At 55.4% G+C, this 111,842-nt stretch overlaps 4 protein-coding genes and 1 long non-coding RNA gene across 9 annotated transcripts; 2 read left to right on the top strand and 3 right to left on the bottom strand.

The window, feature by feature from the left end:
- The first annotated feature begins 11,036 nt into the window (after nt 1-11,036).
- Nucleotides 11,037-31,216, top strand: L3MBTL2 (L3MBTL histone methyl-lysine binding protein 2). The gene is made up of 18 exons (XM_090272372.1): nt 11,037-11,133; nt 13,319-13,559; nt 14,715-14,848; nt 17,451-17,574; nt 18,144-18,212; nt 18,365-18,465; nt 20,200-20,317; nt 20,672-20,806; nt 21,090-21,178; nt 26,603-26,834; nt 27,245-27,321; nt 27,487-27,591; nt 28,285-28,432; nt 28,559-28,641; nt 28,832-29,066; nt 29,516-29,581; nt 30,402-30,515; nt 30,979-31,216. The coding sequence occupies exons 1-18, from the start codon at nt 11,110-11,112 to the stop codon at nt 31,089-31,091; spliced, it is 2,208 nt and encodes a 735-aa protein (XP_090128498.1). The 5' UTR covers nt 11,037-11,109; the 3' UTR covers nt 31,092-31,216.
- On the bottom strand, nt 30,374-41,205 carry CHADL (chondroadherin like). Its single transcript, XM_090272371.1, is given in 7 exon segments — nt 30,374-30,587; nt 35,522-35,577; nt 35,580-35,707; nt 36,310-36,476; nt 36,957-38,651; nt 39,632-39,800; nt 41,157-41,205. Coding segments are annotated over 7 exon segments (2,250 nt in total). The 5' UTR covers nt 41,165-41,205; the 3' UTR covers nt 30,374-30,560.
- A 7,150-nt stretch (nt 41,206-48,355) lies between these two features.
- On the bottom strand, nt 48,356-67,338 carry RANGAP1 (Ran GTPase activating protein 1). The gene is made up of 16 exons (XM_090272369.1): nt 67,073-67,338; nt 64,484-64,633; nt 60,544-60,671; nt 59,702-59,761; nt 58,644-58,823; nt 57,551-57,685; nt 56,566-56,724; nt 55,380-55,493; nt 54,893-54,992; nt 54,723-54,807; nt 53,679-53,874; nt 52,693-52,812; nt 51,317-51,419; nt 50,145-50,233; nt 49,755-49,876; nt 48,356-48,690 (listed from the first exon to the last, which is right to left on the bottom strand). The coding sequence occupies exons 2-16, from the start codon at nt 64,593-64,595 to the stop codon at nt 48,621-48,623; spliced, it is 1,773 nt and encodes a 590-aa protein (XP_090128495.1). The 5' UTR covers nt 64,596-64,633; nt 67,073-67,338; the 3' UTR covers nt 48,356-48,620.
- Nucleotides 67,339-69,140: 1,802 nt separating this feature from the next.
- LOC150010961 (uncharacterized) lies at nt 69,141-76,425 on the bottom strand. Of its 3 annotated transcripts, XR_016510410.1 has the most exons (5): nt 74,652-74,759; nt 74,228-74,299; nt 74,032-74,137; nt 71,084-71,224; nt 69,141-69,447 (listed from the first exon to the last, which is right to left on the bottom strand). It is a non-coding gene; the product is annotated as an uncharacterized LOC150010961 (long non-coding RNA). The 3 variants fall into 3 exon arrangements; XR_016510411.1 differs by lacking the exons at nt 74,228-74,299; nt 74,652-74,759 and adding an exon at nt 75,818-76,425; XR_016510409.1 differs by lacking the exon at nt 74,228-74,299.
- On the top strand, nt 74,221-111,437 carry ZC3H7B (zinc finger CCCH-type containing 7B). Of its 3 annotated transcripts, none has more exons than XM_090272367.1 (23): nt 74,221-74,393; nt 85,491-85,549; nt 86,849-86,882; nt 87,019-87,216; nt 88,060-88,218; nt 90,505-90,585; nt 91,385-91,441; nt 96,954-96,996; nt 97,615-97,808; nt 98,145-98,466; nt 99,408-99,466; nt 100,225-100,324; nt 101,487-101,648; nt 102,721-102,926; nt 103,919-104,019; nt 104,929-105,110; nt 106,483-106,568; nt 109,527-109,660; nt 109,763-109,868; nt 110,005-110,113; nt 110,356-110,489; nt 110,608-110,771; nt 111,133-111,437. In XM_090272367.1, exons 2-23 carry the CDS (start codon nt 85,497-85,499, stop codon nt 111,377-111,379), a joined length of 2,931 nt encoding a protein of 976 aa, XP_090128493.1. In that variant the 5' UTR covers nt 74,221-74,393; nt 85,491-85,496; the 3' UTR covers nt 111,380-111,437. The 3 variants fall into 3 exon arrangements, with proteins under 3 accessions (XP_090128493.1, XP_090128492.1, XP_090128494.1); XM_090272366.1 differs by lacking the exon at nt 74,221-74,393 and adding an exon at nt 74,443-74,716; XM_090272368.1 differs by lacking the exons at nt 74,221-74,393; nt 91,385-91,441 and adding an exon at nt 74,443-74,716.
- The last annotated feature ends 405 nt before the right edge of the window (nt 111,438-111,842 follow it).

Genomic DNA, 111,842 nt, shown 5'->3' with positions numbered 1-111,842 from the left:
AGAGGAAAGACCACATAAGGACACAGAGAAGGTGGCCATCTGCAAGTCAAAGAGAGAGGCCTCAGGAGAAACATAACCTGCCAACACTTTAATCTTGGACCTCTAGCCTCCAGAACTGTGAGAAAATTAAATTCTGTTGTACAAGCCCTTCGGTCTGTGGTATCTCGTTATGGCAGCCTAGCAAACAAACACCCAGGGTTTCCCCTGTGACTTTATAATTCCCTTCAGCCTCTTTGTGAGTTCTCTGCCATGCCTCAGAACACATCAGCGTACAGCTGGAGAACTGGAGGCTGAACTATTCCATGAGTCTGAGGCCACTCAAACCACTAATAGAGAAAAATGAACATATTGCCAGGGTATTAAGTCAGCTAGCAAATTTCATTCAGCATAAATAAACATTTCTGCCCTAACAACACACCTGATACTTGGCTTCAGCAGATATTAATCATCAGTTAGAAGAGTTACCCTCGGCCAGTGATATAGGTAACTAGTTGGGAGGTTGTTGTGTTAGTCCAAGAAAAAGCCGATCATGACCTGGATAGTATGGTAGTAGTGGGAATACAGAAAAGTAGACTATTGGGCCCTGACTCGTGTGGCTCAGGGGGTGGGGCATTGCCCCGTGGACTGAAATGTCACCGGTTCGATTCCTGGTCAGGGCACATGCCTGGGTTGTGGGTCACATACAAGAGGCAGCCAATTGATGTTTCTCTCTCACATTGATTTTTCTCTCCCTCTCTTTCTCCCTCCCTTCCCCTCTCTCTAAAAACTAATAAGTAAAATCTTTTAAAAAATAAAGAAAAATACACGTATTGGGATATGTTTTGTGGTGAGAAGTGGTTCTTACTCAGAACCTGCAGCTGGATCTGTGAGTGGCAGAGAGCAGAATCAAGAATAATTCCTAGGTTTTTGCTTCTAATGGAGTTATATTTCTACCGTGACTACACTTTCATTTCCACAACTTTTACTGAGCGCCTGCTAAATGCCATGCTGTGTCGAGCTGCTGGGCCACGGATGTGGGAAAAATAACATTTCTCTTTTTGCTTGATTAAGTGTGTTCCAACCCCGGCTCCGCACTTATTAGCTGTGTGACTTCGGGTAAATTACTTAACCTACTGAAGACTCAGCTTTCTCGTCTGTAAAATGGGGATAATGAAGGTCTCCACCTACTATGAGACCTGTTATAAGCATTAAATAAATTAATATATTAAAGGACTTAGAATAGTGCCTGACAAGCATAGTCATTCTATAAGTTTTAGCTATTACAATCCAGGGAGCTTTCATTCTAGGGATGGAGACAAAATAAACAAACAATACTATATCATAGTAAGTTCAATGAAGAAAATCAGGAAGGGTGATAAAGAACTTCATGAACTAACTACTTTGCATTGGATGCTCAGGAAAGGCCTCTCTCAGGAGACGACATTTTAACTAAGACTGGAATGGCAAGGAGGAACCAGATACGAGCATATCTAGGAAAAGAACATCCTAGAAGGAAACAAATAGAAATTCCCTCAGGCAAAAACCAGCCTGGCAGATGCCAGCAACAGAAAGAAGGGCAGCAGGGCTGGAAAATCAGGGAGAGCGGGAGAGAATGGCACCAAATGACGTTGGCAAGGCCGACAGTTAACGGATCAGGGTGGGGAATTCGATTTTAAGAGCTAGGAAGTCCAGGCGTGTTTCAGGAGGAGGATGACATGGTCTGCCTTACATTCGAGGAGATCAGTCAGGCTCCTGCATGAAGAGGTTTTAGGGCGGGAAGCAAGGGTGCACGGAAACTAGGGAGGACACCACTGCAGGGCTGCAGGCCAGGGTGACGGCGACGTCGTCTGGGTGGCAGGGGACAGGTAAAAGGACGGATCGGGGGTGTGTCTTAGATACAGCATCACCCAGACTTGTACTTTACACGCACGCCCCCTGGACGAAGACCTGGATATGCTGCCTATACCAGTCACGGGTATTCAAGTTTGCGGCCCGAGGGCTTTGGATTCAGAGAGATGACTTGAATCCTGGCTCCATCACTGCGCGACCTTGCACAATCATCTCACGGCTCCTCCCCTGTGAAACGGGGACAACAACACTTGGTCCAAAGGGGAGCTGTGAAAGTTAATTAAGGTAATACGCACAAAGCACTTCACACAGAACCTGGCTGCGCAGAAAGAACTCAATGAATGTTAGCCGTTACCATTTTTATCAGTTACTGGACATTTCCACACTCATTCCACTGAACTAACTGCAAGAGTTCTTTTCCTGCCCTCCCTGCCCCCAGTTCCACCTGCTCCAATCTGTCCTCCGCTTGGCCTAAAACAGAAACCAATCATTTCACCTCCTTCTCATTAACACTGCAGTGGCTCCCACTGCCTACAGCTTAAAATCCAAATGTCTTAGAGTAACAACCAAGGCCCTTCATAATCAGGGCCCTGCCTGCCTGCAAATGCAGCCCCTTCCACATCCTAGCCTACAGCCAAGCGACATCATTTCTGTTCCCTAAAAAAACTACTGTTCCAACTTACGACGCTTTTACCTATGCTGTGTCCCCTGCTGAAGTATCCTTTCCCTTTGGGGACCTCTTAAACCACTCCCACCTGTCAAGACTCAGTTTAAACACCACTTACCTTGACACCTCCCATGACCCCCCCAGCAGAAGTGCTCCCCCCTTTCCGTTATTGTACACTGCACCCAATTCCAGTGCTTCGTTGATGGCTCTGCAAGTATGTCACCTCCACCAGTGACCTCCCAGATGGCAGACACTGTGATCACAGCTGTGTGATCACTGTTCTATGCTCCCGAACCCCCGCCCCCAGCAGCCACTCAGCACACACAATGTGGGAGACCTTTATGAACACACCTCTTCTGGGGAGTCTGTTTAGTTCCTAACTGATGGTCTTCTCAGGGAGGCTTTACCCTGACATGGTTAGAAGAAAGGGTTTTGGAATCAGAAAGAAATGGATAGAAACACTGGCTCCACTACATATTTACTGTGTTACCCTGAATCTGTTACTTAACCTAAGATTTGATTTCTTTCTTTCTTTCTTTTTTTTTTAATAATTTTTTTTAGATATATTTATTTTTAGAAAGAGAGGGAGAAAAACATCAACGTGTGAGAGAAACATCAATCAGTTGCCTCTCACATGCCCCAGCTGGGAACCCAGCCTACAACCTAGGCATGTGCCCTGACTGGGAATTGAACCAGCGACCTTTAGATTCACAGGCCAGCAATCAATCCACTGAGCTACAACAGCCAGGGCTAGACTCAGTTCCTTGAATTATCTCACATGGGCCACCGTGGCAGAGAGCTGCCCCTAAAGAAGCTCGCTCCTTTCCCAGGTGCTCATGCTGAGTCTTGGAGGAGGAGACTAAGTGTTTCCCAGGCAGACAAGGCAGGGGAGAGAGCCCAGGACAGCACATGCAGAAGCACTGAGAAGACTCAGCCTTTACCCAAAGACCAGCAACCAGCTGTGTATGGCTCATGCTGGCCATGTTGGGAGAGGCTGGAGGGTGGACAGATTCTAAGCATGCAGGGCCTTGAGTTGGTAAGAGATGAAAAATCAAAATGAGTTTTCTTTATTTTTATTTTAACTGTTATATTGAGGTACAACTTATATCCCATAAAATTCATCTCTTTTATAAGTACAATTCAGTGATTTTTAGTAAATATACAGAGTTGTGCAACCATCACCACAATCCAGTTTTAGATTTTCATCATCCTGTCTGCTTGCATTCAGTGCCTGTTCCCGCCCACCTCCAGCCCAGGCAACCCTGCTCTGCTCCTGGCTGTGCAAATAAATACCTTTCCACCAGTGGCGGGATTGGGGGGGGAACCTGGGGTGGGGGGCACCCAATCAGATTTATATATTTCTAAATATCACAGTTACGGAGATCAGTTGAAGGGGGGGATCAGACTGAAGGCTGCCTCTGTGAATATTTCCTGCAGTGCTCAGATTTAAGCAACACTCTACAAATCCCCTTTCTTACTAGCCCTGTTGGAATAGCCACTTTTTTTTTTTTTTGAAGGAATATCTAATTTGTCCAAGCATTAGATCAATGGCTGGTTCCATTAGTCAATACTGTGAGCATTTATCACAGGAAACCAGTGGCATTTTCAGATTTAATTGTCATTGGTGGAAGAAAATGCTCTTGCAATTCAGTTTGTTACCTAAGGCCCACCTCTTTAGACCACTCCTTCTGAGGTGTCAGTGGTGTATCAAAGGAACTGATGCTGTTGGGACCCCCGTAGCACAACATCATATTTAGAAAGATCGCTCCAATGTAACAATGGACTTACAAACGCTTATTCTCCGGTGCTGTATGGGCTCTATTTTTTTTAAGGCTCAATAACTGATTTCAGGGTGATCCGCTGGAATGAGCGAAAAGCATGGTGGGTTGTCATAAGGATTAAATATAATACTCAAAAGCACCCGGCATAAAAAAGACGTTCATTAAATATTTGTGGACTCTGAGCCTGGATTGACAACGTGAAAAGAGTTATTTAGTGAAAAGTTTTTTCGGCAGCAACAGGGCTTGTTTTCTTAACTTTCCTAAGCTTACGTCTCCTCCTTTCTAAAAAGGGTAAGAATGGCTCCTGCCTTTTAGGTTTGTTCTGAGGATGAATGAGGTTACAGGAAAGGTGAACACACTTAGCCCAGAAAGCACCTGGCACGCATCACACACATTAGGAAACACCTGGCCCCTCTTCCCTTTCAAGACAGGCCTTATATACAGACTAAAAAACACAGCATCTCTCCATGTATTTGTCAGCATTTGTGGTGACGAGCTGCCACCTGTGTAACCTCACTGCCTCTACTATTAGTAAATACAATCCTCAGAAATGGGCATCTGAGCCCTGGCTGGTGTGGCTCAGTGCCAACCAAAGGGTCGCTGGTTCAATTCCCAGTCAGGGCACAGGCCTGGGCTGCAGGCCAGGTCCCCAGTTGGGGATGTGCGAAAGGCAACCACACATTGATGTTTCTCTCCCTCTCTTCCCCTCTCTCTAAAAATAAATAAATGAAATCTTTTTAAAAAATGGACATTTGACAGGTGCCTGCCAATTAACTTTATACATCCAGAAATGGTATAAGCGCATTAAATATTATTCTATAAATAATTTCAGTTCCAGCCCTAGCCAGATAGCTCAGTTGATTAGAGCATCCTCTTGTCCTCTTGATATAACAAAGTTGCAGGTTTGATCCCTGGTCAGGGCACATACAAGAAGCAACCAATGAATGTATAAATAAGTGGAACAACAAATCGATGTCTCTCTCTCTCTCTCTCTCTCTCTCTCTCTCTCTCACATCAATAAAATTAAAAAAAAATTTAAAAACAATTTTGATTCCTTTAACTGATATTTCAAATCCCTACTTACATTTCTCATGCTCCTTCCAATAATTTTCTAGAAGGTGGACCTGTCAATGGAAAGGACAAAAATTATTATTTACCACCAATGCCCTCAAAATAATTCTTACTTAGAAAACCCCAAAACACACAATTGGAATTTTCAGAATTCAGTCAACCCCCTCCACTCAACTACCTCCTAGTTTTGACGTTGCCTAAAGGACTCTTCATGGTTCCTCCAGCCCAAATCACACACATTAAAAAACTAATAATAACTAAAACTGCTGTGTCGTGGTAATCTTGGTTGCTGGGATACTGTGCTTGGTAGTTGGGGAGGGGCAAGCAGATCCAGCAAAAGTATTGTTTTAAACTGGTAGCTAGGAGCTCAGATAATGAGGTCACAAGGTGGTTGTGTTTCAGAACTTTATGCTCATCCAAGGCAGTTATCCTGAGAAACTCGAATTTTTCCAGTAGTACTGCTCTGTCACTGCTCCCTGATCTAATAAACCTCTCTGCAGGACGATTTCTTCATCGGTGAAAGGAGGCGGACAAGAACGCTTGCTTACTCAGCGAGTTAAGTGAGGCATTATCTATGACAACGTCCTTGAAAGCGCTTTACGCACCGCAAAGCACTACTCACACATCAGTTCTCAGTTTTCCTAAGTCCAACCAGCTCTGTGGGGGAGGAAAGCATGGCTGAAGAAGATCAAGTGTCTTCCCAGGGCCCTAGAAAATCAGGGCAGGACTCGCTCAGTTATCTCCATCAAACCCTTTCCAGTTCTCAAAGTAGTACTACATGTTTTCCTCACCCTAGCGCTGTGGGCCAGGAGCCAGACGTCCCAGGTTCGCATCCCCGGTCTGCCTCCCTCATCATCCTAGGACTCAAGCTCCTGCCCTGTGTGCCTCGGCTGCCGCCGCGGGAAGGAAGGGGCGGGGACCCGACCAGGCGAGCCTGGGTGCTTAGCAATGGCAGTTACCCTCGATCAGCCCAGCTATCGAACACTCCCTTTCCTGGTTTCTGCCCGCGCTGCGGTTGCAGGCAAGGCCAGAATACTACGAGGGCTCGCTCCGCGCCGGGCACTGTACGGATTGCTCCGGCCCGACGCTGCAACAGCTCTCGGGTCTCGCTGCCCGCTCCGCCCCGCAGCGCCTCCCGCCTACACTGCCATCACCGACCCCCGCAGCCTGGCCCCAGCTGCTCGGCAGTCCGAGCGAGCCCGCGCCGCGCTCCAACCCGCTCCGGCCGGGCAGGCACGGGCGAGGGCTCTGCCTTCCAGGCTCGGGGGAAAGGTGGGGGGTAGGGGGTGGTGCGGCTGCGGGAACGGAGGGAGCCGGGCGGGCCATGTGCTGGGGGCGTGGCGGAGCGGCTGGCGGTTGGAGTTCGGAACCTGAGCGCGCCGTCGTCCCCGTGACGGCCGGCTCCGCCCCTCGGGGCAGGTGGTTGGCGGGGATAGGGAGCGGGGGGTGCAGGCCCCCCTGACCTCGCCTGCACCCCAACCCCTACCGAGGGAGCTGTCTGTCATCAGCCCATTTTGCCGCTTGGGCGAACTGCCCAGTGTAGCAGGAGGCAAGCCGGCTGTCAAAGCAGTTAGAACCGTGCCGTCCCGTTTATTTGCGTCCGAAAGCGTTGGTTTCCTTTCCTTTGGGTCATATGGGAGTGCAGCTCCGTGAGAGCAGAAACTGTGCCGTTTTCTCGTTCACCGCTCCCTCCCGGAAAGTCTTATAAAACAATTGGGGGAAGCCCAGATAGAAGTGAATGGTATGATAAAGAGCCTGTAAATCACCGATGCAGGAGAGTTAACTGATCCAATTCATGGGACAGAGTAGGAGAGGAGACCAGCTAGGAGGCTTCAGTGGAATCCATTCTCCACACAGCAGCCAGACAGTGATCAATTAAACGTAATCTAATCAATTCACCTCCCGGTTTAATACCTTTCAAGGGTGTCTCATTATATTCTCCTGCCCCTATAGAGCGGTTCACCTTCTGTATCTCTGCCCGGAACGTCCTTCCCCTCTGCTCATAACTGGCTTCTTCACATCCTGCAAGTCAAGGATGTTTGTTTCTTAGGTAGCAGTCCCTGGACATCCAGGACTGGGTACTCCCTTCCCCATTTCTCCAGTACAGCCCCCTGCTAGGTTCCTTCCCAGCTGGAACTAGCGGTTTTCACTGACTCTCCGCAGGAGGCAGTAAACTTCATGTGTTTTCTCAGAGTCCAGCATGGTGCCTGGTACCCAGTAGGCACTAAATAAATGCTCAGTAAGATGATTTGCCATGAGCAAATTCTCTACCTGTGAGATTTATAGTTGCTCTTTTATAAAAATTAAAAGATTAAGCAACTCCTAAAGGGTATTCTTCTTGACTGGTTTACTCCTCTGGTTGCTGCCATTCTAGTCTCTAATAGGATGATGATAATTACCGTTTACTGTGCCCAGTATGTGGCAAGCACTGCACATTTGTTATTTCTAATTCTCGCAACAATCCAAAGAGGCGGTCCTATGATTCTCATTTTACAGATTAAAACCTATCCTCCAGTTGTTTATCATGTCTGATGTTCAGTCTCAAATTGTTCACTGCATTTGGAAATCAAGTGATTGGCTTGTGGCTCTAGAATGTTTCAAATTGAATGAGAATAACTTAATCCAGTTTACTTGATGAGGAAGGTGAGGCCCAGAGGAGGAAAGTCGAGGTCTCTTGGTGGAGGAACTGGGCTTGAACCTCTGTTAGTGGTAAAACAAAAAACAAAACAGTTCACAGGGGTCAGAATAGCAAGCAACCCGATCCAGTGCTCTCCCTTCCAAAAGCAGCCTGCTGTCAGACAGAGAAAGACAAATGCCATATGATTTCACTTATGAGTGGACTCTAAAAACCCAATCAAACAGAAACAGATTCATAGATTCAGAAAATAAGCTGGTCCTTGTCAGATGGTAGGGTGGTGGTGGGAAGAGCAGAAAAGGTGAAGGGGATTGAGAGGTACAAAGTTTTAGTTAAAAAATAAGTCACAGGGATATGATGTATAGTACAGGGAATACAGTCAATTATAATCTAATAACTTTGTACGGTGACAGATTATTACTAGGTTTATCTAGAGGTGATCACTTTGTAAGGTGTGTTGAATCACTTTGTCGTACACCTGAAATTAATATAATATTGTATGTCAACTATAATTTTTTTAAAAAACAGCAGCCTATTGTAATCCTTGAAGTCTTATTATCTAGCTCTTCAGTCATTAAGCCTCTTGCATATGCAAGGCTCTGTTCTTGGCTCTGGAAATACAGCAGAGAACAAGACAGACTAGGTTCCTGCCCTGATGGGGCTTACATTTCAGCGGTGAGAGAATGGCAATGAACAAGTAAAATGAACAAGATAATTTCAGAACAGAAATGAGTGCTACCAAGGACTGTGAAATGGGTGAAGGGATACACAGTAATGGGAGGGAACAACTGTTTTAAATAAGGTCCCTAAGGAGGTGATTTTGAGTTGAAATCTGAAAAATGAAGAGCCATCCATGAGAAGAACCATGAAAAGAATGTCCCACACAAATGGAATGGCAGGTGCTAAGGCCCTGTGACCAACTCAAGCTGGGCAGTCAAGAAAAGGAGGAAGCCTTGGCCGGGTGACTCAGTTGGTTGGAGCGTCATCCCATGCACCAAAAGGTTCCAGGTTCGATCCCAGGCAGGGGCAGGTACTAGAGGCAAGCAATCGATATTTCTCTCTCACATCGATGTTTCTCTCGTGTGCACTCTCTCTTGCCCTCCCTCTCCCTCTAAAATCAATAAACACATTCTTGGGTGAGGATTTTTTTTAAAAAAGGAAGAAGAATTGAGTGGATGGACACAGTGGAAAGGCGGAGAAGGTGGTACAAGAGGAGGATGGAGAGAAAGCTGGGGCTAGGTCATGCATGGTTTTGTGGAATGTTAGGATTTTATTGATAGTGCAAGAGACACTATTAGGGGTTTTAATTAAGAGAATAAACATGATCCAATTTATGATTTTATAAGATCACCTGTGTGGCCCTGATTGGTGTGACTCAGTTGATTGGATGTCATCCTGCAAAGTGAAAGGTTGCTGGTTGATTCCTGATCAGGGTACATGCCTGGGCTGTGGGCCTGGTCCTCGGTTGGGGCACATGCAAGAGACAACCACACACCAATGTTTCTCTCCCTCTCTTTCTAACTCCCTTCCCCTCTTTCTAAAAATAAAGTAATTAAAATAAGTGAAAAAAAAAGTGAGCTCTGGCTGGTGTGGCTCAGTGGACTGAGTGCCAGCCTGAGAACTGAGAGGCTGCTGGTTCAATCCCCAGTCAGGGCACATGCCTGGGTTGCGGGCCAGGTTCCCAGTTGGGGGCATGAGAGAGCCAACTGATCAATGTTTCCCTCACACATGGATGTTTCTCTCTTTCCCTTCTCCTCTCTAAAAAAAAAGAAAAAGAAAAAAAAGGCCATATGTGTGGATTAAAGAAGGTGAAGATTCAAACAAGGAGACCGGTTGGAAGGCTGTTGCAGTGGGTGGCGGTTTGTGTTAGGATGGTAGTTGTGGTGGGAGAAGAATCAACAGTGCTTGTTAATGTATGGGTATGGGGTTGGAGGTAGAAAAGGCTGAAGAAAAGAATTCAAGGAAGACTTTCACATCTATGTGGTGAACCTCAAATTTACAAATACATTTAACAAATATTCAGCCCTCACTACCATAGTACATTTAGATTTTCAATTAATCAGAACACAGCATAAGATAAAGGAAGAATTTGGAATAATTCTCTTTTTAAAGATTTATTTATTTATTTTTAGAGGGAGGGGAAGAGAAAAAGAGAGGGAGAGAAACAACAATGTGTGGTTGCATCTAGTGTTCCCCCAATTGGGGGCTTGGCCCCTAACCCAGGCATGTGCCCTGACTGGGAATTGAACCGGTGACCCTTTGGTTCTGGACTAATTCTTAAATTCCAGCCTGGTGTGATCTTGAAAAGTCTAAACCCAAAGAGCCACTGTTTCCTCATCTTTCAAAGGGTGATGGACATCTCCAGACTTGAAATATTTGTAAAGCTCCATGACAGCACCTAGAACTTGGAGTGGGTAAGGACGTTGCAGGAAATCCAAACAGAATAAGACAGAGAGCCCCATAGCTGAGATTTTTATTCGGGAGATGGTGATGTAAGGCCAGTGCTGTATGATTTCAAACATCTGGGACATTTATAGCATTGGGCATAAGAATATTCTAGTTTCTACCTAGATTGGAAATGAGTCTCTCTGATGGGCATCCAGCCCCACGAGCATCTTAAATTTCTAATCAGAAAGAATGCGAGGTTATTCCTGAGGCCTGGAGCAGTACCTGACTATTGCAGATACTCAATAATTAATTGATTTAATGCAAAATGGGATCTGGGTGACGGGAAAGAGGTTGTCTTAGAAGAAAACCGCCTGCAGGTGGGGGAAAAATGGTAATGGGAAAAAACAATAAAGGTGAACTATTTAAAAATATTTAAAATACAAAAAAATGAAACCCGCTTGCAGAAGCCCCGGCAAGCCCAGCGCCCTGGGATTTTCCCGTCGCCATAGTAACGCCCCCCCCCACACCCACAGGGGAACTACAAGTTCCACAAGGCTGGCGGCTTCCCCGCCCCGAGGATAGGAGGGACGCAGCCGAGGGCGGTGCCGGCTCTTTCTCTGTCATGAAGCGCGATTGGCTCGCTGCTCTGGAAGGTGGCCAATGAGCGCCCTCGGGAAAAGCGGCGAGGCTAATATGGCTTCCTGCACTTGGTGACGGTTGAAGTAATTGTGTTAGGTCTCATGGAGAAGCCCCGGGGAGCGGAGGTGAGGTGGAGGGGACTTACGTTGTCTGGGAAGGGGAACGCCGAGAGCCTAGCTCGCGGGGCCCTTCTTTAGGCCCTTCGGCGACGCCTGTCGGGTGGCGGGCAGGATGGATACACTGGGGCTGAGCTGGCCCAGGCGCGAGTGGTGTGGCTTTTGGGGCTGATAGTGCTGGGGCCGACGCCTGGCGAGCCGTTGAGGGAGGAACCAGCCTGCCTGGTCAGAGGGCAGGGGAACTCGGTTGGGGGTCTGAGCGCTCCCGAATGTCCTTCGTCCTTCCTGTCGCGTGGTCGTGCTCTTTAGGGATTGTGAGGCCTGTCACGTCCTGGTGTGACGTGATGGGAGGAAACCCTCCGTGTCCAGAGCGTTCACGTGCATTACCTCCCCACAACTATCCTGTGTTATCGTTTCGTTTTTTATGGGTCAAGCAGCCGCGGCTTAGCGAGGTGGTGAGACTCCAGGAGGTGCACCCCGCTGCGAGGTGCCGGAGGCGGGCACTACGGCCGGCGGGTCCCGGACTGGCCCTGGGAGGCTCCTCCCACTCTGCCTCACCGGGAACCCACTTACGCTTTAACCATCCGGCGTCTGCTCACCTTGTATTTGAACTCAGTTTCCTCTCTAGCACATTTGCATTTGGAGCTGTAAATATACAATGGAATAGCTCAAAAAGTCTGCAGGGGTAAAGGAGAGTAATCATAAAGTAGAAGCGAAGACAAGGAGCCCACACGTCTGGAGCTGTCGCTACCTGCTGGGAACAGACTGGGCTTTCCACATCGCAGTCTTCCTAACGGTCTTCTAAAGAAGGCCTGCCGTACTGATGGACGGTTAAGTGTCTTGCACGAAAGCACACACGAAATAAGTGGCAGAGCTGGGTTTCAAACATCTGTTTGAAATGCCATGCTTTTAGAACAATTACAACAAATACATAAATAACTTTTTTAAAGAAAGAAACGCCCTACTTTTAACCAGTAATAATTGCCAACATTGACTGAACACTTACTATGTATGTGCAAGTCTCTGTTCCCAGTGCTTCACCTGTATTAACCCTTCCTTTTCCCCCAAAGCCTATGAAATAGGTGGTATTATTCTTATTTACAGATGGGAAACTGAGGCGCTGAAAGATTGACTTGCTGCAGCCTGTCCAGCTAGTATAAGCTAGAGATGGTGTTTGAGCCCTGGCCCAGAGCCCAGACTTCACACCTTTCCTACGACGTGCTAGGCAGATTCACATACAATCTCTCATTCACAGCTCACATTCTGTGAGCCAGATATTTTTATTATTTTATAGATGAGAACATTGAGGCCCAGAGAGGTTAAATGACTTGCCCTGGAACCCCTATCTAGTTAGGGTCAGAGCTAAGTCCCTAACTGTGGTACATATCACTTTGCTGTGACTAGTGGGTCTAAGGCCTTCGGAATCCTTACAATTGTCTGGGTCCCAAATTAACTTACCTCTAACTTAAATTGTTTTGGAGGTTGAAATTATTTTGGTGTACATATGCTGAAAAGGGACGAATGAATTTGTCATGAGTTCAGTTCCAGACCACTGCAACAAAGCCAGTCGTAATCTTCGCTGGTGGAGCGTCTTGCCTTCAATTAGTAAAAATTGCAACACCTGTGCAGTGCAGTAAAGCAAAGAGCAATAAAACGAGGTGTGCTTGTACAGTTGTCCCTCTGGATCCACGGACACCAAAATCTGCAGCTGCTCAAGTCCCTTATATAAAATAGCACAATATTTGCATATAACCTCCACCCACCCTCCCATATACTGATATTTTCTCTCCGCAAATGTGGAACCCATTGATACTGAGGGCTGACTGTGTGCATCTTTTGCAGAAAGCTTTCATGAGGCACCTCACTTAAGGTATTTTCATATCGTTGTATTCTGTTTGAATCATGTTAAAATATTGTCCCTATCAAAGCCACAGAAGGAGCTTGGGTAATTTCTAAAACATGTTCTTTCTGTCTTATTAAGCTATCATGTTGAATTTTGGTTGAGCAGTGTATGAACAAGAGTAATGATTCTGGTGTTTGCAAGGCGGTATTTGATTCTGCCTGCCATTTTGCCCAAAAGTATTGACCTAACCAAGAACTGGAAAGGGAGCTGATAGCAGATCCACAGCCGCCTTCCCCACACACTGAGCCAACCGTGATCCTGACTGGTCTGTGTCATTCTTTCTTGCACTAGGAGGTTCCTTCCTCAGAGCCAATGGAGGAGGAGGAAGAAGATGATGACTTAGAGCTCTTTGGTGGCTATGACAGTTTCCGGAGCTATAACAGCAGTGCGGGCAGTGAAAGCAGCTCCTATTTCGAGGAGTCAAGTGAAGCAGAAAATGAAGAGAGGGAAGCAGGGGAGCTGCCCACCTCCCCCCTGCATTTGCTCAGCCCTGGGACTCCTCGCTCCTTGGATGGCAGTGGTTCTGAGCCAGGTGCCTTCAGAGTGTCCCTGAAGATGGGGAGGTTTCAGGAGGCTAAGGCAGAAGAGGGGCATATAGGCCGTGTGGGCAGGGGCGTCCAGGTGTCACGGGCTGTTCGATCTTAAGTATAAGGGATCAGGTGTCTAAGGACTTCTTAGACAGAGGCATCCCGAGTATGCCCAAGGGTTATTTCCTCTGCTGCAGTCTGATTTCATTCATTCTTTCATACAACTCAGTTTATTCAGCATATATTAGATGCTACTCATTCATACGGTGCTACCGTTACATTTGTGTGAATAACTGGTGGATTTTTAAGCCTGGATGTTGAGAAGACAGGACACCTAAAGTGTTCTGATTACTCTCCAGGAAGCCACAGGGTTGGAGGGAAATACAAAATAAAGTGACCCCTGGGTAAGAGGATTGGGGGTGTGGGTGGGCAGGTAAGGATCCCATGGCATAATAGGAAGCCAGTTGGCTTCAGAGATGTGATGCCTGGACAGTGCTGGACCCGTGTCAGGTCTCCAGCACGTGGATTGCCTGTGAAAGGCAGGCCAGGTGGGCTGTGAGGGCATTGCTGTTCCTTGGTGCCTAAACCATTTAGAAAAATTCTCTCAGCCTCTTTTCCAGTTGAGTTTTATTTCCTTTCTACTCATCCTCTCTTTTCCGGTCGCACCTTTCTTTTCTCTTTCTCCTTTCTGTCTTCTAATTGTTCTCTTGGAATCTTAGAACTTTGCTAATAGACCCAATAGAGACCATCTAGTCCAGGGGTTCTCTATCCTGGCTGCACGTTAGACTCTGTCTTGGGCATTTTTAAAAGCTCCCCAAGTGATTCTAATGTGAAGTCAGGATTGAAACACTGATCTAGTTCAGTGTCTTTATAGATGAGAAGAAAATAGACTCACAGAAATTAAGTGACTTGGGCACTTTTTTCCTTCCCATTTTCCCCTTTGCAAACTTTCCAACACTCGTGTGTTTCCTTGTGGATTTTCCTTAGCCCTGCTGTTGACACATAGCCAAGGGATGCCAAGCCTCTCCTCTTGGGTGAAATAGATTCAGGAACTCAGGACCTACCTGGTTAATACAGTGCCCAGGTTTTAAAGGGCCCGTCCTTTGGTTTGACGAGGGGGGACCGTGTCAGGTGAGTCACGTGCTAAGTTCTCTTCCCAGCTGTCTGTGAGATGTGTGGTATCGTGGGGACAAGGGAAGCCTTCTTCTCCAAGACCAAGAGGTTCTGCAGTGTCTCCTGTTCCAGGAGCTACTCCTCCAACTCCAAGAAAGCCAGTATCTTGGCTAGATTACAGGTGAGAGGCAGTCACTTGGGAAGACCCTTCCTGGGGCTGGGGGTGCTGAGACAGGAACAACCAGCTAACTGGTGGCAAGGGGCCAAGAGAGCTTGGGAAGGACGTCGCTTGTGTCCACCTGAGGTTGTAAATTTCCCAGTATGTATTATGATCTCAAACTTCAGAGGGCAGAGGAATCTATTTACGGAGCTCATTAAATTGCAGATTCCTGGAGCTTCATTCCCTCCATTTCCTGCCCTCATCCCACTGAGTGTGATGTCTTCAATAAGTTTTATTTATTTATTTTTTTCCCTTTTTTTTTTCCTTTTCTTTTCACTGTGTGATTACCTCTTACTCGTGCCCCTAACTGGGACCTGACATGCAACCTAGTAATGTGCCCTGACTGGGAATCGAACCAGCGACCCTTGGCTCGCAGGCCGATGCTCAATCCACTGACCCACAGCAGCCAGGGCTAATAAGTTTTAGATAAGAACCTCCTGGGAGTCTGACACCCTTGGTCCTTCCACCACACTTTATAAATGCTCTGAAAGGAAGCTGGGAACCAGCCACAAGTTCATCAGCTACGGGGGTGTTGAGAGAGCTGATGCCTCGTCTCTGACCCCGTGTCCTAGGGAGCCAGCCACCCAGAAAGTCACCAATCTCTAGTTAATTATTGACATTCATACAATTTTTATTTATGTATTTTAATCCTCACCCAAGGATATGTTTACTGGTTTAAGAGAGGAAGAGAGAAAGGGAAACATTGATCAGCTGCATCCCATACGCGCCCCGACCGGGGATCGAAGCTGCAACCTTTTTGGTGTACAGGACGATACTCCAGCTAATGAGCCACCCATCCAGGGCGACACTCATAGAACTTTCAGAAATGGAAGAATTCTGATGTGTTGCCTAACCCATACATTAATTGATAAGTGTGCTGAGGTCCAGAGAGGAGGAAGACTTACCTCGGGTGACTCTCTGGGGTGAGGGCAGCAGGGTGAGGCTGACGCTAATCCCAGGTGCCTGGCCTCGTGGTGTTTCGTGGTACCTCTGGGCCACTGTTCACAACACCGGCTCTCCAACGTGACTGCATATTGGGATCACCTGGAAGGTTTTAAAAATGTTGGTGCTTGGGTCTTACTCCCAAAGATTCTCACTTAATTGGGACGAAGTGTGGCCTGGACACGGGCTCTAAAGAGCTCCCAGGTGATCCTAATGTGCCACAAGCTTGCGGTCCTCTGCTGCGATGTTTACTCAGAGTCAGCGAGCCTGGTCTTCTCCTCAGTGCATCGTATGCTTTCTGATCTTCATGAGACAGTTAGTCTTGTTTCCCTCAATTTGTGAATTGTAGTCAAGGCATGGAGAAACCCTTCCTCGGTGAGCCGATAACGCTATGAGGTACAGTTTGGGGGTGCTTACTAAGGGCTGGGCACTCTCAGGCTAACCAGTGATTGCTAAGAAATTAATCTTTAAAAATTCCTGTTTTTAAGGGTTAAATATTTTATTTTATTTTTATTTATTTTTAGAGAGAGGCGAAGGGAGGGAGAAAGAGAGGGAGAGAAACATCAATGTGTGGTTGCCTCTCACAGCCCCCCAACTGGGGACCTGGCTGGCAGCCCAGGCCTATGCCCTGACTGGGAATCGAACCAGTGACCATTTGGTTCATAGGCCAGCACTCAGTCCACTGAGCCACACCAACCAGGGCTAAAGGGTCAAAGGTTTTAGTAACTTGCTCAAAGGTACACATAAAATTGAAGAGCCAGAATTTGACCCTTGGTCTGTGTGGGTTCTACTTTTTTTCTTTTTTTTTAAAGATTTTATTTACTTTTTAGAGAGAGGGGAAGGGAGATAGAAAGAGAGGGAGAGATACATCAATTGGTTGCCTCTCACATGCCCCCAACCAGGGACCTGGCCTGCAACCCAGACCTGTGCCCTGACTGGGAATCGAACCAGGGACCTTTTGGTTCTCAGGCCGGCACTCAGTCTGGTGAGCCACACCAACCAGGGCTGTGTGGGTTCTAAACCCACATTTTTACCTCACTGGTCTCTCTAATAAATTCTCCCAACCTTTCTGATTAGTGCATAAGTTATAAATTACAGACCAGATCAGTGTCCTTTGACTTCGGGAGAGGACCTTTGAGCACCTGAGGAAAGCCAAGGACCCTCTCCAGAACACTCCCATATATACAGAATGTTGCCTCCTGGTTCAGTCCACAGATCCCACTGAAATTCATTCTCTGCCATAGATCTGTAGACATGCAGGGGTACGTAATGGCTGAGAGTTCAAGCCACTAGGAAAGGGTGCTTGGGGGAAGCAAAGGTTTAAAAGATGGAACAGGAGTCCCTTCCTGCCCTGTCACCTGCCCCCACCCCACCCCCCGCCAGTCCTTCAGTGAACGACAGCTAAGGCCTGACTCCGTGCCAGGCTCTTACAGTAACTGCCATCCTTGTAGCTTCCCTCTGAGCTAGCATTGTTACTAGCCTCACCTGGATTTACACGTGAAGAAATGAAGCCCCAGAGAGCTTAAGTAACTGCACCCATGCCAAGATTTAAACCAAGACAGTCCTAACCCAGAGCTAGGTTCTTAGCCAGGAGGCTACACATGTCCTCTCCTCCCTTCAGGGAAAACCGCCTACCAAGAAAGCCAAAGTCCTGCACAAAGCGGCCTGGTCTGCCAAAATCGGAGCCTTTCTGCACTCACAGGGGACAGGGCAGCTGGCAGACGGGACACCAACGGGGCAAGACGGTAAGTGGACAGAGGACCGTTCGGGTCGCTGCCGGGCGTGGGCGTGAGGGTGGGATGCGAGGACTGGGTGGCCCTCCCTAGCAGCAAGGAGGGTACAGAGTGCCCGACCCAGGCTGACTCCGGGTTGCAGCTTCCTCGCTTGGTAGGTCTTGTGGAAGTTACTCCAGCAAAATCCCTCAGTCACCCTGAAATGGCGGGACCCCTACTGATCATTCAGAAGCCCGGAATTAGCCTTGGTGGTTTTGCAGTGATTTTTGCCCTGTGGTTTTTGTTTCACGGGGGCAGTGGGAAACCAGATCTAGCTGGGAGGGGCGGGGGGATAAGAAAAGGAAACTTTCTTAGTGTGGAGCAGTTTCTGAGCAAATGAAATATAGGCACGAAGCAGCTCTGCACTCGGTGGTCTGAGTGTCTGACTGAAATTGAGCTCCACAGGCAGGAGGGTTGGGGGGGGCCTGGGTGTGTGACCTCCCACCCATTCAGATTGGCTATAGCCAATGAAGGGTCTGGGCGGTCTGTGGAATTTAGAGTCAAGGGTCTTTCAGTTTCCCTTTTTCTTTGGGGGAAGAAAGGTCAGACATTGCCTTCTGAATGTTTGCTCCTGAGAGCCTGGCAGCCTTTGGGTAAGGTCCTGATGGCCAGTAGTGAAGTAGGTATGGGGACAGGTGGCCTCCCCAAGCGCTAGGGATCGAGATGCTGCTGTGGTGGGGAAGGGACCAGCTTCTCCAGGCTCCTCGGGGGCCAGGTTCCCAGAGTGGCTGCTCCTTGAACTCCCACCCTCCACTCCCTTCAGCGTCTCCCTTCTGCTCTGCAGCGCTGGTCTTGGGTTTCGACTGGGGCAAGTTCCTGAAGGATCACAGTTACAAGGCTGCTCCTGTCAGCTGTTTTAAACACGTGAGTGCCCTGGAAGGGACGCGAGGAAGAGCAGGGAACCCAGAGGCTCAGCACCCACCTCACCCCGCTGCCTCTCATTGTTCCAGGCCGGACGCTGCATTGGCACTGGGGCGAGCAGTGGTGGGGGGTCTGGGCGGGAGAGGCGCGGCTTTGCCACTCCCTCTCTTTTGCCTTTCTGTTCTCTTCTTTTCAAAAGTCTTCCCTCCACCCCTCATTGAGGGCTTCGGGCAAGGTGCTTCCTCTCTGACGAGGCCACTTTGTTATTTACATAATGGAACGTTGTGCCGGCTTGTGTCCCAGAACCAAATCTGAAACCCTTTCCTCCTTTCTTCCCCATTTTGTATGTTTTCCGTTTGAAAGCTTGGTGCTTCTGAACTAGCCTGCGCCCCTGGTTCCCGAGGAGGCGGATGTGGATCCCTCCTGGAGCCCGCTTCTGCCAAAGGCTCCCTCCCCCTGTCACTGAGAACCACCGAAGGGCCAGGCCCCGAGGGCTGGGCAGCACCCGTAGCCTGCGGTGGTCTGCCGGCAGGGAGCGAGGCCTAGAGCAGCTGTCTTGTTTGGTCTTTGAAGCCAATTTCCAAACACCAGGAAATCCAGGTGGAGGCCTCTTTTATTCTTGGAGTCCTCACACCAGAGTAAACATACCTGGCCTCTCCCTTCTGAGCTGCTGCTGACCTCTGCAGAGGGCGCCCCGAACAGTGGGACGGTGGCCCTCAGCGCAGCCTTGCCCCTCTCTGAGCTCCTGGGGAAGGGGCATATCTTTCCTGGCTGGGGACCCCTTTGTTGCCCTGAACCCCCTGGCGCCCCCTCCCGCTGGCACATAACACCCCTGATTCATAGGCTCTGCGAGGAGCCCACCTGTGTGCCTGGGTTGCATAACCGTCTCTAGGTTTTGTTACGGACCCAGTGTCTGTGGCCAGGGAGATGGGACAGGCTTAACCTAGGGCTGAAAATGAAGAGAAGCTGAATTTTTCCACAAAGAACCAAGGTGCCGTTGGCAGCAAAGTGAGAATCATTTATTGGGAAAGCACCCCCAAAATGGCCCATTACTGTAGGGGTATACAGCAGACCCTCCATATCACCCTGCCCAGGCTCTGTAGCTTCATCGCAAGATGTCGATTCAACACGGGAGGAGACAGATACCATGTCACTCCCGAGTCGGACTGCACAGCCATTCTCGGCGGTGCAGATAGACTCTTAAGAAGCTACACCATCGTCTCTCGAGACGGACGGCTGCCGACGACGACGATGTTTAACAGGAGGAGCGGACCACGGAGAGGGGGGCAGGGAGAACATGCCAGGAGTAACGTGTGAGAGCTGGCGTGGTAATGGCCGTGGCCCTCACTGCCCAGGCCGGAGTCACGGCTGAAGGAGGTCATGTTTGGCACGTGGTAGGCACGGGCAACTGTCACGTGTCCCGTGGGCTGGCACAGGGCAAGGTGCTCTAGACGGTGCCGCTAGGAGCTGGTCCTGGAAAGGTTAGCACTCGGGGCTCTCATAGTCCGGACCTCTGGCCTTTGCCCCTGCCTGCCTGTCTGCATTCCCTGACCCTGCTTTTCAGCAACAGCAGACGTCTTGCTCACCTCTTCCTGCTCGCCCCGCTCCTGGCTCTGCACCCAGTGGGAGATGTGGAAAAGTGAAGGCCGCAGTGACTCAGGCAGCCATGGGCCCACACTCCTCCCTGCCCGCCCAGGCAGCTCACTGGCTCCCTGGGGTTCTCTCACCCGCACCCAGGTCCCGCTCTATGACCAGTGGGAGGACGTGATGAAGGGGATGAAGGTTGAGGTGCTCAACAGCGACGCCGTGCTCCCCAGCCGGGTGTACTGGATCGCCTCGGTCATCCAGGCCGCAGGTGGGTAGGCAGCGCTGTAGGCAGAAATCGGCTTCGTGAGACAAAGCTAAACTAAACCAAAAAAAAAACACCCCTGCCTATTGGTGAGCATGGAAATTCCTATTTTTTAAGTTTATTCCAGGGATAATCAGGCTATAGAAAAGTAATTCTCCCCACTATGCCATACTGCTTTCCAAGCGAGTGGCATGGGTGTGTTTTGGCCATGATTCTTGTGAGCAGCAGAGACCACACTGCCTGGGACGAGTTCTTGGAGGAGGCAGTGGAAAGTCTGGGTTGGGCTGGAGGAGGAGGAAGGCCTAAGAATGCATCTTCCCCCATCCCACCCTCCCTCCCTGGCGCTTTTCCTCCTGCCAGGGTACCGAGTACTGCTCCGGTATGAGGGCTTTGAAAATGACGCCAGCCACGACTTCTGGTGCAACCTGGGGACTGTGGATGTCCACCCCATCGGCTGGTGTGCCATCAACAGCAAGATCCTGGTGCCCCCTCGCAGTGAGTTGCTGAGAAGGCTCCCTGTGCTGGTTTCTGCAGGGCCCTTGGGAGAAGGCTGTCCTCTGTCCGAGGTTAGGCCAGAACAGAGCCCGCTCGCCGCCTCTGTCCTAGAGGCCCTGCGGCAGCTCCACGTCATAGGGCCAGGTTCTGTAGGATGAGGTGATTGCTGGCCTGAGGGCAGAAATAAGTGGCTCAGTCTCCTCTGCTGGCCTCTGGGGCAGCTCTGGCGCCCTCTGTCCATGGAGTGTTGTCAGTGTGTAACCAGGAATCTTCTGTCTCGCAGCCATTCACGCCAAATTCACCGACTGGAAGGGCTACCTCATGAAACGGTTGGTGGGCTCCAGGACGCTTCCCGTGGATTTCCATATCAAGGTCTGGCGGTGAGCCCTTTGGGTCTCCTAAGTGATCTTCTTCCTCCCACTTAAAAAAATGTTTTAGAGAAAGAAACATCAATTTTTCTTGTTCCACTTATTTGTACACTTACTGGTTGACTCTTATACGTACCCTGACCTGGGATCAAACCCGCAACCTTGGTGTCTCAGGACGATGCTCTCACCAACAAAGCTACCCGACCAGGGCTCCTTACTTCCATTGTGTGTGCTTCATGCTACTCATTGGATTATTCCCTAGGACTCCTTCTTTAACAATTTGTAGCGGCTCCGTGTTTCTCAAGGAAGGATGGCGGTTCCTGCTGCCTTCCCAGCCTGACGCTGGCCTCCTCCCCAGCTAGTCTGATCCAGCCCCATCAACCACTCTGTGGGGTCTGCCATTTGTTCTTTCGGACCCCTCCCTTTGCTCCCAGGACCGTCCATTCAGTAGATTTCATTAAGCACTTGTTGTATACAAAGCACTATGGGAATGCAGATCCTGCCATACAGGACTCCAGTCTGACAGAGGAAACGAAGTCATGCACACGATTAATTATAAAGTAGCCTTGGTTCAGAAGCAGGGATAGGCTTCAGAATCACATGTGTGACATCAATTTTTTAAAAGTATATTTTATTGATTATGTTGTTACAGCTGTCCCAATTTCTTTTCCCTTTGCTCCCCTCTTCTCTGTACCCCCCTTCCCTTCAGCAATCCCACTGTCCCTAGTTCATGTTCGTGGGTCATGCATATAAGCTCTTCACCCTTTCCTATATTATTCTTAACTTCCCCCTGTCTACTTTGTACCAACCAATTATGCTTCTTAGTCCCTGCACCATTTCCCCATTTCTCCCCTTCCCCCTCCCAGCTGGTAACCCTCCAAATGATCCCCATACATATGATTCTGTTCCTGTTCTGGTTGTTTGCTTAGTTTTTGTTTTTATTTTTAGATTCTGTTGATAGTTGTGAGTTTGTTGTCATTTTAATGTTCATAGTGTTGATCTTCTTGTTTTTCTTAAATAAGTCCTTTAACATTTCATATAATAATGGCTTGGTGATGGTGAACTCCTTTAGCTTTACCTTGTCTGGGAAGCACTTTATCTGCCCTTTCATTCTAAATGATAGCTCTGCTGGATAGAGTAGCCTTGGTTGTAGGTCCTTGCTTTTCATCACACACATTGAATACTTCTTGCTAGTCCCTTCCTGCATGCAAAATTTCTTTTGAGAAATCAGCTGATAGTCTTATAGGCACCCCTTTATAGGTAACTTTCTGCTTTTCTCCTGCTGCTTTTAAGATTCTCTATCTTGAACCTTTGGCATTTTAATTATGATGTGTCTTGGTGTGGTCCTTTTTGGGTCTAGCTTATTTGGGACTCTCTTGCTTCCTGGACTTGGATGTCTATTTCCTTTACCAAATTTGAGAAGTTTTCCTTCATTATTTTTTCACATTAAGCTTTCAGTTTCTTGCTCTTCCTCTTCTTCTGGCACCCCTATGATTTGGACGCTGGCACGTTTAAAGTTGTCCCAGAGGTTCCTAAGCCACTCCTTATTTTTTCCAATTATTGTTTCTTCATTCTGTACTGGTTGACTTTTTTTCTTCCTTATGTTCCAAACCATTGAGTTGAACCCCGGTTTCTTTCCCTTCACCATTTGTTTTGTGTGGATTTTCCTTTGTTTCATTTAGCATAGCCTTCACTTCTTCCCTTATGCATCTGCCATACTTAAGCATATCTGTCAAGTCTGTGAGCATCTTTATCACCAGTGTTTTGAACTCTGCGTCTGTTGGGTTGTCCATCTCCTCATCTGTTAAGTTGGCTAACTCCTCATTGCTTAGTTCTCCCACTGGAACCTTGATCTGTTCCCTCTTTTGGGCCATACTTCTCTGTCTCCTCAACTTGACAGGCTCCTGTGTTTGCCTCTGTGTCTTAGGTAGAGCTGTCGCTCCTGTTACATTGTAAGGGGCGGAGCCTTAGGGATTCGTCAGTACAGGGCGACCCATTTCACCACATTGTGGAGCTGTATGTGGTGGGGGGCAGTCAGAGAGGGAACAATGCTGCTTGCCCAGCACTCGCCCCTTTTCCAGGCACTTCTCCCACTTTCGTATGGGAAGGGTGCCCCTCTAGCTATTGCCCTGGCTGTCATTCCCAGAGTGGGTGGGTCTGTGGATGTTCTAGGACCATGGGGGCCCTTTAAACAAGCAGATTCTGCTGAGAGACCGGCAGTTTCTGCCTCCGCCCCAACCCCCACTGGTTTGCACAGTCAGGAGCAATGAGGCTTTATTTTTCCCCGGTGCTGGGACCGTGAGCTGTGTGGTACAGTGAGGAGCTCCCCAGGTGTCCCTTCCAACTTTTTAAAATGTGTGACTGCGCTTTCTGCCGGCCTACTGCTGCTGCCACCACACCACGTCCTCTCCGCCCCTCCTACCTGTCTGGATGAGTATTTCTTCTTTATATCTTTGTTTGTGGGACTTCCATGCAGCTCGATTTTCTGGAACTTCTGGTTGTCTCTAGTTTTGAGGTAGTTGTATTCTTTCTTAGTTGTGAAGGGAGACGTAGCATGTATGTCTAGGCCTCCATCTTGGCCAGAAATCCCCTAATTTTAATTTTTTAAACTTATTTAGTTCTTTAAACTAAAACATCATACACATGGTAAAAATTCAAAGGAATCATAAAGGTACACAGTGAAGACTTAGTCTCTCCCTCTCTGTATCACAGACCTGCTGGGGGGCCCATTCGCCTAGGGCCCTGGGCCGAACCTCAGGCCTCCTGACCCAGGTGTCACAGGTGTGGTTCCCTTGTGGCCCGGGTGTCACAGCAGTGTGGCTCCTTCGTGGCCCGGGTGTCACAGGTGTGGCTCCCTTGTGGCCCGGGTGTCACAGCAGTGTGGCTCCCTTGTGGCCTGGGTGTCACAGGTGTGGCTCCCTTGTGGCCCGGGTGTCACAGGTGTGGCTCCCTTGTGGCCCGGGTGTCACAGCAGTGTGGCTCCTTCGTGGCCCGGGTATCACAGGTGTGGCTCCCTTGTGGCCCGGGTGTCACAGCAGTGTGGCTCCCTTGTGGCCTGGGTGTCACAGGTGTGGCTCCCTTGTGGCCCGGGTGTCACAGGTGTGGCTCCCTTGTGGCCCAGGTGTCACAGGTGTGGCTCCCTTGTGGCCCTGGTGTCACAGGTATGGCTCCCTTGTGGCCCAGGTGTCACAGGTGTGGCTCCTTTGTGGCCCGGGTGTCACAGCAGTGTGGCTCCCTTGTGGCCCAGGGGTCGCAGGTGTGGCTCCTTTGTGGCCCAGGTGTCACAGCAGTGTGGCTCCCTTGTGGCCCAGGGGTCGCAGGTGTGGTTTCCTTGTGGCCCGGATGTCACAGGTGTGGCTCCCTTGTGGCCCGGGTGTCACAGGTGTGGCTCCCTTGTGGCCTGGGTGTCACAGCAGTGTGGTTTCCTTGTGGCCCGGGTGTCGCAGCAGTGTGCAGGGCATGCAGGGCAGCTGCTGCCACGATACGAAATTGAACGGGCTTTGTGACCTCAGGAAGAGCAGGCATCAAGGAAGGCTTTGTAGAGTAAGTGGCATTTGAATTGACCTTGATGGTTAGGGCGTGGGTGGTATGGAAGCCAGCACCGGAAAGTAAGGCTGGAGTGGAAGTCAGGGCCGTCTCGCCAAGGCACCAGACCCCGGGTGTGAAGGCGGCTGCCGTGGGCCCTAGCCCGGGGAGAGCTGGCCTTCCGCCAGCGGGCGTTTCAGCACCGCAGAAAAGCATCCTCGGGCTTCTTTCCCTGAGTAGAAATGCTCTTTCCCGCACTTGACTCAGTGGGTACTACTCCTTTGTTATTTATTCCTCTGTGTGCTGTTAATTACCTTTTCGTATTCTCTTTCCCACAACACTGGAGGCTTTTTTCTCCTGCATTTCCCGTAGTGCCCTGTACGGCTGACAGCTCTGCCGTTGGGAGTGAGCGGTTTACGCCTCAGTTGGCCCTTGTCTTGGGAGGAGGCAGAGGCCTGGGGTGGCACAGGCCACCGTGGGAACCAGGCGGCCTCTTTTCTGCGGAATTTAAAGAGCTTGATCCTGGGTAGCAGAATGGGGTTCCATGTCAGCCAGTCAGCAGGCACGCGTCTACAATCTGTCACCTGCCAGTCATGCAGTGCACGCTGGGGGACACACAGGTGGCTGCCTGGGAGGATGGGGGCTGGGGAGGGCAAGGGGGGCGGGGTTAGTGGAGGAAACCTCAGACGTGCCCTTTGGCACTGGCAGTGTGGTAAGTGTGCATGAAATATCCAGGATTCGTGGCCCAGCAGCCAGGGTCGCCTGTGTGTGTTCGTCGTTGGGAAAAGTCGCCAGCTGACCACTGTGTGCCTGGTTCTGTGCGCAGGGCTGAGAAGGTAGACAAGTCAGGCCTAACCTAGCTCCTTCCCGAGAGAGCTCGCGTTCCCATGTGGCCGTGACCACAGGCAGTGCGGTGTCGTTGGGCCGGGGGCTGCCCTGGGCGGCTGCAGAGGAAGGGAGTGTGTCAGGAGGGGCTCGGCAGCGGGGCAGCCAGGGCAGCCCCAGCCCGGGCCTCCCGCTTCCTCTCGCCCTCGCCCTCTCCTAGGTGGGCAGGTCAGGCAGCCGGTGTAGGGGTGGTGGCCCCAGCCGTGAGCTGTGGTGGAGGATTGTGTCGCTGTTCCTGGTGGCTTTGCTGTGACCCCTGAGACACTCCCCTTTCTGGTGGGATGTAAAACAGCACAGCGCAGTGCCCACCGCGCCAAGGCTGGGCTGGTCCTCCCTGAGCCAGCAGTGCCCGGGGCTGGCGACGCCCCGCAGAGCGCGCTGGACCCGGCCTCCCCGAAGTCACCGCAGACAGGAAGTTCATGCCCCTCACTCACGCCCGCCATCAGGGCGCTCGAGAGCAGCTCGGGGCCCCTGGGGGTCACTGTCCCTCGCTGCATCTGAGGGCAGGCCTTGCTCCTGAGGGGCCATGGAAGCCACGCAGAGCCGCAGCCCCGTGCTCTGGGGGCGCAGGGGACTCCATTCTCTGGAGTGAGGCTCGTGTGTGGCCGGAGGGAGAAGGCCGCGGGGGTGCCTGCGGCTGAGAGTGCACAGCCCCGAAGGGCACAGGGCTGGGCACAGGGACCAGGTCCCAGGCTCGCTCTGGCACTGGCGAGAGTGTGACCAGGCAGGTCCAGTGGCCTCCCTGGGGCCCTGTTTCCTTAGTCAGAGAAAGGCTTTGTGACCCCGTCGGGCTGGCTCCCTGCGTGTTGGTGTGCGTGCTGTAAGCTCTGTGCCCTCGGCCAGTATCGTCCTAGGACTTGGGGGCCAGGGTGGAACCTGCCAGGACGGGAGGGCTCACGCTCTGACTGTTGGGGTGGCTCCACCCCACTTGCCCTCTTCCACTGGTTCCCTTGAGAGACAGGAGAGGAGGGTGGTGAGGGCCGCGAGCTCACTGCAGGCCTGTGCTCTGACGTTGCAGATGGTGGAGAGCATGAAGTACCCCTTTCGGCAGGGCATGCGGCTGGAGGTGGTGGACAAGTCCCAGGTGTCACGGACCCGCATGGCCGTGGTGGACACGGTAATCGGGGGTCGCCTGCGGCTCCTCTATGAGGATGGCGACAGTGACGACGACTTCTGGTGCCACATGTGGAGTCCCCTGATCCATCCAGTGGGTTGGTCACGGCGTGTCGGCCACGGCATCAAGCTGTCAGGTGAGCAGAGCCCCAGGCCAGTGTGACCCCAGGCTCTGCTGTCCAGGGCCTGGTGAGGGCACCTCTGTACCCCACAGCAGCGCTCTGTGCCAGAGCTGATCCTCTCCACCCTGCAAATGGCTGTCCTGGGGTCCAGAGAGACTGAGTGACTTGACCAAGGTCACTCAGCTTGTAAGGCCCCCTCTTCTCCCCTGTCACATGGGAAGAGCCTGGGTCCTAAGGTCTGCGTGGTTCCTACAGAGGGAGCCTGATGTTTTCAGTCTGCTCACGGAGGCGGGGTGGGGGCTGGGACAGAGGGTAAGGCGTATACTGGGCAGCAGCCATATTTCTGGGGGGTGGGGGGTGTAGTGACGGCCCCGTGGGCAGCCTTCAACTCCTCTCCTTCACTCCCTCTGCCGTCTTCCCGAAAGAGAGGCGCAGCGACATGGCCCACCACCCCACCTTCCGGAAAATCTACTGTGATGCCGTTCCTTACCTGTTCAAGAAGGTGAGGCGCAGCCCTGGGGCCCTTCGCCCTGTGGCCGTGGGTCCGTTCGAGGCCTCGGGCCCCCGGCCCGCGCGTCTCCTTCCCGGGCCTGTGGCAGGTGAGACCTGCTCCCCCGACCCTTCACTTGGGCAGGCCCAGACTCCCCAACTGTCCCGTTCCTTTAAGGTTCGAGCTGTCTACACAGAAGGTGGTTGGTTTGAGGAGGGGATGAAGCTGGAGGCCATTGATCCCCTGAATCTAGGCAACATCTGCGTAGCAACCGTCTGCAAGGTGAGCCAGCGGCCAGCGCTCCGACCTCCAGCATGGCTTTCTCGGCGGTGGGGAGGGTGCAGAGCCCTGCGCTCCACGGCCGCCCACATTCCCGGGGCTGCCTGATCTGTGTGAGCAGGGGTTCCCCTGCTCCGGGCTCACATCTGCTTTCATGCCGGGGTCCAAGGTGCGTTAGACAGATGTTTATTGATCACCTAGCTGATGTGAGCCTGCTCTTGTGTCAGGGACAGGCCCTACCTTGTCACCTCCCTGGGGGCCTCCCCACCACCACGTGCCATCTCCTTTGGGTGCTGGCCTAGCTGAGAGCCACAACAGCACTGACTTTGCTGCAAACCTCCTCCGTTAGTGCTGCAACCTGAGGAGCATGGCCTCAGCCCTCCTGGGGGACATGCCGATTCGTCCATTCGGCTCTTCTCCAGGCAAGGTCTGTGTGCTCATCACCGGGAGCACAAGGGTGACAGACAGACAGGGGCCCTGTGGGCATGGATTGCTGTCCAGTGAGGACCCCCGCAGCCTCACAGGCACGAGTTACAGACGTACTGAGGGCTCTGGGGCGGCGGCTCGGGGAAGCTGACATCTCGCTCGCCTGGATCCATGGCCTCGCGTCCCCACCACAGCCACCTGGCCCTGCGATGGGGGTGCAGCTCGTGACACCGTGTTCTGTCTGCCCGCCCCTGCTCGACCACCCTCTAGATTCTCCTGGATGGCTACCTGATGATCTCGGTGGATGGAGGGGCCTCCACAGATGGCTCAGACTGGTTCTGTTACCACGCCTCCTCCCACGCCATCTTCCCAGCCACCTTCTGCCACAAGAATGACATCGAGCTCACCCTCCCCAAAGGTAAGAGGCGCCTGGCCCAGCTGCAGGCACCCCTCGCAGCGCGCCCCTTCCTGACTCCACCCACTGCCCGCCCCCCCCACCTCTGTGCCTCTGCTCCTCCCACCTCTGTGCCTTCTGCTCCTCCAGGCTACGAGCCACACACTTTCAGCTGGGACACCTACCTGGAGAAGACCAAGTCCAAAGCCGCTCCATCGAGACTCTTTAACATGGTGAGGAGCCCGAGCACTGGGCAGGGTGGGGGGGAGGGGAAGCCAGGGCGGCCTCAGAACCAGCCCCGCCTACTGCCAGGAGGGCCAAGGGACCTCCCCCGCAGGCGCTGCCAGCCCTCTCCTGCCCAGTGCTGCCCCGCTGGGGCAGGGAGCTGGCCGGCTTGGTTACTGCCTCCTTCCTGCTCCCCAGGACTGCCCCAACCATGGCTTCAAGGTGGGCATGAAGCTGGAGGCCGTGGATCTGATGGAGCCCCGGCTCATCTGTGTGGCCACGGTGAAGCGGGTGGTGCACCGGCTCCTCAGCATCCACTTCGATGGCTGGGACAACGAGTATGACCAGTGGGTGGACTGTGAGTCCCCGGACATCTACCCCGTCGGCTGGTGTGAGCTCACTGGCTACCAGCTCCAGCCGCCCGTGGCCACAGGTCTGGGCTCCTGCAGCCGTAAGGGGCTCTCGACTTTCCTTTTTTCTTCTTGCCAACCACGCCCCGTGCCCCGTGCCCCCCTCATTCTTTGGCATGAGATCGAGAAGTCTCCGGACCACCCTTGCTCCTGACTTCTCTGTCTCCCTCTCCCTCTGGCCTGCAGAGCTCCTTCCTTGATCTTGCCCACTCTGTCATATGCTCCTGCCCTTATGCACCCAGGTAAACTCCCCAGGCCCCTCGGAGCAGCCCTGGTGACGAGGGTGGGAAGGGAGCTGTTCTCCAGTCCCTCCCCCCGCCCTCCCTTCTCATTGCCCAGCTTTAACTTTCCTTCTTGGGGTGTCCCGTGTGTAAGGGAGGCAGTGCGGGTGGGCAGGGGTCTCGGGGTGTGCCTCTGCCCCACGTCCTCCCAGCACCTCTCCTCACCTCTTGTCCTCGTCTTTCAACCACAGAGCCCTCCGCACCTCTGAAGGCCAAAGAGGCCACGAGGAAGAAAAAGAAACAGTTTGGAAAGAAGAGTAAGTGGGACTCTAAAGCAGCCTGGGCTGGTGTGGGACCTGGGTCAGCCCGGCCTGCATCCCTGGGAGCAGAGCTTGGGAGCTGTCACTTAGGAAGTGATGGCGGTCACTCCATCTCCTCCCCTTGCCTCCTGGCCCCATGGGCCATCATCCTGTCTTCCGAGACCCAGAATATACATAATAGGGAGTCTTCGCTCAGGCAGTGGTCAGGATGCCGAGGAAAAGCAAGAGATGGTAGTTGAGAAAGAGAAAGGGATCCATCCCTGATGCCCCACAGCAGAACCCGGCCGCCTCTGCAGTGCGCAGCCGCTGGGTGTGAGAGTCAAAGGTGCTGGAAGGAACTGAAGCTGCTCCCCAAGGCCACCCGAAGGGGTGGGAGCAAGGGCAGCCACAGAGCTTCCGGGCCCTTTCCCTATGTGGGCCCCACCCTCACCAGGGCCAGAGTCCAGCACAGGCTCCGCTCAGGGGGCATCGGGCTGAAGGGGGCAGGGAGGGGAGGAGGCAGAGCCGTCCGGGCCAGAGGCGGTGAGGTAGGCTCCATGACCTGGCACCACACCGAGAAGAGGATGACCCAAACTGGGACAGAGTGAGCAGATGGGGTCCTTGAGCAGGACTAAGGTCGTGGGAGGCTATGGAGGCCTCCGAGCCTTGGGGCTCAGGGCCCTGAGGGGTGGTGTCAGGAATTCAGGCCAGTTCCCCTGGATTGGTACCATCCCCTTTGCTCTGGTGCCCAACTGTTGGGTGAGGCCCAGCCGCCCAGCCTCCCAGCCTCATGTGAATACGACCCCAATGCTGGGTTTAATTCCATTTTTATTCAAAGGGAAAAGAATACCACCAACCAAGACCCGGCCCCTGAGACAGGGCTCCAAGAAGCCTCTGCTGGAGGAGGGCCCGCAGGCCACAGAGATCTCGTCGGGGCCTGTTCCTGATGAGAGTAAGAGCCCTGGGCAGGGCGAGGCAGGGCCGGCTGCTCCCGGGCTCAGACGCGGCCCCTCTCCTTCCCCACCTGGGCACAGAAAAGGACAGTCGATTTGGAAGGGGATTTTCTGGGCACCAGGCAGCCCTCCTCAGACCACTGGGCCTGAAGAGCTTCCCAACACCCACCCCCAGATCCGAACGGAGCGAGCAGCCCGCCTGGCCTCCCAGCCGCCTCCCGCGCTTGGCAGGCGGGTGGTGGAGGGGCAGGTGCCAGCGGCTCTGGCCCAGCCTGCCTGGCGGGCGTGAGGCGGGACCCAGGCCTTCTCCCCGCCTCATCCGGAGGCCCCATCTGTAGGGAGCTAAATCCCTTCCCCGGATCCGGAGCCCCCACCTTCCCAGAGTCACATGCAGTCTCTCTCCCTCCCTCCCCCCTCCTCCTCTCCCCCGCTCCCCCTGCCCCCCACTCCCTCCCTCTTCAGTCATCGCTGTGCGTGTGAAGGAGGAGCATGTGGATGTGGCTACGCCCGACAAGGCCCTGAGTCCGGTGCTGCCTGTTCCCCTTGAGAACATCAAACAGGAGACAGACGACTGAGTTGTCCCTGCTGCAGCCCGGCCACCTGGGAAGCCAGCCCAGGGCTCCTCTGTCACCACCACCCCACTGTAGTTGGGACATTGAGCCTTTTTGCATAAATTTGGCCTGATTCTGAGGCTCCCTGACACTGAAGGGCCAGCTGGGGTCTCCTTGGACCCACCTAGTGACCTCTGCCCTCTTTGGGGGTCCCCGCACTGGTCTGTGAGTGGCTCCCTCTCCAGCTCCAGTTCCTGAAGCCCCCCCCCTTCCAGTAGCCTTCCTCCTCGCCCACCATAGCCCTCAGTTTCGGGGGGTGGGAGGCTGTCGTCCAGTCAGTGAAGTGTGTGTGTCCGAGCACGCGTGTATATGTGGACAAGTGCATGGGTGCCCAAGCAAGTCACGTAACTAAAGGCCTGCAGCAGCTCCTGAGGGGAGACAGTCACCTGATTGGCGGTGAGTGGCATGCTGGGTGCAGCCTCTGCCTCAAAATCTAACCAGGTGGCCTGTCTTCTCTGCTGGGCTGGCACTCTGCCCCTCCTGGCATCCTAGGGAAGTTGGGGGACCCCATGAGACGCCCATCTCTGGTGGGCAGCTGAGAAGCAGTGACCAGAATGGGAGTTCTAGTGACTTGTGAGGTGACCTTGACCTGTTTCCTTAGGTGGCAGGAGCACTGACTCCCAACCTAAAGGAACACTGGAGCCGAGGTGGGGTCTGTGCCCTGGGTTGGGGACTTGCAGGGGCCTAGGGAGGTTACGACCTCACCAGCCTGTGCCCCTTGGGAGGGTTGGTGGTGAAGGGGGCTGGTGTGGGCAGTAGGTGTGGAAGGGGAGCCCCCGCCTGAGAAGAGGTAACGGAATCCACTTCCTGGCTCCTCTCCTCTCCTGTCCAGGCCCTTCGCTCCTTCCTGCCGGTTTTCCCGGCTCTTCTCTGCTCACCTAGCGTTTGCCCAAGCTGCAGCTCTGGTTTCTCCCGGTCAGCCGCCTCTGAAACGGTCTCCTTTCTGTTCAGTCCCATCTCTTCGCTCCCCTCTCTGGAACCTAAGGCAGACTGCGATCCTGGCCTTTCTCTTTCCTCACGTGTTCTGGGTGGCGGGCCGCACTGCCCCGTGGGTCTGCCTCCAAGGGCTGCGGCTGTGCTGACAGGGGTGCCCCGCCCGCCGTGGCCTGTGCTTGCCACGTGCGGTGCCGTCTGTTTGCCCAGAGGTGGCGTGACCAGCCCAAGGGGAGCCAGTTGTTAGTTCAGAGAGAACTTGGTCTGGTCTCTGCTGCTGCAGGCACTAGGCAGCCCCACATGGTGCAGGAAGCGGCCTGTCTGTGCAGCCTGAATTCTCCAAAAAACGACTAGTTTGGAAAACAGTGAAGACCGAAAACAAGGACAGATCTCTCTCTCTCTCTCTCTCACACACACACACCCCACCCCAAACTCGGGTGGTGGCAGGTCACTGGCAGCAGCCCCCAGGGAGGGAACGGCTCGGTGCACACGAGCCCCCCCGGCCTGCTTATAGAGCCTGCTTTTGCTGAGGGTGGCGTGCCCAGTAAAAACGATCCCCTTGCAATTAAGGGATCCAGTTCTGACGAACTTCTGGGAAAACTGGGCTTGTGTGGCATTTTGGCCTTTAGTTCCTTGAATGAAGAAGTGTCGGCTACAGGCACTGTGGGCACAAAGGCCCCCCCGATTCCAATGGCAGAGCCAGGGGACAGGTTTAGCTGCTACTCACTCAAGCCCTGGACTGGCCTCCCAGGCAATGGGACAATTAAATCCAACCTGTTGGACGTTTGGTCCTTACAGCAGTGTGTGTGCTGATATGGCACCTCACCGTAGCAATTATGAAGTTCGCACACGGAGAGAATAAAGAACAAACATGCCTGTCATCTCCTGAGCGCTGGTCTCCATAGCAACCGATGTATTATCTTTATTTCTGCCATTCCCCTCCCTCGACCCTGAGTTCCCCAGAGGCCCAGCCTGTGCCTTGTCTGTGCCTCACGCCCTCTGCACGGGCCGGCACAATGGGTGTGTGACGGAAAGCTTGTAACTCAGGGTACTGGGGCCTAAAGGGCAATTTTATTTGCCGCTAATGCAAGCCTTGACCTCTGGGGCGTTTTCACTCCTGGGGCAGGATGTTCTGTGCCCCAACTTCCCTGGGTGGTCTCGCAGCAGTGGGGCTGCTGGCTGGGAACCATCCTGAAGAGCAGCCCCTACTCCTGCTTCTTGACCCACGGGGGGCTCCCGGGTGCAGGTCAGACCAGAGCCAAGGGCTTGAGGGAGCTCGCCTGTGCCTCACACCTCTCCTGTCACCCAGTCCGCGCCCTGGCTCAGCTTGAGGGACCGGGAAGCAAGGAAACGGCTGCTCATGATGGTCATGACCATGTGCCTGACCCTGGTTCACGTACACGGCTCATGTGATCTGCACCGTAGGCCTGCGAAGTACGTGACTTCGTTTTACAGAGGAGGAGGAGAACGGCTCATTAAGGTCTGGTCACTTGGTTGCTTAAACTTGCTCCTTAGATGACGGCCGTGGGACGAAGCCCTGGTGGGCTGGCCGTACTGCTGGTGTGCTCACTCCCTCGCGTACTCAGCGTCGTTAAGCATCTGCTACGTGCCTAAGCATCTGCCACGTGCCGGACACCAAGCAGGAGGTCAGTTTTCAAAGGAGAGCGCACTGTGCGTGGTCCAGCCCTGTGCCTTCAGCGAGGCCAGCGCCCACCCTGCCAGGGCTCAGGACCATCACCCGCCTCCAACAAAATAAACAAAACCCAGAACCGCAGGGCTGGCCTTCGATGGGATAACCTCATGTCAGAAAGGGTGACTGGGCGCAGTGGTCTGAGGCGCCCCAATTCCTGTCACAGCCACCATACTGGGGAAGCGGGGGCGCTTCCCATTGAACTAAAGCTCTGCCCGGGAGGTGGACCTGTCAGGTCTGCTCCATGAGCGCCCCGGGCTGACACAGGGACAGAGCCCTGGGGCTGATGGTCAGCACGAGGCCTGGCAGCAAGTTAGTGCCACACGTGTGTCAGCTGACACCCGTACCGCCGTTGTCATTAACGCCAGTTCCAGGCCTTGCTTCTAAGGCAGAACTGCTTGCCTTCAGCTCGGGGTCTTTTCAGGCGCTCCTTCCTCCCAGCCCACCCTCACAAGGAACGCTGTCCCTCCAAAGACAATACACCTAAGCGAGACCTTATTTAGAAATACGGTCTTCATAGAGCTAACAAGTTAAAATGAGGTTATTAGGGTGGACCCCAATCCAAAGTGACTGTGTTCTTATAAAACGGGGGAATTTGGCTTTGCAGGGATGTAGTGAGAAGATGATGTGAAAACACAAGGAGAGCCCTGGCTGCTGTGGCTCAGTGGATTGTGCTCCGGCCTATGGACCGAAGGGTCACCGGTTTGATTCCCAGTCAGAGCACATGCCTGGGTTGCAGGCCAGGTCCCCAGTGGGGGAGGGGGGGGTGTGAGAGGCAATCAATCCAATTCTCAACCTCCCTTCCTCCTTTCCCCTCTCTAAAAGTAAATAAAATCTAAAAAAAAAAAAAAAAGACACACGGAGATACCATCTAAAGACGGGCTGAGACTGGAGTCGTGCTGCCACAAGCAAAGAGCATCTGGGGCCCCCAGAAGCTGGAAGGGGCAGGAAGGACCCTCTAGAGCCATCAGAGGGAGCGTGGCCCTGTCTTGATTTCAGACTCCTAACCTCTAGGATAATGAGATAACAAATGTACCAGCTTGTGGTACTTTGTTCCGGCACCTTAAGGAGCTACTACACCGCCTGCTGGTCCCCAGGCACCCATATCCCCAGTGGCAGCGCCGCCTGGTTCTGTTCTCATTTCCCCTCTAAGGATGGCCGCTCCTTGATGGCCCTCCCACCACGTGCCCTCACCACACAGCACGGCTCCCACGTGGGGAGGCACCCACATCCCGCTCCTCTGAAGTGCTGCAAGGCTTGGCCACCCCTGAGCTTCCCAGTGTGAATGTATTTGTCAGGACGGTGAACATAACGTCCGGGGCTGATGGGCTTACGCAGAGGGGAGCCCAACGTGGGGCTGAGAAGCAGCGGAGGCACCGGCGCTGCTGCTCTGCCCGCCCGGGGTGAGCCAGGCCCTTGAGGTCAGGGTGGGAAACAGGCCAGCCAACAGCGACCCGGCGGTTACGGTAACGGCGGCACTGACTTCACGGGCACGTCAGGTCCAGGGTGCTGTGGCTTAGCGGAAGGGCCGCCGAGCCACAGGTTGGAACAACATGAAACAGCGAGTCGCTACAGACCACCCTGGGCCCAGCGCAGAGGCAGATGAGGGGACGAGGAGCCGACGGGCACTGCTGAACGGAAGCAGCAGGGTCATTGCCCAGACGGAGAAACACACGAGAGGGACCCAGAGAAGTGAGAGCCCTGCTACCCTCCAGGAGCTCTGGGGCCCGACTCACGCACCGAGGCCTCCCGCACCTGCCCTGTGACCGACCTTGTCGGGTCCCCACCGTTGGCCCTTCATGCGGGTTCTCCTGGCACTGGGCGCCCCCTGGCCTTCCTGGCAGCCCAGCCCGGGCAGGCTTCAAAGACGGCAACGGCAGCCTTCACCCTCTGGCCACGGGCCCGGGGCGGGGCGGCGCAGGTGGCCCCCACGTGCAGGTTCAGCCCAGTGAGCCACCTGCGGGGAGAGAGAGAGTTCGGGGAGCCCACGGTGCCGAGCTTTCCTGAGGAGAGGCCGGGGGTCCTGGAGAACTTGGGGCAGCGGGGCCTCAGGCGTGAGAAATCCTGGTTCGGGCGCTCACCAGCTGCCGCTCTGAGCAAGTGGCCTCCAGCCTCACAGCCCTTCTCTGTGACAGGGGGTAGTAACAGTGATAAACAGCCACGGAGGGCGCTCAGCCCCACCTATAGATGTAACTGGTTCGATGTAATTCTTAACAAGCCGCTGCCATGAGGAGGACAAATTACTATCATTCCCTTCCCGGACGAGGACCCGGCACAGAGAGGTCATGTGGCCCAAGTCCGATGGTCAGACAGGCAGACGGAGCCGGGTTTCAGTGGGTTCTGCAGGACCCCAGGGTGCTTGTTGGTTTCTTATGTAATTATGAGAAGTGCCCACGAATATTGATTAGGTCAGCCCCCAGGAAGGGGGGCCGGCGCTGGCAGGACCCTGCCACCAAAAGCTGCTCAGCCGGGCCCACGTGGCGCCCTGGGGAGACGGTGGGGGCTTGACTGAGAGGAGCTGGTAGGTCCCCGGCTGGGGCCCCAAGTGGAGGCGCTCACCTGTGAAGCGGGAGCAGCTGACAGTCGCAGTGGAAGGGATTGCCGCTGAGGTCGACCAGCTCCAGCTGGCTGAGACCAGGAAGGGCGGGCAGGGCCTGCAGCTGGTTCTTCTGCAGGTGTAGGCTCTGCAGCCGGGGCCCCAGGCCCGAGAAGGCCCCGGGGGAAATCTGCAAGGAGGTGCCAGGCCCTGGTGTGAGCTCTTTTCAGGCCACGGAGGGAGGCCCATGTTGCCCTAACAGAAGGGAAGGGGAGACCCTGAGGTGGCCAGGCAGGAAGGGCAGTGCTGGGGTGCAAACGTAGGTTCATCTGATCCCGAAGCTCTTGCCCTTTGCGAGTCCCCTGGACCGCTTGTTCATGGTTCTTCCTGCTTTGCCTACACCGCCCCTAATAATGGCAAAGCATCTTGGGGGCTCCAGCCCTGCCCTCCAAGTGTACAAGGTAGGTGAGCCTGTGGACCCATGTCCCTCCCTCCCCTGAGCCTCCCTAGCGGGCCTCTGTGTGGCGCTGGATTCCACCTGCTGTCACTCACCCCTGAGTCCCCTGAGGGCAGGTGTAGTGTGGCTTATCTCAGGCCCCCGGGGTCGGTAGTGTTTGCTGAGTGAATGCTCACCGCACAGGGCCACACTGCCTGCCCCTCCCATGCCCACCTGCTCCAGGCCACTGCTGTTCAGGAAGAGGTGCTGCAGTGACGGGCCCACGGGCCAGAAGGCCCCATCCCGCAGGGCCCTGAGCGGGTTCCCCGAGAGCTGCAGCTCCAGGAGGGCAGGCAGCCCCTCCAAGGCCCCAGTGGGCACCTCTCGCAGCTGGTTCCTGTCAAGGTGCAGCTTCTCCAGCTCCGGAGCTGGGCCCAGGGCCCCGGGGGACACCTGGGCGACACGGTTCCCACTCAGGTAGAGCCAGCGCAAGGCCTGCATGCCTGCCAGGTCCCCAGCTGCCAGGTGCTCCACCGCGTTACCCTGCAGGTGCAGGGAGAAGAGGCGAGGCAGGGTGCGCAGGGCGACGCCAGGCGCCTGCAGGAAGCGGTTGCGCTCCAGGTACAGGTAGCCAAGGTGGGGCGCCCCTTCCAGGGCAGCAGCGCTGAGACCTGAGAGCTGGTTGTCGGAGAGGTAGAGGTAGAGCAGGCTGCCCAGCCCGGCCAGCGCGCCCGCCTCCAGCTCCGTGATGCTGCAGTGCTGCAGGTGCAGCGACACCAGGTGGCTCAAGCCCGGGAAGGCGGCTCGGGGCACCAAGGGGAAGTGGTTCTGTCTCAGGTCCAGGAGCTGGGTGTCGTTGGGGAAGCCGCGGGGCACAGCCCGCAGGCCTCGGCTCTCACAGCTGCTGTGCCGGGACTCGGAGGCGCACACGCAGGCGTGCGGGCAGGGCCGGGCCGCCCCGTCCTCCTCCTTGGGAGCGCCGGGAGGGGCGCGGAGCCTTGCGGCCTCCAGCTCCCCTTCCTCGTCCTCTGCCGCGTCTCCAGGGCAGCGCAGATCTGAGGGCCGCAGGGCGTCCAGGGCTTCGCCTCGCAGGCGGCGGGGCCCCCTGCACGCGCCATCCGAGCGCACGCGGGCTCGCGCCAGCCACTCGAGCAGTGGCCGGGCCTGGCACCCACACCACAGCGGGTTCCCCTGCAGCCGCAGCTGGCGCAGCTGCCCTGGGCCCTGCAGCGGCGGCACGGTGTCCAGCTGGTTTCCGCGGAGGTCCAGGGTGTGCAGGCGCGGGCAGTGGGCGAAGGCCCTGGGGTCCAGGGCCTGCAGAGCCCCCTGGTCCAGCAGCAGCTCCCGCAGGCCAGGCAGTGCCAGTCCGTCCTCCTCCCCTGCATAGGTGAGTGGGTTGTGGCCCAGCTCAAGGCGGGCCAGGGTGCGGGCCTGGGACAAGGCCTGCCCGGGCAGGGCCTGCAGCTCATTGTGGTGCAGGCTGAGCCGGCGCAGAGCGGGCAGGCCCGCCAGGGCCTCGGGGGCCAGCACACTGAGCGCGTTGTGGGACAGCTGCAGCCAGCGCGTGCGCACCAGCCCCTGGAAGGCCATGGGGGGCAGGTAGACGAGGGCATTGTGGGCCAGGTTGAGTGTGGCCAATGCGCCCAGTGCCCCAAATGTCCCAGGTCTCAGCTCCTCCAGCATGTTCCCCTCCAGCTCAAGCCGCCGCAGCGAGCCCAGCCCATCCAGCGCCTCCTGGGGCAGCGCACTCAGGCGGTTGGAGGCCAAGTTGAGGAAGAGCAGGCGGCCCAGACCACGGAAGGCACCCTCAGCTACCAGCTCCACCTGGCAGTGCCGCAGGTCCAGGTGGGTCAGATAAGGCAGGTCCTGGAAGGCAGCTGGAGCAATCACCTTCAGCATGTTGCCCTGGAGGTCCAGCCGCTGGGTCAGCTGAGCAGGGAGAGGGGAGGGGAGACTGAGCACTGCAAGTTCTATGGCCTGTGCCCCGGCTAAGTTCCCTCACCTGGGACACTCTTCTCCACATCACTTTTCTCTCATTCTCTTCATCCTGCTCCCTGACACCTCCTCCAGGAAGCCTTCCTCCCCAGTCACCTAGGCATCCCCAACTCTAGCACTTTTCACATTGAATTTACTTCCATTTACTTCCTCTCTTACCCACTAGTTCTTGACTCCATAGGGCAGAGACCGTATCTCCCTGCAATAGACTCCCAGTTCTCTGCCACAGGGTCTGTAATTAATTCAATATTTATCTACAGGTCACCGACTGGTGCCAATCACAGAGCATTTTATTTTATTTTTTGTATTTTTTAAAGATTTTATTTGCCCTGGCTGGTGTGGCTCAGTGGATTGAGTACCATTCTGCAGACTGAAAAGTTCCTGGTTCGATTCCCAGTCAGGGCACATGCAGGTCCCCAGCTGGGGCATGCAAGAGGCAACCAATCAATATTCCTCTCACACATCAATGTTTCTCTCCCTCTATTTCTCCCTTCCTTCCCCTCTCTCTAAAAGTAAATAAAATGTTTTATTTACTTTTAGAGATGGGGAAGAAGGGAGAGAAACATCAGTGTGTGAGAGAGATCCATCTATTGGTTGCCTCTTGCACGCCCCCAGCTGGGGACCTGGCCCACAACCCACGCGTGTGCCTTGACTGGGAATTGAACCGACAACCTTTGGGTCTGCAGGCTGGTGCTCAATCCACTGAGCCACACCAGCCAAGGCTCACAGAGGATTTTGAATAGCTTGTCTCCCTGTTGTTGGTTATTATCATTCCCATTCTACAGATATGAAGACCGAGGCTCAGAGAGGACAAGTAACTTTCCAAGGTCTCCTCCCAGCCAGGAAGTACTAGATCCTTTCATGCCAGCCCAGGCTCCCCCTGCTGTCCTCCCCCACCCCCTTGCCCTGCTGACCTCGGGAATAGTGTTGGGCACCTCAGTGAGGTTCTGGTGCCGGCAGACCACATGCCGCCTGGAATTATCGCAGACGCAAGTCTGTGGGCAGCGCTGGGCAGCTATGTGCCGAATTGGGCCCAGTGGAAGCAGCAGAAAAAGCAACAGGAGCAAAGAGACGCTTTGTGGTCTGGGAGAGAGAGGGAGAGTCTGTTGTTCACAAGAGCAAGGGTCCCACATTTTCCACTCACTGAGCCCAGGCTCTGGTCCTTTGGACCCAGGGAAGGGGTCATTTCTCTGAGCCTCCACAGCCCCCACATGTAGCAGATGTTCTACTGTTAGCTGTGTTTTATGCTGGGAGAAACTGAGGCTTAGAGAGGCGACCTGGCACATCCCTTTGGCTGTCTGCCCAGCGGCTCAGTGAGGCCTGTGCCCAGCTGTGGTGAGGTTCCCGGGTCCAGGGGGCGGCCTGGATCTCCCGTGTGAGGTTGGTGGCAGAGGGCAAAGCAGACACTCCTAAGAGAACTGGCATCCGCCTCGAGAAGACGGCCCGGCAGCCAGAGGGGAGGACTTAGGCCTGGCCCAAGTTGTTGGGTGAGACTTGGGACACTAGGTCTGGTGCAATCCGGGAGGCTTGGGGAGCCCTAGTGGCTGGTGAGAGCCACTCTGACAGGTGACGGCTCAGCCCGCCTCTCCCCATTGTCCTCCCTTCACCTTAGTGCCACCAGCTGGCCGGGACTGGGATGGGGAACTGAGGGTCCCGGTTTGGGGCTGAGCTTTGGGCAAGTTCTGTCCTCTTACCTGTCTGCCCGTCCATCTGTCCATCCTCCCCGCCCCCACTCATCCACCCATCCATCACCCAGGTGGACCTCTTCATGTCACAACTTCAGCCACTGCTTGTTGCTTCCTGGGGACGGCCGGTGCCACAGGGTCTCCCAGTCTCGCCACTGCTCCGCTCACCCCCAACCCCCAAAGGGAGCTGAACCCCCCAGCACCTCCTCACTGCTCATGGTGGGGAGTCCCAGCTCAAGCTCCTCGGGGTCAGCGCGTGGCTCCTTGCTGCCTGGGACACCTGACGCACCCAGCTCTTCTGTTTTCGGCGTGATCAGGGCCTCTGAGCAGCCTTTCCTGGTCCCTGTGCTGGGCCCCCGCCCTGAGTCTTCCCCACTTCCACTCACTGCTTCGTCGCCATCTGTTTTCAGTCTCCCTGGGGTCCCAGGGTCCAGCCCTGGCCTTGGGGCTGGCGATATCCCCCAGTCTGTGGGGAGGCTGAGGCTCGGGGTGGGCCAGGGAGGGTGACTGGGAGGAGGGGACAGATCCCTAAGGGACAAGCGTCCAGGGCTCAAAGTCCGTTTTCCTCAGACAAGCCCCCAAGGACTAGTCCACGACAGCAGCCACACCACCTTCCCCAGAGCCCACTTCAATGAGACCCTTGGAGAACCTCTGCCCGGGCAGGTCCCGGAGGCCCAGAGCGGGGCAGGGGCTTGAAGTCAGCCACTCGGCTTCTCTAACCCCTCTGCCCCAACCCCGGGGCCCAAAGACTCACCTCTCCATGCCGCCTCGCAGGGCCAGTCCAGCCTGGAGGTGCAGCACAAGGGGAAAGCCGCGTCTGTCCCTGTCTGGATGCTGGATGCTGGCAGGAGCTTCCCTCCCTGCCGGCAGGCCTGGCAGCGGGGGACAGGGCTGAATGGGAGGCATTGTGGGCAGCCCAGCCAGAGGCTGAGAGGAGGGAGGGGAGGGCAGGGGCGGGAGCAGCGGCTGGAGTTACAGGGCCTCCTGCTCAGCGCCAGCTCAGGCCTGAGGGCCCGGCCTGGGCAGCAGAGTCCCAGTGTGGCCCTGCAGGGACGGGACTGCAGGGGCTGTGGGACCTCCGGCTGTGGGACCCCATGTGAGCTGTGCCTCACAGCGTCTCCATTTCCTACTCTGTGAGAAAAACCAGCTCAGAGCATTGCTGTAGGGATTAAAGTAGGCATCCGGCCCACAGTAGGTGCCCAAGAATGGTTAGCTCTGTCCTTTCCATTTGTGACTCTGCATTTACATATACTGTTCAATACTATGCATACAACTTCCTGCGATTTTTGTGTGTTTTTTTTCACTCAACATCAGATTATTGGGAGCTATCTTTTTAGTCATACTCACTCATTTTGAGTGCTGTATAGTATTCCATGGTATAAACGTATCTACTTAATCTCTTACCTCCAAGTTTTTGCATTTATAATGCTGCAAAAAATATACAAACAATGACCTTCTTGGACACATGTGCATTTATTTTTTAATGAAAGTTTATTCACATCATAGCAAACATTTAGGTATCCTATAATTTTTCTGATCACATTGTATTTTCCGCTATTTCATTTGGGGTTTTTGTTCGGTTGGCTGGTTGGTTGGTTGGTTGTTTTCTAAGCAAGAATAGTGCCACACCACACACAGCCTTCTGCGTGTGCTATTTCACTCAGCAAATCCCCTATCAACAGAATAACAGTACGAACCCTTTTATGTCCAGCTTTTTCCACTCAACATTATGTCTATGAGATTCACCTGTGATGCATATTCTCTTAATTGGCTCATTTTTATTTTTTAAAATGTTTAAATTAATTTTTAGAGAGAGGGGAAGGGACGGAGAAAGAGAAGGTGAGCAACAGCGATCAGCTGCCTCATGCACATCCCCAACTGGAGACCTGGCCTGCAACCCAGGCCTGTGCCCTGACCGGGACTTGAACCTGGGACCTTTCTGTTCACAGGTCAGCACTCAGTCCACTGAGCCATACCAGCCAGGGCTCATTTTCATTTTTTTATAGCATTCCATTCTATAAATACCACCCCCCAACAGTGGCAGGGGGCCAAGGCGGAGAGCAATCTGCCCCAAATGCAGGCAATAGGGGTGTACCATCCGCAGGGAATTTAAATGTAGTGGGACCTACTTAAAGTTGGTCTGCTTTTTACCATCTTCCACTGGTACTTGTAACACTATCGATGCTGAACTCTCCCTCCGCCTCCCTGCACCACAGCCCTTCATCCGTCCCATGCTCGGTGGGCATCTGGGTTGTTTCTGGGGCAGGGCTAATATGAAGTGCTGCCTGCCAGACTGGCCCATTTTTTCATGAATATATCACAACCCGTTTCTGTAAAGATGTATATATATCTATATCTATATCTATATCTATCTATCTATCTATCTATCTATCTATCTATCTATCTATCTATCTATCTATCTTACCCTGGCTGGTTTGGCTCAGTGGATTGAGCGTCGGCCTGCGAGCTAAGTGTCGCTGGTTCAATCTTCCAGTCAGGGCACATCAGAGAAGGAAAACCCTGACTCCAAAAAACCTCCGCTGCCTTGCGGCATACCTCTTCAGGGGAAAGGCTAAGGGAGTAAACCCCGACAGAAAATCCGGAGCCGGAGTCCCTAAGGCGGTTTGACGTTGTAGTCAACACCGGCAACTCCTGCGGCGCACCTGAAGCCAAGCTGTATTGACTCCGTCTTTCCCTTGGACCCTTCAGCTGCGAAGAGAGGGGGGGTCTGCTGCATGGGCAACAGCAGACCCTCCATATCACCCTGCCCAGGCTCTGTAGCTTCAGCTTCACTGGAGAGGACACTCCAGCGTCATCGCAAGATGTCGATTCAACACGGGAGGAGACAGATACCGTGTCACTCCCGAGTCGGACTGCACAGCCATTCTCGGCGGTGCAGATAGACTCTTAAGAAGCTACACCATCGTCTCTCGAGACGGACGGCTGCCGACGACGATCTATCTATCTATCTATCTATATATACACACATACACACACACCTACGGGTGAAATTGCTGGTTTTAGAACATGCTTATTTTCAGCTTCAAAGGGTACTGCCAGCTCCCCAAAGCGGGTGTGCCACCCTACACACTCACTGGCAGCATCTGAGTCCCAGGTGCTTCACGTCCTCACCGACGCTTGGTATCACGTGTTCTGTACTGTAGCCGGTACAGTGAGGATACGATGGTATCACGTTGCGATTTTAATATGCTGCTTCTCTGAAGGCTAATGAAACTAAGCAGCTTTTCATAGGCTTTTTGTGAAGTGCTCATTCTAGGCTTTTGCTAATTTTTCTATAGAGTTGTCTTTATATTCTGAGTTATTTTAAAATATATACTACAATTATTTTCTTCCTCTCTGTGACTTGCCTTAATTTTACTCCCTTGATGATGCCTTTTGATGATCAGAAACCTGTTCTCATTGCTACGTAGTGTCCATTACCTGAATATCCCACAATAATGGCAAACCGGGAGGTTAAACAGAGACTAATTTACTCATCTTTTTCTTACTCCCGAGGTCTGGAAGACATTCACCTATACTATCTCCTAAAAAATCTAGTTTTAGCTCTTAGTTTTTTTATTGTGGTAAAATATACACATGAAATTTACCATTTTAACCATTTTATATGCACAATTCTGTGGAATTGAATACATTAGCAGTGCTGTGCGACCATCCCCACTATCCATTTCCAGACCCTTTTCATCATCCCAAACAGAAACTCTGTGCCCATTCCACACTGACTCCCCATCCCACCCTCCCCCCAACCCCTGATGACCTCTCTCCTACTTTTTCTCTGTGAAGACGCCTTTTTTCTCTATGAATTCTAGGTACCTCATATGAATAGAATTATATATTCTTGTCCTTTGATGTCTGGCTCCTTCCACTTAGCATAACGTTTCGAAGTTCACCCATGTTGCAGCATGTATCAGAGTTTCATTCCTTTTTATGGCTGAATAATATGCTGTTGAATATACAGAGTACACTTTATCTGTTCATCTGTGGATGGACACCGGGGTTGCTCCCGCCCCCTGGATACTCTGAGTAATGCCGTTGTGCACACGGGTGTACAGGCATCTGAGTCCCTCCTTGCACTTCTTCTGGGTATAGCAGGTTCAGGTGAAGCCCTCCCTCCCGTTCTTCCATCCTTATCTTTTGTTTTGTTTTGTTTTTGCTAGAGAGAGGGGAAGGGAGGGAGAGAGGGAGAGAAACAGTAATGGGCTGCCTCTCACAAGCTCCAAACTGGGGACCTGGCCCGCAACCCAGGCACGTGCCCTGACTGGGAATCGAACCGCAACCTTTCGGTTCACAGGCCGGCACTCAGTCCACTGAGCCACACCAGCCCTGACCCACCCTTGTCTTATTCTCTCCTCTCCCCCAACACCTAGAGGCAACCAAGCCCTTCCATGAGAGAGTATAATTTTACTACAATATATGGCAATAATTTTTTCAATATACTGAGCAGTGCATATTATTTTGCAACTTGCCCTCTTCGGTCAGTGTTTTCCAGATCTACTCCCGTGGATGCTTCCGGTTTACTCATTGCACGCTTGTGCCATAACTGAATCCTTCTCCCCACAGCCATTTAGGTTCTTCCCGATTTTCCTGGCTTCCCTTATCAAGCTGCCCTTGTACTTGCCTCTTTGTGCCCCCGTGCAAGTTGCTCTGATCAGACCCTTAGCAATAAAATGTGGGGTCACAGGCTATGTGACTTCCCAGCTTTTTAGTGTCTGCCAGACTGCGCTCTAAAGTGGGTTTATTAGTGCAATGTCCCCCCAACAATGTGTAGAATGTTTGGGGTTTGCTCTTCAGATTTCTTCTTCTCTGAAATGCCTGTTCATATCCTTTGCCCAGTTTTCAGCTGGATGCATACATTCAACACTTGTCCTCGTTTTATGCTATATAGGTTGCTAGGTCTTTCTAATCTGTCGCCCTTTCTTCAGTTTTACGGTATTTTTCCATCATTGCTTTACATTTTTGACATAGGTAAACTTCCTTATGGTTAAAAGTTTTCATGTGTCAAAAAAGGCTCTCCTGTGTCTTACTTCCTTTTGAAGAACATAGCTCTTAAGTGGATGGACTTGGATCACCGAATGCTTGGTGCTTCTACCTCGCCCTGTCCCCGCCTTTCCTGGACTAGGTTCCATTGTGAACGCTGGGTTTAGTACCTCTTACTGATAACAGCACTGTCACATACATACATATGCCTAAACAGATGCTAATTTGCTCATGGTACGGCACTGAGATTTCCTTCAACCATCTCTGCCATGGATTCACCTGTGGTGTGCGTGGTACGCACGTAACCCTGGCTGACACTGTCACCTTGGCGTGCCGTCCCACTGGGCTGCTTTGCACCTGATCCATTTCCTGATACTGGCCTGTGAGTTTTCTCTAGGTTCCTGCCAGCAGGATGCGCTGCTGGGAGCATCCTCAACCAGGCTTCCTGGGCTTTTCTAGCCCAAGTTTCAGAATTGGTGGTTTAGCCTCAAGTGAGCAGCTGTGTTCCCGTTAGTGGGAACAGCCCGGTGCTGAGCGGGTCCTTCGCATGTCCCAGGCCAAGATCTCTCTCATCTTGCGGATCCCGAATCACAGTGCTTAGGGACCTGCAGCCTGTGCTAGCTTAGGGTTGGCTGTAGTTCTCCGAAGCGTCCGAGTCTGGGGAGAAAGGGCAAACGCTACAGCCTTCTCAGAAGGCAGAAAGTCAGAGTCCCCCACCCTGGCCCTTCCCTGCACCTGGAGCTGGTCGAGGGTCCCAACTGCTGAGCTGATCTCAAGGAGGAGTGGGGCCTGGGCAGTCAGAGCCCGCTCACCTGGGCCCTAGAGGACAGCCCTGACAGCTAGGCCAGAGAACCGTGGACAGGCCCCTCCTCAGCCTCAAGCCTGTTTCTCCCTCTCAGCTATATCACCTGTGAGAAGCCCTCTTTGAATCTCAAGACTCAGTTCTTGCATCCCTTTTTTTCTCAGAACACACGACAGTGTTATTATGTATGAGTTTTAGAAATTCGTTCCCAAATCTCTCCATACACAGGCAAAAATAAAGTGTACTCTTTAACACTGCCTAGAGTAGGGAACATTATCCCTAAAACATGCTTAACCAGGCCAAATCACCTGCCGACACCCAAGGCCATGAGTGCGGTCAATGGCCTGCCCCGCATCAGAGCCCTCGTTCACCCTCCTTCGACGACCCTTCTTCAGGCCCAGATCAGCGGCACGTTTCTTACCAACAATCAAATGTCCGAGACGACTTTCATCATCTTCTGCTACAGACAAATCTGGGATATATGCTTCTTGGCCACCACCAGAAAATGTGTAGGTGCTTGAGGGGAAATGGCATGGAAAGAGAGACACTGGTCACCCTCAAAAACGATGTCGGCTGGGATTTCCTTGCGAATGATCTTCCTGAAGAGCGTGTCGCCGCCAGGCAGAGCGACCTGGGCCTTGGCGATCCCCTCTGCCATCGTGGCCTCCCCGCAGCCACATCCCCAGCTCTTGCGGGCTTCCCTGCCCTCATTGCCCACTGTCCCCTCGGTGGGCGACTGCACAGGACTGGGAGCTCCTCAAAGGCAGCCTGCGGCCCAGGACACAGGACAGAGTCTGGCAAGAGGTGGGGGTCAGCGCTGGCTGAGCCCCCACCTGCCTCCTGCATGTCACCTTGTCCGGGGAGAAGCAGGGCGAGACCTCCTCTGCCACCTGGCCAAGAAAGAAGTCACTTGAGCGGTGCAGCGACACAGGTCCCGCAGGTGTGCCTGCTGCCTGGGGACTCGGTGAGGAGGCTCCGCTGGACTGTCCTACCAGGGGCGGCAGTGGCGGAAACAACTCTCACAGGCGGGCCCTCCGTTCCAGACCCTGTGGCCAAGCCTCCTTCACAGGCTTCCCAGCAAGGCCTGTCCCTGTGAAGTGACCCGCCAGCCCGATCCAGGGACCCTGACTGCAGGCAGCAAGGCCTGCGGCGCAATCTGGACAGGATCCAGCCCAGCCAGGCCCATAACAGAGCAGTGTGGGGACCGGTGAAGCTGTGGCCCAAAGACGGGCAAAGGGTGAGACGGGGCCAGGCAGGTGACCGGGACCCCACTCGGGACCTCCCTCCCCCACACCCCCCCAGAGGACGTGCATGGCCCCGGTGGGAGAAGCCGGCCCCAGTGGCAACTCAAGGTTGGCCCGGGGATTCCTTGGCAAGATGGACCGCGCCTTACAGACCGAGGCCCCGGAAACAGCCCACTTGGGGTGGAAAGTTCCTCAGTCGCCACTGTTACCACACACGATTTTATTTGAGAAGCCTTGGGCACAGCCCAGACAGAGCACAAAGGGGAAAGCACAGGGCGTCGCGCGGCAGATAGGGAGGTGGCAGGCACTGCGCGCCCCTCCAGTCCCCACGCTGTCCCCGCCAGGTTCTTCCGGAGCTCCCAGGTGGCGCTCAGGCAGCAGTGGGCCCCGCCCCTGCCCCCAGGGCTGGAGAACAGTTTGGGCCTCTCCAGGCACCCCTCCAGGTCGCCCCCGGGCCAGCACAGATGACATCTCGGCAGCCAGGGGAGGGCCCCTGGGTCCATAGCCAGTGCCACCCAGGCGTCTCTTGCGTCAGGGCCCTGTGGTGTCTGCCCACTGGCTCCTTATCCTGTCCATGTGCCGTGGGCACCAGGGTCCTGCCCTCTGCGGACCACCCCACGGCTCCACCGTGGCAGTCTCTGCCTCTCATGCTGAGGTGTGCACGGTGGGGGCTGTGGGGGCTGCCAGACCAGGGCTTGGTCACAGGAGGCAGAGGCAGCCGCTGAGTGAGGAGCCCCAGGCAGGCTGGGATGCAGCCCAGCCACAAGGGGGAGGTAGGGGGGCGGGGACCAAGAGCAGCGGAAGCCGGCCTAGGAGGGCAAGGAAGGCAAAGTGGGTGGGAACAGCCACAGCCTTGAGTCCAGGCCCGATCAGCAGGGTGCCCTCAGATGGCTGTGAATTTAATGACAGAGCAGCTCCCAGCTCACAGCCCTTTCACCTGGTGCCAGCTCCTCTCCTGGGAGCCAGGGCCAGCCCAGCAGCAAGACGTTAAAAACCCAACCCCCAACAGGAAGCACACACCGGCAGGCACACCACAGCGACACAACACACACACTCGGGGACCAGCACGACACGTGTGACAAAGACCCTCCCTGCCTCTGGCCAGAGTCCTCCATGCGAGTCCCTCCCCACGTCACTGGTCCAGGCCGAGGGTCGAAGAGGCCGCTCCGTGTCCAGTCTAGACCTTGTGCAGCGTCTGCAGCAGACTGTGGCGGGCGAAGGAGCAGGACTCCAGGGCGCCGTTGGGCCTGCGGGGAAAGGAGGGGCAGTGGGTGGGCGAGCGCCTCTGGGGCCCGGGGGCTCAGTGAGCACCAGGGCGGTAGGGGCTGCTTCTGAGGCTAGAAATGTTCCAGAGTCCATTTTTCTAATTTTCACAATGACTTATTTTTTTTAAACCTTTTTTTTTTAAATTAAAGATTTTATTTAATTTTATAAACAAGAGAAGGGAGAAAGAGGGGAAGAAAATCATGAATGTGTGGTTGCTTCTCTCATGCTCCCAACTGGGGACCTGGCCCACAACCCAGGCCTGTGCCCTGACTGGGAATCGAACCAGCGACCCTTTGGTTCTCAGGCGGGTGCTCAATCCACTGAGCCACACCAACCAGGGCCCACAATGACTTTTAAAAGGAAATGCACGTGCTGGTGCGGTGGCACCTCTCCCCACCCCACCACTTTCTCCCAAAGCCCTGGATTCCCTCGAAGTGTGGCTGGTCAGAGCCCTTGGAGATGACTTAGCGCAGCCTCTTGGTTAGGCAAATGGGGAGACTGAAGCCTGAGGAAGGCCAGAGGTCAGCTGGGGCAACACAGGGCCTCTGAGAGGACAGGGGACAAGCCTCCCCACCCATCCCTGGTGGGTCCCGGTGGGGCCTGGAGGCTCCTCACTACTTGGCTGTGGCCAGTGCCCCGCCACACCCAGGACCGCCCAGGACAAGGCAAGACTTCCGCGTCTCATCCCTTGTGCAGGGCCTGTGGCTGTGGGAATGGACACAGACGTGCTCTCAGGGACATTGCCGAGTGCAGGTCCCTGGTCAGCACTGTGATGGGGCAAACTCCTAACTGACCTGGGTCTCCTCATCTGGAAAAGGTGAGGCGTGACATGTCCTCCGTCTCTCACAGAGAAAGGCTCTGACTGAGTCCTGTGTCCTCAGCTGGGCACAGCGGAGGAGGCCTCACAGGGGTGGTGGCCACACAGGAGTGGTGACACCCAATCACAGATGGCAAGAGCCTGGGAGACATGGGAGCCTCTCACAAGCCCGGTGACCAGGCCAGCAAAGCCTCAGCTGATCGCACGAGCTGACGTGGGCACACTTACTTGGTCACGAATGCCAGCAACAGAGGAACAAGGGCCTTGGGGAAGTAGTCCTGCTGCACCATGTGGTTCAGTGTCATCAGCGGGCCGTACAGGTTGGCAATGGCCTTGACCTTGTCTTCACTCTGCAAGGGAAACACACCGAGCAGATGAGCTTTGAGGTTCCCTGGGGTATCCTAGGTCTTCACCATCCAGCCCCTGCCCCACGGTCAAGATCAGGGTCAAGCTGGGTCCCATCATGAAGACCAAGGCTGTTTTAGCAGAGCCAGGCCCACAACGGCGGGGTGACAGGCCCCAGTGGGACCCATGTGGGAGGGGTAGGTGGATGCGGCCAGAATCCCCGCGCGCACTCCCCGCCCCCGCCTCCCGGCCCCCCGCTCCTTCCAGCCGCACCTTGAGCAGACCCATGTGGATGAGAAGCCTGGTGAGGAAGGCGTTGGAGTTGAAGGAGGAGGAGCTGAAGGCCTTCTTCATTAAGGCATCTGTGAGGAGAAGCGGCGGGGGGCAGGGTGCTTACTGCACCGAAGGGGCCGGCCCGGCCAAAGAGCACGCAGCGCCCCGCACCCCCCAGCTCGGTCCTGCCTCCTGCCCTGTTCAGGAGGTGACCACAGGAGGGGCAACGTGGACACCAGTACCGAGCTGAGCGGACAGCTGGCACCAGGGGAAGGGCTTCATTTACTAGCTGCGACACTTGTCCCTTCCCTGTCCTGGCCTCTTACGTAAAATGGCCTTGGGGACCTCGCACAGCTGGGACAGAGATGCAGTGACGGAGGTCACCCCCGGGGGAGGTCTCAGCCAGCTGTGGAGGTGAGTATAGCGGGGGAGAGAGGGAAGAGTGGCCAAGGGCCTGCAGAGACTGCAGAGGCACTGGCTTCTGTGCAGGCTGCTCTGGGAAACAATTCGGGTAACTCGTCCTCACAAATGCCCACGGGGCTGGGGCCGCGGGGAGGAGAGCGGCAGACTCCCCCCGACCCCCAACTCCCTGCCGCCCACAGCGCACCAATGCGCGAGCAAGCGTCACCCCCTCCCCACATCAGGGCCCCCCTCCCCTCTGCCTAGCAGAGCCTGGCCCACCCTGGAGGCTCACACACATGCTGACAAGGAGACAGGTTGGTGGGGGGAACGAGGTGGGAAGAAGGGAAGTCAGGACAGGGCTCGGGGGGTGAAAGATACAGGGAAAGCAGAGGGAACTCCAGGTGGAGGGGGCCCATGCGCAGCGGCTCCGAGGTGGAGACAAAAGCTCAGCTCTCCGCACCCCTCCTCTGAGAGGGCCACCTCCACAAGGGCCTCAGGGCTGTGAATAGCTGGTCCTCCCCTGGCGGGTGCCACCTGGCCTAAGTGCCAACCGCACACAGCTGTGTGGCTCTGGGAAAGACCTCTTTCCCCTTTCACCAAAAACAGAGAGGAGTGCACCCAGCAAGAACCCAACAGAGGAACAGCTGGGAGGGCCGGGGGGCAGTTCCTACATTAGCGCTGGAGCAGAGGGATTCCAGCAGCTAGAAATGTCACCGAGCCCTGGAGCCACGAGGAGGCAGGAGCCACCCAGGTCCCACGCCCCACGTTACCTACTGCATCCTGTACTGCCGTCCTCACCGTGGCTTCGTCCTTGAACACAGAGGACACCTTCAGGAAGGCGGAGACCACCTTCTCCGGGTCAGAAGTGTCAGTCTGAGGACACAGGAGACAGCGGCCGGTCAGCAGGGGCCAGACCGGGGCTGTGACACTCAGGACATGTGTCTGGGCTCCGCTGCCGCCTTGAAGAGGCCATGGCAGGACGTGGGCCTCTGCTGGGCCAGGACAGGTCCTGCCTCGCCCCACGCCATCCCCTCGGAGCCTGGCCCAGCCCAGCCCACGCAGGTGAGCGACCCGCACAGAGGGCGTGAGCAATCGTTAGCCCCGTCACCCAGTGACCCCTCTCTCGCAACCTAACCTGAGAGAAGAATCCAGGATGCAGACGGCACTCTGCCCAACAGAGGTCACCTTGACAGCACCGATCACAAAATGGGGACACAATGTCCGTGCCCAGAGACAGGGCTGCCTAAGTGCTCCAGTCACTCAGGGGACATGGGGCACGAGGAGTTTTACTGCCACCAACAGGGTTCTGTTACATAATCTCATTTACCATGAAGAAGAAAGTACAGATAAATATAAGGAAATCAACCAAAATGCCAAGCCAGCTGGGAGGGAACCATTTTATTTCTATTCATCCCTCAGTGCCTTTTAGCCTCCGATTTCTCATCTGTACAGTAAGAGCAACAGGGTCTCCATCTCCAGGAGCCAAAAACATTACATAAAACCGTGCCCAAGTACTCAGAGGAGGGCCCAGCAGCAAGGAGGTCCCTGATAATCACCCCAGAATAAAGGAAGGAAGGAAGGACCGAACCAGCTGTCCAATAAACAAGTGAGGCTGGAGCAAGAGCAGCCTCCCTGCAACACACGACAACCAGAGGAGTCCTGGGCAGCAGATTGTTCTAGAAGCAGCTGGTCCTACAGAACATGCAGAGGGAAGCCCAGGGAAGAAAAAGCGCTCCCTAATTCCAGTCCTCCGAGGTGCAGAAGGCCTGCCCATGCTGTAAGCCAGCGGTCCCTGGCCCTTTTGACACGAGGGACCAGGTTTGTGGAAGACAATTTTTCCACGGGTGAGGGCAGGGCTGAGGTGGAATGGTTTGGGGATGATTCAAGCGTTTTACATTCAAGCTCGCCTCCTGCTGGGCGGCTCAGTTCCTAACAGGCCCAGACCAATAATGGTCCTCGGCCTCTAGGGGGGCCCCTGCTGTAAGCCCAGCGTGTTAGCACCACCACACTTCCATGTCCGTGTACGAAAGGAACAGCTGGCAACGCCCCCCACCCCACCTCCGACAGCTGCCCCTTCCCAGGCCCCCGTGCTCTGCCGGCTCAGCAGGCACGGCCCACGCAGCAGTGCGGTCGGAAGTGCTCGTACCTGTTGGGCTATCAGCACAGAACTCTTGGGCCCCAGGCGCAGCAGCTTCTCCGGAGAGGGGAAAGCCAGGAAGGTGGCGATGTCTGCGGGGGGCGGGGAGGACAGCGCGGGAGCTGGTTCCTGTGGGACGGGGGGCACAGGGAGCACTCTGAGGTCCGAACCCAGACTCCTCACCCAGCACTCCTGCCAGTCACCGCTCAGAGTCTAGAATTCTTCCCCTCCTCAGGTGCAGTCCGCAAAGCGTGGGGCCCTGGACACCAGCCCAGCTGGCTTCCAGTGCACGAGCCACCTCCCTAAGACTTCACGAGCCTGACGAGACCAAGTGGGTCTACACCATGCCGCGCGATGCCCCGAAATGACTCAAAAGGCACATGGGGACTAAAGCGGACCCACCGGGAACTGGAGTCTAGCCAGAATAAGCACTGCTAGGGAGCCCCAGAGGTGCCCAGAGAAAAACTGAACGCTTTTTTCTACTCTTTGTGGAAATGCTTCCATAAAGCTGGAGAAGCCAAATTCAAGAGGAGTGTGGGGTCCCTGTCCAACCCAAAGTTCTCCAAAAGCTTGACCTGGGAACCTAGGGGGGACAGGAGTCAGTGAGCCAGGACATGGCGGGCCGGCCTCACCGGCCTCCTGGCCAGAGGAGCAGCACCAAGGGCCCAGGCTGGCTCATGGCCCCAGCCAGGCTGTGGGACAGGTGGCTGTCCCTGCGGGCCATCAAGACGACTCACTGATGGACGGGAAAAGGAATTGACACTTGTGCTTATTACTTCACTCCGATCTTTCAGAAGTGCTCGTGTGTCTCACGTATAACGTAGCAGCACCACCCACGTTATTGCTCCTAAGTGCACACGTCTATGCTGAGTCCGACGCAAACAGAGCCGCTGTGTTCCGATGGGTTCCTCCCCTGCCAGGTGGCCCCCATGAAGATGTGGGGGCCACATGGTTGGGGACCGGGTTCTGATCCTTGCAAATGGCAAGGAACTCACCCCACTATTAGGGTCCAGAATCTTCCTTGATGGTGTGGCAGGCTCCTCTCCTTGCCCTCCCTGCTGTGGTTCTTCTTCCTCCTCCCCCTCTTCTTCCTCCTCCTCCTCTTCCTCCTCCTCTTCATCTTCTTCCTCCTCTTCCTCTTCTTCTTCCTCCTCCTCATCCTCCTCGTCCTCATCCTCACCCTCATCATCACTGCAGAGGGAAGTTGGCTAAAGCGGACCCTCCCTGCCCAGTGGCTCATGTTGGCTCTGAAGCCTGGCTCTGTGAACCCACAGACCCCAGCTGGACAGCTATTCCCAGGGTGGGGACAATCGGGTCACAGGGGAGCCCATCACTTGTATCTCAGCACCCAGGGAAGCCCATGCTGAGAATCAGATCTCGTCCCTGTCATAAAGGAGCCCTCAGACCCACTGGGGGTACACAGACAAGGAAGAGAACTGCCACCAGGGACCCAGGGTCCAGGTCCCTGGGTCCCTCTTGCTGACCACAGGAAGCTGCAGCGGGGGCGGGGGGCTTCCCTGTCCCTGGAGGAAAGCCGCTCTATTATTTCCCCTGGACCCCAAGCCTCCTGAGCCCCCCTCCGGGTCCCCAGTTCTGGCTGCAGCGCAGGCTCCACAGTGCGGGCCCACAACTACAGCTCTGACCAGGAAACGAAGCCAAGCTGGAGAGGAGAGGGTGCTCTCCATTGGAGGCGGCCTGCTGCAGCCCTGGGAACCCCCACCCTCCTGCACCGTCCCTTCCTTTCTAGAGCGCACCTCTGAGCCCGCCTCCATCACCGCCCTGGCCTCACTGCATCCCTCACCCCTTCCGAGCGCTCCAGGGGACCGCGCCCCCCAGCCTCCCTTTGTCCCTCTGCTGAACATACAGCAATCTGATTACCCTTGGCCCCCGGCCCCACTAGAATGACGTCCCAGTCAGCAACCTTCGCTGCCCAGTTCCATCTCCCCGATGCCGAGCACAGAACCTGGCACCCAGGGACTCAGCTAACCTTCTTTAAATGAGTAAAACGAACGAGGCACTAACCGCCCACAGTCCCCTACCTGAGGGACGCCAGCACCTTGGCCATGTTGAAGCCATCCAGCACCTCCTGGAGCTGCTCACAGCCTTCCTCCCCAAGGGTGTTACCTGCTCGCAGGGGAGGGAGCGGAGGGTCAGGATGGGCACCAGGCCCGCCCAGCAGGTTGGTGCCGCGGCCACCGCCCCCATTTACCATTGAGGTCCAGTTTCTCCAGCTCAGCTTTGTCCGCCACGGCCTCGGCCACAGCCAGAGCAGCATCTCTCTTGATTTCACAGAATGACAAGTTCAGCTCCTGAAAATAAGAGGAAGGGGAAGTGGCAGGGCAGAACGTGGGCCGGTAGAACAGGTCCCACTCTGAAGCCTCCGTTTCCCCAAGGACAGGTAAAGCAGGCTCTGTCCTCCAGCTGGACAGAATGACACCAACAATAAAAACGTCATTTACCCAGTGATGCGCCAGGTACTCGGTATGTTTGCTTACACTCACTATGATGACCTACATCACTCCCCTCCCCCCACTTTAAAAATGGAGAAACTGGCTCAGAGGTGAAGGGACTGAATATCACGAGGGAGGGTACAGAAGAACCCAGGCCCACGTGCCTTTGAAGACCAGACCCTCTGCTATCGCCCCACCCCGACCTCTTCCCATCAAGTGTGGGGGGACCTCCACCCGCAAGGGCACCTTCAGCTTGGGTAGGCCCCCTCGGACAGCGTCTGCAATGGCAACCGCGCCCTTGGAGCGCACCAGGCAGTCCCCGAAGTTGATCACCTCCACCTGCCGCAAGGTCTTCAGGGTCTGCAAAGAGGAAGTAAGGGCCAGGCTGAGGAGGCAGGCCTCCCCTCAGCCCCGAGAGCCCACGCCACACCCTGTCCCCTCTGCATCCAGTCTGGCCTCAGCTCTTCTCGTCTTCTCCCTGTTGGCCTCCCGCCCTCTGGCTATACCCTCTCCTATTTCCCCCTTAAAACCAGGACCGTTTTCCTGAAGCACAAATCTGACCATGTCACACCTCTGCTAAAAACGCTCCAGGGCTCCCTAATACTTCCAGGAGAAAGTCTCGAGGGCTCAGCAAGGCCACGAGGTCTTGCCTCCCCGTCTTCATCTCCTCCAGGCCCTCGATAACACTTTGAGCCCCGGGCGTTTCAAACCAGGACCAACTGAGCAAGGCTTCCTCCCATTTCTGGGCCTTCCTCACTGCTGCTGATCCCTGAGCCCAAAGTACCCCTTCCACCCTCTTTGCCCAGAAAAGGTCCCCTGGCCAAAATGGGACCTCTTCCAGGAAGCCTGCCTCAAGTCTGATTTAAACTTCCTGTGTGCTCCCCAACACCCGCATACACCTCTGCTAACACCAAAGAGCAGCAGGACTAGCCTTCTGGGGGGCGTCGCGGAGCCTGGGGAGGCCGATGGGGGCTGTGGAGCCCTCACACACAGAGACCCCGACACCCAGTCAGGCACCGCGTTCGCAGCCCTGCACCGGCACTAAGCGGCCGTTCCCCTCCCTCCCTGAAATGGGCTTTTTGAAGGCAAGGTCTTGGACTCAACACTGTGGCCTGCGACTGGCACAAGGCCGGGCACCAGACGTGCTCATTAAACAGTCAACGAAGGAAACCGTTGGGCCTTGCGTGCGGCCTCTGAGAACAGAACCGGCACCGGCGGCGGGGCCCACGGAGGAGGCTCAGGAGGGAGGCAGCACAGGCACTCAGAGCCGCCCGGATGGGCACATGCCGGCCCCTGACGCGTGCCTCGCCCTGAGCACGCTGACACGGCTGGACCTGGGGCTCAGAGCAGGGGGGGCAGGGACGGGGGAGGAGCGGCCGCCTGCTGACGGGCCCCTCGCAGAGGCGGCAGCCGGCCCTGCTGAGCCCCTTGCCTTGGCCATGGCCACAGCGCCCTTCTCGGTGAACGTGTTGTCATTGAGGTTGATGACCCGCAGGAGGGGGTTGATGGCGAAAGCCTGGGCCAGGGCAGTGATGCCAGGGTGGTTGATCCCGTTCTGCGGCATGTGGACCTGCTCCAGAGTCCCGATGATCTGCAAGGGGCAGGGGGAGAGGGCAGACGGGGGCCCCTGAGCACCGGTGCGGGCCCATGCCAGTGACACGCGGCACGCGGGAGGGCTGCTCTGCACACACACCGGGCTTGTCTGTCAGTGTTCTGGGCGGACCGGCTCTCAAGGCCTGCTTTTCATCCGAGCCTCCCCACAGCCTCATGGGGGGACCCCCCGGGATCAGGGTCTGCACCAGACACAGAAGGCTAAGTGACATGCCTACGGTCACACAGCTCTAGCCCAGGTTTCTCAGTCCGGTGTCCTCCACGCTGCGGGAGGCAGCCACGGCCCTGCTCCACATAATGCAGCTCCACTTGGCCTTGCTGTCTTGGGGCCTGCCTGCCCTACTTGGATACTATGACTGACATCCCGCACTCCACGTCCTTTCTGGGGGCTGGGGAGGGTCTTCCCTAACCCACCTGGCCCTTTTGTAACCCAGCCTTTTCTTACTCTTCATTCTCCCTGCCTAGAATGCTCTGTCTCCTTACTTGTTGGCATTTTCTTGGTAGACTGACTACTACGCATGGTATAGCTCTTCTTTCGGTTGCCTCCTCCCCCAGCACCTGGGTCCTCTCCAAGCACCGTCCAGTGCTCTCCCTCTGTGCCCCCAGAGCCCCCCGTCCTTCCCCTAACATGATGTTCATCATCCTGGAACATCAGAGCCACCTCCCTGTCTGCAGCCATCAGCCCCGAGCTCTCCAGGCTCAGAGAGGGGAAGAGGCTTGCCTTAGGTCTCTCAGCTAAGCTGCAGAGCTGGGACGTCCTTCTAGGACTGTCAGCGTGGTGGGCAGGATGGGCAGAAACCACTCACCCCAAAAGCGTCTGCCAAGGCAGTGGCTCCGTCATTCTCGAGACGGTTTCTGCCGGCCACGAAGACCTTCAGGGCCAGCGGCTTGCCCTGGGCACTGGATTTTCGGTAACACTCGGTCAGGGCGGCCGCCAGGATCTGTGGGGGAAGAGACAAGGGGCGCAGGCCTAGGCAGGAAGCCCTTCCCACAGCAGGGCAGCCGGGGGAAGGAGCGACAGGCACCTCTGCAGGGGGGGCCACTCTGGCTCCTCAGCCTGGGGCACTGCAAGCACCACAGTGGCTCCTCATTCTGCTCTGACAGGGCCACGTGGACACAGGTTCAAATCCCACCTCAGTCCAGAGTAGCTACATCACCTAGGGCACCGACCCAAGATCTCTAAGCCCAAGTCTACTTCTCTGAAAAACGGGGGACAGCATCACCCACCTGTCAGTGTGGGCGGGAGGCTTAAGGTTATGCACATAACACATCTTTAAAGACATGTCCCGACTGCTGTCAATTCCTGTGTCCCAGCCCTTTGCTACTTTTGGTCAGAACGTGAGGGGGAAGGGAGATGGGAATCAGCCTGCCATTCAGTCTTTCTAGAATCCAGGCCTAAAGGAGCCAGAACAGAGCAGGGAGAGAATAAACAGCCTCCTCCCCAGGAGCAGGCTCTGAGAAGAGGAGCCCTCCCCCACTGACCAGCCCAGCCGACGGCAGGGACAAAGGTGAGCTGCTCTGTCTCTCTCTGGGCTCCCTCCCCACACGCCCAGCCAGGCCTTAGGGGGCTCTGCCAGCTGTTCCTAGGGCACAGCAGGTCTAGGGACACTCAAAGCCTGCATTTCGCAGAGCCAGCGGGTCAGTACAATACTGCCTCTGTGTCGCCAAGGCAACACAAGAACAGAGATGGTTGCTTGGCAACGCCCCCCTCATGAACTCCGTCTCCTCTCCCCACTGGCCACAGGTTGCTGCCTTTGAGGCCTTTCTTCTTTGAAGAGAAAAAACAACAGCCCAACCACCCCAGGTGGCGGGTGGCCAGGGCACACCCTTCGGGTGGAGGCAAACGCCGTGAGGGACTGGGCAGGGAGGGCTGAGGGGCAGTGCGCGCGTCACGCCCACCTTGCCGCCCCCGATGCCCATGCCACAGTTGTTGAGCTTGAGCTCGTGCAGGGTGAAGCAGGCGGAACTCTTCAGCAGGGCCTCAAAGCCTCGCACGCCGTCCGGCCCGAACGCATTGTCACTGAGGTCCAGCTCCACCAGCTGGGCTCCGGCCGTGATGAGTCCCTCCCCTAGTGAGATCTGGGCACAGAGGGAGCTCATGTCAGTGTCACAGCCACCTGCCAGGCGCTGCTTCTGTGTCAGGGGCACTCAGGCTGGTGGGGAACAGGCAGAAACACAGACCACTTCAGTACAGGGCTGCTAACTTATAGACCCAGGACTAGAACCCCTGCAGGGGCTCCTAAGTGCTAGGGGGTGGGGCTGGATGTGTGTGCCGTGGTCAGGGGAGGCTTCCTGTAGGAGGTGACACTTGAACCAGCCTGGATGAGAATCAGCCAGTCAAACATGAGATCCCAGACAGCAGTAAAAACACGAGCAGAGGGACATAAGCACAGAGCAGCATGCATGCAAGTGCCTGGGGCAAGCAGCTGGCAGATTCCAGGAGAGGCTGAGGCCAGAAGGGAAGCGGGATTTGCCAGAAAGGCAGTGAGGAGTCAGATCAGACAAAAGCCTTGAATGCCAGGCCAAGAGCTGGGAACTTGAGCCTGAGAGCAATGTGTTTTGAGGTGAGTGACGGATATGGAAGAAACATCCCCCAAACCCAAGGAGGGCAGACTGACGGGCAGAGGCTGGAGGCCAAGTGCCTACCCAGGAGTGTGAGACAGCGATCTAGGCCACGGAGGATGCTGGTGGGGGGAGATGGAGGACAGAAAACGGAGTCTCAGCCCAGGACCCGATGAGGCAAGCAGATGCTGAGCAATCCTGCGACCCTCCTGGGCTGGGGATACCTGCATTGCCCCAGGAGAAACGGGCAAGGAGAGGAGGCTCTGCCAGAGACTGGGGGCAGAAATGGGGCTGGGCACAGACAGGGGAGGGGAGGGGGAGGAGAGACCCTGCCCAGCCTGGCCAAAGGGGTCCCTGTGCCCAGAGGGGTGGGAAGCAGCAGCTCACTCACTTACCAGGGCTGGTGGGATCTCAGACCGCAGCCGCCCTGTGAACATGTCGCTCCAGTGGCATCGCTTTGAAAGGAGGAAGAGAAGAGTTAGCCGAGACCCTCGGAGGGAGTCTGTCAGCAGCATCCCCCTGTGTGAACTTGGACTGCCGAGCACTGTAAGACTTCTTAATTTGGGCTTTGTCAGCGACAAGCCAGACCAGTTCTGGCCAAAGCTGGTGGGACCTGGAAGCTCCCAAGGGCCACGGAGGCTCAGCAGAAATGTCAAGAAACCCCCCGATCTATTCAACCCTCTGGTTTTCTGGAAGGAAAATCGGGACGAGAGAAAGGAGATGCTCCAGCCCCATGGCAGCCAGGCGCTCCATTCCAATACCGCTTTCCCACAGGGTGTGGGGCAGCAACGAGACCTGACTTCGGGTGGTAGAGGAACAGAAAAGGAAACAATATGGGATCCAGCAGCAAGGAAGCTATTGCTTCTTGAAGTCTCTTTCAACCCTCCTGCCCCCTCCAGAAGGTGACCTCACTTTGAGGCTGGAGGGTCTTGCCCACCTCCCTGCTTCTTATTCTTTTGAGCACAGGAAGAGCAGACATCAGGCACAGGGCCTTTGGGTGGCCTTATGGGTTGGAACACCTCCTGGACTGTGTGCGTGAAGCCTCCCATTGATACTGAATAGAAGGGACTGAGTTTGCTTTTCTATTACTTGGAAGTGAGCTGCACAAACTGGCCACTGCTGAGTGCTCGGGGGACGCCAGAGGAAGAGGAGCTGGTCACGGTGACGGCCAGCACTGCAGGGGCCCAGAGAGTTCCGTGGCTGTTTGAGCAGAAGCTCGCGCCCTTGCACACCTCACCTTCAACTCTGACTTCTTCTCCAAGGCCTTGGCGATGACCCTGGCCGCTTCCACGCCCACGGTGTTGCCCTCCAGGCGCAGGGCCTCTAAGCCATCAAAGTCTTCAATCTCTTTGATCACCTCCTTGGCTGCCCGGAACCAAAGAAGAGAACCTCAGACTTGGGAAGAGCTGAGGCAGGAGAGCCCAGCCACCACCCTGCCACGCACAACGGCTCTGACGTACCCACCGTACGCCAGGCCCCGGCTTACAGGCTCACAGTCTGGCAGGCAACCCAGCTCCTCAAGTTTTCTTAAAAAGCGTTACAACGTGGCATGTGTAAAAGGTCTTGGAGCCAAAGGAAAGACCAACTGGCTGCCTGGGGCAACCGAAGTGCTTGGGACGCCTTGTGGGTGGTATGCATGGAGGCTCACAGGACAGGGAGGGCACCCAGGCCCAGTCGGGAAAGAGCACCCAAGTTGGAGGGCCAGCAGGTACAACGGCGCAAAGGCTTTCAGGTGTTCAATTATTCACATTTGGGGTGTCATTACTGTATTGTTTTATTATGATGAAAAATTCCAAACAACCTAAAATGTCCATCAGCAGCGGACAGGTTGATACGTTAATTCACTGGAATACTGTAACGCTAATGTCATCATGAATGGTGACACCAGCGTTTGCCTTAGAAAATATTCATATTATAGCGGTAAGTAGAAAATGAGGGTATTCCATGGCGTTTGGGGTGATAACACTTTAAAAATGTTATATGTATTCTCTCCCCTCCACCTTGCTCATATCCATAATAAAGTCCAAAAGGCAGGAGGTCAGAAAACAAATGTGAAAGCAGTTATCGCACCCTGGCTGGTGGGGCTCAATGGACTGAGCGCCGGCCTGAGAGCTGAAAGGCCGCCAGTTCGATTCCCAGTCAGGGCACGTGCCTGGGTTGCAGGTCAGGTCCCCAGTTGGGGGTGTGTGAGAGGCAACCAATCAATGTTTCTCTCCTCTCTTTCTCCCTCCCTTCCCCTCTCTCTAGAAATAAATAAAAATCTTGAAAAAAAAAAGCAGTTATTCCTAGGTGGTGGGATTATGAGTGATTCAGGTTATAAAGTAGCTTTTAAAGTACCTGTAATATGATCCTAATTATGGTTTTTTTAGAAAGAAAAAGAAAAAAGAATTTGGCTATGTTTAAGGAAAAAAGAGACTAGAAAATATAACAAAACTAAAAGTAGTTATATCCCTGGGCTGTGTGATAATGAAGTTATGGTGTTTTTGTTCCTTTGTCCATGCTTCTATATCCTATAATGTGCACGTATTAACTTTACAATCTGAACAAAACCCACCAGTTACAGGAACCAAAACAATCTAGTCTGGCTGGCGCAGGACGGAGTGGGCTGGGGTGACATGGTAGAGAGATGGAGATAAGTGTATATGGGAGATAACAGTCTGAACTTGACCTTCACGGTTACGAAGCCCACAGAGGGTCTTGAGAAAGGCTGTGACTTGTGACCTGTAAGGGGCTCCCTGAGAAGCTGTCTGAGCTGGGGGCCTCCGCACACCCCTGCCTCCCTCCACCTACACTTCCTCGGGGGCCCTAGCCAAGCTCCCAACGCGGCCAAATCTTCCCAGGCATCACAGCCCCGATCACCCCAGTGAGCCTGCTACGATTTTACACCTGCCTAATCGACTGCTTGATCGTCATATGGTGACTCTGTTAACACCGTCTTCCACTGGGTCATGAGCTCCATGAGGAAAGGGCTCGCACTGCCTCCGCTCACCACCACGCACAGATAAGACTTAATGCACGAACGCGTGCGCCTTACACACACTGACGCGTGCATTCCCCACACCACCCACCGAGGCGGTTCCAGGCCCATCTATTTCACAGCTGAGTATGCTAAGGTCCACAGGGGGAAGTAAATGCCTACCGAGGCCACACGGCTGTAGAGCGGTGACCAGCACTCACCCTCCGTCTCTCATTTTATGACAAGGAAGGCTGGACAGGTAGGAGCCCCCCCATGTTATGCAAGAGGGAGCTGAGGTTTCAAGGAATGAAGCCACTCTGTGCAGCAGTTCAGGGGAAATCGCAGAGCTGAACTGCAGACGGCTTTTCCAAAGCTGCACCCCTACGCTCCTCCCCAACCCCTGCTTCTGAGCTCAGCCTGGACTTTGTGCAGCCCCCAGCAGAGAAGCCCCTTAATCCCTCCCTTCCCTGCGCCCCACCCTGGGTGACCGCCCGGGGCTGAATGACCTCTCTGCCTTTTAGAAGACCTATTCCAAAAGGGAGCCCCCCTTAAAATCCAGGGACTGCCTGGGCAACAAGAGCAGAGGAGGGCTGCTCCAGGCAGGTTTTGCAGTCGTTCAGAGCAAGGCAGCGGCCACGCCAGGGCCCCGGTGCTGCACACGAGACTCCTGTACGGCAGTGCACAGGGGCTGCGCTGTCCCCGGCTCAGCCCTGGGGTGCCCCACGGGCACAGACTGGCCCTGGAAGGAAATGCACCAAAACGGGAGGAGCAGGGAGAGGGGCGGGTGGGGGTCAGAGATGAGCTGCCTCTGTCACTTGGTTTTCAATCCAAATGGAGTTATACTTAACTTAAAAACAGGTTAGAAATGGGCCCCAACCATTCCTGAACACCCAACTGTCACATGGCTACGTGGCAGGGATTCCTCTTCCCCCTCTGCCACCTCACAAAGTAACAAATTCCAGGTGTTTATCCCTCTGGCCCTGTAAAGCAGAAAGGCCTTTCTTGGCCCCGTAAATGACTTTATGGGGAGAAAAGGGCCTTGTTCTAACCGCCAGCCTCAGGGCCTCCTCCCCAGGCCTTCGCCCACCCTGACCGCGTGCGCTCGGTCCCAGTCAAGACAGAGTCCTTTCTGAGCTGTAGTTTTCCAGTCTGAAAAATGGAGATGAAACCCACCTCACGGGCTCCTGCGAGAATAAACTGAGATACTATTGGTTTGGCACTTAAGACTGCCTGGCACAGCGTTCGATGAACAGCATTTAATAGCAGATCCACGTTTACTGCAGTGAACTGAATGTCTGCTGAGAGGTACAGGACAGGGGAGCAGCAGGACCTCTGTTCAAATCCAGGCTCCGCTAGTTACCAGCTGTATGACCTTGAGCAAGTTATTTAAGTTTCCCAAGTCCTGTGCTGTGTGTCGGAAGTAGCACATTTGTACGCAGGGATGATGCAAGAATCAAAAGTAACAAAAGCACAGGGAGGAACTCGGTGTGTGCTCAGGCTCTGTAAGAGACGTTAAGAATGTGTACCCGCAAACCAAGGGCAAGCGTAGTCTCCAACCCAGCAGAGGGGAGCAAGCCTGCCCACACACCATGACAACCAGGCAAGCCCAGACCAGTTTGCCTGGTTGGACCAGAACCTTGAGGTCTTAGAAGTACCGATATAAGAGCCTTCAATTCAAGACGCCAAGGGGTTCGGGGTTGGTCAGCGCCAGCCGCGCATTCTGCATTCTGATTCCTAGTTCCCTCCAGTCCCGGTGCCTGTACACAGATGGAGCGTCCACCCCTTCTCAGGGCGATTCAGCTGCATGGGCCAGACCTCCTGAGAGGGCCTGCACTGTTGTTGTAATGTAGCTCCATGAGGCCCTCAGCTCTGGTAAGGTGACAGGTATTCCCAGATCAGCTCAGGATCATGGGGGTGGCACTTCTGCTAACTGTGGCCCCTCACTGCCTCTGTCCCCTCCAAGAGAAAAAGGTGGGCCCTGCCCACCTTCTGCCAGCCTGAGCTATCATGGCAGAAATGCCCACCACAAACACGAAGACTGGCAGGGAAGCCTGCAGGGGTTCAAGGGCAAATCGTCTTTGAGCCTCACTGTTAGACGGGCCCAATGATACCTCGCAGAGCTGCAAGGACAAAATGTGATAACGTCGTGAAATGAGTCTGTGACAGTAAGAGGAAGGGCTTGTTCCCACACTCCCTTGGGCCAGCCCATGCAGGAACTCACCGTCTTCTGCAGTGTTGAGTTTGAGGCTCTTGCCCTTGAAACTCAGCTGTCCCCCGGCCACCTGGGTTTTGGCTAGCGTCTCTGCTAACTTGGCAATGTCTTCAGAGGCCATGCTGGACACGCTGGTGGGCTCTGCTGGGTGTCTGCAAACTGAGGTGGTCAAAGTTTCATCAAGAGAGACAAGGCTCGGCCCTGGCAAGGGAGCTCAGTTGGTTATATGCCAAGGTTGCGGGTTCGATCCTCCCTCAGACCACATACAAGAATCAAGCAATGAATGCATAAAAAGGTGGAACAACAAATCAATGTTTCTCTTTCTCTCTAAAATTCAATAAATGAATACACTTTAAGAGAGAGAGAGAGAGATCACTCCTGGGGTCCCCTGCTGGGGAGAGCAGGGTAGGACATCAATCAGGGGCACTTCTCCCACCATTGGGAGAAATGAAAACAGCAAATTAGGAAATGAATAATCCTAGAAAGGTGGATGAGGTAGCAAGAAAACAGAAAAATCATGTTTTGCCTCTGAAGAATTATCATCCCACTCCAAGTCCTCCTCTGCCAAACTGCCCCAGCTGGGACACCTAGCAAAGCTACATGAATTGCCCTGCTCCTGGGCCCCCAGTGAATACAGTTAAGTCCCAGACCCATGGCTGTGAAGAGTATGCCCCAAGCACACACCTGCCTGATCATCTTGGCTACTCCCTGTTTGAGGGTCCCACTTCTCAAACAGGACACAGATAGCTATGGGATCCACGTCATCCATCCCAGAGAATGCCCACCACCGACTCTGGGGGTGGGGCACAGGAGCCAGCCCACTGCACGGCTGGTTTCACCCTTGGCCAGGAGAGTGGGTGGCCCATGGGGGTCAGACCTCAGGGGTTCCTAGGAGACCAAAGTCTCTACATCACATCAGCCACCATCACAATAGAGCAGGGGCAGAGTTGCTGGAAAAAAGGGGCTTCCAGCCCGGAGCTCAGCAGACTCAGAAAGGACCGCTCCATTCTCCAAAGAGGAAATGGCAAGTAATCAGGCAAGACCAAGGAAGACGGATTTCGGATTTGGGGGTCAGAACTAGGAGATTCCCACAGAGCCTCCCGACCACTCCCTCCTCAAGATACAGCTGTGATAGCTCCCCATCCTTACACTCGCCCAGACTTCCTCTGGGCCCAAACAGCCAGCTTTCCACCCTCTTCTCCTTATCTTAACCCTTATCACCCTGGTGTCTATCTCTGTCAACAAGCATGAATTATTCCTCTGGGTAACAAGGCATCCAATCATTCATTCAACATTAACGAGGACTACCGGGTGCTAAACATTGTTGCAGCTATTGGAACTACAGCAGTGAATGATAAAACGAAAACCCTGCCCTCTTGAAACATATGTTCTAAACAAGATACTTAGTATCTTAAACAAGATACTCAGTATCTGATAAGAAAAAACAAACAGGGAAGAAGGCGGTTAAGGAATTTTTGGGGGGGTGGGAGGGTTGCAATTTTAAGTAGAATGGTTAGAGAAGGTATTGCTAGGGAAAAAAAGATCTGAAGAGTATCAGGGAGACTGAGCCATGTAGGTACCTGGAGGAAGAACTTTCTTGCAAATGCAACTTACTGCTCTTGGGGAGAGGAACTTCCAGTAGGCCAGTGGGGCTGGAGCACAGTGAGGAATGGAGAAAAGGAGGTAAGAAATGAGAAAAGAGAATGAACTGAAGGCCCAAGTCACAAAGGTGATTTTTAAGAGCTGTGGCTTTTATCCTGAGTGACAAGGAGAGCCATTGGAATGTTTCTAGCAGAGGAGAGGGGTGACATGACAGGTTTCAACAAGATCACTCTATCTGCCACATAGGGCCTGGCTTTTAAAAGGTGCTCCAATGACGAGAGGAAACGAAATAAAACTTAGTCTGAAACTCCACCACCTCTTGCAGTTCTGGGAGGGAACAATCTGAAGCTAGAAAAATGGTGGTGGGCCTCCAAATGGACAAGACTTATCAGCTGGCCGAGAGCCCATCCTTCAGTCTAGTGTACACACGCGATCCACTACACTCAGCAGAGAGGTGAATTCATGCGTCCAAAGTCTGCAAAGGAGCAGGGGCGGAGCAGACAAACGGTAAATACACAAACAGTTCTCCCCCTTCTCGGCCTGGGCATCACACTTTCTCAGATGCACATCGATCGCTCCTGTGAAGCGTTACCAGTGAGTCACGCCGATTCCCTCCAGCCCAGGCCCTCGCGGACGCGGGCCTATTGGGAGGCGGCGGCAAGGGAGGTACGAGGGAGCGCCGGCCACAAATGACAGGCGGGCAGCGCGGGAGCCCCACCCGGGATCCCTGGACGACGCGCACCCCGGCTGACACCGCCGCTAAAGGAGACGCCGCTGTTGGCAGCGGCGTGCTGGGCGACCAGTAGAGCCAGACCCCTCGCTAAACCTCACTTTCCCCGGGGGCGAAAGGGGCCAGCACCCCCGCTCCGCGCTCGGCCGTAGAAAGCGCAGGGGAGCAGATGCTCATCGGCCCTACACCTTCCACGTCCAGTTCCAGGGCTGCCCCGCCCCCATCGCAGGCAGGTGACGGGGAAAGGCAAGGGACCCCTGCCCTACCGTAAACAGACGGCGCCGCCGCGTGGGAAGACCGGAGCAGGCGCGTACACCTGCCGGGGGGGGGCACTGGTTTCGGGTCCGGGTCAGGTCAGATCGGAGTCGCCGCCTCCGAGTCCAGCGGTCCCGATGCCCAGCCCGCCTGTCCGTCGGTTCCCCCCACTCGCGACACCACCTGCTCCCCGCACGGCTGATGATGATGGCGGAGGAGGAGGATTTTTGAAAGCCGGCAGTTTCTAGCCTTCGATTTGATTTGTTCGAGGCCCAGACGGCCGCCCCGGCCCCCGCGCGCGTGGCCTCTCGGGTATGGTAGTCCGGTTCTCCCGCGTGGCCGCGGCGGAGAGCCACCGCGAACTACCTTCCCGTGATACAACGCCCCCGAGAGGCGCCTCCGGAGCCTCTTCGCCCTCCCTTTTCACCTTCCGGCTCTTTCTGGGGGAGACTACAGGGCGGCATTTTTGCCGTGAGCGCGCGGGAAGACTACAGTTCCCATAGTACCTGGCGGCCCATGATCCCAGCCTTGCCGGAAAGGTGCGCTTTCGCGTAACTTTATTGACAAAAGCTGGTGTGGCCGAAGGCACGCTGTCGGATCTATTCATCAAGAAGTAGATATTTCCTGAAAGGAAAGCCTCGCCTTTTTTTGTCCCATGAAATTGAAAGGACATAGGAAACTTTGCATGTAAATAGCCACAAGTTACTTGATAATTAAAAAGGGGAAATAGTAACCCTATAGGAAAGAAACTTTGTGACAGCACCTTAGGAACATCAATAAGAGGACAAACTGACATCCATCGCACACCTCCATATGTGGTGCACTGAGGACACAGCATCACTCTCCAGTGAGCAATGCATAGTATTAACCTAATAATGAGGAAACATCAGATGCACCCATACGTTACAGAATAACTGGTCTGTACTCTGGTTCCAAACACATCTGGTATAAAAGACAAAGAAAAGCTGAGGAACTGTTGCAGATTAAGGGAGGCTAAAAAGACAGGACAACAAAATGCAGTCAGTACCTGATCCTGGATTGATTCTTGGAGTGGAAGGAAATTACTATAAAGGGCAATATTGAGACAATTAGCAAAACTGTATATTAGGTAATAGTATTGTATCAACATTAAATGTATTGGTTTTTTATTACTGTACTGGGTTATGTAAGAGACTGCCCTTATTCTGGGAAAATATATGCTGAAATATTTAGGAACTTGAAGTCTCCAACTTATTCTCAAGTGGTTCAAACATTCCTGTGAAGCCTTCTAGAAACCATAGTGCTGTAAAGCAAAGAAGCAATTACCATAATTTACAAGGGAAAAATTATCTGAGGGTTCCGAATATCAAAAAATAATCTACCAAATCATATCAGCCCTGGGTAGCTCAGGTGGTCAGAGTGTCATCCCGATAGGCCAGGGTTGTGGGTTTGATCCCCCATTAGGGCACATATAAGAATAAACCAATGAATACATAAGTGGAACAACAAATCGGTGTCTCTCTCATAAATAAAAATATTTAAAAAAATCAAACACAAAGTCTAAAACAACATAGTAAAAGCAGGTATGATGTGATACACAGCCTGTATAAAGCAGAAATTATGTATGTATGTATGTACAGTGTAGTTTCACTAGTGTGCACTGCCTATATAACAGCTCACTGTAAAACCCACAAACGCTAAGGCTATTTCCACTCATTTTCTGAAAAGTGAAAATCCTCTTCTGATTTCTTTCAGTTATGGAAAACAGGTAGTCATCCCTCAGTATCCATGGAGAATTGGCTCCAGGACCCCGGGCACCAAAATCTGCAGATGTTCAAGTCCCTTATGCAATTGTATAGTATCACTCTGGCTGGTGTGGCTCTGTGGATTGAGCACCGGTCTGTGAACCAAAGGGTCCCAGGGTCAATTTTTGTCAGGGCCTATTCCTGGGTTGCAGGCCAAGTCCCCAGTTGGGGGCGTGTGAGAGGCAACCATACATTGATGTTTCTCTCTCTTTCTCCCTCCCTTCTCTCTCTAAAAAATAAATAAATAAAATCTTATTAAAAATTGTATAGTATTTGCATAAAACCTAGGCACATAATCCCATATACTTTAATCATCGCTGGATTATTTATGATACATAATACAATGTAAGTGCTATATATACAGTTGTTACACTGTATTGTTTAGGAAACAATAACAAGAAAGTCTACTTGTTCAGTACAGCAACCACTGTAGGCCTAACTACACAGTACGACAACATAACATTTTTTTTTTCAAATATTTCCCATTCCTGTTGGTGGCATCTGAGGATACAGAATCTGCAGGTACAGAGCGCTGACTCTATAGATGTATGTCTTTCATTTAAAAAGGGGGCATAGAGAACTTTCAAAAAGTGGAGGGTTACCTGTATACATATAGAGAAAATGCAAATGTGGCAGAATGTCAACGGTAAGTGAATATGGGAATTGTTCATCATAAACACTTCAACAACACAGAACAGGGTAAAGAGGAAACTAAACATTACCCCAGAAACTCTAGCCCCCAGAGATAATCACTGTCAACACATGCAGCTGTCCTTCCAAAGTTACTTCCCCCCACTCGGCCCACACACATACTTTTGCTCTACCTGTGATTCAGAGTTACATACAGTGTGGGGCAAAAGTAGGTTTATAGTTGTGAGTGTGCAGCTAATTTAATCTTTACAACCACTAAGGAGGCCTATAGGCATCATTACCACCCTTCCCAGTACGAAGATGAGAAAACCAGAGTTCCAGCCTGGTTCACACGACTAGCCAGGTGGGGAATCACCTTTGTGTCCTCTTTTTCATTCTCTGCCTACAAGGCTCATATCAAATGCCACCCCCGTCAGGAAGCTTTCCCTTCCTACACCACTCCAGCCAGGATGAGTCACTTTGCTCCGGCTCCCTCAGTAAGCCGGAAGCCCCCACAGCAGTCGGTCTGTGGGTTTTTTCACAGCCAGAGTCAATGGTGTTCTCAGCAGCCTCCTCCCCAAACTCGGAGAGCCTCCGGGATAGGTACTCAGCATCCTCTGGGGCCAGGCCTGCCGTAGGAGCTTCAGCTATCCTCATTTGAACTGGGTTCCAGCCAGAGTCACTGGATGTTTGCTTAAATCTGAGAAGGCTGAGAGGTTCCCAATTAGGCCTGCTACACTTCCTGTGCTGCTTCCAGCTAGGATCAATCATATCAGTCTGGGGGTGTCTTGGGGTGATTCTCAGGTTCTCTTTTCCAGTTTACTTCCTGAGACTTTCCTGGCCCTCTGACACAGACCTCCCAGAAAGAAGATGGGTGGTAGAACATCTTATGCAATCTTCCCTTTCTTCATCTAGCTCAGGGGTCTCCAACATTTTTGGCACCGCGACCGGTTTTTTGGGGTGGGGGCAGTCAGGAGGCGGAGCTCAAGTGAGCTTCCCTCCCAGCCCAGCTCCTAACAGGGGTTGAAGACCCCTGATCTAGCTGATGGATTAGGAGTTTCAGAACTGGAAGGGGCCCTGGCCGGGTAGCTCAGTTAATTACAGAGTCATCCTGATAAGCCAAGGTTACTCTGTCAGGGCACATACAAGAATCAACCAATGGCCCTGGCTGGTGTGGCTCAGTGGATTGAGTGCTGACCTGCGAACCAAAGAGTTGCCAGTTCAATTCCTGGTCAGGGCACATGTGAGAGACAACCCTTGATGTATCCCTCACATATCAATGTTTCTCTCCCTCTCTTTCTCCCTCCCTTTCCCTCTCTCTAAAAATAAATAAAATGATGTTTCTCTCCTCTCCTGCTAAAAGAAATAAATCAAAAAAAGAAAGAGAAGAAAGGAAGAACTGGAAGGGAATTCTTTGGAGAAACTCATGGGGGCTTGTGGAGAACTCGAGAGGAAATTTTCTACTTGAAAGTGTCCACATTCTAAGTTAAAGATCACAAACGTAGCCCTTAGCAATCCAGATTCTGTTTGTTGCTCCTAAACCTAGATTCTATCTCAAAGCCCTTTACCGTGGAGCCTGGGGTCTAGCAGGAAGGGAAGGAGGCTCACCCAAGGGTGCTCAGTCACCGAGGCGAGGCCAGAAGCCTCAGTGTTTCCAAGCAACCCATTTGTCGTCTTCTCTCTCCTTCCCTTTCTCCAGCGTTCTCTTTTATCACGTGAGAGCGTGAGAGCTGGTCTGTTTGCCTGGCCCTAGAAGTGGAATCATAGCCTCAGACAGACAGATAAAGCCTTCTCAGGCCCCCCACTTCCCCTTCTCAACAGATGAAGAACTGGAGCCCAAGGAGGTCAAATAATCTGCCCAAATTACACAGAAATTTAGAAAAGACATAGCAGAAGCTAGATCTCTAGGCTTCTTTTCAACCCCCCCCCCCCCCAACACACACACACACACACAGACGTCACTTAGTGAGTGTAAAGCAGGAATAAAGGGAGAGGCAATGTTCCAGACCTCGCTCTGTTGTGCAGCGCATTTTGTTTTGTCTTGTTTTTTAATGTTTTGAAAAGGAAAGCAGGCTGCCTCTGATTAGTTTGGTTTACTTGAACGGAGTATTTTCAATTCCATTCTGATGCCTGAAAACAAACTTAATTGCCAATTGTAAGTGGTATAAATAATATTTACACTGGTTTTCTAAAGAGGTACCAAGGCTGCAGATTTGTCATTTAGTCATATCAAAAACAAATGCCTTAAGTATGCCAGACTGTGAGGAATGTGGAGAGAAATTCCTAAGAGCCAAATGAGGGCTGCCCTTGGGCCCCTGGAGAGAGGCGTGTGGGCCTGGCCTGCTGGGGGGAGCCTGCCCCCTTGTGCCCAGGGGTCACCTCCTGGTGGGAGAGGGGTCCCTACATCATTTGTAAAGGACAACTCAAACCATGTTCAAGCTAGGGCTCTCCATCAGAACATTGTCTTTTTTTAACCTCAATGAACAACCACAATTAAAATAATTCATAACTCTATAAATAGTTATCAAGCATCTACTCTGTACCAGGCACTCTTCCAGCTCCTGAGAATCCAGTGATAAATGAGAAAGAAAAGGATGGTGTCTGCAGAGGAAACTAAATTCACCACTAACATTTGTGAAGGGTTTCCTAGTACCAGATGCTTTGGGTAGATTATTTTCTATTTTAATAAGTATCATGTTCCAAAATGGCAATTTTTTTTTTCAAATAAAAGTGATGGTAATTTAAAAAAATTAGTATAAATGCAAAAAAGCATATAGAAGAAATTTAAAGCCCTGGTTGGCGTGGCTCAGTGGATTGTGTGCCAGCCTGCAAACCAAAGGGTCCTGGTTCAATTCCCGTTCTGGGCACATGCCTGGGTTGTGGACTAGGTTCCTCGCTGAGGGCCTGTGAGAGGCAACTGGTAGATGTATCTCTTGCACATTTGTTTTTTCTCTCTCTCTCTCTCTTTCTTCCTCCCTTCCAGTTTCTCTAAAAATAAATAAGTAAATCTTTTTTAAAAAAGAAGAAAAAAGTTAAAAATTACCTGTTTTGTTTTAACAAAAATGTGCCCTGGCTGGTTGTGGCTTGGTGTATTGAGCACCGGCCTGTGAACCAAAGGATCACTGGTTCAATTCCCAGTCAGGGCACATGCCTGGGTTGCGGGCCAGGTCCCTGGTTGGGGGTGTGCAAGAGGCGTGGGAGACTTGTCCAAGGTGGCAGTTCTCACTCCTGAGCCTGTGTGTTTTGCACAGCCTCCTACACTTTCCCCTGTGTGCTTTAAGTGAGTCCTGAAATGGGGAAAAATACATCTGCGCTGAGTGCTGTTTCTCCTTGCTGCTCCAAGATTAGTAAACAAAAAAGTGGCCTCTGGCACGAAGAGGATGAATTGTTTATGTCCACAAACGAAAAGCAAGGTCCAGTGGCCCTCAGACTCACTGTGGGGTAGGGCTTGTTTAAAATGAAAACCACTGATCCCTCCCCCTTACCCCAGAGATTCTGATTCAGTATTTCTGACAAGCAGAACCTTGGGGATTCTAATGTTTAATGGGAGATGGACCCCTGAGTCACCTGCAGTAGACCCAAGATCATGGGTTAAAGGTGGCACAGGCCAAGCCTGGTGGATCAGGGAGGCTGCGTGGTATGGTGGAGATGTCACCAAGGCGGCATTAGAAAGACCACGGTTTGTTGGAGTCCCAGCTCTGCCACTTGCTGGCTGTGTGAGCCTGAGCAACCTCACAGCACTGGCTTCCTCATTTGTAAAATAAGGGTAAGGACACCTACTCAACATAAAGTTTGTTTTGACGATTACAGTGAAATTATCCCTGTAAAGCACGTAGCACAGTGCCTGGTTCATGTAGGGGAGGGGTGAGTGTAAGTTCCCATTCCCGCTGTGCGCTGTACAGTGAAACACCCCTGGACGCCTTGTCAGATTGGGCACCATTTCTATGACACTCCCGTTTGGTGGATGAAGATGCTGAGCCCAGTTGGATGACTGCATCTTGCCGCCAATGAACCAGCGGGTGAACGGGTAGCTATTCCACCATCTCAGGGCCAGCGGAATAATACGGATCCTTATTTAAATGAGGACTCATCATTCAAAGGGATTCAGCTGGACATCTGGCCCTCTGTGTCTTCAGTTTGGTGAGAATTAAATAAGCAACAGCAACAGTTTCTCCTCCCCCCGCCCCCCCGAGCTTATACCACAGCGTGTTTCTCCTTTGTCTCAACAGGGTATCTCCAGTTCCCACCTTTGTGTCTGGCATGTATGTTTGTGGAAGAGATAACATTTATAAAGATAAAGCCAGCCCGGCTCGCAGCTGGATCCTCGATAAATTTTAAAAATACATGTAATATATATGTACATATACACACATATGTGTGTGTGTAAAATGAAGAGGGGGAAATTTGAGGAATCAGTGGTGCCGGGAGTGCCAAGCTGGGATGACACTATCTGTAACCTGAGGCTCTGGGTTCAAATCCAGCGCAGCCCTGGCCAGCTCCGGGGCCCTGCCTGGACGCTTACAGCTGGTCTCCCTCCTTCGGTAACCTTCTCTTACATTATGGGTCTTCTGAGCAGCATCAAATCCTTCTGGGAAAGGTCTCATACACAAAACACCAGCCGACTGAGGTCCTGATGCCTCTCTGAGCCTCCGGTTCTCATCCCTGAAAAGAACACAACGCAACTAGGGTTTCGGGGAGCCTTCAATGAAAACTCCTGGAAACCCGGGTTTGTTTGGGGTTTTTCTTACGCACTCGGGGAAGGGCGGAGGCGCCGAGTCGGACCGGCATCCGCCCAAAAATGCAGAATTGCCGAAAGAAAAATCCCTGAAAGGGAAGGACACTTAGAGAAAGTCAAGGTGAATTCCAGGCATGAGCTTTCCGCGGGGCAGCGGGACTCCTCCGCCCCCCGGGCCCCCAGGTGCGCCCCGCGCCGCCCACCGGCTCCAAGCAGGGGAGCCGCGCTAGGACCCGAGGAGGAAGCGCCGCGGGGAACCGGACGCGGCCTCCGGCGGGTGCTGCCGGGAGCGGCCGGCCGAGCGGCTGGAAATGAAAGTGCCGCGCTCCGGGGCCACATGGACGGAGCTGCCGGGGCGGCGGCGCCGGGAGCAGGATGCGGCCGCCCGTAATTAAATAGCATTTACTCTTATTATTACTAATAATAATAACGTAATCATACCTCTAGTCATAGCATATCATTTATCGGGCTCGGCGCAGGCCCGCGGGGAGCGCAGCCCGGCCGAGGTGAGTGCATCGCGCAGTCCGCGCCCGGCGGGGCAGAGGCCGGGGCCCGACCGCGCCCGGGCGGCCGGCAGGAGGGCGCGGGGCCGGGGCCGCGCGGGCCGGAGCGGGAGGGGGCGCCCGGGCCAGGCCGGAGCGGCGCGGGGCCCCTTGGAAAGTGCATTTGGCGGAACGAAAGCCCTGTCCCCCCCATTCCCATCTCCTCTTTTGGGGGATACCACCCCTCGGTCCCCGTGCCCGGCCCTAAAGTTTCAAAGTTATTGTGCGTTCGGGCGATGCGGCCGCCGCTGCAGCTGCCGATTGGGCGGGGGTGCCCTCTCCTCCGCGATCCGAGCTTTGGGGTGCGCGTACGCTTTGCCGCCCCCCGTGATGGCGGCCCTGCTTTTTGTGTGAGCCTTGACCCCGCAGCGCCGGGAGCTGGAGGGACCTCAGCGAGCGCGAGGGGCCGCGGCCCCCGACAGGCCGCCCTTGCCGGCTGCGGTGGCCACGCGAGCCCGGGGATCCGGGGCCTGCAGCCTCGCCCGGCGGAAGGGGGGGCAGAAAAGGGGGCGCGGTCTGGGCTGGGGGCATTTCCGGTCGCGGGATCGGTCTCTGGGCTCTGAAGGCCTGAGGGGGGCCCGTCCCCGGGTGGGGAGCGCGTGGCGTGGGAACTGCGGAGTCTGCTCCAGAAATTGGGGGGACGCCCCGGCGAGCTAGGCCCCCGGAAGCTGCCGACCGCAGCCTCGAACCCCACTCCCTTCCTCAGAAGGCCACGGAGACCCCTTCGGGCCTGCTCCCTCCTTTTACCCATTTCCCCGTAAAATCTGCCTGGCTTGGTGTTTATAAGGCGCCTGTTTGGGGGTCCTTCACGAAGACAAAGCAGCTGTCCCAAGGAGGGAATCATGTAGGAACGATTCACTGGCAGAGCCTGATGGCTGTGGTGACAACATGGCATCAGGCAGCAAGAGTGGGGTTTGGGCCCAGGCCCGGAGCTGGAGTAGGAGGCTGGGTCCTGAGTGGGGGACGGGGGTTCCCCCTGCAGCTTTGTCAGGGGTTTCATTCCTCTGGGGTTGCTCACTGGCACTTTGCTTACCAGCTACCAGACTATGAACCCCAACCACTTACCAATTTCTCCAGCGCCTGTAATCCATCCAGTCTTATGAAAATAGCAGAATGCAGATCTAGAATTTTCACAAGAATGCGATAATTACAGTGCATTGAGCAAAATCCCAGCAGCATCTTCCATTTTACCACCAAGCCTCCCCCTCCACACTCAGCACACACAGCTGTAACCCAGTGCGGTCTTCCTCCATTCTTGCCGCCCGTGGAAATGATCCTGGGCCCAAGCATAGCGGGAGCAGGTTTGAGGTGCAGGGTGCCTGAAGCTGGGAGGGAGGAACCGTGTCCAGGCCGGAGGAGATCCGCGGACAGGAGAGAGATTTTGTGGTCCCTGAGCTGGGATGGCGTTTGTGTTCCACGGATGCTGTGAATTCTGTGCTGCTGGCTTTTTGTTTCCGATGCACAGTTAAGAATGTGGGTTTTGGCGGCTGAGGAGCTCTGTGGGATGAGCTAGTCTCCTGAGGCACAGATACAGGAAAGTTGAGGCACCAGTAGGTTTGGATGCGAGAGTCTCAAAATAATATTCCCTTAAATAGCACTTTTTAGTTTATAACAAAAGAGCTTCCACATGTGTTGGCTCATCCGCCCTCCACAGCAACCATGTCAGGTAGGCATTTTTCAATCCTCATTTTCCAGATGAAAAACCTGAGGCTCCAAGAACAGAATAGAACGTCTTGCTGAAAAGTCACATAGTGGAGGTAGGACTCCTGCCTGGCTTTGTGACTTCAGATCTTCCTTCACCCTTTCCCAGAGTCTTGGGCTGCCTTGGCAAGTTACTTTCCAGGTCCCTCTTGTGAGCCTGGGGAGGTGCTCTGGGGCAGGCTTGGGGCTGAGTTTGTCCCTTTGAGTCTTCCTGGAAAGAGAACGTTAAGTCTAGTGAATCAAGGAGAGAACAAGGAAATGTTCGATACTGGGGTCAGTGCAGTGGGAGTGGAGAGAAGAGAAAGCTCTTGGGGTAACCTGGAAAAGTTAGGGGAGGCTTCCTCCAGGGAGTGGAGCTTGAGCACGAAAGAATGGGAAGGTGCCCTGGCTGGTGTAGCTCAGTGGATTGAGTTCAGGCCTGTGAACCAAAGGGTCGCAGGTTCAATTCTCATTCAGGGCACATTCCTGGGTTGCGAGCCAGGTCCCCAGTTAGGGACACATGAGAGGCAACCACACATTAATGTTTCTCTCCATCTTGCTCTCTCTTCCCCTCTCTCTAAAAGTAAATAAATATTTTTTAAAAATCATAGAAAATTAAAAAAAATAAAAAAGAATGGGAAGGCTTGGCCCGGTGAAAAAGAGGAATTAATTCCTGGCCTTGCCACAGTCGCCTCTGCGCTGGGAGGTTGATGTGCATTGGAACGCTTACAGTGGCTCCATGAGGGGTGGGCGTTATTAATCTTCATTTCACAGTTGAAGAAACTGAGAAACACAGGATTTATGTGGCTGGCCCAAGGTCACCCAGCTGGATTTGAACCCAGAGACCTCTGTGTGACTGTTGAGTGCGCTACATTGGAATTGGTGTCACCTGCCATTGGTGACACCATCTAATTGGATCACCTCCATCTTAGATATGTAGACATTAACAGAGACCAGGATGGTCTGAACTGGCAAAGACAGCAGGGGTGGGGGCTTAAGCTGAAAGGTCAGAAGGCTTTCCATGGCCAGGAGCTTTACTGAAATAACCCCATGTCCCAGGGCCAGCCGGGGCTGGCCCGGTAAAGGTCCTCTCAGAGACTTCTAGGAGGGAGACTGGAGAAGGCAGAATGGCAGTGGAAGGAGGGCTGGGCCCTGAGCATGGAGATCTAAGTTCAGTGCCTTAGCACCTGCTGAGCGCCTGGCTGGACACCTTGGAGGAGCTTGTAGCCTGGACAGGAGAAAGATATGGATGATTAACCTGAGCTGCTCAAGGACAGCCACTGGGTCTGATTCGGCCCCTGTGCCCCAGGCCCCCGTGGACGTGCCTGGAGGACACGTTCGGCCATTGTGCTGCCAAAGTGAATTATGCCCCACTGGGAGGGAGGGAGGTTTATTTTGTCTGGGGTTGAAAGTTCTTCCTGGAAGAAGTGCCATTTGAATATTTGAAAGACGGCGTGAGAAAGGCCATGGAAAGGGCTTTCTGAGGAGATGCACGGGACCACAGAGGCAGGGCCATGTAAAGAAGGAGCAGGCAGGCCATCTGGTGCAGCCACGGTGTACGCGGCACGTGTGAGTTCCGGTGCAAGCCTGGCTCTGCCACGGGGCACCCTTGGGTTCTCTGGGCCTACGTTTTCCTTTCTGAAAATGAGCCCTGAGATTTGGTGATGTTTGACTCGAACCTGTGGGAGAAGCCCAGTGTCTGGGGGTCGGGGCAGGAGACTCGGATGAGAGTGCTAGAGGGGTTTGAAAATTCTCCCCCCTCCCCCGGTTTTATTTATTTATTTTTAGAGAGATGGGAAGGGATGGAGAAAGAGGGGGAGAGAAACATCCATGTGTGGTTGCCTCTCGTGTGCCCCCCCACAACCCAAGCATGTCCCCTGACTGGGAATCGAACCATCAGCCATTCAGTCCATGGAGTGGTGCTCAATCCGCTGAGCCGCATGAGCCAGGGCTGTAAATTCTTAATAATTTCAAAACACCGATCCAGCCGTTGCCTAGTCGTCAGGCCCTATGCGAGTGCTTTTTCCTAGGTTAGCGTATTTGATCTTTATAACAGCCCTATAGGCAGGCACTGTAATTATCCCCAGTTTTCAGATGAAGAAACTGTGGCACAAGGAGGTGAGTGCTGTGTGTAAGAGGCAAAGCTAGAGAACAAACCCAGGGAGTCTGGCTCTTGAGTGAGCCCCATGTGGGCCTAGGTGCGGCTGGGAGAGAGCAGAGGGGCCTCATGGGGCCGGGGTGGCGGGCTTTAGATGGCAGGGGGCGCAGGTGTACCCTGAGGGAGTTGGTCTACCGCCGGGAACTGGAGCCTCGGCCTGGGCTGAAGTGACAGCTCCGTGTCAGCTCCCAGGAGCCTCTGCAGAGGCCAACTCTTCATCACATTTAATGGCCCGCAGGAGCGGGCTGGTTCTCTTTTCTCTGTCATCACCAGCTACAGGGCTGCCTCCCACCTTACGTATTTCCCTGGTTGGTCTGCTGCGTGGCGAGAGTCCTGTTCGAGCTGTTTTTCCCTCAGGCTGCGGAGGCCCAGAGGAAGGGGCAGCAGCATTTCCGATTGAGACCTCATCTGCAGCTGACATGCGGTCAGCAGCAGCTCCTGAGCCCCGCGCCAGAGGCTGGGACACTGGCTGATGGTGATGGTGGCAGTAGCAACAGCGGCCGCCACATACCCGACACTGCTGTGTGCCAGTGCTGTGCTCCGCATTGTCTGTGTCTTCTCTTCCTGAATCTTCTTAACGACTTGCTGAGGCAGGAATGGGTATTAGCAGCCCCATTTTGCAGACGAGGAGACTGAGGCTCCAAGATCACATGCCATGATGGAGCAGGGGGTCAGAGGGAGCCAGGTGGTGAGGGCTCCCAAGTGCGACATCTTAGCCGCCCTGCAGTACCGACTCCCTTGTGTTATTTTGGTCTCCACGGAGCTCTGTTCTTATCTGTCTGGAAATCCTAATTATCTTAACATCTGTGTCGCACTTTTGCCCACGGTCTCCCATGAATCCTCTTGACAAACCTTCAGGGTCAGCAGTGTCCCTCTATCTCAGAAGAAGAAAACTTAAGGGTCACCCACTCTCTGGCTCTTCCTACCCTGTCCGCACTGTGACTCAGAAAGGGAACAGCGTGTTAGATGCCCTGAGACCAAAGGCCACAGGGTCAGCCAGTGAGCAGCCATTGGGCACTTCCTGCGAGGGCTGCAGGGGAGGTGAAGGTCATCCCCTTTCTGAGGTTTTCAGGAGCTCACCTGCCCTTACTCCCCACCGCGTTCCGTGCCATGCCCTGTCCCTCTGCAGGCAGAGGGTCACAGGGCAGTGAGTTCCAAGGCCTGAGTTGCATGCCCAGATCCAGCACATGCGAGCTGCGTGGTTTGGGGGCACGAGCCTCTCATCCATTTTGGCCTCTGTCTCCTCGTCTGTGAAATGGCTTGCTGGTCCAGTCCCATCTGACTCGGGTTTGCTGCGAGTCTCAAACGAAGGAACTTTGAAAGCTATGAAGACCACCCGGTGTCCCTGTAGGGCATGGTTGTGGTTGCCATGAGCATTTAATAACCTCCAGGGCATTCCTGGATCGTCCCTACGGCCCTCTTTATCCAGGCTGGATCAAGTAGCCTCCCAGCTAATTTTCCAGCTTCCCCTCTTGCCACTCATCCTCAATGCAGGAGCCAAAGGGATCTTTTCAAGATTTAAATGCGACCCTGTCCCTCCTCTGCTGAACACCTTCCAGCGACTTCCTGGCATGCGCAGGACGCGGCACCGTCTCTCCAGCCTGTCCTGCCTGTCGCTCTGGGCCAGCCTCGGCCTGCCGCTCACACCTCGCCTCCTGCTTGGTTTGCCTCCACGCCAGCACCATCGCGTTGGCCTTCTGTCTTTTCCTTGAACGTTCTAAGCGCATTGCCACCTCAGGGCCATTGCCTTGCTGGGAGAGGTCCCAGGTGCACTCTTACCCTCCTCCCACGTCCCCACTGCTGGCTCCTCCTTTTGCCTCTTAAATGCCACCTCCTCGGAAGAATCTTCCCTAAGCTCCCAGCCCACCCCCATCGCTCTGCTGCCATGTTTCCTATTTTAGTTTCCTTTTAACTGTTACCCAGACCTTTACGTGTCTTGGGCATTTAACACTGACCTGTTTCTTCGTCTTCCCACGCCTGGAACACAGATTCCACGAGGCCAGGGACTTCATTAACCTCATCCGCCGTGCGTCTGGCAGAGCCCCTGGCCCATGAAGGTGTTCTGTGGATATTTGGTGAATAAATGAATACTGGTAGCAGGGTGTGCCAGGACAGCCCTCGCCAAAAAAGAGTGGCTACAGAAACTGCAAAGAAATCGGTGTGGATTGATTAAAAAGTACTTTTAGGCCAATTTTGTAAGTTGCCAGGGACTGTCTAACAGCTTCCAGCTCAACAGAAACACCGATTTATGGCCTCCTCCGTGGGGCGGGGGGGCACTCTATGTAAATCTGTGACTTGTCTTGCAAGGTGCATATCCTTAGCTCCATGTAACCAATGGCAAAAACAGGCTCGGACAGGTGCCCTGAAAGCTAGTGTGGGACAGTGCTGGGACTGGAACCCAGGTCCGGCGGTGCGCCTCAGGCAGCGAGGCAGGCAGGGTCGCCCAGGAAACTCTTGATGCCCGGGTGGTACAACCATAAGGATTTCTGAGCTCCGACGAGCAGGAGCAGTGACTTCTCAGTCGCTCAAAAGAAAGAAACGCTTCACAGTGTTAGGCGGGCACTCTGGGTGTTTTCTGATTTGTTGGTTATACTTGTCCATAATTCCCAAGGGTCGTACAATGAGCTTCTGTTACTTTTCTGTTAAAAAAAAGGCGGGGGGGAGTTCTTGTTTATAAATATTTCACAGCTGGCAGGTGGTGATGGAGCAGGAGCCTGGGCCCTGGAGACAGAGAGATGTGGGTTCCGGCCCTTCCTGGGCAGCGTGGCCCCCAGGTGGTTCGGAGCCTAGAACAAGATTATGAAATTTAAAGCTCTTTGTAGCCAGAGCACTGCGGCCAGGAGAAGGGTTGTGCTCTTGCTGACTCTTAGTTTGGTGTCTGGTGGGGCAGTTGGGGAGGCCTGGGGGCGGTTTCCCGAACTTTGGTTTCTGTGGAGCTGGCCGGTTAAAGTAAACAGTGCAGGCCCTGGTGGAGCTGGGGGCAGTGCAGGCACCTTCATCCCCCTCCCCCCACCCCCGCGCGCCCCACCCCCAGCAGCCACGTGGCCTTGGGCAAGTCACGAGTGCCAGACCTCTTTTTTTTTTTTTAAGACTTTATTTTTTCAAGCCTTGCTTTTCTGTGGCAAGTGGGGATAATAGCACCTACTTCTGAGGTTATTGTAGGGGTAAAAACGTGATTCTTTAAAACAGAGCTTCTAAATCCTTGCACTGCAGACCCCTCAGGAGGCCTGGGCAAGCCCTCTCAGAATGCTGTTTTTAAACGCGTTGAATATAAAATACACAGGATTCCAGAGGAAACCAATTCTATGGCTCTGTTGCTGTGCTTTTCTTTCTTTTCTTTTCTGATTGATGCACTGAAAAATAAGACCTAGCAGTGAGTGGCACAACTACCATAATTTCGACGTTGCGATGAGCGTGAGCAATATTTTGTTGTGTCTGCAGTAGCTGAGATGCAGAAGGGAAAGCAGTGATTTCTAGCCCTGACACTACTGCGGTGTATGGTCTACATCCATAATTGAAGGGATGCTAAATATCAGGTAGGGGTTAGTGAAAAAACTTGCCATTGCTTTCCCATCCAAGTTCTTGGACTCCTGAATTCTCTCTGTGGGCTCCAGGTTCCAAACCCCTGCCATAGAAGGTGCTTGACACCCAGTGGGTGATCAGAAATGAGCCGAGACCCTCCCTCACCTCCTTGGAGCAGTCTTCAGGTGGTCAGGCAGGGCCCATAAGGCCTGTGGGGAAGGAGTCAATGCAGGTCTAGAGTGCTGACTGGTGAGGTCAGAGATGGTGAAATTAAACCTTCCCTGGTCTCTGAGTAAGCCATTGAGGGCTGGTGAGTCAGGAGACGTGCCAGGGATCTTTGCAGATGACGTAACCTCAGGTAGCGTCTGTGCTTGTGGCAGGTCTGCAGTCTGCACTGACTGTTGCTCTTCCAAGAAACCTGGGACAGGTGAGTGTCAGGTGACAGCATGTGGGGTGAGACTGGAGGCATCTTGTGGGGATGGGAGGAGCACCGTTGGGTTGGGAGGTGCCTGGGTGGCCTCCAGAGTCCAACTGCCAGGGTTCAAATCCCAGCTCTGTCACTTACTGACTGGCAGGTACTAACTCTTTGGGCCTTAGTTTTCTTACCTGTAAAATGGGGATGATAATAGTACTTTCTCCTGGGGTGCTGTGAGAATTAAGTATTCTATTTAAAGCTCCTAGAACAATATCTGGTAGGAGATGGTACTTAAGTATGTACTTAATAAATGAGGACTGCAATCAGCTTCTACACTGAATTCTAGGATTCCTGAATCCTAGCCACACTTGCTCAGAACAGGTTCCTGAGTCCTGTTTCTCTGGGCTCCCAGAGACAAAGCAGACACAGCTTCTGCCTCCAGGGGGCTCGTAGTTTAGGAAGAGGTGGGAACAGAGCACATGCCTGCAGCGAGCCGGGAGAAATGTGGTGGTCGCGGTGCTAGGCTGGGGCTCGGGGAAGGCAGGCGTCCTGGGAGAGGAGCCACCGGAGCTGAGCTTTACTGAAGCCCTGGGCACTGGCCGCGGCGGGGAGGAAGCGGGGGTATGAAAGGTGTTCCAGACTCAGTGGGCAGCTTGGCTGGGAAGCCGATGGCCAGGCCGCGAGGCTGGAGGGGTGTCCTGTCTCACGGGGCTCTGTGTCCGCCATGAGCAGCTTGGGATTTGTCCTCTTGCTAGTGGGAGTTATGGAAGGTTTTGTTTGTTTAACTTTTTATTCACGGGAAGTTGTAAAAATAGCAGAGTTCCCTTCACCCGGCTTCCCCTGGAGATAATATATAGTTGGTGTAGCTTATCAAATCCAGTTGGCCTTGGTACATGACTAGACTACAGAGTGCATTCGGTTTTCACTGTTTTAAGAAAGCTGCGTTCATCGGCGCGTGTGTGCACACCTGGAAGAGTTTTGAGCAGGAGAGTGACACTGATACATGTGTTGACAGATGCCCTTGTCCACCAAATGGCAGCAGATTGGACGGGGCTCACTGGGGGCTGTTGGCAAGAGATGATGGGGGCCTGAGAGAGAGCCGTGGTTGTGGAGAAGGTGGGAGGAGCTGCGGAGGGGAGAAAAGTTTCAGAGGTGAAGGTGGAAAGAGTTGGAGACTGACTGAACAGGACAGCAGTCAACTAGAGTGGGGATTAATGGGGGAGGGGCATGGCTAGGGAGAAGCTGCCGAGTTAAGTTTGGAATGTATATTGAGTTGGAAGAGCACCCAGCACAGCTGGGGTGGGCACCAGGGAGGACTTCCTGGACACAGAGGCATCTGAGCTGAGTCTTAAAGGAGTTGGCTAGCTGTATGTGTCTTGGGGGGGGGCATTCTAGGTAGAAGGTCTAGGGTTGGGAAAGGCATGGAAGTCATAAACAGCCTGGGTGTTGGACATCCAGGTAGCACTGCCCGGAAGGTATGCCTAGAGATATGCATCTGAAATATTGGGGAGGGGGCGAGCCTGGTGGGAGGAACAGATCTGTTAATCATCATTGTGACTCATGAGATCATGAAATGCAAGGGTTCATCTGGGGAGACCGTGCACGTGGAGGAGAGCAGGAGTACTGCCCCTTAACCGGAAGCTTGGGTGCACTGGTCCTAAGACCTGGGTGGAGGAAGAGGAGCCCCTAACAGTCGGAGCAGGGACCAGCAATCAGAGAGGCAGGACCTGGCAGACGCAGCCGGGAGTGCCAGAAAAGGGACGTGAAAAACCGTCCCTCTACTGGAGTCAGCGACGAGGAGGTCCCTTGGTGAGCACGGGTGGTGGGGCGGGAGCGGGGTTGCTGTGTGTTGGAGCGTGGAGTGGGAAGTGACAAAATGTGACCAAGGAGGGAGGAGAGGCTATGCAATTCCCACCCCCCCACCCCCCGAGGGGGTTCAGGTGTGTGTGGGGGGGGGTTGTTTTGATTGCTTTGAGCCTGACGGCAGGCTGAGTGGTCCTGGTGCTGGGTCTCATTGCTTAATGGACGATGTATGGGCGATGGAGACGTGTGGGGGCTCGGGAGCCAGGCTGCCAGGGTTTGAATCCCGACTCCTCTGTGTACCAGCTGTGTGGCCTTGGGCAAGTCTCTGCCTCTGTTTCCCCCTCTGCAGAATGGGGGTGATAGCAGCTCCTATCTCACAGGGCTATGCGGGAGGTGAGGGTTAAGGACGGTATTCCGTGTAAAGGGATCATGAGTCACTGGCCCGCACCTGGTTACCGCTCAGCAACTGCTCACATCATCCTTACCTGATAATTAACGTCTCCGTGTCAGTTTTCCTCATTTGCTCATTCAGTATATTCTTATCTATAAAAGGTCTTGAGTAGGATGAGCTGGTATTCGTTCATCTCCTTCCCTTACCATTATTTATGAAGATGGTTTGCATAGAGCTGAGTGGAGGGACTATGGGGGGCATAAAAGGGGGGAGGCCTGGGGTCAAACCCTGCCTCAGCTCTATGCCAGCTCATGTCGAGGGCCCCCTGAGCTTCAGCTCCTCCCAGCGCCTGGTCCAGTGCATGGTGCTACATTGTACCCATGATCATTGGCAGTATGTTGCCTTTCTATGTCTCTTCTCCCCAGACTGAGTTTGATGGTTAAACAGCATTTTCCCCCTTGAACTTGAGGGAGTCCTGTGCAGTACTGCAGCCCAAGCCATGTGTGGAAAAGGGCAGGTGGCCTCCGTGCAGTCCCTTGGCCATCAAGGACACCATACAAACTGAGTCCAGTGGGACATGGGCGTGAAGGGCAGGAGCTGCGTGACCTGGTTCAGGCCGTCTTTGGAGACCCTGAGACGGGCCACTGTCCTCAGTGACTCCCTTCTGTGCCCGTGAAATGGGATGAGCAAGGGCGAGTACACGGTGTGTATGTGGGGCAGACGGCCCCTGGCTCCGGCTGACTGACTGATGGACTGTTCTCTCCCCTAGAGACTGATGGAGAGGCAGAGACGGAAGGCCGACATCGAGAAGGGGCTGCAGTTCATTCAGTGAGTGTGCGCTGGGGTGGCTGGGCAGGGCGGGCTCTCCGAGGGCGACGCCCAAAGCATGCAGGCTTCTCCGGCCCCCCTTTTCTTGCTCACTGACCCATTGCTGTCCGGGGTCCCACATGTGTTGGGGAGTGAGGTGGTGGGATGTACTAGGAAGGGGCTGGCATGTCAGGGGCTCGGAGGTGGATCTGTGAACCCCACATGTGAACCACGAACCCTCCACACGTGTGCGCTCCCTAACCCTGGGTACCCTTCGGTCTTGTCCAGCGTACCATTTTATCCCCACTGTCTACAAATGCTCGTTAATTCTCCGGCTTGCCTGTGCACATCGTATGCTAAATCAATAGTTCCTGATTAACGGGCACATCTTTCAGGCTCTGTGCTGGGCCCTTCCCATCCATCATTGTTCTGGTCTTCACAACAGCCCAGGAAACAGGTAGTCTTGTCTCCTTTTACAGATGAGAAAGCTGAGGTCAGTCTGGTGAACAGGGTTAGCCTGGAGAATACTGCCTTTTGTAAGAAGTCACTGATTTCCGTGGTGTTGTAGCAACGAGCCCACATCCAGGTCCCCCTGCTTCCTGGATGGTCTCTGTTCCTGTGAAATGGAGAGCGTAATGCCACTTCCCTCACGGGATCATTGCACCTGCAGGAACTGTTAGCTCTGTGTCCTGTTTCTCCTTTCCAAAGGGGAGTCGCAAGAAGTTTAGCAATAGGGCAACCTCCAGGAACCACTTTGCAAGATGACACAGTAGGACTTGCTCTTTGTAGAATCACTGTTTTCCCACACACAGACTTTAGGTGCTTAACAAACATTTGGTGGGCACCTCTGGGCACAGAGCATTATAGGATACATAAGGGGATTTGGACAGGTGGGTTGGCACTGGCTTGTGGAGGGCCTTAAACACCAGGTGCTGTGACTTGTAGGACAGGCTGTGACTTGTTGAAGAGGAAGCCCTCCTCCCAACTGGTCTCCTCCTCCAGCTGCTTCCCTTCCAGGACAGCCGGCTCGAGCTGAGCTGGTCTGCTCTCGCTCTTGGCATCTGTGCCTGGGAAAGCCTGGCTGTCGGGCCCCAGGGCACATGCAAGGCCTTCCTCCGACCCTTTCATGCAAAATGAAGGCCAGCATGGTGATGATTTAGGGAGAAAAAACTGCTGTCCGCTCCCCCGATCCATGAGTTGACATCTGAGGTCCGAGCTGGAGGAACCCGCTCCAGGCATGATTGTCGGCCTGTGTGGCTCTGGCTCCTGGGCCTCCCTGCGGCCCGCCCAGACCTCATGTTCCTTTCCTTTTCCTGCTAGGTCGACACTACCCCTAAAGCAAGAAGAATATGAGGTGAGTGTCACCTGCCGGCTGGGGGAAGGCAAAGGGCAGGGGTGTCCAGAAGAGGTGAGTGTGGGGGCCAGGTGCGCGGGCAGGGGCTGGATGGAGGGAGCCCTCTGAGCCGCCTCTGCACCCCACGCCTTGGCAGGCCTTTCTGCTCAAGCTGGTGCAGAACCTGTTTGCCGAGGGCAATGACCTGTTCCGGGAGAAGGACTACAAGCAGGCGCTGGTGCAGTACATGGAAGGGCTGAATGTGGCCGACTACGCGGCCTCGGACCAGGTGGCCCTGCCCCGGGAGCTGCTGTGCAAGCTGCATGTCAACAGGGCCGCCTGCTACTTCACCATGGTGAGCCTGGGCCCGCCCTGCCCCCCAGCCCCGGCCCCGCCCACCGTCTCCCCAGATGCCGAGCCCAGCGGAACCCATCCCCGGGGAGCCTCTGCACCATCTCCTCCCCTGGCCCCCAACCCTGCTGCACAGATTTACCTGGAAAGCTTGTAGAGTACTAATATAGCACACGATTTTTAAAAATGATACTGATGCCTGCGGCCTATTCCAGAGGGGTTCAGTTAGCATCTCGGGGTGGGCTGGGCCCCGGCAGGAGCCTGTGGGCAGTCGGGGCTGAGAACCTCTTCTCCTCGCGCGGCCTGTTTCTGCGAACCTCTGGCCTCTCCTGCTCCTCCCTCCGGGACTCCTCGTTTCCCAGCGCGGCCTCCCTTCTCTCTCCACGCTTCCCGGTCCTCCCTCTCCTGAGCGCTCTGGCCTCCTCCTGCCGGCCCTGCGGGAGGCTGCGCAGAGGGGGGCCCTGCAGAGGCTCCCGCGCGACCTCCGCGGCCCGCAGCTGCTGCTCTGGAGAGCGGGTCTGCCGGGCGCCTGCTCACACTCGGTGCTGGCCGCTGGCCGCCTTCGCGGCTTCCCTTCCTCGCAAACGCGCCTTTATTGTTCTCCTCCCACGGCGTTCTGAACCGAAGGCAGACACAGAAGAGCCATGTGTGAAGCCCCCCCGCCCCCACCCCCGTGTCCTGACAGTGCCCAGGGCAGCCCCTTCCGCTGAACCCCTGGACGCCCTTGACCGGAGTGTGAGCCCGCGGAGCCGGGTTCCCCGCCTCCTCCATCCCCGCAGGGAAGGGAGGCTGGTCCTCCGTGGAGGGGAGCGCGCGCTGACGCGGAGCGCCCGCCCCTCTCCGGCAGGGCCTGTACGAGAAGGCGCTGGAGGACAGCGAGAAGGCGCTGGGCCTGGACGGCGACAACGTCCGCGCGCTGTTCCGCAAGGCGCGCGCGCTCAGCGAGCTGGGACGCCACAAGGAGGCCTACGAGTGCAGCAGCCGCTGCTCGCTCGCCCTGCCGCACGTGAGTGGCCCCGCGCGCCGCGCCGCCGGCTTTCCGAGCCTCGGTTTTCTCTGTCACGTGGAGTCACAGACACCCTGATTAACACAGAGCTCTGATTGTGTGCCGGGCATTGCTAACGGTACATGGTACTGGCTCACTTGCAAGCAACAGCCCTTGCGGTAGATACAATTATCCCCGGTTTAAAGATGGAGAAAGGATAGAGGAACTTCCCCAGCGTCGCTGCTAGGGGGCGGCAGAGCTAAGGTTTGAACCTGGGCAGCCTGGGTCTCCGTCGGTGCTCCTAACTGAGCGCGGAGTAGAGGGCTGCAGGGAGACTAGCAGGGGTGCCACATGCGCCGGTCCTGATGTGCAGGCTGTCATTAGGTGAGGAAGAGACCATGGGAACTGATCTACGGAGAGCCTTGCTTGCCGCAGCCAATGCACCCTCTCCTCATTTATTCATCTACTTAACAAGTATTTACAGCCCAGATCTGTGCCTTTCGGGGACCCCCAGTCTACTAGGAGACAAGTGGAAACATCCCTGGCGTCTAGGCTGGGCTCCACCATTGACCCCTGGCGTGAACTTGGACAAAGCGCTCCCTTTCTCTGCATGTCACTTCCATGCCTATATAATGTCTATTCTACTTTAGTCCCTGAAATAATGGTTGTGAAAGGGTTTGGGGATAGGTAAATGCTTCCCAGGAGGGTGGAGAGGACTCAGGAGTGGCCAGGATCCTGGAGGACTCCCTGAAGGAGGTGGCGCCTGAGTGGGCCTGGAAGAAGCAAGAAGGATTTGGGCGAGCAGAGCAGAGAGGAAGTCATGTGCACAATGGTCAAGGACATCCGTGCCGGAGAGGTGGCCCGGGTTTGGGTCCTAATCTTGAGTCTGTTGCCTACTAGCTCTTTGACCTTAAACACATGGCTTAACCTCTCTGAGCCTTGGTTTGCACCCCAGTAAAATGGGGGTGATGACAAACCATGCATCATAGGGCTGCGCTGAGGATGGAATCAGAAAGTCATACACAAGGGAGTTGGCATGATGGCCAGACACAGTAAGTGTTCAGAGAACATTCACTATTGTTCCATTTTTTCTTTCTTATTATTCTTGCTTCCTCAAGTCAATTTAGTTCACAATGAGAACTTTTCTTATGACAGTTGCCCCCCATCCATACAGCTTTTTCCAGCATTCACAGCAAGTCCACATCCAGCTGTTACGGCTGCCCACTCCTGGGAGGGCACATGGCTTTTACCCCTCCATATAGCTCAGCAGGGGCTGATAACTCACCTGTGGGAAGTACCCAGATGAGGGCTTCAGACTCTGAGTTGGAGAATTCTCCCATTTTCTAGTCTTTTGGGGCAAGTACTAATTGAACCCTGCTTCATGCTGGGCAGCAGGACCAGAGAAGACCCCAGAGCCTGGCCGTGGGGCTCCAGGAGCTCCTCAGTGAGGTGGGAGGTGCCAGGTGCCCAGGATGTCACAGCATCCCCATGGCCCCTTCGTTGCCCAGACCTCAGGCGCCATTTTGTTGTTTACCGATTGGCCTCCCCTACGAGACTGGAACCCCCATGTGTCCTGGGCCCCGCCTGCCCTGCGACTGGTGTTCCCAGCTTGTGTCTGGCACCTGGTACGCGTACAGTGATGCAGACATGGAGGGAGGGAGGAGGGAGGGCAGGGTGCTGTTTCTGAGCACTAACCGAGGGCCAGGCACACTCTGCACTTCACGTGTCCTCGCTGCTCTGGGCCTGTGCGCCGCACATGGCTGGCAGAAAGTTCTAGGGCGTTGTTTGGTGAAAGAAGCAAGCTGTAGAACAATTGGTATAATATGATCCCACTTAGGAAAGAAAAGGGAAAATCCCCAGAGAAAAAGTGAGCATTCTTTATAGGTCCAGGTGCACGTCTGTGAATCCCTGGGAAAGCTCTGCAGGGAACACACACATCAGACCAACAAGCCGTGCTCCCTCCGGGGAGGAGCCCAGGAGGGTGACCAGGGGAGCACCTGCTCTGTCAGATTTCAACTTCCATAGTGATACTTGCTAAATTATGAAAACAAAAGACAATATCAAAATAAATAACAATTACTTCTTTTCCATCCACCCCATACAACGAAAAACAGAAGCAAGGGTTTCTGGTCCCAGCTCCACCATGCTCTAGCAGTGTGACCTGGGCAGCCAGTGGGGTGTCCCCTCCCAAGAGTTTGCTTCCGGGGGTGACTGCAGACCCCCCTTGCGGGGCTGCACAGGTGTCCGCAGTCCAGCCGCATGAGCCAGGCAGACTGACCCGCCCCACCCTGTGTCTTACCCTCCCAGGATGAAAGTGTAACTCAGCTTGGTCAGGAGCTGGCTCAGAAGCTCGGGCTGCGAGTACGGAAGGCGTATAAGAGGCCCCAGGTAGGTGGGCTCTGGATGCTGGGGGCGGTGGGGTGGAGATGGGGAGACCTAAGGAGGGAGACCAGGGGCCTTGGGGAGAAGTAGGTGAGGGCGGCCAGAGCCAGGCTGGGACAGAAGGGAGTGACAGCAGGCGATGGCCCCCTCTTTGGCTGAAAGCCCTGGAACGACTTTCAGAACCTTTAGGGAAAGGAAAGAACAGCCAAAGCTTCCAACTCACCTTAGACACCAGCTGTTAAAACCTGCTCCCTCCCGTGCCCTGAGTGACTTCAGCAACCCCGGAGATGGCCTCAGTTGACAGTGGTGTCCTTCAGCCTTATGTCCTCAAATAACCCGTGTGGCGCATATTTGAAATGTTGGTACCTGTTTGTTCAAATCCATGTGTGTTCTATGGCACCTACTGTGTGCCAGGAAGCTGCACGTAGAAAGGGTATAGCTGTAGAGTCTCTTCTGTGACCTTGAGCAGGTTAGTTCTCTCTGTGCCTTCTTTTCTGCACCTGGGACGTGGGGTGGATAATCATGCCCACCTCAGAAGCCCTCGGGAGGATCACATGAGAGAGTGGGGCGGCAGTGCCTGCACACAGTAGGAGTGTGTGCTTGGAATCCCTCTGTTCAGGTCAAGGTTGTAGGAAGAAAACACCCTACGACGACCCAGAGAGAGTGCAGGTGACCCCTGGCGGCCTGAGGCAGGGAGCCTTTGGGGGGCTCCACGGACCCCAGCCGCCTGTGTCGGGGCCCCTCTGCTGCCCTGGCATCTTTCCAGGATCTTCATCTCTTCCCACCTCTCTCCAATCTCTGGCAGGAATTGGAAACCTTTTCTCTGCTCAGTAACGGCACTGCAGCTGGTGTGGCAGATCAGGTAGGATGGGGCCAGGACGCCAAGCCTCCCTCCTCCCCACCTCCAGGAATAACCTGTGTGGTTCATCCACCAGGAGAGCTTTGAATTCCCTCTGGGGTATAAAGGGCCTCAGGCAGCAGGTACAGGGGCATCAGACTGAAGGGTTGGGCTCAGTCTGTCCTCGTCCCCACTGCTATTAGCCAGGCGCCTGCTCTGGGAAGAGGGGTGACTGATGGCTCTGGGATGCATAGTGCTCCACCTCCCAAGAGGTGCCTTCTGTGACCACAGAGGCAAAGTGTGGGACAGGCTATGGCTGCTGGTGGTGGGAATGGTCGCTGCAGGGACCCACCAGGGGTCTCCTGTGGGCCCCTGAGAAAGGAAACAATGGCAGCAGGAAGGGTAGGGATAAGGAAGTAGAAGGAAGGGCGACTAAGGCCAGACCACCCAGGCCTTGTCCTGGGGGGGTGGGGGGGGCGGCGCGGAGCTCAGCGCACGCATGACTCCCCCACCACTCCCCACACAGGAACTGCTTGGTGGACTTTGAGGCTTTTTGGAAGATGAGGAACTGGCTATGAGGGTACTGCTGGAGCCAGTGTCCTGCCTCCTCATTGTACATAAGGGGAGACTGAGGCACAGAGTGGGCAGAGGACTTGGCTAGTGTCACACAGCATTATAGCTCTTGCATTCATTCACTCAGCACATGCCCGGGAATCCCTTCCAAGCCCTGGGCGGGCTGCTGGGCCAGAGCGGAGGCAGGCGTATCTTTGCCCCTGGGGACCTCTCAGGCTGCAGGAAGGCACATGTGATCTCGTCTTGTTTGTAACCGTCACTCATCGTGGTTTATAACCAGAAACTATTGGCCTCGCATATACTGAGTGTTTAAAATATAATAATAAGTGAGTGTCTTAGTCTGTTCGGGCTGCTATAACACAGTGCCATAGACAGTGGCTTACAAACAACAGACCGTTATCTCTCGGTTCTGTAGACTGGAAGGTGCAAGATCAGATTTTGCATCTAGTGAGGACCCACTTCCAGGTTTATAGCTGGCACCTTCTGGCTGTAACTTTAGAGGGCAGAAGTGACAAGGGATCTCAATGGGGTCTCTAGCCATTCATGAGGACCCCACTCTCATGATCTAATCACCTCCCAAAGGCCTCTTCTAATACTATGATCACTTTGGGGGTTAGATTCCGAACCCCCATATGAATGGGGGGAGGGATAAACATTCAGACCGTAGCAGTGAATGAATGAATGATGAATGAGCAATCCCAAATAATTTTACAACAATACCTTGAGGGAGGTATTGTTTCTACCCAATGACAAAGGAGAAACTGGCACAGAGACGTTAGGTGACTCATTGGAGTTTATCCAGTATGTGGCAGGCACTGGGGCTAGGTACATGGTGAACCAAATAAGTATGGGCCCTGCCCTAGCTCCCAGTCCAGGGCAGATAGACACCAGCTGATTGTCTCTGGCTACAAACCATGATGAAGGCTATAAAGCCAAAGCGTGGGGAGCCGTGGGCCATTGGAAATGGAAGGCTTGACTTAGACTGGGCATCAGTGACCTTTAAACTGAGACCCAAAGGTTAAGGAATAGGCGGGGCAGGCTGTACGGGGAAAAATAGCATTCCAGACAGAGGATCAGGAAGTGCAAAGGCCCATGTGGGAGGGACCAATGGGGGGGAGGCAGAGTCCCAGGGGGGCTGGAACAGTAGCTAGAAGCTAGACCATCTAGTGCCTGGTGAGGGGCTGTGTTCTCACTATAAGAAAGTTGGGAAGCTATTGATTCTGTTCATTCAGAAGATAATTATTGAGTACTATATGCCCAGCATATAAGTAATTGATCTAGGCACTGGGGATAAAGCAGAGAAACACCCAAAGAGCCCCACCCTCGTAGCACTTGCAGTTGAATTGGGGAAGAAAAAGTGATAAACGAAAGGTAAACAAAAAGTGGTCGGTGTTACAGGGAAGGGGGCTGGGGAGTGCTGGGTCTATTGGGAGGGGGTTGCAGATTTAAACAGTGAGCAGGGAACAACTCAGTGAGAAGCAGACACTTGAGCAAAGACCTAAGGAAATGAGGGATAAACCCTAAGGAGGGAACAAGTCGAGGGAACAGCTAGTGCAAAGGCCCTGAGGCAGGGGTGCCCAGTGTGTGAGAACAGTCAGGAGGCCATGGTGGCTGGAGGGGGCTGCGCCACGCTGCTCTTTTGTCCTCCCAGAGGGGACGGGAGGCAGGGAGTTACTCAGGTGGATCGTATCTGGAGTTCCCGGATCTCAGGGGCTCCTACCTTATTCCTGGAGCCCTTTTGTTTTCTGTGGTTATCAGCATGAAGTGCGTTAGAGGGCAACTCTTGGGTGACCCTAGCTGGGTATGTGATGGGCTGTCCCTACTCCTTCCTCCAATGACTGCCTCAGTTCAGGCCACATCCCACTTTTCTAGGTCATGTTAGGCCTCTCTTGTTGCCCCAACACTGTCCAGACACCCCTTCCTGTTCCCCAGTACTGCTGCAAGGTGAATCCCGACAGCCAGGCCTAGGGGGCTCTCCTGGCTTAGAAACCCTCAGTGCTTAATAAAGTATCTGTTTACTAGTAATGTGGTTAATCAACATCCGGATCCTTTAGACTGGCTTTCAGGCCCCTCCACTATCTAGTTCCTGCCTCCCTCTCCACCCTCACCGCCTCCTATGAATGCACCGGATGGCATGTGTGTGTGTGTGTGTGTGTGTGTGTGTGTGTGTGTGTGTGTGCCCTCGGCTTCATGAGAAGCTTGTTCGAGAGCAGGGACTCTGGGCTTCTCTGTTCTGTGCCTCTGCGTGGCACCACTTTGGGGTAGATGGGTCTGGTCTTTGCTCACGGGTGGCATGACTGAGAGGAAATTATGTCATCTGTCTGAGCTTTGGGTGCCCTCTGTAAAATGGAGACAGTTGTGCTCAGTCCCCAGGTGGTTCATGGATGAAATGAGAGCAGGCCTGGGAAGCCACCTCACGGTGCCTGAGCAGGTTTGGTGCTCACGCCCCATCCCATTCCAGCCCGGCTCACAGGTCTCCTCCAGGAGCCTGGGACAGACACTTGCCTCCAGAGTCGTCGCAGGCCAGTGAGCGAGTGTGTGATATAGCACCTGTTCATAGCATGCAGTGTTGCGCTGGGCACGCATAGCTGTTGCCAAAAGATATTTGTTGAATGAATGACCATGGCCAAAGGGCCATTGCAAATGTGGGTGGAATGCCCGGCTCCGAGAGGGCCAGCCTTCCGGGTCCACTGAGTCTGGAGCCGAGACCACAGATGGTGCCATGCGTGGCACTGGGTGCCTAGTCCCTGCCAAACCACCCACCTACCCATGGAACTTTTCTGGGGCCCCCACCATATGCACAAAGGCCAGGGCCGGTCATGGGGATGGGCATCTATGAGAAGTCCAAGCAGAATGGACTCCACAGCGGAGAAGACAAGGTCAGATCCTGCCTCAGTGCGCCAGCTGTGCGTGCGCAGGCACACACACACACACACACACACAGCCAGGTCTGCACACATACCACACGTACACACACACACACAGCCAGATCTGCCCACATACCACACGTACACACATACACAGCCAGATCTGCACACACACCACAGGTACACACACACACAGCCCGATCTGCACACATACCACAGGTACACACACACACAGCCGGATCTGCACACATACCACAGGTGCACACACACACAGCCGGATCTGCACACATACCACAGGTGCACACGCTCACACAGCCAGATAGCCAGACCTTCGGGAAGCAATCCACATGCACTGAGTGTGACCCTGGGCTGCTGGGATCGCTGTAGGACTCTGGCCTAGGGGTCCTATTCGTCCAGGCAGTCACGCATTCCACATGTATGCCTAGTCCCGGAGACTGCACGGCTGTGCCCACAGGGGACTGAGGACCCAGGAGTCAGGCAGGCCCTGCAGGCACGGTCTCTGTGCCGGAGCTGCCCCTTGGCGGTGTGAGGAGCACGATGCAGGAGGACTGTGACGGAGCCTGAGGCAGCCATGGCTGAGAGGACTTCGTGGAGCCAGGCTGGTGGGACTCAAGCAGGTGGAGAGGAGGGAATAGCAGGGGAACAGCTGGAGCAAAGGCCCAGAGGCAGGACAGGGAAATCCAAGCCTAGCCCACAAGGCCAGTGCTCCCCCTGGGGCTCAGAAGAATCTGGGCCTTGCAGCTTGGTGTGTTTGGGTTCTGATCCTGAGTACAGCCCTATTGTGAGGTGGCCCCTCCGTCTCTCAAAGAGGCGCTGCTACCTGCCGACTGGCGGTGGCTGTAGGATTCCAGTGGGTCATACAGGAGCGCTCTGAGCACAGCGCCTGCCGGAGACCCTTGTTGCTAAGCGAGTGTCACTAGTGGGAAACGGGCAGGGAGAGACGAACCTCGCGAGGAGGGCTGGAGCTAGGTGGTGGACAGGGGGCTGTGAAGGTGGCTTTGTCCTGTGGGGCCTGGGAGGCCTTGGCAGCACTGAGCGAGTATTTTATATCCTTATTGAGAGCAGAGCCGTTCTGAACCAGCATGACGGCCGTGGTCTGCCCGGCGTGTCTGTGATGGCCGAGCGCACCCTGGGACCGGGACTGCACGTGTCGGCTGCGTGCCTGGGGGCGGGCTCTGTGCGCAGGGTCGGGAGTGTGAGGCCAAGGGCGTGCGGTCAGGACCGGGTCCCAGGCCAGACAGCCCCTCCACCCTGGGAGTGGCAGCTTCTCAGGACTGGCGTCTCTGTGCTGGGGGACACCTCGCAGGGGACCTGGGCCCAGGGCTGAACTTGGCCGGGGTGGAGTGCTGGCCTGGCACTGGCCCTGGCGTGAGGCAGCACCTGGTTCATCCTGTTGCTCTTTCTGCTGCTGCTGAGCCACAGCTCTGGTCCCCTGCTGACCCCGCGGCAGCACAGGAGACGCGGTCGCCCAGGCCTCACCTGGGGAGGAGGGCTTCGGCGGGAGCGTGCGGGACTCACATCAGGGGAGGGCGTGCCAGGCTCGAGGAAGGACGGGCCACGGCCCGATGCGGACATGAGCCTGGCACGTGTGCAGAGACGGAATACGGGCGCTGGGGACCGGGGACACCCAGTTCCCCCAGGCTGGCTCCTGAGAGCTTGGATTTAAAATTTCGCGTTAGGCCTTTATCAGACACCTAAAGCAGATCCTGTATGTCAGGCAGTGCTCTAAGCCCTGTACAGACGTCAGATGATTTCATCCTTGTAACAGTCCTAGGAGTGGGTGACTGTGTGGTCCTCACTTTCTGTATAAGGAAACGGGCCCAGACAGGATGAGGAAGCTGGCAAGGCCAAGAGCAAGCTCTGCCCGGCTCTCGGTCAGCAGTGGGATCCACCTGGACAGAATCAGCCCGGGGCTGTTGCTGGGGAAGGGGCCTCTGGTGACGCAGGGAGTGGCACTGTGGTGCCTGCTTGACCCTGTGTCCAGCCGCGTGGGCCCAGGAGACACCCTGAGCGCCGAGCACCGCGGCCTTCCCAGCCTGCGTCTGCCTGACCCAGTGTGTCCTTCCTCTTCACAGGGAACTTCCAATGGCTTGGGGTCCATAGATGACATCGAAACAGGTAGTGTCCCTCACGCAAGGGGACGGGTGGAGATGGGGCCCGGGAAGGGCTCAGCCCCAGTCCCAGCCCTGCAGACATGAGCTCCTGAGGGCTCCCTTCCCTGGGGACTCCCTGAAACATGAAGGCAACTATAGTGGGTTCGGGAAGACTCCCCACAGGGAGGGGGAAACCCTCCCAAGCCAGGGCTGCCTCACAGTGGGGTAGCGCTGGACCCCATGTCCTCCACTCCAGCGTTGCTGCCCCACAACTGGGTGTCCACCCCTCTCAAGGTCATCCTCTCCCCATTTTTTCTCGCTGGCTTCCAGAAAAGGTCACTTTAAGTGTCTCTTAGAGAGGACACAGCTTACCGCAGAGGTAGGACATTCAGACACTGAGCCAGGCCCATCAAAGACATATTGTGGGATTGAACGACCTGCTGCCACTCCGCGGTGGCCTTCCTCTACTGTCACTGAGCCTCTGCCAATGGGGCAGGCCAGCGGGGCAGGCCGGGTTCTGAGCAGGCGCTGGGGAAAGGAGGGAGGTGTTGGACGAGGACCCCAGGGCCCTGGGACACCTCCCCACTCCCACCGAGCAGGACCCTCAGCAGCTACTGAGCCCCCCCACCCCTCCCCCCCACAGACTGCTACGTGGACCTGCGAGGCTCCCCGGCCCCCCTCCCCCCCACCCCTGCGATGCCCCTGTTCCCTCACGTCCTGGACCTGCTGGCCCCCCTGGACAGCAGCAGCAGGCCCCTGCCCGGCGCCGAGGGCCTGGATGACCTCTCCGATGGGGACGTCTTCGGTCCTGAGCTGGATACCCTCCTGGACTCCCTGGTGAGCCGCAGCGCCATGCTCCTGCTCCCCTGACTCCCTCTCCTGCCTGGGGCCCCTCACATTCATCCTCATGTCCCACGGCGGGTGGAGGGAAGGCCCTGCCTACATGCCGCAGGTGGGGAAACCGAGGCCCTGGGCAGTGGGGGGAAGGGACCAGCTTGGGACAGAAACGTGAAGCTGTAGAACATGCAGCCAGAAGGGGCGGTAAAGATTCCCGGTTTGCCCATGGAGCAGGCCGGGGCCGAGGCGCAGAGGGGTGGCTTGTCCCCAGTGCCCAATGTGCCCAGGCCCGGGCACCCAAGTTCTCCTCTGACCCCTCTGGTGTCCACCTTGCAGTCTCTGGTCCAGGGTGGCCTGCCTGGCAGCGGTGTGCCCAGCGAGCTGCCCCAACTGATACCTGTGTTTCCTGGTGGGACCCCGCTGCTGCCACCTGTGGTGGGGGGGTCCATCCCCGTCTCCAGCCCACTGCCCCCTGCCTCCTTTGGCCTCGTCATGGACTCCTCCAAGAAGCTGGCTGCCTCTGTGCTGGACGCCCTCGACCCCCCAGGCTCCGCCCTGGACTCCCTGGACCTGCTGCCCTACTCAGAGACCCGGCTGGACGCCCTGGACAGCTTCGGGTCAACCCGCAGCTCCCTGGACAAGCCTGGCTCCTTCATGGGTGAGGCCTGGGTTTGCACTGTAACCCTTCACCTCTTGACAGTTTGCAAAGTGCCGTCACAGTTTCCAGTCTCTGGAGAGGGGAGCTGGGGTGGCAGTTCTGTTTTTCCTTAAAGCCCAGGTTGTTTCACCCCATTACCGACAGGGCCACGTCCTCTAAGACCTTGCATCTCCTGCAGCCCTCAGCACTGTGGGGCGGGCATCTTGTTCATGATCAAACAGCAGAGCTGGGGGCATCTAGGACTCCAGACTTCTGGTCTTCTGCTCTCTGCCCAGCCCCCCCGGGGCCCCAGTGTCTCCAGGCTGGCGGGATCCCACAGGCATGATCCTGAGGCTAGGGAAAGGGGTGCCAGGCCATGGGCGCCTTCAGCACCACTCTGAGCAGGGTGCCAGGGACACAGAGAGGAAATAGGCCCACTGGGCCCTCACGGGACCAGCTTTCCACAGTCAGACCTAGGCCAGAGAGTTCCCGGATACGGGACATGCACGGGGCTGTGGGAGCACAGAGAGGCTTCACTCAGCCTGGGGGCCCAGGGAGGCTTCCAGGAGCGGGTGATGCACCTCTTAAAGGAGGTCATCTGCAGCAGAGGGAGCGGTTTGACCAGGCCTGCTTGACGGAGGGACATCTCCCAAGGCAGGTGAGCAGAGTAGGCGGAAGGGCAGATTGGGGGCTTTCAAGACCTGAGCTGGTCTCAGAGAACCTGGGAGCCAAGCTGAGGCCCTTCGGCTTTCTCCTGGGGACAGCGGAGGTGCTGAAGGTGTAGGCACAGGTGGATGTGCTCAGGCTGGGACGCTTCCGTGTCCCCCTGGGGTTAGTGTTAGGGGATCAGCATGAATAGAAGAAGCTGTGTAGCCTGGGAGGTTTCTCCGGGTTAGAAATATGGAGGAAAAGGTCCTCGGAGGACAGAGCAGGGCGGTGACCCCCTGTGTCTTCTTGCCCAGAGGACACCAACTCACAGGACCATCGTCCGCCAAGTGGCGCTCAGAAACCAGCCCCCTCGGTGAGTGACTTGGCGAGGATTGGTGACCAGGCATGACATGTCCTCCTGGGGGTAGAGGGCAAGTGGTTGTGGGCTCCAGAGTCGGGGTGAGCCCTCTGCCTGGAACAAGGGGCCGCCTCCCTCAAGCAGGGCCCCCTGGAGCAGATGGGCCAGAGACGGTCTCTCCCAGCCCGTCCCCCTGAGCTGTGTGCTGGGAGAGTCTGGCAGGAGAGGGCGCTGAGGCTCGGAGGGGCTCAGTCACATCTCCAGGGTTGGGAAGACCCCTGATTTCGGGGCTCAGCCAGGTCTGGGTGTAGGAGAGCACTGGGCCAGGAGTTAGGCAGCCTGAACTCAGCCTGGACACTGGCTGTGTGGCCCCAGGAAAGTCACCTAACCTCTCCTAGTCTTGCCTTCTTCCCCATCTGTTGATGCTGTGGGGACTTGGGAAACAGAGGCTGGGGGCCAGTATGTGCGTTTGGGGCCACGCCCATTTCTCCGCTTTCATGTTGGGCTTTTACACAAGTCAAGGTTCTAGGCCAAGGTCACTGACCCATGTACCCCCACTAGGCTGGTTCAGTCCTAATGTTCTGGAATCTTGGATCGTTTTACAAGGAGCTCCCCAGCTGGGAGGGTAGAGGAAGAAAGAGGGTCCTAGGCTCCAGTTCTGCTCTTGTGGGGGACGGGAGGATCATAGAGCCCCCACTTCTGGTGCCCAAGCTGGCCCTGGTAGCTCCAGCCGTCGTCCAGTGCCCAAGATGGCCAGCTTTCTCTTGTCACAGCCAGAGCCCTCCATGCCCAACACCGCCTTGCTCATCAAGAACCCACTGGCTGCCACCCACGAGTTCAGGCAGGCCTGCCAGCTCTGCTACCCCAAAACAGGTAATGTCACACCCTCAGGCTCTGCCCCTCTGCTCAGAGTTGCTGGGAATTTCAGGAGCGTAGAATCCTAGTGTACAAGTCAAAGAGGAATGCGGGAATGGGAGCCCCTCAGGGTTTCAAGCAGACGGAGCTCTAATTGGGAGTCGGGGGCCTTTCAGAAGTGCTGGAAAGGCAAGGGGACAGGGAGGGGCGCTGCCGGCACTGCTGGTGAGTATCCTGGCCGCCCTGCAGCCCAGAGGCTGGTGTCTGGCTGCGGAATGCGGAGTCCAGAGGCAGCTGCAAACCAGATTCAAGGGAGATGGTAGGTCATTTTCAGTATGCCTAGAATCTCAGAATTCTAGACGCTAAGACTCAGTGTTTCATTTGTCAGGATCCCACAGCCCTGAAATTTTAGAATATTCTCTCGGGATGCTAGGGTTAAAAATCTTAGCAGTCTAGAATTCTCCATCTCAAATGTATTGGAGTCGACAGGACCTCAGAGGGCATCCAGCTGCTGTCATCCACCCTCTGCATGATCTCCCCCACATGCACCCCGCATACCTATCAGCCCTGACTGAGAGTCACCCCCTCAGAGTGCCCGTGGACCTGTGGGGACGCAGAGCGGAAGGCCATCTTGTCGGATGGCTGTGCCCATGAGGAAGTTCTCCCTTGCCTGACTCCCTGAGCCACATGCCCGCTGCCCTCCGCACTGAGGAGGCCGAAAAGGCCCCAGGAGCCAGTGCACACCTGCTGCCGGCAGCCGCGTCACATGGGGTCCCCCCAAGGGCCGTTTCCCCTCGCTGTCTAAGGAAATCAGCCCCCTCCACTGTCTGGGAAGGGGAGGCCCTTGGTCAGCAGATGTCAGAGAACCAAGAGAAAAATGAGCCGGGGAGGGCGGATGAATCCGGGCAATGCCCTTCGGGGCAGGAAAAGAAGGGAGGGTGCTGTGGAGGTCTGCTCTAGGCCAGGCACCGCCTTCTGCTTCACCCTGGGGAGACACTGACCTGCTCTGGCTCCCTCGGCCAGGCCCCAGAGAGCAGACGGCAGGGGAGGGTGTGGCGGGAGGCCCGGGGAGGGGGGCGGGTTTTTAGGCAGGGGCGCCACTTCCCACAGCTTGGGCCCGTCAGCACCGCCTTCAGTTGCGCTTCCAGAATCACAGTCCCTCCCCACCCTGCACCCACAGGCCCCAGGGCGGGCGACTACACCTACCGCGAGGGCCTTGAGCACAAGTGCAAGCGGGACGTCCTGCTCGGCCGGCTCCGGAGCTCCGAGGACCAGACCTGGAAGCGGATCCGGCCCCGGCCCACCAAGACCAGCTTCGTGGGCTCGTACTACCTGTGCAAAGGTGGGTGGCCGCTGCTCTGCCCCTCCCCGCAGGCAGGCAGAGGTAGACAGAGCAGGTGTGGCCCGTCCAGGACGACCCCCACATCAGGGGGGGCATCTGCCACCCTGACCGGCTCTGCAGACAGGTGGAAATATTCAGGGTGTTACATTAGAGCGGGTGGCCTGTGCAGGGGTCAGCTCACGGAGAGTCTGAGGGTCAGCTCACGGAGAGCTAGCGAAGCGTTAGGACAGGTACATAGTAAGGGCTTGATAAATGTTAGCTTTTAAAAATTATCCTTGCTCTCGCTGATGTGGCTCAGTGGATTGAGCACTGGCATGCGGACTAAAGGGTTGCCAGTTCGATTCCCAGTCAGGGCACGTGCCTGGGTTGTGGGCCAGGTCCCCATGTGAGTGTGTGAGGCCACTGATAGCTGTTTCTCTCCCTCTCTTTCTCCCTCCTTTCCCCTCTCTCTCAAAATAAATAAATAAAATCTTTAAAAATATATACTCAAAGTATCTTGAAAAGGTAGAACGAAGGTCCACACATAGAGAAGAAGAGAAAAATAAGCACATAGCAGTAATATTTTAAAGAAAAAGAAATCCTGCACTCATTGTCCTCACTTATGTCCCATGTCAATTTGGTTGAAATGTAATGGACAGTTATCGTGTACCTTACGTGCTTTCTTCTGTCCTTCAACCAAGCATCTTGGTGCAGCCTGCAGGGCAACACCTGGCAGTCAAAGTATTGTTAAGGGCTTTATATTGTCGCCCTTCTGACCCACCGTCATACACCCTCCCAGCTCCGGGTAGTGGAGCCCGATGGCAGCCATGCTTGCAGATGGAGATGCAAACCCACACCTGCACCCACCCAGGTGTAGAGCAAAGAGGGGGCCTGGCCTGGGAAGGACCTTCCCTGAGCTCTGCCAGGCTACCCCTCCCAAGGCCTCGTGGTGGGCAGGCCACGCCACGGGTCGGAAATGAGCCCAAGCCCTGCCGGGGGCTTGCTGGCCCCCCCGGGCCACAGCGGTGGTTGTGGGGGCGCCGCGGGCCGCCGTCCCACCTGGCAGAACGTGTGTCCTGTTGCCTCTTTGCAGACATGATTAACAAGCAGGACTGTAAGTACGGGGATAACTGCACCTTCGCCTACCATCAGGAGGAGATCGACGTGTGGACCGAGGAGCGGAAGGGCACCCTCAACCGCGACCTGCTCTTCGACCCACTGGGGGGCGTCAAGCGCGGCAGCCTCACCATCGCCAAGCTCCTTAAGGAGCACCAAGGCATCTTCACTTTCCTCTGCGAGGTACACATCTGCCTGCCTCGCCCACCTGCCGCACCCCAGGCGGTGGCACACACAGGGCCGGGGAGGGGGCTCCCTGGCGTACTCCACCCATCGTGCGGTGTCAGCCCTGGAACCTGTGGGTTTTGGAGGCCAGGCCCTAGAGTCATTAGGTCCTGGGACTGTTAGGAAGTGAGGCTCAGAGGCTGCTGCTGTGCGAGAGCCCCGATCCCGCCCAGCCCCTCGTTGTCTGGGGCTGGAAACTGAGGCCGGAAAGAGAAATAACCCCACCTGCGTTTTCCTTGCGACCATCGCAGGCCAGGCGCGGCCCCAGGTGCTTGAGGTCCCCATTCCCTCCTCACACCTCGTTCAGCTGTGCCGGCTCCAGTGTCCTCTCCCCCTCCCTGCCCCTGCCCTGCATGTGCCCAGCCTGCGTCCTGTCCCTGGAGCGGCCTCAGACCCTCTGAGGCCCCGCCCTGGTCCAGCTGGCCCCGCCACGCTGTGGTTAATTCCCTCAGCAGAGCTGTCACAGAAGACCCTGCGGGCCCTGCCTCCCACACAGTCATAGCATGTGAGGGTGCAGCCCCCTGGAGTGAGCGCTCCGGGTCCGGGTCCCTGGCAGTAGCCCAGCCCCGATCTGTCACCCAAGCAGCACCCCCCTCCCACTCAGAGCAGGCAGCCCAGATACCACAGCTCCCGGCTGGACAGCTGTATGTACCTTACAAAGCACCTGCAGCTGTCCTGTTGTGTCCTTTGTGAGCTTCACAGTGACCTGTGGGGCAGACCCTGTGTGATGATCCCCAGTTTACAGCTAAGAAAACTGAAGCTCAGAGGCATGGAGTAACCTCTGCCCTAGGCATGGCGTGGTAACTCCCAGCCCAATGAGGGACGGGAGCAAAGAGAGCCAAGGCCCAGGTTATCTGTGAGCTAGAGCCAGAGTCAGGGGCCAGGGGCCCATCTGTCCACCCGCACCCTGGGAGGCCATGCCGGTCCCAGCCCGTGCCCTCCCTGGGCAGATCTGCTTTGACAGTAAACCCCGGATCATCAGCAAAGGCACAAAGGACTCTCCATCTGTCTGCTCCAACCTGGCTGCCAAGCACAGCTTCTATAACAACAAGTGAGTGGGACGCACAGCCTGGTCCAGGGGTGGGGACATGTGCAGGTACCCCCTGGGGCAGCCCAGATGCCTGGGGATCAGCTGAGACCAGAGGGTGGACAGAGGATGTCAAGACAAGGGGCAGAATTTGGGAGTCAGATCCAGCATCCACCTGGAAAAGACAGACAGAACCGCCTTTATTGAGCATCTATATTCCAAGCGTCCTCTTGGGTATCTTAATGATCCAGCAGGCGGAATTACTGTCTGTTGTACAGATGAGAAAGCTGAGGCTTGGAAGTATGTAGCTTACCCATCAGGCAAGTGGGAGGCCACATCTCTGGTGCCCTCCACGCTCATGACATCAGTGTTGGACAGTGAGTGGGAGGGGTTGGGTGAGTCAGTCACCCACCTTTGCTCCCTCCGACACCCTTGGCTCTCTCTGCCCTAGTGGAGGTGAAAGAGCCTAGGCCCTGAGTCAGACAGATCTGGGTCCAAATCCCAGCCTGGTCAATGGCCTATTCTATGTCCTCTGGCCACTGTGACCCTCATCCGTATAGCTGATGATGGATCCCAAGTCTCCTAAGGTTGCTGAGAGCAAAACTAAAATTCCTGGCCCAGAGGCTGTGCTCAGTCATTATTGCTCAGTACAGGACCGGCTCTGGAGCATCAGGCTGGGGATCCTGAGGGAAATGCCTCTTGTCCCTCCCATGGGCGCTCCCTGTCCCGGCCTCAAGTAGCACCTGGGAGCTGGTGCCCTGCTCCTGCGGCAGCTCCGTCTTTGAGCTTGTCCCCAATCGAGACCGGGGGGAGGCACACAGCTGGGACTGTAACCCAGGGCCTCCTGAGTGTAGGACCCTCAGGCAGGCTTGCCTGGCCCCACCAGGAATGGGGGCTGCAGGCCTCATTGCGCCCGCCCCCCTGCCCCTCCAGGTGCCTGGTGCACATCGTCCGCTCCACCTCTCTCAAGTACTCCAAGATCCGCCAGTTCCAGGAGCACTTCCAGTTCGACGTGTGCCGCCACGAGGTGCGTTACGGCTGCCTGCGGGAAGACAGCTGCCACTTCGCCCACAGCTTCATCGAGCTCAAAGTCTGGCTGCTGCAGCAGTACTCAGGTAGGGGCTGCCCGGTGGCAGGCGGAGAGGGCCCTGGGCGCAGAGGAGGGCGGTCATTGCAGGGCCGTCTCTGGAGGCGCCGGTGCTGCCTCGACACCACACAGGCTGTGCTCCCGGGGAGCTGCCAGGCTCGGAGGAGGCTGGGTTTCTCCCTCTCCAGGCACTGCCAGGGCAGCAGGCGGAGGCCGGCAGAGCCAGGCTTCTGCTCCCTTGGCTACCTGCATGGTCCCCCTCGCTGAGCCTCCGCTTGCTTATCTGTGAAATGGTCGCCGTCCTCTCCGTCAGAGCTGCGGAGGTTAAAAGTGATTCACTCGGCCACCTAACCGGGACAGAGCGGCTGCTCTGGGTCAGGGACTGAGCGGGAGCCACGGGGGCCCTTGCTCTCCGAGGGCTGATATGTCTGAGTGAGGGCAGGGTACGCACTGTAACAGCGGGCACTCCACCTGTTCTAGGACACACTTCTCCCCACTGCAGGGAGTTTGGCCAGAGCAACTGGAAGACTGGGACTGCCACGTCCTGGGGGGAGTTGGGGCTGTGGGAGGGGCTGGTGTGGGGGTCACACCTGGGCCCAGTGTTGGGGGTGGGGAGTTCCAGCTGCCTGTTGGACTTCGAGTGGAGATGTTGAGCAGACAGCTGGACATGGGCACCTGGAAGTTCATGGGAGAGGTCTGGGCAGGAGACGTTTATTTGGGAATCATCAGCCAGAAAATGGATGTCAGGTGCAGTGGCCGGCCCAGAGTCAGTGGCTGATGACAAGTGGCCGCCATGGAGCCACATGTGTAGGACAAGGTCAAAAGCAAAATCAGTTCTGGGAAAGGGCTAGAAGGCTGGCGGTGGGTAGGAGGGAGAACCGCATCATGGAAGAGGCTCCGAGCTGTACCCCTGAGGGCGGGCTCGGTGTCAGCAGTCAGGCTGGGTGGGTCGGGGCCACCCTGGTGTGTGCCCTTTGCAGACATGGCCCCTCAGTGAGCTGGTGAGCCGGGCTGGGCCGGGCACGGAGCCCTCAGAGCCAGTGGGCTAGAGTCTGCCAAGCAGGGGTCAGGCTTGAGGCCCCACTGAGTGAGACAGGGGTCAAGGAAGGGTGCTGAGCAGCTGGCCCAGGACACAGGGACCGTGGCATAGGGTCGTGGAGTCACCGTGCCATGCTGCAGAGCCAGCATCTCCTGCACTTTCCCACCCGGAGCATGCCTCTGTCCTGATCACAGAGTCACGGACAGGCCCGGAGACAACGGGCACTCTCCCCGCGCCCACCGCCTTCCGTGGCAGCCCAACTGGAGAAGGGCTCCTCCGCCTGGGCCTGAGGGGTGCCTGCCTCTCCTCGCGGAGCTCCTTCAGGGACACCCATATCTGCTCCCCCCCACCCCCAAACCAGGCATGACCCATGAAGACATCGTCCAGGAATCTAAGAAATATTGGCAGCAGATGGAGGCCCACACAGGAAAGGCCAGCAGCAGCTTGGTAAGGCCCCGGGCTGGCACCGGGCGTGGGGTCAGGCCTCAGGCCTTTGCTCAGACACAATTTCAGATTTAACAGAACATTGGAAGAAGGGTACACAGAACTGGTGTGCACCCTTTCCTGGGTTCCTCCGATGTTACCATTTTACCGCATTCCGCACTCACTCTGTCGTGTGTGTGTGCCTGCTCATACACGTTTACGTACAGAAACTACACATTGTTTTCTGAACCATTTGAGACTAAGTTGCAGACATGATGCCCCCTCACCCCTAAATACTTGAGTGTGTCTTTCCTAAAAGTAAAGACACCCTTTTACATAATAACCACAGGACCTTAATCACCATCACAGAATTGACATGGGTGTAACGACTCAAACGCTGGTGCACCGTTCTGCAGATTTTGCGGACCCTTCCCAAATTCCAGGTGACACACTGCCTTCGCCAGTGTGTCTCCTTGGCCTCGTTTGATCCAGAGCAGTTCCTCAGTCTCTCTTGTCTTTCCTGACCTTAACATTTGCGAAGAGCCTCTTGCTTTATAAAAGGCCCGTCCCTCCGGCCTTGTCCCATGGTTCCTCAAGCCTGGGGATGGTGCTCTCTTCTTCTCAGGTCACTTGCTGGAGGCACATCATCCGGTTTGCGCTTTTACTGACGATAACTTGATAGAAGGTGCCTCGACTATGAAGTTATATTTTTCCCCTTTGTAATTAATACCTTCTGGGGAGGTACTTGAGACCATGGAAATACCCTGGTGTTCCTCGGACCTTCACCCCCTCCCTCCTGATCCTCACCCTGGTCCCAAAGATGGAGCTGTGGTGTTGTGGCAGTTGCAGGTGGGGAGGCAGACGCTCAGAGCATTCTCAGACCTGCCCCGGCGCACACTGGTGAAGTAAATCCCCAGTTGTCTGGCGTCTCGTCTGGAGCTCACTCTGCCCCACACCCTTCACCTCTGAGGGTTCCTCATCCATAAAATGGGGGCCATAGTCCTGACTGCGTCTCCTAAGGGAGGTGTGAGACTCCCAGGAGGTGACCGCACTGCAGCTTGCTGAGTCCCTGCTCTGCGCTGGTCCTGTGCCCTCCCTGATCCTCATACCTGCCCCAGGAGGTAGGGCTCGTTGTCACTTAGATGTCAGTGGGGACAGGGAGGGTGGCCACAGGGCGCAGAAGATGGTGACTGTGATATGGCACCTCTGTGCCATCCGCACTCGAGGGACAACCCCTTCACCATGCCAGGCCCACCCACTGATCAGCTGTCCTGAGGCCAGCCTGGGCGGGCAGGGAGCCAGGGTGCAGGGCAGGCTGGCTGGTCAATGGGGCTGCCCGGCACCCTCAGGTCCCCTCTCTCTCTCCTTAGCCCCCTTGTTTCTGATCCTTTTTCCTTCCCCTCTTGCTGGTTGCTCGCTTCCTCTATTCCTCTCCCATGTGGTTTATTTTTGCTCCTGGCTGGGAGTGCACCTGGGCACCAGTGAGGGGCCAAGGCTGGACCTGCAGCAGCATCTTTTAGAGAGAACACTGGTCCTTGCCACCTCCCATCCCTCTGACCACTTCATCCTGCCAAGGGCTGCTGCCAGGGTCCCTAGGACTGGGTGCAGGCCTTGCTGCCCAAGGGTACCGTGACAGGCTGCAACCCCCTCTTGCTTCCAGGCCCAACCCTCCCCACCAAGATGCCACCCTTAGGCCTGGCTCCGGAACAGGGCTTCTGTGCTGGCTTGGCGGCGACCCAGGCATGGGTGTCTTGCTTCCTAGCCATCACAGGGTGGGGCCAACTATGACGCCAGAATGAAGCATCTGTGCCGTCCCCCAAAGAAGCACGAGCACCCCGTCACACCAGGTCCCTGTCCTTGGGCCGTTTACCCGAGGGTGGGTTAGTGACCTCTCTGAGCCCCTGCTTCTGCCCTGTCAGATGGGAGTGCTCCCACCTGCCCCCCAGGGCTGCAGCGAGGAACGCTCGCCACATGCCCTGCCGCACACAGCATCCCAGTGATAAAGGTGTGGTTTTCCCTCACCTTTGGGACAATGTGTGTGTGACATGGGGCTGAGCCAGGCTGCAGTCTTCCGGCACTGGGTCAAGGGTCAGTCAGCACACAAGGACAGAACCCTTGGGCTTGGCAGTGCTAGGGACACAGGTGCACCCATGGTAGGAGATGTGTACCTGCCAGCCTGGAGGACAGCATGCTGCCTGGAGGGGCGGCCCCCTGTCTGAGACTCCAGGGAGCATGGGGGCGCTCTGGCGCACAGGAGGGATGGCTGGGCTGCAGAAGACAAGGCTGCGGAGGCACCGTTCTCGCCTCTTGCCTCCCACCCTGACCCAGGGGTGCAGAGGAGCAGGGCCTCCAGCCTGCAAAGGAGAGCCTGGGGCAGAGGATGGAATCAACACAGTGGAGCCTTAGAGAGTCCAGGGCTGCCCAGAAGTCAGTCCAGTGCCCATCGCAGGCCCCTCTGTCCCTACCTGCTGCAGGTGGCTTCCCACCCTCTGGGCCGTGCTCCCCACCAGGCCTGGCCCTCGTGAGTCAATCAAGTTTAGGTAGTGTGGGAGCTCAGAGGATGGGCAGCTGCCACTTTGGAGAGCTCCAGGAGGGCTTCCTGAAGGAAGTGCTCAAGCTGAGTTTTGAAAATTTCTAGAACAAACCTAATGAATGGAGAAAGGGCATTCCAGGAAGAGAGAACAGTATGTGCAAAGGCAGGGAGGTGTGCGGTCATGCTGTGCCCAGAGAAATGCCAGCTCCTCCACAGAGCAGGCCCATATGGACTGGCCAGCTAAGGTGGAGAGCACTGGATTGTGAGTCAGGAGCCCCATCCCAGGCCTTGCTCATGGAGTTGGGGGATCACGTCCCGCCAGGAAGTGGTGATAAGAGTGGCCCAGTCCAAGCCTCTGGGCAGCCCTACTGCTCCCAGAGGCTACCGTCATGAGGGACCTCAGGGACTCAGCCTGGTGCTTGTGGCTTCACCAGCCCCTCTGCCCACAGGGAGCGCCGCGGACACACGGGCCCAGCACCTTTGACCTGCAGATGAAGTTTGTGTGTGGCCAGTGCTGGAGGAACGGGCAGGTGGTAGAGCCTGACAAAGACCTCAAGTACTGCAGTGCCAAGGCCCGGCACTGGTGAGAGGGCACCTGAGCACCACGGGGGAGGGGGCTGTGGCCCTCTGTGGAGGCCACACAGCCTGAGACTCTGCCCTGACTGGCCCCTGCTGTGCCCTGCAGTTGGACCAAGGAGCGACGGGTCCTTCTCGTGATGTCCAAGGCCAAGAGAAAATGGGTGTCGGTGAGGCCACTGCCATCCATTCGCAACTTCCCGCAGCAATATGACGTGAGTGCTGGGGGTGCAGGGTGGCAGTGGGACCTCAGACGGGGGCACTGTGGGGCCCCAGGAGGGCTCCCCCTCCAGCTGGGACAGTGACACAACCCAGCCGACTCAGCCCCCGCTCCCCTTGCCTGCCCCACAGCTCTGCATCCATGCACAGAACGGCCGCAAGTGCCAGTACGTGGGGAACTGCTCCTTCGCACACAGCCCAGAGGAAAGGGACATGTGGACGTTCATGAAGGACAACAAGAGTGAGCAGGCAGACTGGGCAGGGCGGAGACCGGGCCCTGTGTCCCCTCATTGCAGGACACCCCAGCTCTTCAGCAGGCCCCAGAGCACCTTGCCACCATGCCATGCCCTCTCTGGTCTGAGGTTGACCAGGCAGCCAGTGGCAGGGCCTGAGCCGCCCCTAGATCTCCAGCCCAGCAGGTGTCGTGGGCAGAATGGCTGGAGCATCCCCGCACCACGCACTCTGTCCCCTATTTCCCACCAGTCCTGGACATGCAGCAGACCTATGACATGTGGCTGAAGAAACACAACCCAGGCAAGCCGGGGGAAGGGACCCCAATCAGTTCCCGGGAAGGGGAGAAGCAGATCCAGATGCCCACGGACTATGCTGACATCATGGTAACGCCCCACGCGTGCTTGGGGCTGCGCTCAGCCTGACTGGGGACGGGCAGCGGGGCGGGGATCAGCCCCCGGGAGGGGAGTGAGGAGCGGGCACCCACGGAGCCTCTGCCCCCAGATGGGCTACCACTGCTGGCTCTGCGGCAAGAACAGCAACAGCAAGAAGCAGTGGCAGCAGCACATCCAGTCCGAGAAGCACAAGGAGAAGGTCTTCACGTCCGACAGTGACGCCAGCGGCTGGGCCTACCGCTTCCCCATGGGCGAGTTCCGGCTGTGCGACAGGTGCTCGCGGGAGGGCAGCGCCGTGGGCGGGCGGCGGCGGGCCTGGGGGAATGGGGGCCGTGGCTAGCTCAGGCTCCCCTTGACCTGGGCATGGCACACAAGGGGTGGTGCGTCCGCAAACGGCTGCTCCTGGAGGTGGGGAACACGGGGCCTGCGGGACTGGGGTGGACCCTGGCCAAACCTCTACTTGGCAGCCCCGGATCGGTCCCTCGAGGTGGCCGGGACACACCAGCTTGCAGCATGACTGAAGCTGCCCCAGGAGAGGCTTCTTTTGGGGGAGGTTAAGCGGCCGGCCCCGGGCCCAGCAGCCCGTGGCAGACAGGGCGCAGGGCTTGGGCAGTGAGCCCCCTGCCACCCGCAGGCTCCAGAAGGGCAAGGCGTGCCCCGACGGGGACAAGTGCCGCTGCGCTCACGGGCAGGAGGAGCTCAACGAGTGGCTGGACCGGCGTGAGGTGCTGAAGCAGAAGCTGGCCAAGGCCCGCAAGGACATGCTTCTGTGCCCGCGGGATGACGACTTCGGCAAATACAACTTCCTGCTGCAAGAGGATGGCAACACTGCTGGTGCCGCCCCAGAAGGCCCTGCTGCCGCCACTGTCACCGCGGAGTAGGACCAGGTCTTGGCCATGGGTGAAGTCCCAGGGTAAGGGGTGGGGGGGGTGGGATGGAGGGCCTGGTAGAAGGGCCAGGGCAGGCCAGGGCCGGGGGTGGGGGCCGCCCTCACCAGGCAGCCCCTGGCCCTGGAGGCCCCACCCATCCCATCCGTCCCCCCTCCCCCGTGTGCACATCTGATGCACGTGCTGTGGCCCCAGGCAGACCCAGGGGCCTCATCCTGCTGAAGCCCTGGCAGGCCCTCCCCCACCCCCAGCGCTCCTGGCTGGGGAGGGAGGGGTCTGGCTGGCCCCTCTAGCTTCAGCTACAGCTTTAACTTCTGCCTGCTCCTAAAGGGGGCCCAATGCTCAGGGCCGAAGAGCCTGGGGTCCCCACTTGAATCTGCAGCGGGAGGGTCCTTCTCCCTGCCCCACCTTCATTCCACCCCCACCTCTCTGGGGGCAGATCAGGACACAACAGAGG

Source organism: Furipterus horrens, unplaced genomic scaffold (genome assembly GCF_987537825.1).
Source record: "Furipterus horrens unplaced genomic scaffold, mFurHor1.1.pri manual_scaffold_4, whole genome shotgun sequence".
In the NCBI taxonomy this organism is placed as follows: domain Eukaryota; kingdom Metazoa; phylum Chordata; class Mammalia; order Chiroptera; family Furipteridae; genus Furipterus; species Furipterus horrens.
The sequence above is the reverse complement of the archived record's forward strand: the minus strand, read 5'-3'. Positions and strand labels throughout refer to the sequence as shown.

Excerpts from the sequence above, each read along its gene's own strand:
- L3MBTL2 (XM_090272372.1), top strand. The coding sequence starts at position 11,110 with ATGGAGAAGCCCCGGGGAGCGGAG. Across the intron at positions 14,849-17,450 it reads GTATCTTGGCTAGATTACAG|GGAAAACCGCCTACCAAGAA; the intron begins GTGAGAGGCAGT and ends TCCTCCCTTCAG. Across the intron at positions 28,642-28,831 it reads CATCGAGACTCTTTAACATG|GACTGCCCCAACCATGGCTT; the intron begins GTGAGGAGCCCG and ends CCTGCTCCCCAG.
- RANGAP1 (XM_090272369.1), bottom strand. The coding sequence starts at position 64,595 with ATGGCCTCTGAAGACATTGCCAAGTTAGCAGAGACGCTAGCCAAAACC. Across the intron at positions 59,762-60,543 it reads AGAAGAAGTCAGAGTTGAAG|CGATGCCACTGGAGCGACAT; the intron begins GTGAGGTGTGCA and ends CTCCTTTCAAAG. Across the intron at positions 48,691-49,754 it reads TTGCTGGCATTCGTGACCAA|GCCCAACGGCGCCCTGGAGT; the intron begins GTAAGTGTGCCC and ends CTTTCCCCGCAG.
- ZC3H7B (XM_090272367.1), top strand. The coding sequence starts at position 85,497 with ATGGAGAGGCAGAGACGGAAGGCCGACATCGAGAAGGGGCTGCAGTTC. Across the intron at positions 99,467-100,224 it reads CTCAGAAACCAGCCCCCTCG|CCAGAGCCCTCCATGCCCAA; the intron begins GTGAGTGACTTG and ends CTCTTGTCACAG. Across the intron at positions 109,869-110,004 it reads ACTTCCCGCAGCAATATGAC|CTCTGCATCCATGCACAGAA; the intron begins GTGAGTGCTGGG and ends CCTGCCCCACAG.